The sequence below is a fragment of the Elephas maximus genome, chromosome 4 (assembly GCF_024166365.1).
Source record: "Elephas maximus indicus isolate mEleMax1 chromosome 4, mEleMax1 primary haplotype, whole genome shotgun sequence".
NCBI classification, from domain to species: Eukaryota; Metazoa; Chordata; class Mammalia; order Proboscidea; family Elephantidae; genus Elephas; species Elephas maximus.
The window spans coordinates 100747406-100891584 of NC_064822.1; the positions used below are offsets into that span (position 1 = coordinate 100747406).

At 38.4% G+C, this 144179-nt stretch overlaps 1 protein-coding gene across 2 annotated transcripts; it reads right to left on the reverse strand.

Annotated features, from left to right (window-relative positions):
- Positions 1-15629: 15629 nt before the first annotated feature.
- On the reverse strand, positions 15630-116616 carry SCAF11 (SR-related CTD associated factor 11). 2 transcript variants are annotated; one of them, XM_049882901.1, is made up of 15 exons: positions 116528-116616; positions 78327-78408; positions 72584-72741; positions 54564-54641; positions 51232-51332; positions 48956-49020; positions 29678-29736; positions 29415-29521; positions 28392-28493; positions 25171-25277; positions 21767-24505; positions 20786-21132; positions 19616-19786; positions 19089-19208; positions 15630-18806 (listed from the first exon to the last, which is right to left on the reverse strand). In XM_049882901.1, the coding sequence occupies exons 2-15, from the start codon at positions 78385-78387 to the stop codon at positions 18660-18662; spliced, it is 4362 nt and encodes a 1453-aa protein (XP_049738858.1). In that variant the 5' UTR covers positions 78388-78408; positions 116528-116616; the 3' UTR covers positions 15630-18659. The 2 variants fall into 2 exon arrangements, with proteins under 2 accessions (XP_049738858.1, XP_049738857.1); XM_049882900.1 differs by having other exon boundaries at positions 15631-18806; positions 19568-19786.
- Positions 116617-144179: the final 27563 nt, after the last annotated feature.

The following is a 144179-nucleotide window of genomic DNA, read 5'->3' on the forward strand; positions in this document are numbered from 1 at the left end:
TAAGTTGTCTCCAGGCTTGTAGTATGCCACTTTAACTGAATGACTAACATTTGCTAAACACTTACTGTCAATGCTAAGCATTTTACATGTATTGTCTCCATCATCACAAAAACTCAATGTAATGGCTAATGTTATTTTACAAGTGGGGAAAAGAGGCTTAGGATAGTTAAGTACCTCGACCAAGGTCATATGATAATTAAGTGGACCTATTTAACCAACGGTGCCCTGTTGGTGCAGTGGTTGAGAGGTAGGGCTGCTAAACAAAAGGTGGGCAGTTTGAATCCACCAGCTGCTCCCTGAAAACCGTATGACCTATAGGTCAGAGTAGAACTGCTATGAGTCAGAATCAACTTAGGGGTAACAGGTTTGGTTTGTTTGTTTTTTAGCCAACACACATTTAAAAAAGAAAAAAAAGCCTGTTGCCATCGAGTCAATTCTGACTCACAGTAACCCTAAGGAATGAGTAGAACTGTGCTACAGGGTTTCCAAGGAGCGCCTGGTGGATTCGAATTGCTGACCTTTACGGTTAGCAGTGGTAGCTCTTATCTGCTATGCCAGCAGGGTTTCCATAACCAACACACATAGAGGAGAATTCTTTCCATAGAGAGTCAGAGTCAAGGCCAGCAACCTGCTACTATATACATACAAACATCTGTTTTTTATACAAAGTTTGAAAAACATTTGCTACATTGTTCCTATACATTTTGTTGTCCTTTTAAAGCTTTTTCATAATTCCTCAGATTTGTTTTCCAAGTATTTCATTAATTTAGCATCGCTCTGATTAACTTTTTAGAACCAGAAGAACTTTACGGGAATTCCCTAAACAAAGGGAATTCTCTAAGACCAATGTTCATAGTCAACTGAAACCACAGTTTAAAATCAACAACTACCCATTCCGCTATATAGTTCTGACAGTTGTTAGCTGACTCTCTGTGAAGGAGTCATCCCTCCTCAACAGTTTTAGGATATTAATAGGATCTTTTTTCTCCTCTTTATACTTCCCTTAAAACTTGTTAACTGACAGTGTCGATGGAGTACCCAAAAGTTAGGGAGACAATCCTGCTTTGAGGTTAGGGCAGATACACAAATATTACCTACCCACTTAGGGTAAAACATAAAAGAAGTACCATAAGAGAATTATAAGCTGTATTTTGGGAGTCAGTAATGTGAGGGGCTTTACTTGATTGATGGGTGGGGAAGTGGAAGTAGGAAAGACTTTGCAGAGAAGGAAAGCTGCCTTTTAATAAGGGACTAAGTGCTGACAAAAATTTGACAGACTCAGTAGCCATTAGAGAGTGTTTGAATTTGGAGACACTTCATTCAGGGAGTAGGGTAGGTTATAGATTAACTAGCGCACAGGATTAGTAATAGATTAAAGCTAAAAACAAGCAGAAAAATGCACAAGCAGAAAACATTTGACATGGAATTTCAGGGAAGCACAGATGTTGTTAAAGAGGAACAGCCCAGGACACCGAAGAAAAGGGAACCCAAAGGGCTCTACAAAGTGTTGTCTGGAAATCAACCACCAATTGGTTTAGGTAACACATTTGGTGAGAGGGGTTCCCGAATTCCTGGGTTGCACATAACGCCCTAAACTGATGGGGAAAACTTTGAGCCTTTTAAGAGAAACCTTGATTTGAATTACCCAGTACGATGCAGCTAACTTGTGAAACATGACACTAGTTTTCAGGTTGATCTTTTCCACAAATTCATTCTTCCAAGGCAGTTGCCTGGAAATAGGCAATTTTCTGAGTTGTGCAACCTTTGAAAATGAAATTGCTTTAGATAAAAATTGCCATAGGTAAAAAAAAAAAACAAAAAAAAACTTGCTTTTGAAAGAATGGACCTGAAAACTGGCACAATCTAATACAGAAAGAACAATTTTAAATTTCTGCACAATTTTCCTATCTTGCACATACTAGGTACTTGCTTATTTGTTGACTTATACTGTGTTTTTGGTTCCAGACAAGCACAGTTTATAAATGCATGATTGTTTTTTCAGTAAATTTTTTTTTTTCTAGCCAAATGCAAGGATTTCTTTTTTTCCACTGGGATGGATTGAGAGAAAGGGATGAAGAAATGGTAGTGATTTGACTACTTCTAGTCAAAATCTATTCCATTGATCTGTATGTCTAGCCTTATAATAGTACCACAGTGTTTTGATTACTGTAGCTTTATAGTACATTTTGGAATTGGGAAGTACAAGTCCTGTTACTTTGTTCTGCTTTTTCCAAGATTGTTTTGGGTATTTGGGGCCCTTTGCAATTGTATATGAATTTGAGGATCAGCTTTTCCATTTCTGCAAAAAAAAAAAAAAAAAAAAAAACGCTGTTGGAATTTTGATAGGGATTGCATTGAATCTATAGATCACTTTGGGTATTATTGACATCTTAACAATATTAAGTCTTCCAATCTGTCAACAAGGAATGTCTTTCCATTTATTTACCAGTTGCCATTGAGTGGACTCCAGCTCATGGACACCGCTTATGTATCAGAGTAGAACTGTACTCCGTAGGGTTTTCAATGGCCGATTTTTTTTTTTTTTCAGAAGTAATCTCTGTTTATTTAGGTCTTCCTTTAATTTCTTTCAGCAATGTTTTATAGTTTACAGTGTACAAGTTTTTCGTCATCTTGGATAAATTTATTCATGGGCGTTTTATTCTTTTAGATGCTATTATAAATGAAATTGTCTTAATTTCCCTTTCAGGTTATTTATTGCTGGTGTATAGAAACGTAACTGATTTTTACATTGATCTTGTACCCTTCACGTTTGCTGATTTGTATCTTAACTCTATTAGCTTTCTTGTGGATTCTTTGGAATTTTCTATATGTAGGATCATGTCATCTGCAAATAGACACAGGTTTTACTTCTTCCTTTCTGATTTGTATGACTTATTTCTTTTTCTTAACTTACTGCTTTGGCTAGAACTTCCAAGTACAATGAAAGTGATCCAGCAGTGACAAAAGTAGGTATCCTTGTCTTGTTCCTGATTTTAAGGGGATAGGTTTCAGTCTTTCACCATTGAGTATGATGTTAGCAGTGGGTTTTTCATAACGACCTTTATCGTGTTGATGAATTTCCCTTCTATTCTTAGTTGGCTGAGTGTTTTTATCATGAATGGGTGTTGTTGTTGTTGTTAGGTGCTGTCAAGTCGATTTCAACTCCTAGTGACCCTGTGTACAACAGAACGAAGCACTGTGCAGTCCTGCACCATCCTCAAAATCGCTATGCTTGAGCCCATCGTTGCAGCCACTGTGTCAATCCATCTCGTATGGGTGTTAGATTTTGTCAAATGTCTTTTCTGCATCAGTTGAGATGATCATGTGTTTTATTTTTTCTTTTGTTCTAGTAATGTGTTGTATCATATTGATTGCTTTTCTTACATTGAACCATTCTTGCATTCCTGGGATAAATCCAATTGGTCATGGTGTATAATCTTTTAATACGTTGTTGGATTCGATTTGCTAGCATCTTGTTGAAGATTTTGCATCTATATTCGTAAGGGACCCTCAGGTAGTTTTAATGTGTATCTAGCATTGAGTACATAGATTTGGTAAGCTGAGGAGTTTTTAACTCCTCTTTTGTTTTTATGAAGTGCTGACTGAGATCATCGCTAAGAGCAGGGACAGGTGAGGGGTTGGAATGTGAGGAGAATGAAGAAGGATTAGAAAGTCACTGTGGAGATCAAGAAGGTCAGACAACTAGGCAAATATAGAATTTCTGGACAGAATTGAGGGCCAGGTTGAGGTTAGAGAGCATGAATTTTTTTTTTTTTTTTTTTTTTCCTGCTGTGTTTGGCATCCAGATGCAGAGAAGGCTGAAATTTAAAGTTATATGGGGCTGGGTTTTTTCCAGACAGATGTCAGAGAAAGTCATGGGGCAAGGCGACTTAGGAAATTGGTGAAGGCATAGTTGAAGTAACAGTGTTGGTTGGATAGGACCTATGTGTCTTCTGTCAGAAACAGTTACATTGGTGTGTTTTGTGGAAGATTAAGAGACTGTGAGCCTTCTACACTGTGCTGAGCCAGGCTTTTCAAGGCCTTGTTTTAGTCCATTTTTATTTAGAACCTTAGTGTCTAATGCTTTTAACAAATCAACAAAGTAGCTGAGGTGGCCCTTAGATGGGGAGGGGGGAGGAGAAGAAATGCCTACCAGCTGACTTGCTTTCGCTAGACTCCTGACAAGATATTTTCATCTTTAACTCTTACGTCTCCCAGGATCAATCTAACCTCCCCAGATGCAGAGGTGTGCCCATAAACCAGGATGTTAAGACTGATGGTGGCACTAATTTCTGGCAAGGACTGTGGGAAATGGATGGTATGGGCTCTGTTGAATGTAGGCAATCAAAGGTGTTGGCAAGGGGCAGTTTAGGAGAGAGATTACTGGCATGTGGTAAAGCTTCAATAAATCTCAGCTATAATTAGTGTTTCTTCTTCAGTATTAGCTTGGGTTCTTTTAATCAGAATACACAGTTTATAGGGAAAGTTCTAACTCTTCACAAATGGTTTTCAGAGAAGATAACATACCCGGGTTAAAACTGTGGTCTTTATTGGTCTTTTTGGTTTATAAAACTACACATGGCAATAGTCATTGTAAAATGTTTGTGAGAAAATGTGTAGGGATAAAAATTTAAATCACCACTCAGAGATAATAACGATAATTAAGATTTGTGTATATTTCTGTTGTTCTTTTTTTTCCCCTTCATACTTGAGGGAAACCCTGGTGGCCTAGTGGTTAACCGCTACTACAGCTGCTAACCAAAAGGTTGACAGTTCAAATCCACCAGGTGCTCCTTGGAAACTCTATGGGGCAGTTCTACTCTGTTCTATAGGGTCACTATGAGTCGAAATCAACTTGACGACAACAGGTTTTTTTTTTTTTTTTTTTACACATTTAAGATCACAGTGAAGGCATGGTTTTATAGTTTCCATTTAACATTTAATGAGAACTTGCCCATTTAATAAAATGGTAAGTTTCATTAAATGAGCAAGTTCTCATAATACGTTGTTAATAATTTTAATGGATGCACCATATTGTTTCAATAGCTTTCAATTTTTTTTTATAAATGATACCATGACAAACATTTTGGCACAAATGTTTTTACATTTCCAATTATTTCCTTTGTATGGATTCATAGGGCAAAACATTGCTAAAGAAATGGGCAAACTGCGATAGCAGCATATAGCAGTATACAGCTCAAGTATAAATAAAAATCAAACCCATTGCGATCAAGTCAATTCCAACTAATAGTGACCCTATACAATACATAAGGAATTATTGTCTATATGAAAATAAAAAATTGCAAAAATTAGAAGCTTCTTGGTATTTAATAAGGAACTGCCATAAAATTCAAATACTCTTGCTACCTGGAAGTCCTTGAGGTAGACTTTTCTAATAATATTTATAAGACAGAATTTTAATCCAGGCACAAGAATGACAAAGTATTTAGGTTGGGGGAAAAAAAAAAATCATGAAGAACCTACTTGCAGGTCTCCTATCTGCCCTCATCTCCCTGACTTAGTATTGCAGCAGGACACAGCGCGGTGGCTTTAAGGAGCCTGCTGGTGTTGCCTAGACAGCAAAGTAGGCGGGGAGTCCCCACAGTGATTCAGATGCTCTTAATTTAAACTGACTTTAATGCCTCTGTTTTGCCAGCCAACCAGGGTTTTTTGTTTTGTTTTGTGTTTTGTAATTTTTATTGTGCTTTAAGTGAAAGTTTACAAATCAAGTCAGTCTCACACAAAAACTCATATACACCTTGCTACACACTCCCAATTACTCTCCTCCTAATGAGGCAGCCCGCTTTCTCCCTCCACTCTCTCTTTTCGTGTCCATTTTGCCAGCTTCTAACCCCCTCCACCCTCTCATCTCCCCTCCAGGCAGGAGACGCCAACATAGTCTCAAGGGTCCACCAGATCTAAGAAGCTCGCACCTCACCAGCATCCCTCTCCAACCCATTGTCCAGTCCAATCCATGTCTGAAGAGTTGGCTTCAGGAATGGTTCCTGTCCTGGGCCAACAGAAAGTCTGGGGGCCGTGACCACCGGGGTCCTTCTAGTCTCAGTCAGACCATTAAGTCTGATCTTTTTATGAGAATTCGGGGTCTGCATCCCACTGCTCTCCTGCTCCCTCAGGGGTTCTCTGTTGTGTTCCCTGTCAGGGCAGTCATCGGTTGTAGCCGGGCACCATCTAGGTCTTCTGGTCTCAGGATCATGTAGTCTCTGGTTCACGTGGCCCTTTCTGTCTCTTGGGCTTGGAATCGCCTTGCGTCCTTGGTGTTCTTCATTCTCCTTTGATCCAGGTAGGTTGAGACCAATTGATGCATTTCAGATGGCTGCTTGCTAGCATTTAAGACCGCAGACGCTACTCTTCAAAGTGGGAAGCAGAATGTTTCCTTAATAGATTTTATTATGCCAAATGACTTAGATGTCCCTTGAAACCATGGTCCCCAGACCCCTGCCCCTGCTACGCTGGCCTTCGAAGCATTCAGTTTATTCAGGAAACTGCTTTTGGTTTAGTCCAATTGTGCTGACCTCGCCTGTATTGTGAGCTGTCTTTCCCTTCACCTAAAGTGGTTCTTATCTACTGTCTAATTAGTGAATCCCCCTCTCCCACCCTCCTTCCCTCCCCCGTCTCATAACCACAAAAGAATGTTTTCTTCTCAGTTTAAACTATTTCTCAAGTTCTTATAATAGTGGTCTTATACAATATTTGCCCTTTTGCAACTGACTAATTTCACTCAGCATAATGCCTTCCAGGTTCAACCAGGGGTTTCTAAACTGATCTTCAGAGCGTTTTAGGTTCCCACTTCCTCGTATCATTGTAATTATAGGCTTTTGGGAATTTGAAGATTGAATCCAAAGGCTTGAAAAGTATTCATTTACTGTAGCGTATGGGTCGCTATGAGTCTGAATTGACTCTACAGCAATGGGTTTGGGTTTTTTTTTTTTTTTTTGGCTTTATGGATGCAAAAAAAAAAAAAAAAACAGTTGCCATCGAGTAGATTCCAACTCATAGGAACCCTATAAGACAGAGTAGAACTACCTCACAGTGTTTCCAAGACGCAGCTGGTGGATTTGAACTGTGGACCTTTTGGTTAGCAGCCATAACCCTTAACCACAGTGCCACTGATTTTAAGTCATGACAACATAGTGAAGTTGGACTTAAACATTCCTTGGGCCCTCAAAGTAATGAATGAGAAATGCATCATAATAGAACACAAGCTGTGTTACTATGTTTGTTCAGTCTAGTAAATGCTGACTGAGGAACTACTAGGAGACAGGTATTAGGAATATGAAAATGATTAAGATGTTTCTTCTTCTTGGGTAGCTCACATTCTAATAGCGAAGGCCCAATTTCCAAACGTTGCTGTAAATGTGACAATAGAGGTAGAAAGTGAGAATTTCGGAAGCCTTTAGTATACAGAAACGAAGGAAGGCTTTCTAGGAGAGTTGACGGCTGCAGTGTCTTGGAGAACTAGGAGTTCTGGGAGTGGCTGGAGGAAGCTGGCAGGGGAAAACTTCATCGAGGGCATGGAAAAGAGAACCAGCCCGGTTTGTTTTGGGAACTACTACTGCTTCAGTGAAGGACTTCTGGTGGTGCAGTGGTTAAGCACTCAGCTACTAACTGAAAGGTCAGTGGTTTGAACCCACCAGTGGCTCTGTGGGAGAAAGATGTGACATTCTGCTTCCATGAAGATTACAGCCTTGGAAACCTTATGGGGGCAGATCTACTCTATCCTATAGAGTCACTGTGTGTTGGAATTGACTTGTCAGTCATGGGTGTGGGTTTTGGAGTGCTTCAGTATGTCTTATGGGATATGCAAAGAGATGGCAAGAGATGGGATTGGAAAAGTAGGCTCGTCAGTTAATGCCTGGCTCTGTGAGGTCTGCAAAGTGCTTACATTTTATTTAGCAGATAATTGGGGGGAGACAGTGAACGATGATTTTTAAGCAGAGTTGGTGATATGGTCAGATCTACCTTTCAGTGTAATCTCACACACAGGACAAGACTGGAAGACACTAGAGAACTGGATATTGCCTACATTGAGAGAAGGAGTCCGTCCCTGGGTGGCAAAACGGTTAAGTGCTGAACAACTCGCTGAAAGGTTGGTAGTTCAAACCACCCAGAGGCACCTCAGAAAACAGGTCTGGTAAATCTGCTTCCAAAAGGTCACAGCCTTGAAAACCCTATGAAGTTTTACTCCGCACACAGGGTTGCTATGAGTCAGAATCAACTTCACGGCAACTAAGAACAGCAACAGATTGAGAGAGGTGAGGGCCTCCCAAGGGCAAAGAGGGTATTCAGAGGTGAAAGCAACACGATATAGTGGCTGCCTGGAAATGAAGGGTAAATAGAGAAGGCTTCCCAGAGAGGTAATTTGAAGCTTAAAGTCAAAAATAATGTGTTGAAGGGCATTGAAAAGCAGAAGAGTTGAGGGGCTTGGGGAAGAGGATGGCTTAGGAGGTGTTCTCTGTCCAGGGGAGGATTATCCAATAAGCAAGGTAAGCATGGGCTTACCTGTGTTTACTTATTAACTTCTCAGTAAGTAAGCACAAATTGTTCACTACAGATTACCTTGCTTACTGGGTCATCCGCCCCTGTCATGGATTATAAATTTGAAAAGAGGCTTTGATTCTATAGGAAGGTGCTGTGGGATTGGAAGAGAGACAATTATTAGCCATACCAAGCACAATCTTTGATGTGGTGAAAAAATGTGAAATTATTCACTACAGCTGATCTGAAAGCCTACTGGATAATCCACCCCTGCTGAGTAGAGCCATTCTTATTTAAGATTTTGTTTGAAGGACTTCTGCTGCCAAGATTGTTGGCAATATGGCATATGGGAATTACACTGCTCAGAGCAAGTATTTAATATCAGTTAAATTAAATAATTTAGTAGGCATCTGAAGAATGAACTGGAAGAAGAGACTAGGTAGGGCAACCAGTTAAACAGTATTTGACTAGGTGAGAGCTTCATGTACTCTAGAGAGAGGAATGGAAACAGAAATACGGCTGAGTCCTTTCCAGTGTCCAAACTGCCTGGGCAGGTGTATGAAGAGAAACAAGTGTCAGGACCTGGGTACCCCACAAGCACAATGAGCTGAGAGGCAGTACTGTGTGGTGGTTAAGAGCATGGGCTTTGGAGTTGGACAGATGTGTGAGGTCTAGCTCTGCCACTAACAAGCTGAGTGACCTTGGGTAAATTACTTAACCTCGCTCTAATTTCTTCATCTGTAAGACGAGGTTAATAATATGATCTACCTTTCAGGGTTACAAAAATTAAAAGCAATCATGCAAATAAAACACTTGGCACAGAGCCAATAATAAGCACCCACTGAGTGCCAAAAAGTGTTAGCCACTGCTATCTATCATCCGTGGTCAAGACTGACTGTGCTTGCTGGTGCCAAGGAGGACAACATGCTATCCACCATTACAGTGTGAAAGGAAGATTTTTTTTTTGGAATGCTGATTTAGAAAATGCAGTGTTACAATGCTAATTTAGAAGTGTTTTTTTTTTTTTTTTTTTTTGGCACTAGTAACTCCTTTAGGCCAGTGTGTAAAAACTTCTTGGGTTAAACATACACATCCCGATCTTACCAGCAGCTGGGTTCCTACAAGACAGTCGCACTGCACCATGAAGATCTGTGTGGACACCCCGGAAACGTTTAAGAGGTTGTCTCTCTACAAAGGTGCTGTCTTTGCCATGTAGCCAGTGCTTTGTGGGATCTAAACCTCAGATTAAGTGGTAGACTAGAATTTGAAAACAAGGTTTAAAAAAAAAACAAAAAACGGCAAATGCGCTGCTGCTTCTGAGAACAGGAATAGAATCCAAATGGTTTTAAGACAAAGTGTGATAATTAATTACATCCTAACAGAGCAGCTGTGGTCTGCAGGGGACCTAAAAAAGAAGTTACACAGTGGTTCGCTCCTTGGCTGTTCATTAGAATTCACCTGGGGAGATTTTATGATATCCCACCCCCAGGAGTTGATCTAATTGGTTTTGGAGCGGGCCTGTGCATTGCCCTTTTAAAGCTCTGTGTGTGACCCTAGCGGAGCAGTGGTGGTTCAGTGGTAGAATTCTTACTCACCATGCAGGAGACCTGGTTAGATTTCTGGCCACTATGTGATCCTAAATATGCAGCTGGGTTGCACACTATATGAAGAAGAATGCTGCATCAAGATCGGAGGAAGACTTATTTACCACCTGCGTTAAGATGACAGAATCTTGCTTGCTGAAAGTGAAGAAGACTTGATCTTTCTGATGAAGATCAAAGACTACAGCCTTCAGTACGGATTACAACATAAAGAAAACAAAAATCCTCACAACTGGACCAATAAGCAACATCATGATAAACGGAGAAAATATTGAAGTTGTCAAGAATTTCATTTTCCTTGGGTCCACAATCAACACCAATGGAAAGAGCAGTCAAAAAATCAAATGACGTATTTATTGCATTGGGCATATCTGCTGAAAAAGACCTCTTTAAAGTGTTCAAAAGCAAAGATGTCACTTTAAGGACTAAGGTGAGCCTCACCCAAGCCATGGTGTTTTCAGTCGCCTCATATGCACGTGAAAGCTGGACAATGAATAAGGAAGACTGAATTAGAATTGCTGCCTTTGAATTGCAGTGCTGATGAAGAATATTGAATATGTCATGGACTGCCAGAAGAAGGAACAAATCTATCTTGGAAGTAGTACAGCCAGAACGGTCCTTAGAAGCCAGGATGGCAGGACTTTGTCTCACATGCTTTGGACATGTTACCACGAAGGACCAGTCCCTGGAGAAGGATATCATGCTTGGTAAATTAGACGGTCAGTGAAATAGAGGAAGACCCTCAACAAGATGAATTGACACAGGGGCTGCAACAATGGGCTCAGGCATAACAACAATTGTGAGGATGGCGTAGGACCGCCAGTGTTTCATTCTACTGTATATAGAGTCGTTATGAATCGGAACTGACTCAAGGGCACCTAACAACAATAACAGGTTGCGAACTACTGGACAAGTAAATTGTATTTCCATCACTGTTCAAGTGGAGACAATGAAAAAACAAGTTTTGATTATCTGGGCAGAAATGCTCCAAGTAAATAGGAAATTTCAGTACATTCACAACTATTATTTCAATCCTCACAGCAACCCTGCAAGACAGGTTAGGCAGCAGTTCCTTCCACAGGCAGCTCAGGTTCAGAGAAGAGAAGTTACTTCCTCAAGGTCCCTGCGTTCTAGTTCTCTGCAAGCCTGAAAGCCAAGACCCCTGCTTACCACCAGGATGTGAATTAACTTCATTAGTGTTCAGAGTCCTGGGCGGTGCAACTGGTTAAGTGCTTGACTACTAGCCGAAAGGTCGGCTCTTCGACCCGCACCAGCAGCGCCTCAGGAGACAGGCCTGGTGCTTTGCTTCCTAAAAGCCTTGAAAACCTTATGGAGCAGTTCTACTCTGCACAAAAGGGGTCACATGAGGTCACCATGAATTGGAATCAATTCCTCAGCAACTATCAACAACAGTGCTCGGAGTTGGGCAGGGACATACTCAAGTTACTGGACGCCCTTGGTGGCAAGGAAGGTTAAGTGCTTGACTACTAACCAAAAGGTTGGCAGTTTGAATGCACCCAGAGGTGCTTTGGAAGAAAGGGCTGGTGATCTGCTTCTGAAAGGTCCGTCACGAAAACCCTACAGAGCACGGTTTTACTCTGCACACATGGGTTCACCATGAGTTGGTATCAATTCAACAGCAAACGGTGGTTGTTGGGACTCAAGCTACTTGTGGTTTGGGAAGTCAGCTTCCTTAGGACCAAGAGGTTTCTTAGCCCACAGAGACAGCAGGTGCCGATCACATGTAGACTGGCACGCACCCGCTACTGGAGGAGACCAAGCTCCTCCCTAGGCAGCTGTATGCTGAGACCCTTCAGGTGCCAGACCCGCAATGGGAGGTGCCAGCTCTCCAGGCCTCTAGCAAAGCCTCCAGCCCCCGCCCCCCATCCCCACACAACCCTCTCCACTCAAGCAATGACTACAGTTTTTAAAATACATTTTTTTCAGATCACACAACCACGTTCACTATAGAAAACTTGAAAGTCAAAGAAAAACAAAAAAACCTTCTGCTACTCAGCAGTAATGCCTACTAATAGTTTGTATTTTTCATCATTTTTTGAAAAGAAAATTAGGATAGTGCATGTAGTTTGTGTTCTGTTTTTTTTTCTCCACTTCATGTAATAGGAGAGCTTTCTCCCATTTTTTCTCCCTGCGAACATTTAAAATAGCTGCAAAATACATCCACAGGAATGACCCGTTTTTTATTTGAACGATTCCCCTCCAGGTTTCCCTTCTGGAGAGTATGGCCCTTTTAAGGCTCTATGCAGTTTTCAAACTACCTTTCAGAAAAATTGTACTAATTGGTATTCCCTCTGCTAGTAAGTTTGCTCATGGCACTCTTGTCAGAATTGGAAAATTTAGTTTATTTATGAAAGATAATGTACAGCATTGTGTTTTACTGTGAGGCTGAACACGTTTTTCACGTTTATTAACCACTTCTACTGAGCCATTTGAAGACTTTGAGCAGAGTGATCTCTTCAAAATGTGAATCTGATCATGTCAAGCACCTCCTGCTGAAAAGCTTTTTTTTGTCCAGTATAATGCCTTAGAAAGTCCCCACCAATCTCCAGCCACTCTACGCCCAGGGTTGCAGTGCTACCTCTGCCCGCGCGCCTTTTGCACCTGCTATTCCCTCTGCCAGCACATCCTTTCCGTTTGCCTCTCATTCAGCTTTTAGCTCTTACTTAAAGGATCACCTCCCTCAGGGACCCTCCCTGACCGGTCCTTAGGTCCTATTATCCTACCATAGATTTTTTAAGAGCCTCCCCTAGTCCTCTCATTTGTAGCCTGTTTTCTCCACCATCTTGTATAGCTCCAGGATAGGAATCGTTTTGCTCACTCTTCTCTTGTGTGCAACACACACACAGAGCTGGCACTACCTGTTGAATAAATAATGCAGAATATGACCAAAGCTGTGCTATTGGAAGACGGGAACGTCTAAGATGAACTGGGGTGTATAGAATCAGTTTAGAAATGAAAGGAGCTATTGCAAAGACTTAATACAGAGGAAACGGAAATGGCAACTTTTTGAGAAAATGGTGATGGGGTAATGGGGAAGAATTCATTAAAGATGGCTTCAAGATTAAAGGTTTAAAAGCTCCAGGATAGGAAAAACAAAAATGTTATTAAACAAAAAGAGACAGAGGACGAGTTAAATCTTTTCCTCATTCCTTCTTCCCTCAAGCAAAGTGAGTTGCTTCCCCTTCTGTGTTCTCAGCAGGTTATTCACTTCTCTAGCTCAGCAATTACTTGTATGTGTCGTTATATGTTAGTTGTATCTGGGAGCTTAATGTAACACCCCAAGCATGGACTTTGGCGTCTACCAATCTCAAGTCTGAATCCTGGATCCATCACTAAGTAGCTGTGTAATTTGAACAACTCAGTTAATCCTTCATGAGTCTCAATTTTTCGCCAGAAAAAGGATAACAGAATTGGTTTTATAGATTAAATGAGGTGATACCTGTTTTGCAGAGTGCTAGTTGTTACTGTATTATTCCTTTAGAAGATTATGGTAAGATTAAACCTGACAATATATGCAAAGAATCTATGAATGTCTGCCACACAGTAAGTGTACATTGTTTGATGAAGAACCGAATGTTCATTAAAACCCTATGAACAGTACCAGCTACCTTGAGGTTGATTCCAACTCATGGCAACCCCGTGTGTGTCCGAGTACAACCGTGTTCCACAGGGTTTTCAATGGCTGATTTTTTTCAGAAGTAGGTCACCACACCTTTCTTCTGAGGCGCCTGAGCGAACTTGAACCTCCAACATTTTGGGTAGAAGCAAAGCACACTAACCATTTACAACACCCAGGGACTTCTTATCAGTAACAGAATTAATCTTATGTGCTTAGTCACAATACTAAAGAATGAATTAAAGGTAGACGATAAGCTCAGGGGAAACCCTGGTGGCGTAGCGGTTAAGGCTGCTAACCAAAGGGTAGGCAGTTCAAATCCGCCAGGTGCTCCTTGGAAACTCTATGGTGCAGTTCTACTCTGTCCTATAGGGTCGCTATGAGTCGGAATTGACTCACCGGCACTGGGTTTGGTTTTTTGGTTTGGTATAAGCTCAGGTGGAAACCCTGGTGGCATAGTGGTTAAGTGCCATGGCTGCTAACCAAGAGGTCGGCAGTTCAAATCCACTACGCGCTCCTTGGAAACTCTATGGGGAAGTTCTACTCTGCCCTATAGGGTCGCTATGAGTCAGAATCGACTCAACAGCAGTGGGTTTGGTTTTGGTTATAAGCTCAGGTATTGTTAAGAATATAAATTTGGTAGGCTCCTTTTAGAGAGCAATTTGGCAATACCTATGAAAATTTAAAATGTGCCTATCATGGAATTCAATTTAACCTAGGACAGTACCTGGGTTATGAATGAGATCCGCTCCTGTCTTAAAGCCGAATTTGCAGGTAAGTCTAAACAGGTCCATACACATCTTAGTGTCAAATGTCTTAGTATATATTTTACCTTTCTGTGCATATAAAAGAAACCCTGGTGGTGTAGTGGTTCAGTACTATGGCTGCTAACCAAAAGGTTGGCAGTTCAAATCGGCCAGGCGCTCCTTGGAAACTCTACAGGGCAGTTCTATTCTGTCCTATAAAGTAGCTATGAATTGGAATCTACTCGACGGCTGTGGGTTTGGTTTTGGTGGGTGCATATAAAGGAAACCCTGGTGGCGCAATGGTTAAGCGCTACAGGGGCTAACAAAACTGTTGGCGATTCTAATCCACCAAGCACTCCTCGGAAACTCTGTGGGGCAGTTCTACTCTCTCCTATGCAGTCACTATGAGTCGGAATCGACTTGACGGCAACAGGCTTGGTTTTTGTACATGTAAAGCACTTAAACACTTCCAATCCGTGCAATGTTTTTCACGAGTGTCATAGTGTATGTTTGTTATTACAGACCACTGTATAAAACTCAAATTTTACATATAACAGGCTTTATAAGCAGTCTGTTCTTAAGTACGAGTTGTCCATAAGTCGAACGTTCATAACCTGGGAACTGCCTGTATACAAAAATACAGAGGTTCAGATAGTCTTAGTCACAAAGGATGTTCATTAAAGCATTGTTTCTAATAGTATCTGCACATAACTTGTGTCCACAAACAGAATGTAACCATTATGAAGGACAGGGCACATTCATATGTATTAACATTGGAATATATCATCAATTATTAAAGGGGGTAGGGCTCCAGAGGTTTACATCTGCAGGGAATGTGCTAGGGAAAAATACATCAGTGTGGAAAAATAAACAATATCCAGCCTTCCTAGTGGCTTTTTTTCTGGAGAGAAAATCAGCTTAGGAAAATGTTTTATATTAAATATGATTAATTAAAAAAATTACACATCAAGCATGCACATATATTAAAACAATTTTGTAATGAAATAAAAACTGACCAGGAAATTCTACGAATTAATCCCAAGAACAAAACTTGAAATGGGTACAAAGATACAGGTATAAAGATGTTTACATTGGTCTTATTTATATTAGTAAAATGTAGAACTAACAATATCCAACAGTAGAGATTTAAGTAATGGTACATCTGTGTAATAGAATATATACACGTAGCCATTAAAAGTCACAGAATTTTTCTTAAGATGGACGATGGAAAATATGCAATAGATCACTAAGTGAAAAAGCTAGGTTACAAAATAGTTTAATAGCTGATCAGTGTTAAAAGTCATTACCTTTGAATGGTAGAATGCTTTTTCTCCCTTTTTCAGTTTCTTCCCTCTTTACAAATTTACTGAAGTTTCTCTAACTTTTCAATTATTGTGTAATTAGAACTGGAGCTTGGACACGATGCTCTGCTACAAAAGCAAGAAACACTTCTATGTATTTGTAAAAGCCACCATTTCTCAGGAATCTGAATAAGATGTTAGAGACACTACTTTTTTTATCAAAAGAATTTATTAGAAAATATTACACACTACATGTCTGAGTATTGGTTCAGTAGACAGCACTCCATCCTCAATCTACAGCGTCTCATGGACCCTGGGGTAACCACTGTGCTTCTGAAGCTACATCTTTGGGATGGAACATTCCAGCAGTATACATTGTGGTCAATTAAAGGAGTATAATGGAGAAAAAGTGATAATTATCAAGGAAAAAAAAATCATAGAACTTTTGGGGTGTTAAAATAATGGGTAACCACTTTTAGTCTCACAATTCTAGGCACCTCTAAGCCGAAAACATAACTCAATGTGACTGGTGAGTTAAAGGGACCAAGGTTTCAAAGGTTAATACTGACCCTTCATAAATAACAAGAGGAATCTGTAACCCCACAACGTTTTTAAGTTTGTACACATGCAAAATTAATGTGATTAAAAAAAAAAAAAAGGAACGGGGAATACTAAAGCAACGTATTTTGTTAACATAAAACATGCATTCTAAGATACATTCTTAAATACCTCAAAGTTTAAGAAAACCTACTGTTTGGATTCCAATTCAGTAACATTCTTCATTAGTTATTTAAATGCAGTCTAACTAGTGTCCCCACAGGATATGAGACACATGCTTGTTATTTTCAAGAAAGGTGGAAATAATTCAAGGGACTGCTACCAGATATGAGACTTTAATTCTTGACCACACCACCTAGTTTTTTTTTTCTTTTTCCAACAACTTGTTTGCAAAAGCTAAACAGTATAAAGCAAATTTTCAAATGTCATCCAACTCCCAAATGTCACTGAAAGTAAACACAGGAAAAGTATGCACTGTGGGATTAATCAGCTTAGGCACCGCAATTTGCTACAAATTTTTCGAAGTGTGAATCAGCCTTAACTCAGAAGAAAGGGAAAGTTCACACAACTGTTTCTGGAGTTCAAAACTGAAACGATTGAGGTGGTGTGGTTTGATATCTGAAACACTGTTTCTCTATTAGAAGAAATATACTTCCAAACTTCTTTACCCATCATAATCTAAACAAAAACTTTAATAAAATATTACACAAGTCAGTAGAATACCACATTACAATTGCCCAGAAATGCAGAATAATGATCAAAAACTGCTTGGAAGTATTTCTAATACTTTTAAGGGTTATACACACAACTTAACAAAGATTATGAACAAGAACAATCATTATTGGGGCAACATTTCGAAATATTTCGCCTATCAAACCTAGCACCAGGAAAGTATGCACATGAAACTGAGAAACAGATTAACCTTTGCTTCAGAGAAGTACAGTCCTACAGAGTATTGCTCTCACTAGTTTATCAAGTAAAAGGGTCAGTCTGTCTCACTGAGGCTTATCTTTCTTGGAGCCATTAACACCTGGATCTGAACACCTCTCCAGTTATTTGGTTTCTATTTAATATTGTTCTACTGGAATGAAAGACAATTTGTCATAGAGAGAACCCATTTTTTTTTTTCAAGATGTCAATCAAAATAATCTCTATAAAACTTTTTAACTTACCTTCTATAAAAATTAGCATATTCAAGCACTTAAAAAAATAACCAAATACCTAGTCCCTGAAAGCATAACCAAGACTCATGATTTAATTCCTCTCCTTCTCCAAAACACAGGTTTTTAAGGTTGAGAATTCTGCAGCATGGTTAAAGGCTGCCATCTGGTCACCAAACCAACACTTTATTCATTGTAAAGCGTTTGGAGATTTCTCAAGAGTAAATAATTTTAATTCATGATTAGACAGATGAGGAATACCATGAATGCCAGTGCAGTTAGTCTCATATTTCTACCTTAGCCCCAAGGAAGGCGGAGGTGGGGGGGTCCTCCACGTAACGGCAATTCACCAGCTGGCACAATTTATTATCTCCGATGGGGAGAAGACATTATAAAGAACCTAATTTTTCCAAAGTCAACACTTTTTCCAAACAAGTCTTTCAAATTCAACAAAAATTTTAGACTGCTAAAATTGTAATCTAGAAAATCAAACTGCTTCATCTCAATTGGGGGAAAAAAAAAAGGCACAAAAGAAAAACAAGCAGCATAACCTTTATTTGGTGATACAATAAGTGAAGAGTGTCCCAAAGTTTTGAACACTAAATTTTACTCATGTGATTAACATTTTCTATCTAAGCAATCTACTCAGATGTGTGCTTCTTTAAAAATACACATTAAGAACCCTGCAACTGGTATGTTCTGTTAATATTAGAAATATTTTTCTTAATACATTATTTAAATTTCTATGATTAGAGGGAAAAATCATAAAGATTATACTTTATTTTTTAGCCTGACAGAATAAATGTAATATATATATATCTCTTCCAAAACCAGTGCACTTAGAAAGTTTCTAATTTATGCACTTCATTGTTCAAATCAAAAAGCTATACATCTTCCATCATCCACACTGTAACACGGTCATAGTAAAAATGCACATTCCTTCAAACCTTTACTTCCCCTTGCATTTATTTGGGGAAAAAAAGGATATAGAAGTTACGGTGCACAACTATATTTATTTAGAACAAAACATTATATCCTACATTAAAAAAAAATAATTTTATCAAAACCAAATTTCAATCACAGCTGTGTATGATTTTCAGTCCATGCTGAAATTGCACTTTGCAGACAGCCTGACAGCGTCCTTTACAGCATTCCTCCTTTCAGCCTACGTTTTTTTCAGTGGACACAGGTTCCTCCAGGCTTTTCTTTTGGCTCCCCTTCCGTGAATATTTGTATTTGTCCACATAGGCTTTAACCAGGTTCGCCACTTTCGTAGAATTTACTTCTCCACTCTTACTGTGACAAACCTGAGAAAGAAGGAGGGAGAGGGTGAAATTTTCTTCGTACTTAGAGAAATACAAGCAAAGTGGAGAGCTCTGTGAAAAATAAACCCAAAGGGATAACCACACTTATTTTCATGTGTTTAGATTCCACACCTCCTATGAACTTTTTCAAAAGGTAAAAAAAGCAGACAAGAATTAGTTGAAACTAGCTTTTATTATTATTTTAATGAGACTGAAGTATTCTTTTATTAAAGTAGGAGTGGTTCAAAACAGCATGCACTTAATGCCACTAAAGCTACAGCTTACTTTATCTACTGCTTTCCGTACAATCTCTTTATATTCTTCCTTGGTGATATCTTTATTTTGGTAAAATGGTTTAATGGCCAATTTTACCTCCTGGGCTGCTTTTTCTTGAATTTGCAATTTCTGATAAGAGAAAAATATATCATTACTATTTGCCAGTCACGTACTTAAAAAAAATATATGAAATTGAAAACATTGCACATTACATTACACAAAGCTCTTCAAACATTAGTGTGACAAACACAGAATAGTTATTTACCAACACACAGAAAACAAACATTTCTAAAAATAATTATGAAATATTACAAGTGTTCACTAGGCATCAACATATTTAAATGAAACCCTTCAAATATAATACTGGAATTTAAGACTATCAACAATAAATTTCCTTCACCACTCATAGAATAGAAAGCTGGTATGTTTTTAATCTTTGTTTTTATCATATACAGAATTATGTAGGTTGCTCTCAACCTGGAACTTGCCTTGTCTGTCTTCGAGCTATCTGCGCTGGCTTCCACCGTAACACTTACTTTGCTTTCTGCCAATTTTACAGCAGCATTAGAGGCTTTGCTGTGACTTGATGACGAAGTATTACCAGAACTTGGTCCCTGAACTGTTCCCATATTTCCTGGGACTGCTGTCGGAGCAGGCAAGACTGGTGTACTCATGTTATTACTTACATGAGAAGCACTAGGAATACCCTGTTTTAAAGAGTTATCATCAGTTAATGCATCACTTGTACTTAATAGGAGTCTTGTAGTCATGTCTTAGAAATAACATTAAAAAATATAAAGTGATTCAACCTTAGTACATAACAGAAATAAATATTTCAGGTCATTTATACCTAAGGGGACTTTTGAAGAAAAACGAGTAACGTTCTTAAACAGAGCCCTATTTAAATACATCAAAATTACTTTGAAATTATATATGAGTACTGTAAAGTTTTGACAGCAACACTAAAAACAAGAAGAAGAATAGAAATCAAAGAATGGTATCTGTCCTGCAAGGCTCTTTACAAACAGAAACTGCAAGAAGTGTCCCTAGTTTAAAGATGGGAGAAAATGAGGCAGAAAAGTAGCTTCTAGTAAGTCAGGAGCAGAAAAAGATGTAAGAGCCCAAATTCTGGAATCACATTCCCTTGTTCTTTCCACTGTATCTTGCTGTCAGGATTCTAAAATTTCAAAACGTAAATATAAACAACACGATGTTTGCAAATATCCAAACTTTTTATACGCCTTTAACATACTTTCTCATTCTTTTTGGTAAATTCATGAAAATGAAAGAGAGACAATAATGGATAATGAACAGCTTTACCTAGCGTTTGCCGAACAAGGCAATACAAGCTTCATCACAGTACTTTACCACAAGTTCCCACTTCCCACAAGTCCAATAAAATAGGAAAAACTTTAAAGTGCCCACCACTTGATTCTAGCTTGGTTCATAATTTGGTGTTCTTAATCTGATCAAAAACCTCTCTGGATACAGATATTAAGTAACAGAATACATGTAGCATAATAGTAAATTGTTCAATTCATTTTCTTTTTCGCGGGTTAGGGGTATGGGATTGGGGAAGGACAACGAAAGAGGGGTTATAAAGGTTTACCGTAAACCTAATCAAATAAACAACTGTTTTAGGTGCCAGGACGCCTAGTAGCTACATTTTTACAATGCTGATTAAACTTCAGTTGCCAAGAACATACCTGCAATTGCTTTCCATCTGGTTGTGAAGCAATGTAGTTGACTTGTTGGGATGGGGGGGGAGGGGGGGGTGGTGGTGGTAGTCCCTGAGATACACTGGTAGGAGCAGCTACCTGCATGATAGGCACTCCTGTATGGAGATGCAAGGGTAGCTGAGGGTGAATGCTAAATGGATTGTGTTGGATGTTCATCAAAGGAGCGTGAACACCCACTGGGTACGGGAAGATATTCATAGGCTGGTGTTGTGCGTTCATTTGTTGCTGCATTACATTCACTGGTGGCTGCATCATATTAATAGGTAGCTGAGAACCATCACCTTGTTGGTTTGTTTGGTCTTTTAGGTTAGAATCTATCAAAAGAAAAAAAAGCTTGTGAAAAAATCATGTTAAAAATCTCTTTAGACAGAGAAGCAAAGAACCACTGGTTACAGCAGATTCAAGTACAGATTAATAGACTTGGTACATTCAAAATCGATCTCTATTTAGCTTAGTCCCATCAATTCTAAATAATGTGGGCTGATTTTCTAACTTAAAGGAAATGTTCAACTAAAATTATTTTTAACAATAGCTTCACATGGTAACATCCATCAACATCAGCTCTAGAATCAGTGGCTCGAGAAACTTATTGACTAGTTAAAAAAATAATCATATAAAATTTACTTAGGTTACTAAATTAGAACTTTATAGATATTTTTACTTTCAGGTTTTTTTGCAATGTTATTAACAAAAAAAAGTCAATAAAGGATAAACCTTTGTTATAAGAGTGACTTATTTAAGAACAATGAGCTAAAAATTCTTAAGTGCGTGTATATGAAATATAGGTTAAATCCTGCATAGAACACCCCAAACTCTGCTGGTGTAGCAAATATTATGTAAAATATATAAACTATAAATAGGGATCATTTCGACTCATACAAATAGGATATTTAGTTTATGATTTCTTTCTTCACATAAAACAGCATCAGTAAACAGAGGACGCGTTACCTTGTTCAGCTGTTTCCTCCTCCTGTCTCATCCATCCAGACTGTGGACCTGAAGAGTTCCTCCCTCTTCGTGAGTAATAGTTTTGTACATCTGCTGGGAGAGTCTTTCTCACAGCCCAACTAGATGCAGATGTCCACCCTGATCTATCTGCTGGGGTATCAAATGGGAATTCTTGCTCACTTTTCCGTTTATAGGGCTGCTGTTCCACAAACTTGAAGGACTCATTCCCTGAACTATTTGAATTCCCTGAAAGGGGTTTTCGGTTTTGCCACCGATTTTCATTCTGATCTGTGTAGGCAAAACCACCTCTGTAAGTGCCTCTGCCCCGGTTACCTCTGCCACGATTAGACATCCAACCTGAACCAAAGTTTTTATTCCAAGAATTCCCTGAATTTTCATTTCTGTTTTCTTCCCAGTGAGTATCTTTTAACTTTTCTGGATTTCTGGTCCTTGGATCAGGCCCTGAATTTATTTTTTCTGTTACCCAATTAGGACAGTCATTTCTGCGTTTGTCAGAATTTGGATCATCAGCTTCTGGATTGATGTCATTTTTCTCTTTTCTTGTATTTTCATTCTGTTTCTCTGGATCGCTCTTTCTGTACCGATCGTTTCCTCGTGGACACCTCCAACCGTCATTTGTCCATCTTTCCTTCCACCGTGGAGAGTAATTGTCTCTATCATTTCTACCAAATGATGAACTCTTGCTTTTTGTTCTAGATCTTGATGGTGACCTAGAACGAGACCTGGACCTAGACCACCTTCTGGTTCTCCTTTCTCTATCTCGATCTCTCCTCTGTCCATCTCTATCACTTTCTCTTTCTCTGCTCTGGGACCTGGATTTTTCTCTTGGAGAGGAATCTTTTACTCTTGACTGAGATCTTCTATTCTCTCTAGACATGTCTTTTCTTGGGGACAGTGATTCCGATTTTTTGCCATCCCTAGTACTACTCTCTCTTTTTGGAGACCGAGACTCAGATCGCCTCCTTTCTTTTGCATTATCCTTTTTAGGGGACTGAGAACGAGATTTCTTTCTTCCTCTTGCAGATTCTTTCTTAGGAGATGGTGATTGAGACTTCCTGCCATCTTTTCCTGTTTCTTTTTTAGGAGATGGAGACTGAGACCGCTTCTTTTCTCGTGCAGTGTCTCTGTTGGGAGACCAAGTTGTAGATGGGGAATGAAATCTAGATCTTCGAGTGCGAGGCTTTTTGGCTTTATCTATTGTATCTACTGGGCTTTCAGACGGTTGAGACACAGCCTCAGCCTTTCCATCTGCTGGATCGGAAGGCAGCACAGTATTTTCAGAACTATGCTCCCCAGAATTTTCATGCAATTGCTTTGAATCAGCATTTACAGATGGTTCCATTTCAGATTCATTCTGGTCACTACAAAATGAATCACACTCCATAGGTATCATCTCATTATTGTCCTCACTGAAATGCTTCTGAATCCCTTCAGTGTGTGTGTTAGGCAAATCTGTAGATGTAAGATGCTCACCCACAGATTCAGTCTTTTCTTCTAAACATTTGTCTGATTTCGTATTGTCAAGATCATTTTTTAATAAATTATTTTCAGAGTCTTGAGTACTACTGAAATTTTCATTCCCTGAACTATCACATTCTGCAATTGTTTCTGCATTTCCAGTTTCAACATGCTGAAGCAACTGAACCTCTGAGCTCTCAACAGATTTTCTGTCCACTGTTTGTATATTTTCACCCTCAGAGGAGTCCACCTTGGGACTCTCAAAAGGCTGTTCTATTTTTACTGCAGAATCTTTATGATCAATAACTTCTGCTACGGGACTCTCTACAATTTCTTCTTTGTTAACCGCTGACTCTGCATTCTCGGGTAACTCACCTACAGGACTAGACACATTTTGGTGTACTTCAATTTCAGATCCTGAACATTTAAGGAAATCATTTGGAGGATGATCTGTGCATATATCTGTTTTTACCTCTGATTCTAATGGTCCAGGTATCTGGTCTTGATTTTCCAATAGATCACCTCTTTTTTCAGAAACACCACCTTCTACGCACAAAACGTCATCCTCTATATCTGTATTCTCAACCTTTTCAATTTCTTCCTCCTCTTGGCTTGATGGTAATGGGTTTGGTTTTTGGTTTTCTCCAACTAGCACAGGAGGATCTTGGGTACAGCACTCAGAATATGAAGCCTTCACTGTTTCCTCTGTATCATGGTTCTCAATATGTTCCTCACTTGCTTCTACATGCTCACTGCCACTTCTCAAGTCATTAACAGACTGGTTTTCTGCGTTTGTCTGGACAGCACAAGTGTTACTACTTTCCATGTTTGATTGGTGCTCTTTCTCTAACACAGGTGGCAAGTCAGATTCCGCAGTTTCTTCATCTACTGAATCACTGGAAGATGATTTTTCAGGGGGAGGTGCAGAGCTCCGAAATTTCTTTTTTAGTAAAGGTGGTTTTCTCCCTCTTCTTACAGATTTCCGTTTTGGAGCCTGTCTCGTTTGCTTTTCTGACTCGGCTGAAGATGAAACATTTACAGATGGATTACTGCTATCTGGGGCGTCACATCCAGAATTACTCGATGCTGGGGACCTCTGAGACTGACTGACTGTTTCAGCTCTTGTGTTACGTGTAGATCTCCTTGTAGGAGTTGGTGCTGCGGGTTTTCGTCTTGATCCTCTGGTATTTGATGCGCCAGAAGTCTGCTTCTTCTCTTCTCCTTGAGTGTGTGCTAATGCACATCCCATGCAAGAAGTTCCTAGTGGTATTTAAATAAATAAAAAGTGTGCATTTCAATAAACGAAAATAGTTTGATTTCAGCTAATTTTAGTGTAAAACAGATGTCTGTAATAGACTGAAACAAAATATACAAGTGAACCAAACAAGGTATGAATAAATCAATAGCTACTAACATCTGAGTAATATGAGGTGTTTGCCAGCTTCTTTTAATGGTACTGAAATGAGTAATCATCAGACGTGGATCCACGTGGACAATTTCATAGGGAAAAAAAAATATGCTTGGTCTACTAACTACCATTTCCTTTATAAATTGGTGTTATCTAGACAAAAGGCAAGAGAAAACTGACAGGGCTACCCATGAACGGAAATAGACCCAAGCTATTTATTCATAAATAGTTAACAAAAGTTGTTACCTTCTAAAATTCTACAGTTTGGATGCTGAAGCCCTAAACAGAACAGAGACTTCTAATCAGCAGTTCCTTAAAATCTTAAAAGTTGTAATTTCTTAAAGTAAAAGGGATTTCCTAGTTGGAAAGACTCAGTCAAGTCACTGTCCAAATATTTACAGAAATATCTAGGACTTACTATACCCTATTTTACAGCTTTTTCTAAGTCATCAACACTCATTTTTATGAGACTGAAAGACATAAAAATAATACACAACTTGAAAAACACAAACTTTACCAAAATTTTCTAAGGATATGGTACTTGTTGGAAATATAGTTCTTGGCAACACGGAAGAGATGAGAGGAAAGACTTCAGTTTCAATGTTCCAGGGCATAAAGTCATTTCTGAAAATTCAAAGATATTTTTGTTTAAATGGTTTAAAAAATTAAATCAGCAATGTAAAAATTATTAATTCTCCAAATTAGACTAGCAATTTTAAAATGTAGTGCTTGAACTATTTTTTGATGACCAAATAACTAAAACTGCAATTTCAAGGTTACTTATTGTTCAAAGACGGCTACCAACCAACTGCAATGAAAAAACTTTTAAAAGCATGTTTTGCTTTTAAATTAATGACAAAGATTGAGCCAACATAAAACAGATGTTTCTTTCTAAAATAATTAAAATTTTTTAAGTTGTGCTTTAGATAAAGGTTTACAGAGCAAATTAGTTTCTCATTAAGCAATTAGTACACATATTGTTTTGTGACATGGGTTGCCAACCCCATAACATGTCAACACTCTCTTCCCCTTCTTGACCTTGGGTTTCCCCTTACCAGCCTTCCTGTTCCCTCCTGCCTTCTTGTCCTTGCCCCTGGACTGGTGTGCCCATTTAGTCCTGTTCTATGGGCCTGTCTAATCTTTGGCTGAAGAGTGAGACCTCAGGAGTGACTTCATTATTGAGCTAAAAGTGTGTCCACGGGCCATACTCTTGGGGGTTTCTCTAGCCTGTCATGCCAAAAAGCCTGGTCTTTTTTTGTGAGTTTTCAACTTTGTTCTACATTTTTCTCCAGCTCTGTCTGGGACCCTCTATTGAGACCCCTGTAAGAGCAGTCAGTGGCGGTAGCTAGGCACTGTCCAGTTGTGCTGGACTCAATCTGGTAGAGGCTGTGGCAGTTGTGGTCCATTAGTCCCTTGAACTAATATCTTTTTCTTGTGTCTTTGGTTTTCTTCATTCTCCCCTGCTCCAGACAGGGTGAGACCAGTGGAGTACGCCTCCAAGACCCCAGGCACTATTCTCCAAAGTAGGATATAGAATATTTTCTTTATGAACCATGTCATGCCAATTGAGGTAGATGTTCCCCAACCCTCAGCCCAGTAATTCGGTCCCTCGGGGAGTTTGGATGTGTCTATGAAGCCTCCATGATCTTGCCTTGGCCCAGTTGTGCTGACTTCCTCAGTATTGTGCACTGTCTTACCCTTCACCAAAGTTACCACTTATCTATTGTCTAGTTAGTGTTTTTCTCTCCCCATCCCTCCCCTCCCTCGTAACCATCAAAGATTGTTTCTTTGTGTAAACATTTTCTCGAGTTTTTATAATAGTAGTCTCATACAGTATAAAATAATTTAAGTAATTTAATGTAATATTTTATGCCAAGAGTTTATTTATTTATTTTTTTTAGCTTTTATTGTTTCTTTGCACTTAAAAAATAATCAACTTTGAGGCACAGTTCACATACAATAAAATGCAGAGTACAGTTTCATGGCTTTTGACCAATATATATATCTGTGTAACCACCACCCCAATCAAGAAATAGAACATTCCCACCCTCTCTCCCCCTAATCTGAAGCCCTGATTGTGTAATGGTTAAGAGCTCAACTGCTAACCAAAAGTTGGCAGTTGGAATGCACCAGCTGCTCCTAGGAAGCCCTATGGGGCAGTTCTACTCTGCCCTATGAGGTCGCTATGAGTTGGCACTGACTTGACAGCAAGGGATTTGGTTTTTGATTTCCCTCCAATCTAAGCAACCAACGAACTGATTTCTATCACTATATTTAAAAATCCCTGGATTCAAAAATAATTGTTCTTCAAATTCCCAGTGTCTCTACCGGACCTGTTAAGTTCCCTAAAGGTTTTTGTATCCAAACCTAATCCACTCTCAGCTTCTCCTTTTTTCTGATACGTCTTTGTTCAATTCATAAGGAGTCCCTGGGAGGCACAAATAATAAAGCGTCTGACAACTAGCCAAAAGGTCAGCAGTTTGAACCCACCCAGAGGTGCCTCGGAAGTCAGGTCTGATGATCTACTTCAGAAAGGCCACAGCCTTGGAAACCCTATGGAACACAGTTCTACTCTGACACAAATGGGGTCAATCAGGAGTCAAAACCAACTCGAAGACAACCAATAATAACAGTAACAAAAGACTATGATCATCCAGTATAAGGTAAGATCCTGGAGCAGGAGAGAAGCTTGAAAAACAATGTGTAATTTATACATATACAAAAATATGTAACCGTAAGGAAAGATTTCATGTTATACATATCTGGACTTCCTAATTTTATTTTTATTGACATTCCATTATCCTTCCTAGAGGGTGAAGGTCCTATGCAGAAATATATTAACTATGACATATAAAATAAAGTCACAACATGTTATAAAAATAAGACTGAGGCAGGAACCTCAATCTTCACCTAGCAGCTTGATTTAAATATACAGTATGTAACTAACATTGTGCTAGTAGCTGCAGGACTTTAAAATAAAAATTGTACTGTTAATAGACTTCAAAAAGTCTACAATCTACTTGAGAAAGTAAGATGTATTTGCATGAAATGAAGAAATTAGTGATGACAGAACTAGTTAAGGAAAGAAATGAGTAGACTGCAGCCTGACCATAGGGAAAAGATGATGGGAAACAAAACTGAACATAGTTCATATTAGATACAATAATGATGAAGGAAGGGTTTGAGCTGAAGTGCAAACAGTAAGAAAGAAAGGACTAGATTATAGGAAGTCATGAATGCCAGGGCAGAGCAGGGACTTAATCGAAGAGTTATTTAAAAGAACATTTTTGAGAAGGGAAGTTTCACGCTAAAAGCAGTGTTTCAGCTGACAGCACACAGGTAAGATTACAATGGGGGAAAGAAGAGATGCAGGACAACAGGTTTTACTAATGCTATTACTGTTACTATGAACGCAATTACTAGTAATGAATCCTACCATCCAGGGGTTCTTCCTTTTAAATAAGTCTAGCATATTACACAGAAAAATTAAGGATTCTTTACTTTTCAAGGGGTCCTTTAAATAGCAATCAATTTTCATGAAGCATCTGAAATACTGACTTTTTTATTAGGCATTTGAAACATAAGTGTTAATTTGCACAGAACTTTCTTAGGAACATACCGATTGAATAAGACACTCCTATGCTCAAGTATTTATTTATTTATTTTTTTAGTATTAATGATTTCCTGTGTTCACGTTAGCACGTAAACACATTCGTAAACAAGAAAAAAATTTTTTACCTTCCAACTCCAGGTAATGTATCATGAAACCATGACAATTCCAGTTGCTGTCTTTTCTGCCTAATTACTGCACTGATTTCATTGACTTCTGTAAATTCTGTACTAAAAGATAAATTTTAGACCTTTGTCAGAATTCCAAAAACTTAGATACAGAGAACAACTGAATTGTACAAAAAAAAAAAAAAACAAAAAAAGCAGGGGTTTTTATACCTAGCATTATGAATTCCATTTAAAAGAATAAAAACTTTTTTTCTATTTAAACACTTGTAAAATGAACTCATAAAATAAAATTACAAATCAAAATTATATTTATCTGATTCATAAAAATAATGCCTGAATTTCAATCTTAAACGACAGATAGAGAAATAAAGTGACACTATTTCTGCTCTATGTACCAAAGCTACAGCAAGCAGTTCAGGCAGAAATTTTAGTTGCAATGGTTTCCTACCTGAAACTAAGCATATAAGGAAAAAAAAAAAAGGTAAAGGTGGGCATGGTTACTCTAACAAAAAATAGGTATAGTTCAGCTTTTCAAAAGGCTTCTCAAGAAGTAATTGTTATCTTTGTTATCTTGCTAAAGTCTAAAATTAAATCACACAATCTTATTCTGTTTTAGTGGTTTAACCAACTCTGTATGACTGTAAAACCCCAATTTAATTTTAAATTCCACAAATATCTACTTAGTGTTGACATGTCAGTCGCTATGAATTCAAAAAGAGTTCTGCTTTGTTAGGTACTGTCCCTACAACTTAACAAGGAGACTACTTCTCTATCACATGAAAAGCTTGTGTAGAACAACTTATTAACAAAAACAATCCCACTGGCATAGGCAAGCACTGAGTAACAGGGAGGCCACAGGATAACAGTGTTCTCTCTGCTAGAGTGAGTTTATTTTCCAAAAAACAAGGTGGGCTTTCCATAATTTTTGTTTGCAGCTGAGAGTTTAAATTCCTATCAAAAATTAATTATAATGATTAAAACAGCATATATAAACATTATAAATTAAAAGTAGAAAATACTAACCAGTACACTCTATGGGTATAGGAAGATTCTCCAGTGTGACTACTAGAAAAAAATATATTGGAGAAAAAATTTCTGAAGCATTGATTTGTACAGTTGGATCTTCGAGGCTAGAAAAGTAAAAAGCGTTTAATGAAACAACAAAACCTCCATGATAGTTAAGTGATATTCATATTAAAATATTTGATATACCTGAGGCACTGGATGTACACCAAATAATCATAAAGTGTTATCTAAGAAAGATAGTTTTCTTTATTTCAACAAACCTTATTTATCTTTATTGTTCCATTTTTCTTTTCCCGTGTTTCACTGTACGAAGAGTTTCCTGTCCAAAGACATAAAAGGACTTAGTTACCTTGTCTTAATACCAATAATCATGAAGTTGGTACAGGACCAGGCAAAGTTTCATTCTGTTAAACATAAGGTCGCCATGAGTCGGAGCCGGCTTGATGGCAACTAACAACCACCATCTTTCTTAACTTTTACTTAAAAAGGTTTTAACTAGTATGATTTCAAGCATATTGTCAAGAGAAAGTTAAAATGTAGAAAAGCTTCACCCTGAATTTATATAATTTTTCCAAACGCTAATTTTACGGTATCTTGTTAAACTGCAGCCAGAGGAAAATATAAGAGACAACAATAGAGAAATCTGGCCAATACGCCCTGCCACCATATGTAAACTTAGACCATCTTATTAACAGAAAGTATATACAAGAAGTCAAACTATCTAGTATCAATAATGTACTTAGTATTTCATTTCCAGCTAGTATGGAAAAAACACATACCGTTAACTCACCTCAAGTAGGAGCTGACTAGGGGAACTGGGGCTACCAGCCTTTGGGAACCATGAATTACTATTTAGCCACTGCCAGCTGGTACTCATTTCAACTAAGTACCTTCCTTTCCCCTCAAACTTTATAATTAGAGGGAAAAGTAGAAGTATCATTTGAAACAGCTTTCTGTTTCAGTGTTTTTGGCTGTACTGCTTATGTTTTTTTTTTTGTTGTTATTTTACCTTTCCCATCTGGACATTTATTTTAGGAGTTATTCCAGGCTAAGGAAGATAAACGATAGTTTTTGCTAACCATAAAAAATTGTGTTAACAGCTTTATAGACTACTGTTCCTAGTTTTTCTTTACTATCAGGACTGGGTTGTTAGTCATCTCCACCAATAGATTTGCGGTCTGCAATAAACTGTGCTGTGGTACTCTCATTGCTCTTTCCTCAGCACTCTGGAAGAAGTCTACATTGCAAATGACAACTGTCTTTAACCTTCGTCTCTGCTTGTCTCACAAAGGGCCTATTGACTTTGTTAAAAATAAATCTCTCTGACTAGGAGGTCTATTTCCTGCTATTGCAAGACTATATGTATTTGGAGTTTCTTCTGTCAGTCCAGCTGGTAATAGCCAACTTTCTACTTAATAGCATACTAATTTCCTGTTAAGTTACTATACAACAGCTGTTTGGTTTAGTGCTATTACCATTTCCCACATATCCCACTCGAACTATGTAACAAATTTAATTTCAAATGTGTATGGGCGGGGGGGGGGAGAGGAGGCCTGGTTGAGCCCAGTGACTTAGCCTCTCACTCTTAGGAACACATCTACGGAACACAGCTATTGAAAATGTGTGGTAGGTATCTAGCCATATTCTTAAAAATAAACGCCGCTTTATTGCAGCCAGCCAAAGAACCGTCATGTATTATGCCCTAAGGGTGCTCAGATGTTTTGATTCAGGGTTCGTTCACTCAGTGCTCAATGAGTACGTACTGCTTACACAGCAATCTTTCACTTAGAAAGACATCATTACACAGAATGGTCTCTATTGGCAGAACAACTAATTTTCTGGCCAATACTAGGTCCTAAAATTTGGTCCAAAACCTTTTCACATATTTCTGGAAAAATCTCAGGTAATAATACAATACCTCCTATGACCATCTCAAATGTTTTCAACATTGGTGGATTTGTTTAAATTGTGGTCCCTGGAGATTTTTTTCACAAATTTGCCCTAACCTGCTTTTAGACAGCAATGAAAATACCTTTTATTTAATTATTATCAAAGTAATACATACACATACTATAAAAAGCTGAATAGGACTGCTAGGTTGATAAAATCTGCAGTGATCAGAACAACCAGAACACAATTGAAGAGAATGTTGACACACTGTGAAAAATGTCACTAATGTCACTGAACAATTTGTATAGAAACTATCAAATGGTAACCAAATTTACTGTGTAAACTTTCACCAAAAACACAATAAAATACTATTTAAAAAAAGAAAATCTATAGCGGCCATACCTAGAAATCCCCACTCATGATTTCTACTCCCCAAAGGCATGCGTTAAATCCTTTAGTTGTTTCTTTTAATAGTTGCCTCTTTATTGCTAAATAACATCCTTATACTACTCTATCTTGATTTTTCTGTTATTTCAGACTATTTTCTATTATTATTATTTTTTTTTACCATGAAGATTTAACTCTCATATTCCACTGCTGTATGTACCCCCTCTACTGCCTCCATCCTAACGTCTATATAGGTTTTTTTTTTTTGATACAGCAATTTTATATTATTTTAAATAATTATTCACAGCTAAACCATGTGCTGAACTATGATCACTTTTCTTATAATCAGTTATTAATTGCCTTGTGTTTTCTTTTCCTTCTTTCCCATATTTCTATATTAATTTAGCTAACTCTACAACAAAAGTATAAATCTCCTCTTAATACATTTCTACACATTAACTCATCCATTAAGTTTGCCCTCCATTTGCTTGGAAATACTCCTTCGTCCTGCTCCCATTTAGTAACTTTCTAAAAGGGGCTGTAGAGGTGTCATTCTAGGACTGCCCTTTGCCATCATCTTGATAACCTCCTTTATCTTTTTCCTAGGTTGAACTCATTTTCTGAATCTTACATTATTTACTTTCTCTCATTGTAGTGAAGCATAAACATTCTCCAGCAGAATTTTGAGAAAGGGTGAGTAGGAATTAATTTGTAAGCTCTTAGGTGTATGAGAATGTCTTTTTCTGCCCAAACATTTGATTGATAGTTTGGCAGCGTATATAATTTTCTAGGTTACAAATTATTTCCCCCAGAATTTTCGAGACATTGCTCTATTATTGACTTCTACTGGGTAGATTACATTGTTGTTGTTCAGACATCTGATGACATTCTGATTCCTGATCTTTTATATGTGACCTGATTTGTTCTTTCTATAAACTCATCTTGTTATCCTTGGAGTTTCAGAATTTTATTTAAGTATTTGGTGTAGTTCTTTCCTCATTCATTAGGCATAAGGTTGGCTCTTTATTGCCCTTCTTTTCTGGGAAAATTTCCTTTGTATAACTATTCTGGTAACTTTCTGCCTTTTAACTTTTCTTCTTTCTGGAGCTCCATTCTGAATTCTTTTTAGAATCGTTCCTAGAATTCTTTTACTCAGTGTTGAACCTCCTGGACTGATAATCTATCATTTATCTCTTTGTCCTATTTTCTGAGACATTTCTCAGCATATCTTCTACTCCTGTTGATTTTAAAAAATTTCTGCTGTACTACTTTTAATTACCAAGAGCTTTCTTTTTTTAATAGTCTTTTCTTCTTTCATTAATGAAATATTCCTTTTCTTACTGCAGAGAACATTAATCTTTTTAAAAAAGTTGTTCACTGTTTCCCAGCATTGGATCTGTTCCATTAGGTTCCATTTGTCTCTGTTTTGATCTCTATCATGTTGGTGGCTTTCCTCAAATGCCTGGTGATCCTTGGCTGTTTGTGGAACACTAAAATATTGATTGGGAGTGGTGTGGATGGATGGTCAGAGTCTTTCAGTTAATGGGTTTCACTACAGGGCGATCAAGCAGAGACACTGCTATTTCATCGTGAGACTCCCAAATGTCAGTATCTCTAAGTCTTTTCTCTTGAGCAAGATTGTATCCCATAGAAGATGCCTCCTATATTCTACCTGTGGGAATATAAGCAAGACTGCCAAGGATCTGAGAAATAATCATGGATAGAGGGCTAGGGGTCTCACCACCTGACTTAATTTCCCTCTCTTTACTCTCTTGTTTCCCCCACCCTCATTTGTGCTAGAGTTCGATCTGGTTCAACCACTCACTCTAGAAAGTAATGATCTCCAATCTTTGCCTGGGTAGTCCCCTTTCCTATGCTGTTCTGCCAGGAATCTGCAGGATAAACGCCTTCTCTGAAGAATTTAAACCAGTTGTTTTTTGACTGCATCTCATACCCCTGCCTTCAGAAACTATGTAATCTTCCAATTTCAGGACTTTCTAAGGTTTTATGGTATGAAATTGACTTGATTCTTGTTAACTCCATTCTCCTCATGAAAGGTTTAGGTTTCAACTTTCTGTAAAGGCAGTTTACCATTCCCCTCATACAATTATTTTCAAGTTTCTAATATTTTGTGGACATCTCTTATCAGCTGTCTTCTCTCTCTAGTTTTCTTTGTCTTTGTGGCTTTAAATCTTTTCCTTCTTTTATTGCCATTTTAGTAGGGTTCTGGGAGGGATCAGAAAATTTAAAAATTGCTCGATTTGCTATGCTTAACTGGAAGCTTGTTTTAATTCATCATATCACAAAACATGTTTCATGGAACAATCCTAAAAGATGTCCACGAAAATGTCATTTTGTACAATACAAAGCAGAATAACAAACATTCTGTGTTTAGAGCCTAATAATTGGCAAGTACCCAATTAAAGTTTGATTATTTGATTTCAAAGTTAATAAAGCCATAGTTCTACCATGAGTCAGAATCAAATTGACGGCAATGGGTTTGGCTTTTTTTTTTTTTATTATGCACGTAAAGAGTATTCCAGCAAGAAATGCCTGAAAAAGGGATATTTTTGTAAACTACATCAATTATAAACCAGTAGCCCAAACCCAAGATTAATGTTCATTCCAAAAAACAAAGTATATAAAGGAAGTTAAAAATAATCAAGTATGATAAGTCACTTATCTCGTATGAGTGGAGAATGAAAATGACATTTCCTTAAACTTGCTAAAAGGTTAGTTTGTTGTCTAATCTTTCAGAGTACCTCTAGTGAGGAAACAGGAGGTTAGCAACAGCACCCACTTATATAAGGAAACTAAATAAAATAGGTGACTTAATGGAAACCTGGCACAAAACCCAGGAAGTCCACTTCCAATAAAATTGTCTATTCAGTCTGCTTAAGTTTAAATTTTACACTAACAATTTCTAATCCAGATGTAAGAATTTCACAAGCTCTATTTATTAGATTGAGTAGTGTATAACACAAAAGATAACTTCAGGTAGAAAGTCACACCCGTTAAAACCTGTTGCCGTCGAATCAATTCCAACAGATAGCAACCCTACAGGACTGAGTAGAACTGCCCCATAGAGTTTCAAAGGAGCACCTGGTAGATTCTAACTGCTGACCTCTTGGTTAGCAGCCGCAGCACTTAACCACTACACCACCAAGCAGAACAGCCTCATTCCATTTCAAAAAACTTCAGAGAAGCCAAACAGAGACAGAGTTACTTCTAAAATCTAGCTAAGCTAACCTAGGTAACAAGACAGTCAAATTTTTCTCAAGAAATTCTTTTATAAAAATAACTGTAGGATACCATGGTTTCTGTTCAGTGTAACTGGGTAAACAAATAAAGATGTACTCATCCTACTAACTCCACCTTCCTTAGTTCCTTGGTCAGTCATCAAATTTCAACATTTAGAAGTCCAAGGTCACTTCTCTGTTGCATATTCATTAAAACAAAACAAAACAAAAAAACCAAACCTGTTCCCAGCGAGTCGATACCGACTCGTAGTGGCCCTACAGGACAGAGCAGAACTGCCCCATAGGTTTCCAAGGAGCACCTGGTGGATTCGAACTGCTGACCTTTTGGTTAGCAGCTGAGCTCTTAACCACTACGCCACCAGGGTTTCCACAGATTCATGACTGCCCCTAAACTTTGAGACAATTACAACTAACATTTACAGGTTCTCTTAGAGTCTTCTAGTAAAGCAGTTTATTAAAAAATATCTAAGAAAGTTCAAAAAGGTAAAAATTAAAAGTTAAAGCTCTTAAAGGTTCTATTACTATAGCTATGATTTATACACTTTAACCTGAAACAAAAAAAGACTGGTAAGATATTTAACACATTTCTGAAAGATAAGGCAAAGTAGTCAATGGTTAATCTTTTAAAGTAGGGAGCAGACATTATGTTATGAAAATGACCAAGGTGATTTTACATTAAGAATTATTTTTGAGCTCAAAAGCATATTTAAAGAATCATCATCAAAATAAGATAATTTGAGTTATAAAGGCTGCAGACAACCAGAAACTCAGAGGCTTAAGGTGGGCAATATTTACAATACTGATGCTTTAGTAGTATTCCGTAGAGAAAAGAAGTACTGGATTTCGAGTCAGAAGACTGGATCAAATTTTGGTTGCCCCAATTAACAGCTATATGATCTTGGCCAAGATATTTAACCTTTTAAAACTATTTTAAAGTTTGTACTTATGAAGGATTTCGAGCAGTTCAGAAACTGCCAAAAATAATGATACCCGTGGAACAGACTCAACTAATCTTAACATTTAAGCCATTTTTGCTTTACCCCTCTTACACTGCAGTTACATCCAAAGCCTATCACCCTGCCCCTCTAATCTCTTTCAGCTTCTTTCTTTCACCAGAGGAAACTGTCCTGGGATTGCCATACATGTTTTTATTACTTAAGCTTTCTGAGTCTCAGCTTCCTGTTTGTTACATCTATAAAATTATCAGGTAGCTGTGGCCAAGGTCAATCAAATAGTAAGTACTTAACGCCCATTACCACATGTGTATAAGACCCTGGGAAATGCTGTATAGAAAACAAAATCACTACTATCAAGGAAGAAGTTTACTAGGAAAAAAGCAAAAAGAATATATTTTACTAATGTTAATTGTACGACCTAGAATAATTTTATATACCATTATGGGTGAAAACTGGCCAGTTCAATTCTCATAGTATTTTTAATGATAGAAAAATCAAAACAAGTACAAAAGTGGAGAGAACAGCATAATGAAATCCCATGTTGTCGTATTCTAGCCTCCATAATCATTAATTCATGTCTATTTTTAATTTGTTTTATTCTGACACAAATCATGAACATCATAGCTTCATATATAAATGTTTTATATAAAAGTAACTCTAAAAGTGCTCTTTGGGGGAAAAATAACCTTAATACCATTATCACAAATTTAAAAACACGATAACTGATTAATATCAAATATCCAGTTTTTTTCCTTTCTTTTTTTTATGTTAAAATAGGGACCCCCAAGTAAGACCCATACTTTGAAAGCAGCTAAAATGTTTGTCTCTCTTAATCTACAAATTCCCATTTATCCTTTGTTTTAATCCCTGCAATTTTTTGATTGAAGAAATCAGGTTATCTGTATTATAGTCTGGATTTTGCTGATTATATCTCCTCGATATCATTTCACATGCTTCTGTGTCCCTGTATACTCTGTAAATTAGTATCCTGATCAGATTTTTATTTTTGTCCACACAGGTATTTAATATCTGGTTGTCTTTCCTTTTTTTTTTTTTTTAAATTGTGATTTAGGTGAAAGTTTACAGAGCAAATTAGTCTCTCATTAAAGTTAATACGCAAGTCGTTTTGTGACACTGGTTGCCAACCCTGTGATGTGTCAACACTTTCCTCTTCTCCACCCCAGGTTTCCTGTTTCCACTCATCCAGTTTTTCTGTCCCTTCCTGCCTTCTCTTTGCTTTTGGACTGGTATGTCTGTTAGTCTCGTATACATGCTTCAAACTATAAAGCATGTCTCTCACATGTATTATTGTTGGCCCTATAGACCTGTCTAATCTTTGGCTGAAGGGTGAAACCTCAGGAGAGTTTTAAGTACTGAGTTAAAAAGGTGTCTTATTCTTGGGGTTTCTCCAGTCTCTGTCAGACCAGCAAGCCTGGTCCTTTTTGTATATATATGAATTTGAATTTTGTTCTACATTTTTCTTCCACTCTATCTGGGAACCTCTATTGTGATCCCTGCCAGAGCAGGTAATGGCAGTAACCGGGCAACATCTAGTTGTTCTGGGCTCAGTCTGGTGGAGGTTGTGGTCCATTAGTCCTCTGGACTAATCTTTCCGTTGTGTCTTTGGTCTTCTTCATTCTCCTTTGCTCCAGCTAGGATGGGACCAGTGGGTATCTCAGATGGCCACTCACACTCTTTTAAGACCCCAGTCGCTCCTCACCAGTCAGATGTAGAACAGTTTCTTTATAGACTACATCATGCCAATTGAGCTAGATGTCCCCTAAACCATGGTCCCCAGCCCTCAGCCCAGTAGCGTGGTCTCTCAGAGAATTTGGATGTGTCTGTGAAGCTTCTATGACTTTGCCCTGGTCCAGTTGTGACTTCCCCAGTATTGCGTACTGTCTTACCCTTCACCAAAGTTACCACTTATCTACCATCTAGTTTTTTTTCCCCTCCCCCCCGCATTGTAACCATCAAAGATTGATTCTTTCTGTGTAGAAACATTTTCATGTGTTTTTACAATAGTGGCCTCATACAGTATTTGTCCTTTTGTTATTGATTTGTTTCACTCAGCCTAATGCCTTCCCAATTCATTCATGTTGTGAGATGTTTCACAGATTCACTGTATGCTAACGACTACTAATGTTCACTGTCTAAATCCATTAATTCATTTGGGTTTGCAAAGTAGTAATATTCAAATTCCAAAATTCTTCAATTATTTGCTCAAATGCTTGTAAAAAATAACTTCCCTTCCCTTTATTATCCTAAAGTATACTTTATTCAGGAGAGGCAAGATAGACACTTGGTTCTTTCCTCGTACTTGCCAGTCTTCAAAATTATTTTCCTGGTGGCCTCCAAAGGTGACTAGTTAGTTAATTTATTTATAAAGTATCATTGTGAATTCAAGGATTTAAACATATTTTACGGGTTTTAATAACTGCAGTTATCATCCTTCTTTCAAATTGTCCCGTTTTTGACTATAGAAGCCCAATCGATTCTTGAGTCCTTTTGTTACAATCCCAGTAGTCTTTGATTGCTTCCCTTGCTGTCTGTTATGAAAAAATATTCTATCTGCATCTTATTTATTACCTCAAAACTGCAATCAGTCATTTCTCTCAAGAAGACCTGGTTCTTTTACCAGGAAATGGCAGTTAGAGAACACAATCTGAGTACCAGGAGGGGGTCACAGTACTTTCTTATCACTTAGACATTTTATACTTATTGAAAGAGTTCTTTTAGAATGCGTAGTTTTAAAATGTGTACCCCCCAAATTCAGGCACAGCTGGAATCTCAGAATGTGCCCTTATTTAGACATAGGGTCTTCAGAGGTGCAATTAAGAACTGAAATGAGGGAGGGGGGCAAGATGGCAGAGTAGTCACATGCTTCCAGTGAGCCCTCTTACAACAGAGGCCCGAAAAAAACAGTAAAAAGATTACATTTATGACAAGCTAGAAGCCCTGAACATCAGAGGCAAAGTTGGAAAACGGACTGAGTGGCAGGGGGAGGGAGAGACGGTTCAGAATTGGAGAGGAGTTGCTGGACCTGAATCGCCAGGAAACCTCAGGCATCATTCCTGGGAGCAGCTGTAGCAGGCTGGTAGTAGTGTTCGGCTGCAGTATCCTCAGGGAGAAACATCTAGCCGCACAACCTACTCACACCTCTGGAAGCAGAGAACGGCACTCTCGGCAAAAGCTAAGTATTTGTGTACACTTTACTGCGACCTCTGTCCCAAAGCTGTCTTTAGTGGCTGTTGATTTCCCTGCGCCTGAGATAGGTCCTGTTGTGTGACCTGAGCCATCCTCCTGGCCTTGGAGAAGGAATAAATTCACAACTGGGGAAAAGATAATCTGCCAGCTCCACTAACCTGGGGAGCTCAAGGCAGAAGTGGCTCCTGTCCAGACAAAAACTATCTGTGGGCTTTGAATACCTTTACCCCGTGCATGGACCTGTGCGGGCCTATTTCAGGAGAATAGACCCTTGATGGCAGATTGCAACTGTTTCAGCTGGGTGGTGGAGAAATGCGTGTGTGATGTTTAACACAGCTTTGCCTATTAAACAGGGTCTTCATCTACCCACATCAGGGGCCTAAGGACTGGTGGCTCCACTCAGGTCACCCAGCCACCTGTGACTGGGGCCCAAGGATAACTGGTACCTCCCAGTCCTTACAACCAAAAGCACTGGGTGCCCAAGGTCCATTTGCAGAACCCACCCACCTGTGTGCTCTAGGGAACAGGGATGCACTTTCCTCACAGACACTTGGGGGGTGGTTGTCAGCCCCCTGCCTTGTTCAGAGCATGACCCCCTGTGCAACCAGATACCGGTATCTACATCAATCACCTCTGCCCACCTAAGACAGTAGGACAAAGCCTGTACCACACACTTAGATGACCAACTACCTGGACAACTGAGCTGAATCCATACAAGAAAAGTGAATGGACTCCTAGGTTCATATACCTGGTAACAGTTCTAGCCATCTGGTGACAGGACGTTAAAGGTTCAAAGGTGAAAATAATCAAGCTAGCTCACTCAAGCAACCTATCTGGGCATATCAAAACAAAACAAAGCAAGAAGCCAGGATACAGTTAACCAAACCAAACCAAACCCAGTGCCAATCAGTCGATTCCGAATCATAGCGATCCTACAGGACAGAGTAGAACTGCCCCATAGAGTTTCCAAGAAGCACCTGGCAGATTCGAACTGCCAACCTTTGGTTAGCAGCCACAGCACTTAACCACTACGCCACCAGGGTTTCCAGGATACAGTAAGCAAACATAAAATAAACTAATACGATAACTTATACGTGGCTTGGAGACGACAGTCAATATCAAATCACATAAAGAAGCAGACCATGATCATTTCAACAAGCTCTCAAAACAGGGAATTGAGGGATCTTCTGGATGAAGGTGCCTTCCTGGAATTATTAGATGCAGAATACAAAAGATTAATATACAGAACTCTTCGAGACATCAGGAAAAAGATCAGGCAATACGCAGAACAAGACAAGGAACACACAGATAAAGGAGTTGAACAAATTGAAAACGTTATTCAGGAACACAATGAAATATTTAGTAAGCTGCAAGAATCCACAGAGAGACAACAATCAGAAATTCAGAAGATTAACAATGAAATTACGGAATTAGACAACTCAACAGAAAAATACACGAGCAGAACTGATGAAGTGGAAGGTAGAATTTGTGAGATTGAAAACAAAGCACTTGCCACCAATATACTTGAAGAAAAATCAGATAAAATAATTTTAAAAAATGAAGAAACCCTAACAATCAAGTGGGACTCTATCAAGAGAAATAAACTATGAGTGACTGGAGTACCAGAATAGGAAGGGATAATAAAAATACAGACAGAATTGTTGATGATTTGTTGGCAGAAAACTTCCCTGATATTGTGAAAGATGAGAAGATAACTATCCAAGATGCTCATCGAACTCCACATAAGGTAGATCTTAAAAGAAAGTCACCAAGACATATTATAATCAAACTTGCCAAAAACAAAAGATAAAGAGAGAATTTTAAGAGCAGCTAGGGATAAATGAAAAATCACCTACAAAGCAGAGTCAATAAGAGTAAGCTTGGACTACTCGGCAGAAACCATGCAGGCAAGAAGGCAGTGGGATGACGTATATAAAGCACTGAAGGGAAAAAACTGCCAGCCAAGAATCATATATCCAGCACAACTGTCTCTCAGATATGAAGGTGAAATTAGGAAATTTCCAGATAAACAGAAGCTTAGGGAATTTATAAAACCAGACCAAAACTATAAGAAATACTAAAGGGAGTTCTTTGGTTAGAAAATCAATAACATATCAACCCAACACTAGATCACTTGACAGAGCAATCAGATGTCAACCCAGATAGGGAAATCACAAAAATAAATCAAGACTAAAAAAACACTCAAAACACAGAAAAATTGATGTCATCAAGTAAAAGAAGACAACAGTAAAACAATAAAGAGGGACTAAGATATGCAGTCATAGATCTTTCATATGGAGTAGAAGACAAGGCGATATAAAGAAATAAAAGTTAGCTTTAAACTCAGAAAAAATAGGGGTAAATATTAAGGTAACCAAAAAGGAGAAAAACAATCCTACTCATCAAAATAAAATACATATAAAAAATAGATTCAGCAGAAAAAAAAAAGAACTACAATGAATAAGAGGAAAAGACAATATGTAAATTACTCAGCACAAAACATTAAGTGGGAAAAAGAAACTTTCAAAAATACACAAAAAAAAAGTCATCAAAATGACAGCACTAAATGCATACCTATCCATAATTACGCTGAATGAAAATGGACTAAATGCACTAATAGAAAGCGGCAGAATGGATAAAAAAACACGATTGTCTATACGATGCCTACAAGAGACACACCTTAGACTTAGAGACACAAACAAACTAAAACTCAAAGGATGGAAAAAAATACATCAGGCAAACGACAATCAAAAAAGAGTAGGAGTGGCAATATTAATTTCTGACAAAATAGATAAGGATAAGGAAGAACACAGTATAATGATTAAAGGAACAATATACCAGGAGGATATAACCATATTAAATATTTATGCACCCAATGACAGGGCTCCAAGATACATTAAAAACTCTAACAGCATTGAATAGTGAGATAGACAGCACCACAATTACAAGAAGAGCCTTCAACACACCACTTTCGGTAAAGGACAGAACATCCAGAAGGAAGCTCAATAAAGACACGGAAGATCTAAATGCCAGCATCAACCAACTTGACCTCACAGGCATATACACAACACTGCACCCAAGAGCAGCCAAATATACTTTCTTTTCTAGTGCACATGGAACATTCTCTAGAATAGGCCACATATCAGGTCATAAAGCAAGTGTTCACAGAATCCAAAACTCTGAAATATTACACAAAGCATCTTCTCTGACCATAAGGCCATAAAAGCAGAAATCAATAACAGAAAAAGCAGGGAAAAGAAATCAAACACTTAGAAACTGAAAAATACCCTGCTCAAAAAAGAATGGATTAGAGAAGACATTAAGGATGGAATAAAGAAATTCATAGAATCCAATGAGAATGAAAACACTTCCTAGTAGAACCTTTGGGACACAGCGAAAGCAGCACTCAGAGGTCAATTTATATCAATAAATGCACACATACAAAAAGAAGAAAGGGCCAAAAATCAATTATCCCTACAACTTGAACAAATAGAGAACAACAAAAGAAACCCTCAGACACTGGAAGAAAGCAAATAATAAAAATTAGAGCAGAATTAAATGAAATAGAGAACAGAAAAAAAAAAAAAATGAAAGAGTTAACAAGACCAAAAGCTGGTTCTTTGAAAAAATTAACAAAATCGATAACCACTTGCTAAACTGACAAAAGAAAAACAGAAGAGGGAGCCAATAACCCAAATAAGAAATGAGATAGGCAATATTACAACAGACCCAACTGAAATTAAAAGAATCATATCAGATTACTATGAAAAACTGTACTCCAACAAATTAAAAAACTTAGAAGAAACAGATAAATTTCTACAAACACACTACCTACCTAAACTAACATAGAGGTAGAAAAACTAAATAAACCCATGACAAAAGAAGAGATTGAAAAGGTAATCAAAAAACTCCCCCCAAAAAAGCCCTGGCTCAGACAGCTTCAGTGCAGAGTTCTACCAAACTTTCAGAGACGAGTTAACACCACTACTAACTAAAGGTATTTCAGAGCATAGAAAAGGACGGAATACTCCCAAACTCATTCTATGAAGACACCATATCCTTGATACCAAAACCAGGTAAAGACACCACAAAAAAAAAGAAAATTACAGACTTATATCCCTCATGAGCTTACATGCAAAAATCGTCAACAAAATTCTAGCCAATAGAATTCAACAACATATCAAAAAAATAATTCACCATGACCAAGTGGGATTCATACCAGGTATGCAGGGATGGTTCAACATAAAAAAAAAAAACACTAATATAATCCATCATATAAATAAAACAAAAGACAAGAACCACATGATCTTATCAATTGATGCAAAAAAGGCATTTAACAACGTTTAACATCCATTCATGATAAAAACTGAGCAAAATAGGAATAGAAGGAAAATTCCTCAACATAGTAAAGGGCATTTATACAAAGCCAACAGCCAAACATCATGCTAAAGGGAGAGAGTCTGAAAGCGTTCCCTCTGAGATGGGGAACCAGACAAGAATGCCCTTTCACCACTCTTACTCAACATTGTGCTGGAGGTCCTACCCAGGCTAGATAAAGAAATAAAGGGCATCCAGATCGGTAAGTAAGAAGTAAAAGTATCTCTACTTGCAGATGACATGATCTTATACACAGAATACCCTAAAGAACCCTCAAGAAAACTACTGAAACTAATAGAAGAGTTCAGCAGAGTATCAGGATACAAGATAAACACATAAAAATCAGTTGGATTCCTCCACACCAACAAAAAGAACATTGAAGAGGAAATCACCAAATCAATACCATTTACAGTAGCCCCCAAGAAGATAAAATACTTAGGAATAATTCATACCAGAGATGTAAAAGGCCTATACAAAGAAAACTACAAGACATTACTGCAAGAAGCCAAAAGAGACCTACGTAAGTGGAAAAACGTACCTTGCTCATGGATCAGAAGACTTAGCATTGTAAAAATGTCTATTCTACCAAAAGCCATCTATAGATACAAGGTAATTCCGATCCAAATTCCAATGACTTTTTTTAATGAGATGGAAAAACAAATCACCAACTTCATATGGAAGGGAGAGTCCCCGGATAAGTAAAGAATTGCTGAAAAAGAAGAACAAAGTGGAAGACCTCACTCTACCTTATTTTAGAACCTATTAAACCACCACAGTAGTCAAAACAGCCTAGTACTGGTAGAACAACAGACACATAGACCAATGGAACAGAATTGAGAATCCAGACATAAATCCATCCACATATGAGCAGCTGATATTTCACAAAGGCCCCAAGTCAGTTAAATGGGGAAAAGACAGTCTCTTTAACAAATGGTGCTGGCATAACTTGATATCCATCTGCAAAAAAAATGAAACAAGACCCATACCTCACACCACGCACAATAATGAACTCAAAAAGGATCAAAGGCCTAAATATGAAATCTAAAACGATAAAGATCATGGAAGAAAAAATAGGGACAACGCTAGGAGCCCTAATACATGGCATAAACAGTATACAAAACATTACTAACAATGCAGGAGAGAAACTAGATATCTGGGAGCTCCTAAAAATCGAACACCTATGCTCATCCAAAAACTTCACCGAAAGAGTAAAAAAATTACCTAGAGACTGGGAAAAAGTTTTTAGCTATGACATTTCTGATCAGCATGTGATCTCTAAAATCTATGTTATACTGCAATGGGCAAAAGGTATGAAGAGACACCTCACTAAAGAAGACATTCAGGTATATATGAGGAAATGCTCCCGATCATTAGCCATTAGAAAAATGGAAATCAAAACTACAGTAACATTCCATCTCTCTCCAACAAGGCTGGCATTAATCCAAAAAGCAAAAAATAATAAATGTTGGAGAAGCTGTGGAGAGACTGCAACACTTATACTCTGCTGGTGGGAATGTAAAATGGTACGACCACTTTGGAAATCGATTTGGCGCTTCCTTAAAAAGCTAGAAATAGAACTACCATATGATGTAGAATCCCACTCCTTGGAATATATCCTAGAGAAATAAGAGCCTTTACACAAACAGATATGTGCACACCCATGTCCACTGCAGCACTGTTTACAATAGCAAAAAGATGGAAGCAACCAAGGTGCCCATCCACAGATGAATGGGTAAATAAATTAAGGTATATTCACACAATGGAATACTACGCATTGATAAAGAACAGTGATGAATCTGTAAACACTTCATAAGATGGAGGAATCTGGAAGGCATTATGCCGAGTGAAATTAGTCAGTTACAAAATCGTATGAGACCACTATTCTAAGAACTTGAGAAATAGTTTAAACAGAGAAAAAAATATTCTTTGACGGTTATGAGAGCGGAGAGGGAGGGAAGAAGAAGGGTTTTCATTAATTAGATAGTAGATAGGAACTATTTTAGGTGAAGGGAAAGTCAACACACAATACAGGGGAGGTCAGCACAACTGGACTAAACCAAAAGCAAAGATGTTTCCTGGATAAACTGAATGCTTCGAAGGCCAGTGTAGCAGGGGCAGGAGTTGGGAGACCATGGTTTCAGGAGACATCTAAGTCAATTGGCATAATAAAATCTATTAATATTCTGCATCCCACTTTGGAGAGTGGCGTCTGTGGTCTTAAACTCTAGTAAGCGACCATCTAACATGCATCAATTGGTCTCAACCTACCTGGAGCAAGGGAGAATGAAGAATACCAAAGACACAAGGTACTTATGAGCCCAAGAGAGAGAAAGAGCCACATAAACCAGAGACTACATCAGACCAGAACTAGATGGTGCCTGGCTACAACCGATGACTGCCCTGACAGGGAATCCCTGAGAGAGCAGGAGAGCAGTGGGATGCAGACCCCAAATTCTTGTAAAAAGAACAGACTTAATGGTCTGACTGAGTCTAGAAGGATCTCAGAAGTCATGGTCCCCAGACCTTCTGTTAGCCCAAGAAGGAATCATTACCAAAGCCAACTCTTCAGACAGGGATTGGACTGGACTATGGGATAGAAAATGATACTGGTGAAGAGTGAGCTCCTTGGATCAAGTAGACACATGGGACTATGTGGGCAGCTCCTGTCTGGAGAAGAGATGAGAAGGCAGAGGGGGTCAGAAGCTGGCCGAATGGACATGAAAATAGAGTAGAGGGAAGGAGCGTGCTGTCTCATTAGAGGGAGAGCAACTAGGAGTATATAGCAAGGTGTATGTAAGTTTTTGTAGGAGGGACTGATTGGGTTTGTAAACTTTCACTTAAAGCACAATAAAAAAAAAAAATTGAAATGAGATCAAAGTGGATTAGGATGGGCCCTAAATGCATTGAGAGCGCCCTTTTGAGATGCAGAAAACGATACCCACAGGCACAGAGAAGGAAGTCTTGTAAAGATGGAGGTAGAGATTGGAGAGATGTAGCTACAAGCCAAGGAATATCAAGGATTGCTGGAAGCCACCAGAAGCTAGGAAGAGACTAGGAAAAACTATTCCCTAGAGCTTTCAGAAGGATTGTGGCTCTGCCAACACTCTTATTTTGAACTTCTAGCCTCCAGGACAGTGAGAGAATACATTTCTGTTGTTTTAAGTCATCAAGTTTGTGGTAATTTGTTATAGCAGCCCTAGGAAACTAATACAGACCTAGACATAGTTTCTGTTTTAAAATCAAATAATAAATAAAACAAATATATATGCAAAATAAATTGTGAAAGTATACCTAAAACTTCTTTACACGTAGAATCCAACTTTTCAAATCACTTAACTCTGAGTTTGTCAATGTTCACTTTTCCCACAAAATTATCACCCTTTGTAATATTAAGAACAGTGGCGATGCATTTTCTTCAGGAAATCTGTGAAAGAACTAAATCCTTGGTGGACTTTTCAGCTGGCATTGCAATTAATTATGTAGATTAAACCAACTTCTGACTCCCACTCAGCAATGCTGGTACAGGTCTGACTGACTTCCCCCACTTCCTACTCTCCATGTGGGCCTTAGGGTTTAAGAGCTATTATCTTCATGGCTTAATCCATCACCACTTTAAGGTGGCTGCTCAAATATAAACACTATCTGAGACGCCTTCCCTGGCTCTTTATATAAGAGATCACCTCCACAATGTCATGATCCTAATCCCTTTAAAGCACTTCTTTTATCACCTGTTCTATATTCATCTTTTTACTGCATACAAGAAAATAATCTCCATTGGTAAAGACTCTATCTCTTTTGTTCACTACTATAGTCCTAAGTGTCTAGAAATGTGCTTGGGACTGAACTGCTCAGAAGTATGTGCTGAATGAATGAGTTGATCTCAGTTTCCTTTTGCCTCGCCTAATATGAACATCACAATGTGCTGCATATGGATCTAGAATTTGAATCTGAGTAATCTTCACTCAACATAATATCTAAATACAAGCTAACTATTTTGTATGGTATGTAATTTACTTTAATGCAGGAATAAAAACTGGCTATGTTTAACTTGAGACGTAGTTTTCGAACAAGAAATCTTCCTAAGTGACTTTCTATAATTTTGAATATATGCTATTTTAGCCTTACACATTGACTTTATAATCGATCCTCCCAAGTAAAAAGTAACATCATAGAAAAATGAGCTAAATGGGTAATCAATGAGTACCCAGCTACTCTAAAATAAGCCTGGACTGGTTAAGACATTTGCTGCTAATTCCCAAGGTGTCTGTATTCTTTAATTGCTGTTGGTTAAGTGACATTGAGTTGATTTTTCATTTATCATGTATTTTCAAAAACAATGAATTCATTAATCCTATTTTAAAACAAAAATCCGTTGTAACCTGGCCTGGAAAATAAATGCTTACCTCCTTCCCTAAAATGGCTCATAGTAAGTTGATCTTTGAAGCAGAGTTAACAGCCTGAACCCCCAAGGGAGGAGTCGCAAAGCATTGTGGGTACCTTTTTTCAGGCCCTGTTGCAAAGCCTTCCTGTATCAGAGAGCCATGTGCCAGACATGAACAAAAGAAATACTTAACTGCTAATGTAAGTAATTCAACTCATAGCTACCCTTGTAAGAGTAGAAATGCCCCAGAGGGTTTTCAAGGAGTGGCTGCTAGACTCCAGCTGCTGACCTTTTGGTTAGCAGCTGAGCTTTTAACCACTTCACCCCAGGATTCTGCTATGAGTAGGAACCAACTCGAAGGCAATGGAATTGGTTTTGTTTTCGGAACATAAGTGAATCTCTAAGAGGTGCTTTATCTCCAAGAAAAATTTCCAACAGAAATGTATCTAGAAGCCAAATCATACCTGCATCTGGGAATTATGAATAAAGAACCCTGGTGGCACAGTGGTTAAAAGCACTCGGCTGCTAACAGAAAGGTCAGCAGTTCGAACCCACAGCCACTTTTCGGGAGAAAGATATGGCAGTCTGCTTCTGTAAAGATTTACAGCCTTGGAAACCCAATGGGCAGTTCTACTCTGTCCTCAGAGTCACTATGAGTAGGGATCAACTCGATGGCAACGGATTTGGTTTTGAGTTCCTGCTATCAAAGACATGCCTTGCTACTACCTTCAATTACTGGCCTACAAAGTATTTTACTTCATCTTCCCTAAGGACTTCTGCACTAATGTAAGACCACAATGTAGGCTGCTAAACACCAAGCAACTGGGAAAAATGTTTTTCTTCATGCACACACATAACTCCTCCCTCCCGCCAAGTTGAGTATAAAGGAAAAGAAGGGTAGGGAACAACATAAATAACTTCATGAAAGCAAAATCTATACAGGCATTAATACAATAAACAGAGCTCAGCAGAGTTCTGTGCACAACAACTATTGTCCAAACCAAAATATTATTGAGTACTCTGGCACAAGCATTAAATTAAAAACAAAAAAAGGTAGAAAACAAGCAAAAAGTCACTTACCATGTATCATCGTCAAGTCATAAAATTGTGCACTTAATAGATCTTTTCTTATGATAGCTTTTTTTCTGTAAACAGCAATAAAAAAGGTAAAAGAATTAAGACAAAATTGTCATTTTGCTTATTTTTTTCTATTCACTGCCTCTCAAAAAGAAATATATTATGCACTAAATTAACTATCTTGAAAGTCTGATAAATGACTTAACATTCTCAGAGACTCCTACAAGAGATTAGAATGTCAAGCTACAATTTTAATGTATAGTGAGTTGTAGCATCTTAGTCTTTGAACAATTACCTTACTGGTTTAATATGACTGACTAGCTACCAAACCATGTAGGGAGGCGAGCAAGTATTACTTGCTCTTAAAGGGCTACTAGGAAACTGTAGCAAAGAAAGCATGACTAGGTGCTATTCCGTACTCCAACAACTTAAAATGGAAGCTTACTACCAAGAAACAAAATCCCTTCCCTGGAACTTGTAAAAAGTATCAAAAAGGGATTATGTAAGGGTTTTAGTACTTTAAAAGGGATAGGTAAGATGGAATGATTCAAAAAGAAGGTACAGTAAATATCCAACAGCTGACAGAGAATTTTTCACCTTGGGATAAATCATTAGGGGTCTGAATTGGCGTGCAAAAGCAAGTTTTTATTCTGCATCAGCTATTTCCCCACACCATCCCTCTACCACGATCTGAGAAAATGCAGGTAAACATGTGGACCAAATCAGCTGTGCTAAACTCAAATACAGATATGAGCCTTACAGCCTCTCAGCAAGAACGAAGAGAACTGGTAACTCTGAAAAAACACAAAAATGCATGGCCATGACAGCCAGTGATAGAAGCTATAATAAGACGGAAGCTAGCAAAAGGATTTCTTCATGATACCTGGGAAAAGACTCCCACTATCTACCACACAAACATAAACAGAAACCCAAAGATGACTCAAAACAGTTTTAAGAAAATTTTATTAAAATTTATTCTAACCAGTTCTTATTAACTCTGGAGCTCATGGATGGGCTCTTGGGAATAGATATTCCATGAATCCCTTGAATCATGTAAAATTTTACATTTATAAATATGCTTTTTTTTTTTTTGGCAGAAGGGGTCTGTAGCTTTCTTTAGATTCTCAAAGAAGTCTCTAACTCCCCAAAAGTTAAAATCTAAGGAGCTACAGTGTTATAGATTAGTGGCAGGATTCAGTTCTCAGGAACTTTTGTCAGCTGTTTTAGTAACTGAATAAACTTACTTTCTTAGATTAGATTCTGATGAAATGTACTAATGAATTATAGCTTTATTATAAATTTGACAATATACTGACTTAAAAATACAACTCTGGATAGCTCTATATAGATTCGAAATCAAAATATGCTTAAATTTTAAATGTTGAGAACAACTTATTTTAAGCATTAATAAATTAATTTCCACTACAAACAAAAAACAAAAAACCCATTGCCATCGAGTCGATTCCGACTCATACCGACCCTACAGGACACAGCACAACAGCCCCATAGAGTTTCCAAGGAATGCCTGGTGGATTCAAGCTGCCGACCTTTTGGTTAGCTGCCATAGCTCTTAACCACTATACCTCCAGGGTTTCCTTCAGGATACAACTAATATTCAATTCAGTTCAACAAATGTTTTAAATCCTACTGAATCTGAGTATCAAGCAGTGTATTTCAAGGCAATTATGTTAAAACAGGACAATGGTTTTTAACTACAGCAGTTAAAGATCAAATCTAAACATGCTGAACATTTTTTTAAACATTTGATATAGTGATAGTGGATAGGGAGTGCCTGCTACAACACAAGGAAGGAATATGTGAGAGGTAATAAGTGGTTACAATTATAATTGTCTCATGAAGAATGCTGGGCTCATTAGTTACTGTCTGCTTTTTGTCCACAAATAACTAGTGCAGTGCTATTCAAAATGTGGTGTGAAGACTCATGCCTCTCCATTAACTGTTAGTGGTTTTTAGTAAGTACAAAAATGAGTAAGCATTCAGAAATTGTTATAAAAAATTTCACACTACTGTAACATTTTTATTGTACGTTATAAAAGTATCAGTCTAAACAAGTTAACATACAAAAATCAAATCTTCACTAAAGATAGAGTTCAAATTATATTCTTCTTTCTTAAATGATCAAGGGTGTGCTTTCAAAGAAATAATTAAATACATTTAAATCCACTTCATAAGGAAAAAAAAAAAAACAGTACTTTTATTCTACCAGCTAACTTCTTGTTCTATTCATTAGGATTCCACTTTCAAATTTCATCACTAACCTTACACAGTTTTTAGAATTTTCATGACAGGAGAGCTGTTTCTTAAAACAGCTTTCATTTTTCTTGTCTTTTGTTTTTCTTGACTGTCTTTTTACTTGAACCTGTAAGAAAAGAAAAAGCAACTATTTACAGCTCGAATCCAGTATTACAAATGTTAAGTTTTCAACTTTCTCTTGAAATGATAAAAATTTAAAGCTGCCTGCTAAAAGGCTAGTCCAAATACATATGCTTGATTCATTCAAGCATGCTAAACCTTAAGTTTTAAGTGTGCTAAGCTCATCAAAATGGTGAGAAACAAGCACGTCAACAGATGAAGTACATATGACAGGTATGAGCACAGATTTCTGTATACGCGTAGGGCTGAGAAACTAACTCTATCTCAGGAAGTCAGAGAAGAATCCGATGAGTAGATGATTTATGAGTTGGACTTAAAAAATGAGTAGGAATTTGTCTAAAAAAAAAATATCCTAGATGGAGGAAAGAACACAGAGTTAGGAAATAAGCTCCTGTGTCTGTGGAATAGTGAGAAGCTCATGTAGACAGAGAAGAAAAGAGTAGCAGAATATAAGATTGATAAAATGTATTATGACCAGATTGTAAAGGGTCCTGAATAAGAAAATAGTCCTACAGGCATCAGAGACAACATGGAATTTTCCAGTAAGTGAATGAGATGATCAAATTTGGTTTTTAAGAAGATAACTTTGGCAGTGATATAGAGATGGAACCAGTAAAGAGATTACAAAAGCTAAGAAGCCAGAAAGAAATGTGGCTACTGAGCAGCTAAAACTTAGCTCATCTGAATTGAGATGTGCCATAAGTGTAAAATATACATCAGATTTCAAAGACTTAGTACAAAAAATAGAAGGTAAACTCTCAATAGTTATAAAAAAATTCATTACATGTTGAAATATAGTAGATAGATTCGATTAAATAACCTATGTTATTAAAGTTAGTTTTACCTGTTTCTTTTCATTCTTTTAATATGGATACTAAACTTTCAAAATTACACACTGGCTTGGAAAATACTTCTACTGGGCAGCACTGGCCTAGATGACAGCAGGAAGGCTTACAAAGAGGCAACAGCAGAGAGATGGAGAAAGACAATGAGCAGAAGGAATAGGCAAAGACAAGGGAGACAGAAAAGAACTCCCAGAAATTTCTGATCTGGGTACCTGGGACTGTGGTACTACTAACCACTGGGGTTTGGAGAGGGGACAGAGAGTGAGGCGAGTTTTGAATGAGCTTTGACTTTGTTCATTTTTAGATCCTTTGGGTATTCTAGATGGAGATATGCAGCAAACAGAGGGAAATACAGGTCTGGTTCTCGGGAAAGAGATCTGGACTAGTGAGAGTTTTTAAAAGCCATCCAAATATATAGGTGTACTTAAAGCTATGGAAATAGTTGAGAAGATTTAGGGAGAGAGTATACCAAGAGAACCGAATGAAAGAAAGGAAGATCCTTTGAGAAGCCCTGATGATTAAGAAAAGATGGTAGGGAGATGACAAAGCAGACTGTCAAAGATCAAGTAAGTAAAACAAACATATGTACAACCAAAAGAGAAGGATGTCCTGAAAGCCGAAGGAAGCAGTGGGTAGTCAACAACATCAAGTGCTGAAAATAAACCATGGGATCTGGCAGTCAGAAGACTACTCTGGCTCTTAACGAGGATAGTTTTAGTAAAGTAAAATGACAGACAGGTGAAAGCTATATGGGAATTGAAAAGTGAATGAATTGAGAAAAGGGAGTAAGCAAATACAGATGTCTCATTGAAGTTTAGTTGTAAGGGAGAAAAGGATAAAAAATTGATAGATTCAAAAGAAGATTAAAGGAAGATATTAAGAGAATGTGGAAAATTTCCCACATGACAAAAAATATCTTTTAACTCTGACGAAATTAGATTAGCACTGCACCAAACTTTTAAGTAAAATAGTTAATTAAAACATACATTTTTATTCCAAGCAACCAAACAAAATTTCACAGGAAACTATCTTAGGGAGCTAGTTCATGCAACAATAATGTAGTCTGGAGAAACAGAGACTGTATCTTTCAGATAAGCCACGGTTTAATTTTGATTATAATATCACACACTTACATAATGTCGTATCTTTTAATGTGGAAGATTTCCCACATGCCAAGAAATATCTTTTAAGCCTCCAAGTTACACAAGCAAATCATTTTTTTATATATGTCATTTTACCTGAATTGCAGTCTGGTCTATACTGTAAATCAAGAACTCATTTAGTAAAAATATACCAAAACAAAGTATAAATACCTTCACCGAGAACAGTATAGTTGTACATTGCTTCCATCTGCTTTCCTACTCACATACACAGCAACCAAGCTGTCATGGATTAGTAGTGCTACCTGGGAAGTTTGTTTCACTTATTGATGACATTACGGATGTATATATTGAGTATCCTCATTTCTAGCTATTTATCATTCATGACTTGTTAATGATACTTCAAGAAATTACCTTCTCACAAATTTTATTTAACCAGCTTTCCCCTTTTCTTCTAACTTTTACTCATTAAGTCAGGAATGTGCTCCTACTTTTCTTTTTCTTGTTTTTTTTTTGAGCCAAAACGGGTCAACACAGATCATAATCATGACTCATAATCATAACATCAATGAGATATGTATATATACATTTCCAAGAAGTTATGAAGATTAAACACTCCAATAACTGGACTTAAAAAACTAAGGTCATCTGCTCAGGCCACCCTTGAAATTGTGAGAAGACCCTCTCAAGGTCTCCAACATACCCCTTTATCGTTCTCCAATTAAGCTCACTTCCCTTCGAATACTAGCATTTAAGAACAAAAATGCTATTTTTATTTAATTTTATGGGCTTAATCTTCTCAATATTATAATATTTTTCATAAAAACATAATTTTCAGGTCTTTCACATATAAGTTTTTGTGGGGTTTGGTCATTGAATCCATTGTTTCAATGAAGAAATGTATTCAAAGTGCTATCCAATTGATTAGTAAATATTTTTGAAATACAAGAAGTCCTAAAATTCTAAAGTTTAAGTATTCTATAACTAAGAGTAACTGTAAGACTTATTTTAGAGCATCAGAGCCCTAATACTTTTTTGTGGGAAATTTTAAGGTAACCACTATGGATATTCTCTCTCTAGGGGGCAAAGACAGAAAGATTCATAATTTCTGTATCCTTGTTAAAAGATCTGGACTTGCTGTGCTGAGGAATAACGACAATCACGTAACAAGCTTAAAGCTGAATAATTTTCAAATATATTCAAAATGGAAATCAAAGCAAAATTGTCTCAACTGTTTACACAGTTCATGTTACGAAATATAACCTGCCTTACCTTAATGCGACTTCCCAATGCACTGAATTTAAACACTGCCTGAAAAGGTTTTCGATCAATAGGACAGGAAGCCAGTGTCTGAAAAAAGATTAACAAATTATAACTTTAAACTGAACATACTTAAGTAAATTTTCCACAGTAACAAGAAAAATCAGAAAAATACTTTCCCCCTCAAAGACAATGGGAATGAAATAATGTCAGCCTGTTACCATGCCTCAGAGCAAGAAATACTTTAAATTTGTTTCATTTCACTCAAACATTTACTGGGCACCTACTGCAGGCTAGGTAACTAAAAAAAAAAAAAACTAGAATACAATAATGGACAAGAGAGCTAAGAACTCTGTTATCATCTGTTAAGACCTGCTGCCCATTTGAGAACTACTGGTATAATGAAAGGAGCGCTAGGCTGAAATCAGGAGCAGGAGCTCGGGGATTGAGAGCTGGCTGTTGTGCTACATCTGGGAAGCTTTAAATTATCTGTAAAAGGAATGGCCTGGTTCCTTGCAGATCTTAATATTCTATGACTTAATACTTACCTCCCCAAATTATTCTGAATAGGCAGTATGTGCCCATGATAAAAACATTTAAAAAAAATGAAGAAAATTAAGGATTTCTCTCATCCCTTCCCTCAGCCACCCAGATTTCCCCCAGCCCCACCCCAGTCAGTTTCTTATATATCCTTTTGGACACATCCAATACAGACACTTATTTAAATGCTGTACTGAATTTTTTTTCTCTTAATTATGTATCTTAGATTGATCGTCTCTAGTGATCTAGAGCTGCCTCATTCTTAACAGCATGTCATAATAGTTTGAATTTACACTTCCTTTTTTATGAGTAAGTTGAGCGTTATTTTCACTTCTTTTAAGTGCTGTTTAATGTTCCTTTTCTTTAAGTTGTCTATTCACGTTCTTTTTAATTAGGCTGCTGATGTTTTTAAAATGTAAAGGTAGATTTTCATTATATTTAAGGAAACTGGCTCTTTGACGAGTCTAAACCAACTTACTTATTTTGACATATATTTCCTATGCCCTCAAAATTATTCTGCATCAACTCAAAGATTTTTTCCTCATAATGTTAGCAAATAGTTATGTAAGAATGGGTTTTATTATTTAAATAACTTAAGATGGTAGGAGGGAAGACTCTCCAGTCTATGAATAAAATACCAAAAGGTGGTATTTTTAACACCTACGGTTACAAAAGTAAAACAGGATTTTAACAACAGCAATAGTCTAAAAGATCACAATACAGTAACTGCTACTAAACAGGATTAGACGATTGTTTTCTCTGTGAAATGAGAATAGTTTTTTTCTACAAGTTAGGATTTGACAATGAATAAAATTAAGGATTAGAAAAAAATCTATGCCTCTCTCCTCACAAAAATTTCCTTTTAATGGAATCTAGATGTTATATTATTCCTCTGTGAGAAAATGTGAATTTTGCCCTTCTAAAAAACAAAAAGGCTTTGGATATATGAAGATAATGATTATACAAGTACAGGTAAACAGACAACATATGACCCTTGAACAGATAACACATTTTCACAAAACTCAAGAGTCACTTTGGGAGTAGCCAAAATATAAACTGAGTTACTTTTTACCACTTTGTTAAAATGTGATTTTTCTTTTCCTAAGTAGGCCTTGAGAGAAAATGCTTTAGCACATGTGAATTAGCAAATGTGACCTTACCATATTAAACGGATTCAGACTGGTAGAAGCCAGCTCAGCTTACTTCCAAGTAATATGGATTTAACATGCTGTTACTTTCCCTACAGAAAGCTTGCCCTTAAGAAGCTTTTGTATAAGTAGCTAACAAAGCTGTCCACATCTTTTTAATAATGCATTGCAAATAACAATTCTAGTTCAAAGAATTCAATATCATAACTATCTCCATGATTATTAGTGTTTATCACATTTTTTTTTTTTATCACATTAGCATTTACTTACGGAATTTCTTAGGCTACTAGGTTATGGTAATAACCAAAAAATCCACTGCCGTCAAGTTTGACTCATAGTTACCCTATAGGACAGAGCAGAACTGCCGTACGGTTTCCAAGGAGCGCCTGGTGGATTCAAACTGCCAACCTTTTGGTTAGCAGCCATAGCTCTTAATCACTATGCCACCATGGTTTCTGGTTATAGTAATATGTATTTATAATTTAAGAGTATTTAAAAGAGCTGTCAAATGCCCATTATCTTCAAAGTTTCAAAATTTTATTTCTATTTTAAAGGCAAATTTAAATAAACATTCACAAACAGATAAAACACTAATAAAAATGTTTTCCTAAAAACTATTAAGACAGATATGTAGAGGCTCTGGATTTACAGCCTAGTTTCAAATGTCCTTGTGTAACTGTGAGCAAGTTATACAGATATCCTCTCTGTGCCTCGAGTTACCTGTTTGCAAAAATGAATGTAGCAATGGAACTTACCTCTACAGTTTTTATTAGAACTAATTTAATTACTAAGTATGAAGCACTTAAAAGGTGTGTGGCATATACTAAGTATTGTGTAAGGTCTTTTAAACTTCAACTAGCTTAACTAATAAGAAAAAGGCTTGGTTTACTAACAAAAAAGGTAACGAGTTCTTAAAGATTTTTTATTGGAATTTGCAAACTTCGTAACATACAGGGTCATTAAGGTATTTCATTTTATTATTATATCTACTTCGATTTTTAACACTAAGATCCAAAGAAAGGCACCATGTTTAAGAAATTTATTCTATATCGGATACATCGAATCGCTCAAAGACTCTGGAATCACACCATCTCATTTTCTTCTTTTAATTAAATTTCCTCTATTGACATTAACTACATGGCAGACTTCCCTTTACAGTTTTCAAACTGACATAGTTTTAACCTGAGCCATTCCATTTTGATCTATTTCAAATAATGGCGTTCTGAGTTAAGATTCATTTGTTTTCCTTAAGCACAACTGCCATGATTTGTCTAAGATTTCATTTGAAGAAAGGATTCCACTGTTACGATAAAAACAAAGAAAACAGAAAAATAGTAGTAGTCTGAAAACCACTGTTATATATCATCTCTACTTATATATACTTACATTTCCTAAAGATAATCTTCTAGTTAACACTAGAAAAATAAATTATGAGATTTTTGTTTGGCTCAGGCTCAACCATCATAAAAATTTCTTAAAATTGAGTTATCTTCTCTAGTTAAGGAAGGCACAGGTAAGAAAACAAGCTTCCTGTGGGAGACAAAATATCTCTGCTACGGCTACTGAGAAGTGATGCTACACATTTCTGACCTTAGAAAAAACAATTTAGCAAAGCATTTCAAAAAGGAAACGGAAAAGAAATTCAGTTATTCTAAGTGAAGCTACATAGTATACTTCAATAAATTAAGAGGAATAGAAGAATTTAATGCAAAAGAAAAACAGATTTTTTTAAAAAAAAGATCTTTAATTTCTAATATATTGTGTAAGAAAATTTATAAGGCTACTTTAATTTAATACAGATCAATTTCAAAGACATCATCATTAACAGATACTAAAGTACCAAACATGTGATGACCAAATAGCTTTCACAGAAAAATTTTACAAATAGGCTTGGATTGGCCTGATTTTGAGGCATTCCTAAGGGTATCTCATTCTTATAACCAGCAGATACCCATCCAGAAAATCTCAAAGAGATTTTTAGTTTTCAAAGTAGTTAGTGTTGCTCAAATAACTAATTTAATTTGCAAATTGTGAGGTTTAAAAAATTCATTTAAAACTAATATAGAAACATTTTAAATAATGCATTAAAAACGCGATTTTAGTTTTGAAGAACATTATACCAAATTTTATTTTCCTTATATACAATATGCTCCAATTATTCACCATTCTTATTTCCTTATATACAACAAAAATACTCAATTATTCACATGTTTAAATTAATACGGTTTTCATTTCAATAATTTTAAAAATATCTAATTTAATTAGTTTCATAATCAAAGTAGTTCAATATCACTATTCAACTTTGTGATACAACTATAAAATTAATAGAACTTGATTACTGTTTTATAGTGTAATGTATATTAAAGCAGAGCATACATTTTACTATGAGTAGTCTGTACTAAGGTTGTATAAGTTAAGGAGGCAATTTCGAGGGAGAAAAAAATCTTCCTAATGATTTCAGTAAAACATACCCTAGTATTCTGAAGCGTTGTAAATTCCCAGCTCAGACAAACCCATATTTAAATGTAAGAACAGGAAACCTTCCTTATTTGGGGATTCAGGATTCTTGATTTCTAATATTTCTTGCTTCCTGCTGCTGCTCTATCCTCAATCACATAGGCTGCCTACAGATAACCCTCCTAGAGAGAGAGAAGCAAGTGTTAAAGTTAAGTGCTTTAAGACTAAATTTTAGTACCTATTTTTTTTTTTTTATGGTTATACGTAGGTTTGTCTGTTCAAGGGAATCTCTAAAAGATCTCTCTCTCCTACTAATACAAATAGAGTATATTATATAAAATTGCAGCTCAAAATCAAACATGGATGATTTAGGAATGGATTCCTTCATTTCTAGTCTCATGAAAGAAAACATGCCTTTGCCAACTTTCCCATTTTAATTTCACTTTTACTATTTTTCTCAAACTGAACCTGTCAGCATTTGAAATGAAATGGAGAACTCAGATAAGTAAGTTGAGGGAGAATAATTTGCTTATACTAGGAAAGCTAATCATATTTTTAAAATTAATTAAAAGAAACCTAGTGGGTATCAAGACACCTGGTAGGTATCTAGTCACATAAAGGGCATGCCCCTTTAAAAAGAATAAGAACTCTCATATGATTCAAACATGAAATGTTCTAAGTCTGCAAACTTTAATCCTGTAAGGCCAAAATTTAACCACTTGCTGGCAACTGTGCCAAATTATAAGTCCTCCTATTTTCTTAACCAGTGTGTGTATGTGTTTGTGTGTTTGGGGGAGGGATCCTTGTTGTCCGTAGGGCATCATAATTAATAGGAGCTGTTACTACTACCAACCATGTGTCAGACTTCTCTAGCCTTTCTTTCTAATTACTTGCTTTAAATCTACACACTGACAAGATTAAAATTATGTGCAAATTAAAAACTCTCAATATGTTTAGATTGTGTTTTTGTTCACAGTCTGAGTAAAATAAATAACTTTTTAATTGGATGGCTGACAAACTTTGATGTATTGGCTCTTTACATACTTCATCAGCCCAAGGGTAAGATATTAGGCCTTTTCTGTTTCGGAGTCTAAGCTCCAATATGATGGTTTAGACTAAGAGAACTTTCAACCTGCCTTTAAGTGTCAATTACTGTATCTTCGTTTAGTTCAATATTCTATTTCTATGTTGTTGTTAGGTGCTGTCAAGTCAATTCCAACTCATGGCAACCCCGTGTGTGCAGAGTAGTGCTGCCCCAAAGGGTTTTCACAGGTGTGACTTTTCAGAAGTAGATCACCAGACCTGACTTCTCAGATGCCCCTGGGTGGGTTCAAACTGCCAACCCTCGTGCTGACTAGTAGTCAAGTGCTTAATGATTCATGTCATTTTATAAACCAACAAGTTCATCATCTAGAATATCTGAAACTAAACATACTCATAGTGGACATGCTTATCATCAAATTTATTTTAGCGTTCCCAAGGGTAAGATATTAGGCCATAGGCCAAGAAGGCCACCATGGGTTTCATTATCCTGAATCCTTTGCTCTATCTAGGTAGACTGTATGAAATGCCGAGTGGTTTCAAAAGTTCAGTTACTCATTTTAAAGTCCTTATACAGCTCTTGTTTTAAATAACCACAGGACCAAAATTTTAGAGCTCAAAGAGACTGAAACTAATTTTGATTTTGGATATAGATACAGGAGCATAAAAATTTTCAGAAGCCTGTCCAAAATAAATATACTGTACTGTATAACTTCTCTAAATATTGTTTTCCTTAAAAAGCACAATTTTTTCCATGTCTAAAATGTTATGATAAAAGTTAACAAATGAGTCCTTCTTTTGGGTGCTTCCAAATCATACTTCAGTGACCCTCAAGGACAAATCTCAGAATGCTCGGCTGAATCGTCTGAGTGACAGAAAAGTCTAGGAAGATGACTCTGAGTACTTTTTTTGTACCGCTATTTTTTTTTCCCCCAGGGATGTTTTTATGTAGATTGCCAGCCACATTTCTATCCTCCTCTTTCTAAAATGGCAATGTTAGTAAAATTTTAAATGACGTTATCACTTAAAAATATTTTTAATTTCAGGCTATCCTGAGGTATTAGGCAGGAAATTACTGAAGTTGAAAGCCCCTCTTTTATATGTCAAATAAAACATTAACACTGTGAATTAAATGAAAAAATGTGTAAGAAAACCTTAGCACAGGGCCTGGTCCATTAGAAGACAGTGAATATGAGCGCTTATTTCTAATTCTCAACTCCAAAGTAAACTACATGACTCTCTTTAAAAAAACAGAACGGGCTTAAGAAGAATGTGAGGAGATTTTGTAGCAGCTAATGACTAGAGAATTTGAAATCCGATTCTTTTTGTCATAGTGCTTTTATACAATAAAAGATTCAAACTGAAAATTTAGTTCAAAGGATAAGTGATTTTGTTAACCAGCATTCATTTATAATTTATAATGAGCAATTTATTAGTAGATTGTGCTCTTCTTACTGCTCAGCTTAATGGTTTATTTCACTGATGGTTGCCACCCCTATTAGAGACAATGAAATACTTCAGAATATTCTGCTTACTTTCCGTTTTCAAGGTTAATTACTTCTGTTTAAACACCACCACAATTTATGGTGGTAGTACAGCAGATAAGTACCTTCTTTTGAAAAGCAGTTTGGCTTCAACAAAATGTTTATACCCAAAGGAATAACACACAGAAGGGAAAACATTACATGCAAGAAACGGGTTGACTGCAATTCTCTATACGTTATGAAGTATTTTCACACTTAAAAATATTCAATAATGGTTAAAATATAGACGTGTTTGGCACTGTCTAGCAGAAACCTGAACATAGGGGCCAAAAACTAGAAACAACCCAAACGTCCAGTAGAATGGATAAACTGGGGCCTAGTCATATAAGAACCTGTATGAAACACATAAAAATCAATAAGCTACTTTTACATACATTAATATGGGTAGAATTTTAAAAATATGTTGAACGAAAGAAGCAGGTTCACAAGAGAGTATGTATAATATTACTCTCTGTATAAAATTTATAATCAGATAAAATTGAATATATAATTCAAGAATACATTCATAGGGGGGCAAATGAAACAAAATGTAAGTGGGGAGATGAACACACACACAAAAAGTTCATGGCTATCCCTGGTGGGAAGAGCACGTAGTGAGGGGCTTCCAAATACTGACAATGTTCCATTTCTTAACCTACACAGTGGGTAGATAAATGTTTATGTTATTGTTTAAACTGCAAACGTAAGGTTTTATACACTCCTCGTATGTGACATATTTCATAATAAAACAAACCATATAAATGGTAAAAAAATAATGTTTGGTTCCACAAACAAAATAGTGTAAGACAGTAAAAAGCAAACAGAACAAAATAAAAATTTAAACCTGCCAATCCACATATATAATTGAGACCAATGAAAATTAAAGCAAATTTATTCTTAAAATTAAATTTAAAAGATGTCTTTCATAGTGTTTCAAACACAGAGAACACATTTAATAATATCCTACACAAGTACTGGACTATATGAAGAACGGGGCATCAGGATTGGAGGAACACTCATTAACAACTTGCATTGTGCAGATGATACAACCTTGCTTGCTGAAAGTGAAAAGGACTTGAAGCACTTACTAATAAAGATCAAAGACGACAGCCTTCAGTACGGATTGCACCTCAACATAAAGAAAACAAAAGTCTTCACGACTGAAGAATGAGCAACATCATGATAAATGGAAAAAAGATTGAAGTTGTCAAGGATTTCATTTTACTTGGATCCACAATCAACAGCCGTGGAAGCGGCAGTCAAGAAATCAAATACCACATTGCATTGGGTAAATCTGCTGCAAAGGACCTTTTTTTTTAAATTGTGCTTTAAGTCAAAGTTTACAAATCAAGTCAGTCTCTCACACAAAAACTTATATACACCTTGCTACGTACTCCCAATTGCTCACCCCCTAATGAGACAGCCCCCTCCGTCCCTCCACTCTCTCTTTTCGTGTCCATTTCACCAGCTTCTAACCCCCTCTACCCTGTCATCTTCCCTCTAGGCAGGAGATGCCAACATAGTCTCAAGTGTCCACCTGATCCAAGAAGCCCACTCCTCACCAGCATCCCTCTCCAACCCGTTGTCCAGTCCAATCCATGTCTGAAGAGTTGGCTTTGGGAATGGTTCTTGTCCTGGGCCAGCAGTAGATCTGGATGCCATGACCACTGGGGTCCTTCTAGTCTCAGTCAGACCACTAAGTCTGATCTTTTTACAAAAATCTGGGGTCTGCATCCCACTGCTCCCCTGCTCCCTCAGGGGTTCTCTGTTGTTTTCTCTGTCAGGGCAGTCATTGGTTGTAGCTGGGCACCATCTAGCATCTAGTACTTCTGGTCTCAGGCTGATATAGTCTCTGATTTATGCGGCCCTTTGGAAACCCTGGTGGCACAGCAGTTAAGCACCATGGCCGCCAACCGAGAGGTCGGCAGCTCAAATCCACCAGGTGCTCCCCGTAAACCCCATCGGGCAGCTCCACTCTGTCCTACAGGGCTGCCACGAGCCGGAATCAACTTGACGGCAGTGGGTTTGGTTTCTGGCTGTTTCTTGGGCTCCTAATTTCCTTGTGTCCTTGGAGTTCTTCGTTCTCCTCTGATCCAGGTGGGTTGAGACCAATTGATACATCTTAGATGGCCATATGTTAGCGTTTAAGACTCCAGACGCTACTCTCCGAAGTGGGATGCAGAACGTTTTCTTAACAGATTTTATTATGCCAATTGACTTAGATGTCCCCTGAAACCATGGCAAAGGACCTCTTTAAAGTGTTGAAAAGCAAAGATGTCACCTTGAAGACTAAGGCACGCGTGACCCAAGCCATGGTATTTTCAATTGCATCATATACATGTGAAAGTTGGATAATGCATAAGGAAGACCAAAGAAGAACTGACGCCTTCGAATTGTGGTGTTGGTGAAGAATATTGAATATACAATGGACTGCCAAAAGAATGAACAAATCTGTCTTGGAAGAAGTACAACCAGAACGTTCTTTAGAAGGATGGCGAGAACTGATCTTATATACTTTGGACATGTTGTCAGGAGGGATCAGTCCCTGGAGAAGGACATCATGCTTGGCAAAGTACAGGGTGCGCAGAAAAGAGGAAGACCCTCAACGAGGTGGACTGACACAGTGGCTGCAACAATAAGCTGAAGCATAACGAGTCTAAGGATGGCGCAGGACCTACCCGTGTTTCGTTCTGTTGTGCATAGGGTTGCTATGAGTCAGAACTGACTCGATGGCACCTAACAACAACAAACAACACGCAAACACTGTTTTGCTAGTGTTATTTCTTGTAACATTTCTCAATAAAAGCCCAGGGCAAAGTCACTGCAGAGAGTCAGTAAAAGTTATTTTTGGGGGGAGGAACAAGGTAAAGTGGTTTAGGAAAGAACTCTATATCTACGAATGTACAGACTATCTTAAAACAATTTCCTATAATAATCCCCTTCACAACTGGACTTTGGATAAAATATGTAAATCATAATGTATCAACACGGTGGAATATTATGCAGGCATTAAAAATGTTAACTAAGAATATTTTCTGGCAACTTGGAAAAAAGGCTTACAATACAGTATTAAAAAAAAGAAACCACAAATTTTAATTATTCTATGTAAAGACAACACAGCATGTAAATCAGGCCTGGGAAGAAACAAGAAAAGTAAAACTGAGGACAGCTGAACAGTGGTTGATTTTTAGTGTCTTGTTAATTACACATGAAACAAACTTTTACAAACTATTTTTTGGTATGCTGAGTTTTACTGAGGCTAAGTTCATTGTTTAAAAAAGCCACTAAGCTAAAGAATCAACAATACTTACATTTCTAATTTGTTATGCTGTATACTATTTATGGGTAACTATGTTATTTCCATCCAATTACATAATTAAAAAATTCTTATTAGACACACAGTTTATGCAATACAGTCCAGGCACTATAAATAGGGAGATGAAAGACTCAGTACCCTCCAAGATGTTACACGCTAATGGAAAAAAGAATGAACACATTAAAAATAATATATAGGGGCGGAGCCAAGATGGCAGACTAGGCAGACGCTACCTCGGATCCCTCTTACAACAAAGACACGGAAAAATAAGTGAATCGATCACATACATAACAATCTACGAACCCTGAACAACAAACTCAGATTTAGCGACGGAGAACGAACTAATACGGGGAAGCAGGGATTGTTTCCAGAGCCTGGAGCCAGTGTACCAGTCAGGTACGGCACAAGCACAGAGAGCGGCTCCACCCCCCTGAACTAACCCCGGGAGGGGGACCAGCCGGTTCCACGGGCGGCGTGGGACGCAGCCGGTAGGAGAAGTCCCTGGGAGGCAGTGACTGGTCTTGGAGCAGAAAGAGCAGCGTCCGAGCCGGGGAACCGTCCCGCAGGGATTTGGACTGGACGCAGGTACGGCATAAACACAGAGAGTTGCTCCACCCCCCTGAACTAACCCCGGGAAGGGGACCAGCCGGGTCGCGCGGGCGGCGTGGGACGCAGCCAGTAGGCGAAGTCCCTGGGAGGTGGCGACTGGTATTGGAGCGGGGAGAACAGCGTCCCAGCCGGGACACTCGGTCACGGTACAAGCACGGGGACCCGCTCCACCCATCTGAACTAACCCCGGGAGGAGGCCCAACTGGTTCTCGGGGGCGGCACGGCCACGCGGCTGGAGGGACGAGAAGTCCCCGGGAGGCAGCGACTGATTTTGCAGTCGAGAGTGCACCGTCCCAGTAGGGGAGCCTTGACACTGGGCGTGGGGCTGGAAGCGGAAGATCTGACCGTGACTCCAGCGGGCCAGACCCCCCGGGGGCAATCCCCACACAGCCAGCACACATAGGCGACGTGCCCCGCGGGAGTCTCAGATATTATAGTCATTCCAAGCAAGACAAGCAACTCTGGCTATATTCTGAGGTGCTACTCTCCTATCTCTCTGTTCCCTCCCCCACCCTCCCCAGGCGGCTTCATTAACATCTGAATAGCCTGAGCCAGAAGGAGAACTCTGATAGGGATCTGACTGCATTTTTTTTTTAGCGGATTTTCTGGAAAAACTAGTTTCCCAGTGATGGCTCGGAGACAACAATCCATATCAAACCACTTAAAGAAGCAGACCGTGACAGCTTCTCCAACCCCCCAAACAAAAGAATCAAAATCTTTCCCAAATGAAGATACAATCTTGGAATTATCAGATACAGAATATAAAAAACTAATTTACAGAATGCTTAATGATATCACAAATGAAAATAGGATAACTGCAGAAAAAGCCAAGGAACACACTGATAAAACTGTTGAAGAACTCAAAAAGATTATTCAAGAACATACTGGAAAAATTAATAAGTTGCGAGAATCCATAGAGAGACAACATGTAGAAATCCAAAAGATTAACAATAAAATTACAGAATTAGACAATGCACTAGGAAGTCAGAGGAGCAGACTCGAGCAATTAGAATGCAGACTGGGACATCTGGAGGACCAGGGAATCAACACCAACATAGCTGAAAAAAAATCAGATCAAAGAATTTAAAAAAATGAAGAAACCCTAAGAATTACGTGGGACTCTATCAAGAAGGATAACCTGCGGGTGATTGGAGTCCCAGAACAGGGAGGGGGGACAGAAAACACAGAGAAAATAGTTGAAGAACTCCTGACACAAAGCTTCCCTGACATCATGAAAGACGAAAGGATAGCTATCCAAGATGCTCATCGAACCCCATTTAAGATTGATCCAAAAAGAAAAACACCAAGACATATTATCATCAAACTCACCAAAACCAAAGATAAACAGAAAATTTTAAAAGCAGCCAGGGAGAAAAGAAAGGTTTCCTTCAAGGGAGAATCAGTAAGAATATGTTCTGACTACTCAGCAGAAACCATGCAGGCAAGAAGGGAATGGGACGACATATACAGAACACTGAAGGAGAAAAACTGCCAGCCAAGGATCATATATCCAGCAAAACTCTCTCTGAAATATGAAGGCGAAATTAAGATATTTACAGACAAACACAAGTTTAGAGAATTTGCAAAAACCAAACCAAAGCTACAAGAAATACTAAAGGATATTGTTTGGTCAGAGAACCAATAATATCAGATATCAGCACAACACAAGGTCACAAAACAGAACATCCTGATATCAACTCAAATAGGGAAATCACAAAAACAAATTAAGATTAATTAAAAAAAAAAATACACATAACAGGGAATCATGGAAGTCAATAGGTAAAAGATCACAATAATCAAAAAGAGGGACTAAATACAGGAGACATTGAACTGCCATATGGAGAGTGATACAAGGCGATATAGAACAATACAAGTTAGGTTTTTACTTAGAAAAATAGGGGTAAATAATAAGGTAACCACAAAAAGGTGTAACAACTCTATAACTCAAGATAAAAACCAAGAAAAACGTAACGACTCAACTAACATAAAGTCAAACACTATGAAAATGAGGATCTCACAATTTACTAAGAAAAACGCCTCAGCACAAAAAAGTATGTGGAAAAATGAAATTGTCAACAACACACATAAAAAGGCATCAAAATGACAGCACTAAAAACTTATTTATCTATAATTACCCTGAATGTAAATGGACTAAATGCACCAATAAAGAGACAGAGAGTCACAGACTGGATAAAGAAAACGATCCATCTATATGCTGCCTACAAGAGACACACCTTAGACTTAGAGACACAAACAAACTAAAACTCAAAGGATGGAAAAAAGTATATCAAGCAAACAATAAGCAAAAAAGAAGAGGAGTAGCAATATTAATTTCTGACAAAATAGACTTTAGACTTAAATCCACCACAAAGGATAAAGAAGGACACTATATAATGATAAAAGGGACAATTGATCAGGAAGACATAACCATATTAAATATTTACGCACCCAATGACAGGGCTGCAAGATACATAAATCAAATTTTAACAGAATTGAAAAGCGAGATAGATACCTCCACAATTATAGTAGGAGACTTCAACACACCACTTTCGGAGAAGGACAGGACATCCAGTAAGAAGCTCAACAGAGACACGGAAGATCTAATTACAACAATCAACCAACTTGACCTCATTGACTTATACAGAACTCTCCACCCAACTGCTGCAAAATATACTTTTTTTTCTAGCGCACATGGAACATTCTCTAGGATAGACCACATATTAGGTCATAAAACAAACCTTTGCAGAGTCCAAAACATCGAAATATTACAAAGCATCTTCTCAGACCACAAGGCAATAAAACTAGAGATCAATAACAGAAAAACTAGGGAAAAGAAATCAAATACTTGGAAAATGAACAACACCCTTCTGAAAAAAGACTGGGTTATAGAAGACATTAAGGAGGGAATAAGGAAATTCATAGAAAGCAACGAGAATGAAAATACTTCCTATCAAAACCTCTGGGACACAGCAAAAGCAGTGCTCAGAGGTCAATTTATATCAATAAATGCACACATACAAAAAGAAGAAAGAGCCAAAATCAGAGAACTGTCCCTACAACTTGAACAAATAGAAAGTGAGCAACAAAAGAATCCATCAGGCACCAGAAGAAAACAAATAATAAAAATTAGGGCTGAACTAAATGAATTAGAGAACAGAAAAACAATTGAAAGAATTAACAAAGCCAAAAGCTGGTTCTTTGAAAAAATTAACAAAATTGATAAACCATTGGCTAGACTGACTAAAGAAATACAGGAAAGGAAACAAATAACCCGAATAAGAAATGAGAAGGACCACATCACAACAGAACCAAATGAAATTAAAAGAATCATTTCAGATTATTATGAAAAATTGTACTCTAACAAATTTGAAAACCTAGAAGAAATGGATGAATTCCTGGAAAAACACTACCTACCTAAACTAACACATTCAGAAGTAGAACAACTAAATAGACCCATAACAAAAAAAGAGATTGAAACGGTAATCAAAAAACTCCCAACAAAAAAAAGCCCTGGCCCGGATGGCTTCACTGCAGAGTTCTACCAAACTTTCAGAGAAGAGTTAACACCACTACTACTAAAGGTATTCCAAAGCATAGAAAATGACGGAATACTACCCAACTCATTCTATGAAGCCACCATCTCCCTGATACCAAAACCAGGTAAAGACATTACAAAAAAATAAAACTATAGACCTATATCCCTCATGAACATTGATGCAAAAATCCTCAACAAAATTCTAGCCAATAGAATACAACAACACATCAAAAAAATAATTCACCCTGATCAAGTGGGATTTATACCAGGTATGCAAGGCTGGTTTAATATCAGAAAAACCATTAATGTAATCCATCACATAAATAAAACAAAAGACAAAAACCACATGATCTTATCAATTGATGCAGAAAAGGCATTTGACAAAGTCCAACACCCATTTATGATAAAAACTCTTACCAAAATAGGAATTGAAGGAAAATTCCTCAACATAATAAAGGGCATCTATGCAAAGCCAACAGCCAATATCACTCTAAATGGAGAGAACCTGAAAGCATTTCCCTTGAGAACGGGAAACCAGACAAGGATGCCCTTTATCACCACTCTTATTCAACATCGTGCTGGAAGTCCTAGCCAGGGCAATTAGGCTAGACAAAGAAATAAAAGGTATCCGGATTGGCAAGGAGGAAGTAAAGTTATCACTATTTGCAGATGACATGATTATATACACAGAAAACCCTAAGGAATCCTCCAGAAAACTACTGAAACTAATAGAAGAGTTTGGCAGAGTTTCAGGTTATAAAATAAACATACAAAAATCACTTGGATTCCTCTACATCAACAAAAAGAACACCGAAGAGGAAATAACCAAATCAATACCATTCACAGTAGCCCCCAAGAAGATAAGATACTTAGGAATAAATCTTACCAAGGATGTAAAAGACCTATACAAAGAAAACTACAAAGCTCTACTACAAGAAATTCAAAAGGACATACTTAAGTGGAAAAACATACCCTGCTCATGGATAGGAAGACTTAACATAGTAAAAATGTCTATTCTACCAAAAGCCATCTATACATTTAACGCACTTCCGATCCAAATTCCAATGTCATATTTTAAGGGGATAGAGAAACAAATCACCAATTTCATATGCAAGGGAAAGAAGCCCCGGATAAGCAAAGCACTACTGAAAAAGAAGAAGAAAGTGGGCGGCCTCACCTTACCTGACTTCAGAACCTATTATACAGCCACAGTAGTCAAAACAGCCTGGTATTGGTACAACAACAGACACATAGACCAATGGAACAGAATTGAGAACCCAGACATAGATCCATCCACGTATGAGCAGCTGATATTTGACAAAGGACCAGTGTCAATTAACTGGGGAAAAGATAGCCTTTTTAACAAATGGTGCTGGCATAACTGGATATCCATTTGCAAAAAAATGAAACAGGACCCATACCTCACACCATGCACAAAAACTAACTCCAAGTGGATCAAAGACCTAAACATAAAGACTGAAACGATAAAGATCATGGAAGAAAAAATTGGGACAACCCTAGGAGCCCTAATACAAGGTATAAACAGAATACAAAACATTACCAAAAATGATGAAGAGAAACCAGATAACTGGGAGCTCCTAAAAATCAAACACCTATGCTCATCTAAAGACTTCTCCAAAAGAGTAAAAAGACCACCTACAGACTGGGAAAGAATTTTCAGCTATGACATCTCCGACCAGCGCCTCATCTCTAAAATCTACATGATTCTGTCAAAACTCAACCACAAAAAGACAAACAACCCAATCAAGAAGTGGGCAAAGGATATGAACACACATGTCACTAAAGAAGATATTCAGGCAGCCAACAGATACATGAGAAAATGCTCTCGATCATTAGCCATTAGAGAAATGCAAATTAAAACTACGATGAGATTCCATCTCACACCAGCAAGGCTGGCATTAATCCAAAAAACACAAAATAATAAATGTTGGAGAGGCTGCGGAGAGATTGGAACTCTCATACACTGCTGGTGGGAATGTAAAATGGTACAACCACTTTGGAAATCTATCTGGCGTTATCTTAAACAGTTAGAAATAGAACTACCATACAACCCAGAAATCCCACTCCTAGGAATATACCCTAGAGATACAAGAGCCTTCATACAAACAGATACATGCACACCCATGTTTATTGCAGCTCTGTTTACAACAGCAAAAAGTTGGAAGCAACCAAGGTGTCCATCAACGGATGAATGGGTAAGTAATTGTGGTATATTCACACAATGGAATACTACGCATCGATAAAGAACAGTGACGAATCTCTGAAACATTTCATAACATGGAGGAACCTGGAAGGCATTATGCTGAGCGAAATGAGTCAGAGGCAAAAGGACAAATATTGTATAAGACCACTATTATAAGATCTTGAGAATTAGTAAACCTGAGAAGAACACATACTTTTGTGGTTACGAGGGGGGGAGGGAGGGAGGGTGGGAGAGGGTTTTTTATTGATTAATCAGTAGATAAGAACTGCTTTAGGTGAAGGGAAAGACAACACTCAATACACGGAAGGTCAGCTCAATTGGACTGGACCAAAAGCAAAGAAGTTTCCGGGATAAAATGAATGCTTCAAAGGTCAGGGGAGCAAGTGCGGGGGTCTGGGGAACATGGTTTGCGGGGACTTCTAAGTCAATTGGCAAAATAATTCTATTATGAAATCATTCTGCATCCCACTTTGAAATGTGGCGTCTGGGGTCTTAAATGCTAACAAGCGGCCATCTAAGATGCAGCAATTGGTCTCAACCCACCTGGAGCAAAGGAAAATGAAGAACACCAAGGCCACACGACAACTAAGAGCCCAAGAGACAGAAAGGGCCACATGAACCAGAGACCTACATCATCCTGAGACCAGAAGAACTAGTTGGTGCCCGGCCACAATCGATGACTGCCCTGACAGGGAGCACAGCAGAGGACCCCTGAGGGAGCAGGAGATCAGTGGGATGCAGACCCCAAATTCTCATAAGAAGACCAAACTTAATGGTCTGACTGAGACTGGAGGAATCCCGGCGGCCATGCTCCCCAGACCTTCAGTTGACACAGGACAGGAACCATCCCCAAAGACAACTCATCAGAAATGAAAGGGACTGGTCAGCGGGTGGGAGAGAGACGCTGATGAAGAGTGAGCTAATTATATCAGGTGGACACTTGAGATTGTGTTGGCAACTCTTGTCTGGAGGGGGGATGGGAGGATAGAGAGAGAGGGAAGCCGGCAAAATTGTCAAGAAAGGAGAGACTGAAAGGGCTGACTCAAGAGGGGGAGAGCAAGTGGGAGTAGGGAGTGAGATGTATGTAAACTTATATGTGACAGACTGATTGGATTTGTAAACATTCACTTGAAGCTTAATAAAAGTTATTAAAAAAACAAAAACAAAAAAATAATATATAATAATATGTGCTTTAATACAGTTTTGATAAATAAAACATGACAGACTGCTTGTACTTTACATAGTAGATGTGTTTAAAGTATAACGAAATAAACATGTGTAATTCAAATAATAACGTAAATACACTATAACTCTTATAACTGGACTACGAGAGCTTGTGGGGCACCATGTTCTACCTCTGTCTAGGGAGGTCGCCCTTTTGGATAAAGCTTACAGTTGTATGAAAGATGCACAGGCAAGTTTGGGCAAAGTAGGGGGGAATTTATTACTGTGAAATGATTTATGAAAGGCAATATTAATAGTTCAGACTAAGTATAATAAAATCATGCTAGGGAACTAAAATACAGTAATATGTTACTTAAGTCAAAAGAATAAAGAAAAACATGACTACAAAATATCAAACTTGTATAAAATAATTTACAAACTAACAACTGTAATTAATACTTATTCTCAGACTTACCTCTGCCCATTTAAGAATACAGGTCATGCAGAAGATATGATTACAATTTTCTGGAAAACCAACTTCCTTCTCTAATAGACAATTAAGACATATTGGACATCTGTCAGCTTCACTGTATAACAGAACAGGGGCAGCAGCGTCGTCTCTGTTTCCTTCGCCTGTTAAGGTAAAACAGCCACATGCTTTCAAGTTCTCCAAATCAAAATTTTATTAACCAAAACTTTATGACTTATGTTTCTGGCAGTAAGGTGAACTAGATGTTCAAAAAGGTCCTCTACTACAAAGCAATTAAACCTTGGATAAATTACAACAAACTTACTCCTCCCTTGAGCCCAATCATTTCAACATTGATTATATATTTTTTAGCGATGGCGGGGGAGTAAGAATAATCTTTCATTAATTTAACTTTAAAATAATACACTTGCATGACTCAAAAAGTAAAGTAAGGTGAAAAGTCTCCCACTCACATCTATTCAGTTCCACCCAACCCAGCAAGTAACAACTGTTAGTTTCTTTACGCTTTTCCTGGGATATTTTTAAATGCACAGACAAGCAAACCCTAATACATATTCTTCCACACCTCCTTCTTCACAGCGATGCTAAAACACTACACACTAGTTCTGCACTTTTTTTAACTTATAGGTGAACATTCACTTGTTTTCAGCCTTTGGCTATTACAAACCATGCTTCAATGAATAACTTCATAGCTACACATTTTTAAAGTATATCTACAGGATAAATTCCTAAAAATAGAATTGCTAGGTCAACACATACGTACATTTATAATTGCAGTATTTACCTTCCTAAAGGTCTGTACCAATTTAAACTGCTACCAGCAATGTAACAAGTAAATAAAATTATACACTGCTGGCTCATAAGTGAGCAAAAGGAACTCCTGGATTCAACAACAATATAAAGAATGGTCAGCTGAAACGTGAACAGTATGCAGCGAGCAAACGGAAAAACTGGGGTTGTCCTAGGTGCAGATGTGAATACTAGTGTACAGACGCAGGGACTAAGCCTTAGGACCACCACAGGTACTGGAACCAATCACAAGAGACTCCGGTATTAAGTCAAGATCCTCAAATGGCTAAAGTGGTCCCAGCATGGGTCCAGGAAGAAGCAAATCTTCTAGAGGAGAAAGCACCTCCAATTTACGCCCTCAGGAAATCATGAATTAAATTTAATCAAAAGTGAGCTCATAATCAAACAAATATTACCAAGACTAAGAAAATAAGCCACGCTGAGTTAAGAATCAACAGAAACAAGAGATTTAGATACCCCCTGATTTCAAATATCAGAATTTTCAGATACTACATAGAATGATTAAACAGCAGATTAGATCCAAAAGAAAAGAATATTTGTGAACTGAAAGAGAGATTTTAGAAAATTACCTACACTGTAGAAGAGAAAGACAACAAGATGTAAACTGCGAAAGAGAGGTTGAGAAATGAGGTCAGAACAAGATCTAACATACTAATTGGAGTCCAGAAAAAGAAACTGAAGGAAAAACGAAACCAAAACCAGACTCATTGCCATCAAGTAGATTCCGACTCACAGCGACCCTATAGTCAGAGTAGAACTGCCCCATAGGGTTTCCAAGGAGTGTCTGGTGGGTTCGAACTGCCGACCTTTTGGTTAGCAACTATAGTTCTTAACCACTGTTATTAGTGTTAAGTGCCGTCCAGTCGGTTCTGACTCATAGTGACCCTATGCACAGCAGAATGAAACGGTGCCCAGACCTGCACCATCCTTACAATCATTGCTATGTTTGAGCCCATTGTTGCAGCTACTGTGTCAACTCATCTCGTTGAGGGTCCGCCTCTTTTCCGTCGACCCTGTATTTTACCAAGCATGATGTCCTTCTCCAAGGACTCAGCCTTCCTGACAACTTGTTCAAGTATGTAGGACAGTTCTGCCATCCTTGCTTCTAAGGAGCATTCTGGTTGTACTTCTTTCCATACAGATTTGTTCCTTCTTTTGGCAGTCCATGGTATATTCAATATTCTTCGCCAACACAATTCAAAGGTGTCAATTCTTCAGTCTTCCTTATTCCTTGTTCAGCTTTCACATGCATATGACGCAATTGAAAATACCATGGCTTGGGTCAGGTGCACCCTAGTCTTCAAGGTGACATCTTTGCTTTTCAACACTTTAAAGAGGTCCTTTGCAGCAGATTTGCCCAGTGGAATGCATCTTTTGATTTCTTGACTGCTAGTTCCATGGGTGTTGATTATGGATCCAAGTAAAATGAAATCCTTGACAACTTCAATCTTTTCTCTGTTTGTCATGATCTTGCTTATTGGTCCAGTTGTGAGGATTTTTGTTTTCTTTATGTTGAGGTGCAATCCATACTGAAGGCTGTGGTCTTTGATCTTCATCACTAACTACTTCAAGTCCTCTTCACTTTCAGCAAGCAAGGTTGTATCCTCTGCTTAACACAGGTTGTTAATGAGTCTTCCTCCAATCTTGATGCCCGGTTCTTCCTCATATAGTCCAGCTTCTCGGATTATTTGCTCAGCATATAGGTATGGTGAAAGGATACAACTCTGGTGCACACCTTTCCTGACTTTAAAACACTCAGTATCCCTTTGTTCTGTCCGAAGAACTGTCTCTTGACCTATGTACAGGTTCCTTATGAGCACAATTACGTGTTCTGGAATTCCCATTCTTCACAACGTTATCCATAATTTGTTACGATCCACACAGTCGAATACCTTTGGATAGTCAATAAAACAGAGGTAAACATCCTTCTGGTATTTTCTGCTTTCAGCAAGGATCCATCTGACATCAGCAATGATATCCTTGGTTCCACGTCCTCTAGTGAATCTGGCCTGAATTTCTGGCAGTTCCCTGTCGATATACTGCTGCAGCCATTTTTGAATGATCTTAAGCATAATTTTGCTTGTGTGTGATGTTAACGGTATTGTCTGACAATTTCCACATTTGTTTGGATCACCTTTCTTGGGAATAGGCATAAATATGGATCTCTTCCAGTCAGTTGGCCAGGAAGCTGTTTTCCATACCTCTTGGCATACACAAGTGAGCACTTCAAGCACTACATCCATTTGTTCAAACACCTCAATTGGTATTCCATCAATTCCAGAAGCCTTGTTTTTCGCCAGTGCCTTCAGTGAAGCTTGGACTTCTTCCTTCAGTACTATCAATTCCTGATCATATGCTACCTCTTGAAATGTTTGAACGTCTACTAATTCTTTTTGGTATAATGACTCTGTGTATTCCTTCCATCTTCTTTTGATGCTTCCTGTGTCGTTTAATATTTTCCCCATAGAATCTTTCACTATTGCAAGTCAAGGCTTGAATTTTTTCTTCAGTTCTTTCAGCTTAAGAAACGCTGAGGTTGTTCTTCTCTTTTGGTTTTCTGTTTCCAGTTCCTGCACATGTCATTGCAATACTTTACTTTGTCTTCTCGAGCCACCCTTTGAAATCTTCCGTTCAGTTCTTTTACTTCATCATTTCTTCCTTTTGCTTTAGCTGCTCAACGTTTGAGAGGCAAGTTTCAGAGTCTCCTCTGACGTCCATCTTGACCTTTTCTTTCTTTCCTGTCTTTTCAATGACCTCTTGCTTTCTTCACATATGATGTCCTTTACGTTATTCCACAACTCATCTGGTCTTCGGTCATTAGTGTTCAATGTGTCAAATCTATTCTTGAGATGGTCTCTAAATTCAAGTAGGATATACTCAAGGTCATATTTTGCCTATTGAATGCAACACCATTCCTCTTCAAGTTGTCATTCCCAGCATAGTAGACTACATGATTGTCTGATTCAAAATGGCCAATGCCAGTCCATTTCTACTCACTAATGCCTAGAATATCGATGTTTACATGTTACATTTCATTTTTGACGATTTCCAATTTTCCTAGATTCATACTTTGTACATTCCAGGTTCTGATTACTAATGGATGTTTACAGCTGTTCCTTATTATCTTGAGTCATGCCACATCAACAAATGAAGGTTCTGAAAGCTTTACTCCATCCACGTCATTAAGGTCGACTCTCCTTTGAGGTGGCAGCTTCCTCCCCAGTCATCTTTTGAGTGCCTTTCAACCTGGGGGGCTCATCTTCTGGCATTAAATCAGACAATGTTCTGCAGCTATTCATAAGGCCTTCACTGGCTAACTCTTTTCAGAAGTAGACTGCCGGGTCCTTGTTCCTAGTCTGTCTTAGTCTGGAAGCTCAGCTGAAACCTGTCCTCCATGCTGGTTTCTGAATACAGGTGGCATAGCTTCCAGCATCACAGCAACATGAAAGCCTTCACAGTATGACGAACTGACAGACATGTGGGAGTCTTAACCATTATGCCTACTTAAATGGGTAATGGCTAGGAAATGATAAAAAATCATGAACCAAGAGATAAAGGAAACAATTATGCTAAACAGAAAAAGTGAAAATAATCCATGCCCTGTTAACAATGTAGCAAAACTGCACAACATTAAAGATGAAAACAAGATCTTCAAAGCAGAAAGAGGAAAACAGACTGATAAGAGATTTCTTGACGGTAACAACAGAAACCAGAAAATGGTTAAATATCTTGAAAGTGCTAAGAAAAACAACATTTATCAAGAATTATATAACCATTAAAACAATCTTTGAATAGTCTAAAGAGGATAAAAAAGGACAAAACTTAAAGAGTTTATTACCATCAGATCTTCCCTAAAGGAACTTCTTAACCTCTCACCCCCAGGAAGAAAAAGAAATGTAATTCCAGAAAGAAGGTGTGAAATACAAGAAGGGAATAGTGAACAAAGAAACATTATCTGTAAAAAAAAAAAAAAAATTATCTAATTTGTGGTGTTAAGGAAAGCAAAGCAAAATAAAAAAAGAACCAAAGTAATGGATAATCATAATCTATGTTTAGGTCAAGAGTAGGACGATCAGAATTAAGGTATTTTAAGGCTCTTCAAAGGAGCTTTGTTTAAGCAATAGTTAAGCACTCGGCTGCTAACCAAAAGAAAGGGTTCAAATCCACCAGTGGTTCCGAGGGAGAAAAGACCTGGCGATCTTCTCCCATAAAGATTACATCCTAGGAAACACTATGGGACAGTTTTACTCTGACCTATAGGGTCATTATGAGTTGGAATCGACTTGACAACACACAACAAGGTTCTCCTACTGCTGACTGTGAAGATTAGAATATTAACTTTAGATTTTAAGTAGGCAGAAGGAAATGTCAAGTATTTTTTAAAAAGACCCTGCCCCCCACAAAAGAAACAGCATGTAATTCCTAAACCAGCAGAGAGCAGGAATTAAAGGAAAAAAAAAGTTCAACAAACCAAAAACTTCAATAGAAAAAAACAAAAAAGGGAGCAAGGGGAAAAAAAAAAACAAAAACAAACTGTGTACTGCTCATTTAGGAAGAAGCCCTAGTGGTGCAGTGGTTAAGCTCTTGGAAGCTAACCAAAAGGTCGGCTGTTCGAACCAACCAGAAGTTCCATGGGAGAAACACATGGCAGTCTACTTTTATAAAGATTTACAGCCTCATAAACTCTATGGGGCAATTCTACTCTGCCCAATAGGGTCACTATGAGTCAGAATCAACTTGATGGCAGTAAGTTTAGACTTTTTGGTTTACTTATTTAGGTGTCTTATTTCAGAATTTAAGAATAATAAAACAAAGTAAAAACAAACTCCCTGTATATTCTGAAATATATACAAATGAAAAGTTTGGAAACGCCAAGTTTTGCTTTCAACATACAACCTTTATAAAAATGAAAAGTTACCTTCCATATCTTCATACTCCTGATTGCCCACATTTAGGGTATGTACAGTTTTCTTCTTCATTTCTCCTTGGAAAAGGGTTTCCTACAGGATAAATTATAGTAGAGAATTGTTATGTTTGCTTTCTCTTAAAAATACCAGTTTTTAAAACACCCTGAACTGTAACATTTTAAACATAAAAGAATATAGTACAAGCCAAGATAATCATTCTAGTGATTAATCGAGTCCTCTTTTATACTCCTTGCCATCAAGAAGCATGCAGTGTTACTGAAAGGAAAAGCCTTATAGAGACAACAAAGACTAAATGATAAATTTTGTGGTACACACACAAATACAATCCAAGCTTAGGGGAAGGAGATCAGTTTTGACTAGAGTTGTTGGGGAAGGTGATTCAAACAGGTAAGTTGTGTGCGGTGAGGAAGCATTCAAAGAACAATATAGTATGAACGAATAAAATAGCATTTAGTGGGGCCAATACGGCAAGAAGAAGAGCTGAACGAGTGAGTATTCTGAGAAGGGATGGGAATGTAGGCCAAAGAATTTCATCTGAAAAATCACGGTGAGGGGTATAGAGCACAGCAATGTAAATCAAGTAGGGCTAAGTTATAGAAAGGACTCTAATGAGTGAATGAGAAGCTCAAGACTCAATCTCAGAGATTCCTCTGAAGAAGAATGACATGATAAAAGTGATATTAATGAAACTTTTAAAAGATTGATCTGCCAGCGAAACATACAACAGATCACAGTGGGGAAAGATTAGAAGCAGAGAGAGTTGCAACTGACTCAGAGAAGCAAGAAATTAAAGAGCTAAATAAGAATTTCTGAGATTTGATGACTAACAAATACAGGGAAGGAGTCAAAGATAATACTGACCTAGAGGACTAGAAAAATGGTGATTAGAAGAGGCAAAAATGAGAAAAGTGTTAAAGGAAGTTAATCTGGTAGCCAGAGGAAATGAATTTATGAAGTAAAGTTTTTTTTTAAATCAGCTCTTAAAATTCCTTCTTCAACTGATACAAGGCAAGACACATGGTTACAATGAATGACTCAAATATACTGTGGAACATCTAGGTACAACAAATCCATCTCATCAGCGTGATTCTCTCATATGTACCAGAAATAATTCTTCCGTTAGTTTCTGATATAATTTACACTTGCTAGTTTCTACTTTAAAAGTTTAAATCACTCAGGAAAATTCCCTATTAGGTTAAAGGGAGAAATGCCAAGTCTTGCACTTTGGTTGAAAAATCAACTGCAAAAGTAAAAGATAAACTTGATGAAGAACGATTCACAGATTTTGCAGTAGATGAAAACTTGAAATGAGTTAGCACTGATTATTAAAAAAATTCAATCACATTTTGCTTTAATAAAATCAGAATATCGAAATCAAGAGGAAAACCTTCCACTCTTAGCTATGTTTCCAATTATTTTAGTTCTGGTGCCACTCTTTAGGGGACACGTAACAGAGTGATAGAGAGATAGGAAACATAACTAAAATGGTGACAGACTTGGAAACCACACCATATGCAGAAACGTAAAGAGGTAAAAATGTTTAGCCTGGAAGAAGAGAAAGCTTAAGGAGAATGTCAGCAGTTATCTCCAAATGGAATGGGCCATTCGGAAAGGATTAGAATAACCTATCAATGAAGGTATTCAAGCAGAGGCCCCATGAAATCCTCTTGATTATATCAGAAACAGAAAAAATTATTTCTGGTAAAAAAAAAAAATCCCGTTTTTTTACTCAAAGATTTATTGAGTGCTGTTGGTACCCAGATGATACAACCTTGCTTGCTGAAAGTGAAGAAGACTTGAAGCACTTACTAATAAAGGTCAAAAACTACAGCCTAATATGGATTACGCCTGAGTATCAAGAAAACAAAAATCTCCACAGGTCAGAACAACTGGACTGATAAACATCATGATAAATGGCGAAGAAACTGAAGTTGCCAAGAAACTCATTCTACTTGAATCAACAAGCAAGGCCCGTGGAAGCAGCAGTAAAGAAATCAAAAGACATTATATTGGGAAATTATGCTGCAAAAGACCAATTACTTTTGGTCTTTTAGAAAAGGCGCACGTTTGGCAAAGCACAGTATCAGCGAAAATGAGAGAAACCCTCCATGAAATGGAATGACACAATAACTGTATAACAATGGGCTCAAACATACCAACGATTGTGAAGGTGGTGCAGGACCTGCCAACGTTTCATTCTGTTATACATAAGATCTCCATGAGCTGGAGCCGACTGGACAGCAATTAACAACATAGATATACTACTAGACAATGTTCTAAGCACAACAGTGAACAAGACATACAGAAATCCTTGCCTTTATATTCTAGTGGGGGAGACACAGTAAACAAATTAAGTAAAATATTATGTTAGATGCTGAGAAGTGTTACAGAGAAAAATAAAACTATATGGTTAATAAGGAGTGAGAAAGTGGGAAACTATTATTTCATACAGAGTGGTTAGAGAAGGTTTCTCTGGTAAAGTGACCTCTTAACTGCAATCTGAAAGAAGCAAGGAAAGAGTTATATTCTGGAGGAACAGCATCCTAGGCTAAAAGCCCAAAAAGGCAGAAACAGCATGTCTGGTGTGTTCAAAGAACAAGGAGGTTGGTTGAAATAAAAGGAAAAAGTAGTGGACGAGGACAGAGAGGTAAGAGAAAATAGTGTCATTCAGCACCATCTAGGTTTCTTCTCTAAGATGGGCCACTAGGGAGTTATGAGCAGAGAAGAAGATCTAATTTGCATTTTTGATAGGATAACTCTGGCTGCTATGCTAAGACACTGGAGGCAAGGGAAAAAGCAGATGTCAGTAAGGAGACTACAGTAGTCTCCCCTTATCTGCAGGGGGTATGTTCTAAGACCCACCAGTGGATGCTTGAAACTGCAGATAGTACCGAACCCTATATATGTTTTTCCTATACATACATAACTATGATAAAGTTTAATTTATAAGTTAGACACAGTAAGAGATTAACAATAACTAATAATAAAATAGAGGCACTTTACATCTACAAATTGCCAGCATCACTACTCTTGAGCTTTGGGGCCATTACTGAGTAAAATAAAGGCTACTTGAACACAAGCACTGTGGAACACAGCTGACCACGGCTTATTGAAACCACAGAAGGCAAAACCACGGATAAGGGGAGACTACTGTACTGCAATAATTTCAGGTAGAGATGATAATGGCTTGGATTTGAGGTTGGTACCGAGGGTGATGAAAAGTGCTCAGATTCCAGATGTATTCTGAAAATACAGCCATCAGGGTTTGCTGACAGATTAGAAATGAGGTATATGTTTTAGAGAGCAAGAGTCTAGGATAACTCTGAAGTGTTTTGTGTCCTAAGCAACTAAAAGGATGGAGTCGTTGAGGCAAAGATTATTTTAAAAAAAAATTTCAGATAGCCACAGGTTACTCTCCTTGCCATTTATGTAAAAGGACAACATTGATATCACCTGGGAACTTGTTACAAATGCAGGATATCTCAGGTACCACCCCAGACCTAGGGAGTCAGAATCTGCATCTTATCAAGATCTGTACCTGATAAGATATGTACATTAAAGCTTGAGAAGTACAGTGAAATCTGTGAGAGCTGGAACTGGACAGGACTGCTCGTTCTTCCTGGTCTTGCACATTTTCCGCCTCTGACAGGGCGCAATCTTACCACTTTTCTATCGCTCTTTATTAGTAGAAAGTATTTGTGCTTTCTGTCTCTGACAGGTTTCTGCCTTACACAGGTTCTGGCTTGAACAGGTTTTACCATACTTCTTTTGACTTCCCAACTCAGTTGATTCTGGAGTTATTATGCTCCTGTGTGATTCATAATTGAGTATAATTTAAAAAATCTGCCACCTATTTTCTACCTAGACTACTTACTAATTCACCAAAAACTTCCGTTAAGTTAATTATTTATAAATCAAACTGAATTTTCTTTTAACAGTCCTAAATTTACCTCAAACAAATGCCAGAGACTAGATCTTTGTCCAAGATTTTTGGCAAACTTTGTTATTTTTTAGATGATTTTAATTTACAGATTTCAATCTTTAATGCCTCTTCCTAGGCTTTATATCTCCAAGATAAAATATTTGATCTTTTTAGTCTGTTGTCCCTAATATAATACTCTAAAGTACTTTTGTCTTCCAAGCTGTCCCTTTCTATTTCATTACATATTGCTTCTGCCATATACTGGAAATAATTCCAAATACATTCATGTAACAATTCAAAGAATGACCTAAGATTTTTAAATTTTATCAAATATGAAACCATCAAGTTTTGGGATTCAGAATGGAAAAAAGCATTGGTACAAGTCAGTTTTCAGGAACTCAGAACTCATTTTCCCACGGAAACCCTGTAACACATGGAAGTTAAAGAGTCCCAGCTCAGCCCAAACCCGTTGCCATCGAGTAGATTCCGACTCATAGTGACCCTACAGGACAGAAGAGAACTGCCCCATGAGGTTTCCCAGGGGCGGTTGGTGGATTCAAACTGCCGATCTTTTGGTTAGCGACCAAGTTCTTAACCACTGCACCACCAGGGCTCCCAGCCCGTAACGGTGCATTCAAGGAGCAATAGTGTATAAGCCATTTCAGTTTTCTACAACAGCACTAGTCCAACAGGGAAATGCTCTACTGAGCACTTGCAGTGTAGCTACTGCAAGTGAAGAACTAAATTTTTTTAAAGTTTTAATTAAGTTTAAATAACCCAATGCAGCTGCTAGCTACCATACTGGATAGCACAGCTCCAGGATATAAATAACTACCATCCTCTGTAAGAAAAAAACGTTTCAAGCGCTATCTGGGATGCATTTTCTACTGTAGCACCTTGAGCTGGGACGCATTTTCTATTGAGGCGCCTTGAGCTCCAAGGAATCAAAAAGGGGCCACAGTTTCCTAGTATTAAAAGCTAAGCTTTTTATCCTACTGGCTTCATTTCAAATTCCTGCCATTCTTCCCCTCCCCTCACCTTTTTTTCTTCCAAAGTCTGTTTCTTTCCATGTACTTCAAAACAGAACTCCTTTTGTTTCTGGTTCACTTCAAAATTCTCTCTCCCTGCTTCCTCCCCTCCTACTGTCCTTTAAGTAAGCTCAGGGTATGTAAAGGTATCAACATCCTGGCTTAGAGTACAAACTTTTAGAGTCCAACAGATCTAGATTCAAATTCTAGCTCCACCACTATGTACTAAATGGCTATTAATATTATTACTGCTAGGAAGAACAGAAAACTAGAGAAGGATAATAAAATTGTTGCTTGCCCATTTTCTTTGTTCCCCCTAAAGTGAAAGACAAGTCAAACAAAGGACTGAAAAAAGACATCAACATTTCCGCATAAAAACTAAATTGGCTCTGTCTGCTACCAATATTCTGTCTAAAGGGTAAAATTAGATCCTCTGGGTAGAAAGAAAGAAGGACATACGAGTGGCCCAAGGAAGTTTAAGTGTATTCCCCGCTCCACTCCCAAACCCAATCTTGTCATCCCAGGCCCTACCACAGAACAGCAATGATATGATAAACAGAAGGCCAGGGCTGAAGTGAAAGGGATCCTGGGAAAAAGTAAGAGCTGTGCCTATGTTGAGCACACAGAAGTCTAAGCCAAAGCACACTTCATGATGATGCTAAATACTATGTTGATGGCTAAGATCCTCAAAGAATCCACAGTAACTTCCCCCCAGAACGTCTCAGAGTCTATTCCTCTTTATGCTTTATCTTCAATCCTCCATCCACAACAAGCCAGTCTCAAACTTCAACCCCTACTACCTACCAAAATTAATTTAAAAGGGAGAGGGGCATTCAGTGAAGCACTCTGTAATAGAGTTATTATCTCAGTGATTAAGGGATTGGGCTCTGGACTCAAATAAACCTGCGCCCATATTATGATACTGTCTATCAAGAATTAGCATCTGAAATGTTAACCATCACTATTAATGCAGGGTCTTCCACCCCAACCTGTTTTAAATATAGCCCTCCCTCAAAGAATACGACCTTCCCCTGGAAAAATCATAAGTGAGGCTTTTTTGTTTATTTTTAGGTAGGGATACTATCCATTATTATATTCTATGGGTTGGAAAACCAGCTGCCTGTTTTTGTAAATAAGGTTTTATTGGAGTTATTGCCTATGGCTACTTTGCATTACAATCGCAAAGTTGAATAATGGTGACAGAGACGATATGGCCTGCAAAGCCTAACATACTATCTGGCTTTTTTCCAAAAAAAGTTTGCAAACCCCTATTAAAGACTACAGAATATTGCCTAGTTTGGAGATGTAGCTCAGTCTCTCACTGCAGAGGACACCTCCTTAGCTTTCATTAGTATAGGCCTCTATCTACATTTGCAGTCAACCTGTCCTCTGTCCCAACAGCTACCTATTGCACATTTTGAGTGAATGATTCTGCAACGTCATCCTTGAGTTACTTGAAATCTCCCCTGAAGTCCACGTGATTCTGCTGGATTATCTACGTTTATCACTCTGGCTTAAACCATCATAGATATTTGCTCCAGTGCCTTCAATGTGTTTACTGCAGAGTATGGTTAAGGCAATTAATTCCTTCAGCCTGGTAGTTAGTTCCTTTCTGCTTTCTTTGCCAAAATCAACTAACTCCTACTTGTGTCGCTGTGTTGATTTTTAGATCCCTTACAGAGTGCTTCTGAAGTTTTTTTTTTCCCTCTTCCTTCCACTACATAACAATCTTCCAGATTTTGTAAGTATACTTCTCTTTTTCAAATGGTACTTTTTTGTTTAGAACATCCTTCATATGCATGTTTGGTGCTGAAACTTTAGTACCAGTATTCTTCAGTTAATGTTGTTGCTGTGAGGTTCCGTCGAGTTGATTTTGACTCGTAGCGACCCATGTTACAGAGTAGAACTGCCCCATAGGTTTTCTAGGGAGGAATCTTCATGGAATAGATTGCCGGGTCTTTCTTCTATGGAGTCACTAGGGTTCAAACTACTAACCTGTGGGTTAGCAGCTGAGTGCTTAACTGTTGCAACAACAGGATTCCTTTTCTTCGGTGTAGGAAAAAGAATTTTCCTTTAAGCACAGGTTTTAAAAACAAACACTGCCTGGGTTTAAACCTCAACCCTGCCACTTAGCAGCTGTGTGACTTTAACCTCTTTAAGTCTGTTTCTTCATTCACAAAATGGAGACAGTAGTAACTGCAGCAGATGGCCATTAAACCGAAAAAAAAAAAAAAAAAAACCCCAAACCTGTTGCCATCCAGTCAATTCCGACTCAGAGCAACCCTATAGGACAACAGAACTGCCCCAGAGAGTTTCCAAGGAGCACATGGTGGATTCTAATTGCCAACCTTTTGGTTAACAGCTGTAGCTCTTAACCACTACACCACCAGTGTTTCCAGAGAGTCATTATGAGGGCTAAGTAACATAATCACATAATCCATTTAAAGTACTTAGCACAAAGTCTAGCACACAAGAAGTACTCAACAACTAGTATATAGGCACACATGAACACCTCTCTACCCACATGGTTTTGAGGCATATCACAGAATCCAAAACTCTGTATGACTCCCATTAAGAATAGATTTCATTATAAAAAGACTCCTGGCAATTCAAAGAATACCTACATGTAGAAAGAATGACACAAGTAAAAAGCTCACAAACTTTAAATTATCTTCAAGTAGACCTTATACACAACCTAAATATGTTATTCCACACTGGTAATCAAGATTCCTGCTTATCTGGAAAATGTTGAAGCAAGACACAAGATCTAGGACTCAAAAGCACATACTCCTCAGATTTTTGTATCCTATTTTCTACTAAACAGGTGACAAAACACTAAATTGTTGTAGTATGTGGCAACTCCAGCAAAAGGAAAAGGTCATGGTTAAGTAAAAACTATAACTAGGTCACAGTTAAGTGAAAACTATACAACTTCCTAGGTGGTACTCAAGAGTGTCATCTGAAGGTTTTAGTAAGCATCCACAAGCAACCAGACAGTTTTTCATCTATCTATTCTGCCAAGGTAATTATGAAATTATGTAATTATGAAATTTAGCCCTATTTCACTTTCCTTTCATCCAGCTGCTCCCATATTTAACTTGGCTTTAGAAGGAAAAAAAAAAAAGTTGCCACTGAGTCAATTCTAGCTCATAGCTACCCTATAGGACAGAGAACTGTCCCACGGGGTTTCCAAGGCTGTAATATTTATGGAAGCATACTGCCACATCTTTTTCCCTCAGAGTGGCTGGTAGGTTAAAAAAACTGCCAACCTTTTGGTTAGCAGTAGAGCGCTTAACCACTGTACCACCAGAGCACCTAGAAAAAATAGAAAGAATAAAGAATGACCTATTCCAGAGGGCCCCTGGAAGCCCCAAGGGTACAATTTATTTAGAATATAAGACTTTTTATCGGAATACGGTATGTCTTCCAATATGAAGACACACACAGGTACTGGAATCAATAATTGAATGAGGTAGAAGTACAAGAAGTCACATTTCAGCATATATGAAAGAACAATTAAAAACAAAGTTTAATGGAGAATTAGAAAACAAAATCTACCCCAACAGACTAGTTATATTACCTAAGGAAGCTCCAAAAAAGATACATAAAAATCCCAGAAATTTAACAAGCTGCCATGATATTTCTATTATTTCTTGAACATCAGTTCTTAAGTATCCTTAACCAGTCATCATTTTTCTCGTTTGATTTTTTTTTCTCTCTTCAAATAGGCCCTATGTCATACTCTCCCACACTTCTGCAGCCTGTCTCTAATTTACTTATTTAATTATTCATTCAATAACTACTTATTCAATGCTTTCTATGCTTCAGGCACCACTAGGATCTAGGCAGTGAAACATCTGACCAAAAAAATCCACAATCACTATACAGTATGTTGTTGTTGTTGGTTAGGTGTCTTTCAGTCTATTTCAATTCACAGAAATCCCCCATGTGGTTTTCTAGGCTATAATCTTGACAGGAAGGAGCCATGGCGGAGCAATGGTTAAGCACTCGGCTGTTAACCTAAAGGCCAGTGGGTTTGAACCCACTAGCTGCTCTGTGGGAGAAAGATGTGGCAGTCTGCTTCCATAAAGATTATAGCTTTCAAAACCCCATGCAGCAGTTCTACTCTGTCCTATAGAGTCACTATGAGTTGGAAACAACCTGACAGCAATGGTTTTAAAAAAAATCTTTACTGGAGCAGACTGCCACGTCTTTTCTCCTGTGGAGCTGCTGGACGTGTTTGCAACCACCAAGCTTCTGGTACAGTTGACCATTGTGCCACCAGCGCCCCTAACAATACAGCAGGTACTATAACGGTGGCAAGCACAGGATATCAGAACCACAGAATGAGCACCCAATTCTTGATGCGTGTGTATGTATGTGTATAAAAGGCTTCATGAGGGAGAGCAAATGGATTTAAAAAACATTTTTTTTAACCCCTGACCATTCTGAACCATTACAACATTTCCATCTTTTAAAGGACTCAGAACTGGAACTATCAATTTTAACATGACAGCAAGGATTTGAATTTTCAAAACAAAGGAAGGATGTATGCAAATCAGAACATACAGTTGGTGTACTGGCCATTTTAGATTTCTATGGAAATGACCGTTACGCATATATAAATGATACGTTGTGCCTGACACCCCATTCTAAAAAAGGCTATCCCCAGAAAGAGCTTTTCAGAATAATGGTTGAACATGTTCAATGATTTAATTATCCTTCTCTTTATTACAGTACATCTTTACCTGAGTATATTAAGTATCTAACTGAATACCATAAATCTTTAAAAACTAATTTCTATGTCTTTAATAAACAAAGGAAACCCTGGTGGTGTAGTGTTTAAGTACTACAGCCGCTAGCCAAGATGTCAGCAGTTCAAATCCACCAGGCACTCCTTGGAAACTCTATGGGGCAGTTCTGCTCTGTCCTATAGGGTCGCTGAGTCAGAATCGACTCGATGGCAGTGGTCTTTTTTTTTTTTTTAAATAAACAAAATGTTTCTTCAATGCATTGATTTCCTTATATCCATGGCCACAATAATTACATATTTTCAACACCATATTTTCTCACTAAAAATAAATTCTTAGAGTACAATGGAGAACCAGTAAATTAGGCTATCTAGTATTTACGGTAACAACAAAACTTTTAATTCTACCAATAGTTTCAATTTCATCCCAACTTTTTAACTACCAACAAGTACTAAAACTGGAAAAGAGACAAACTGCTTAGATCAAGAGTCAGTAAATTTTTCCTATAAAGGACCAGATCATAAATACTTTTAGGTTTTGCAAGCAGTCTTCTGTCGCAACCACTCAACTCTGCAATTGTAGCAAAACAGCAGTAGTGAACAATATGTACAAGGAGCCCTGGTGGCACAATGGTTAAGCATTCAGCTGCTAACTGAAAGGTCAGCGGTTCAAACCCACCAGCCACTATGTGGGAGAAAAGACTTGGTGATCTGCTCCCCTAAAGATTTCAGTCTAGAAACTTTATGGAACAGTTCTGTTCTGTCCTATAGAGTAGCTGTGAGCTGGTATTGACTCTATGGCACCTGACAACAGTAACACAACAATGCTCAGAAAGAGCAGGACGTAAACTTTGAGGGAGAGGAACTGTCCTAGCTAACCGAAAAAATTCTAGGGTGAGGGGAACCTTGTTGCTTTTTTTCCCACTTTGTCTTCCTGTCAATTGGCCCCAGATGCAATGGCAGAAGTATACACCACAGTGGAGTAAAGGCCAAGCATTATGGCAGAAAACAGAAAAGGGGGTCCAAGGGATCCAGAAAGGAGCCCTGGTGGCACAGTAGTTAAGCTCTCTGGGGGCTAACAGAAAGGTCAGCAGTTCGAAATCACCAGCTGCTCCACACAAAAAGATGTCGCAGTCTGCTCCCGTGAAGATTACAGCCTTCGAAACCCTATGAGGCAATTTTACTCTGTCCTATAGGGTCGCGATGAGTCGGAACTGACTCGATGGCCATGGGTTTGGTTTTCTGGTTTGGTTAGGGATTCAGAAAATAATCGATATAGCAGAGATGGAAAAGCTTGAGAAAGCAATCCGTAAGTTGTTTATGAACTCCCAGGCTCACCCCTGAGCTGTACAAGCTAAACAGCATATGATACTCTGAAAACTACATTATGGGATAAATTCCCACGCAAGTCACAGACTGCACTATTCCTGTATTAAAAAGCTCTATACATGTATTAAAATTCAAAGAACTATATACAAAAAAATTTTATTGTTATGTTAATAACAAAATTTTAAACCTTTTTAAAAACTAAAGACTAACCTGACACAACAAATACAGGCTAGAATATGTTAAAAGTTTTCAACAAAGGTACCTTTTTATTGACAAATTCATAGTGTCCATCTTTCTAATGGTTCTATATTTTCACCAATACAAAGAGGCCACCCATATTACAGCCACATACATGAGCTTCAAAGGAGGTGTTTGAATTTTCCATCTCTTGTTCTTGCATTGCTATAGCACTAAAAGACCTAGGAGGCCAACAAATATCTATAGTCTATGGATGTCTAGATATTAAAAGTAACATGCACAGTTTAACAACCCCACTAAATTCTAACGCAGCATTATGGAAATAGGTCAGTTCCAAGGCTCTAGCAATGGTATGGGCCAGGCCAGGTTTTCAATGCTTGAGAGAAGACATGCTCCTACTTAGATTACACCATTACATGACCATTGTCCACTCTATGGGAAGCATAAACCTGCAATGCAATACTTCACTTTTTTTAAAAAAAAAGAAAAAGAATGCTTTCTGTATGCCTGGAGGGTTTACATGAAGACTTTGATAAACGAAATCCTAACATGTGAGGCTTCCACTATTACTGCAAATGAGAAATGACATAAGAAATGTAGCATGCTATGTGTCCTCTTATAATTTCAATATACACTCCCATTTATGCAATTCATCTCTAATAATTTCACCTGTGCTTAAGGTATGCAGGTGGGAAGAGAAGGGAGGAATTGATTATGTAATCTTCATTTATCCTTGAGAATCTCATCCCCATTTACTAGAGTATCATGACATAATTAATGTCAGTGGTAATGTCACACCTAAAGCTCCTATGTTTTTGTTTCTTTCCATCAGCAATTGCCTTGAAGGGAACAGTTACAAGTGTAGAAAACTGGAGTTACACGTTAACTTTAGAAGATTAAACCTTATGCCCATTTAACACCTCACTGTTCTTCTGCCCGAAAAACAAGATGAAACAAAAAAACGGCGAGGTGTTACGGACTCTTAAACACTCATTTCACAACCAAACCTTTGAAGATGACAACAGGAGCATTTGGGATCGATAGCACAGAGTCACCACATCTGGCAAGCAGAAAACAAAACAATAAGAAAAGCACCCCGCGTGGAAGTGTGGAGGAGGAAAAAAACTGGTGTCTTTTTATCCTTTTCTTCTAACCAAAACGGGAAAATTGTCTACTCTACTTTAACCCTTGGTCTACCTTGGAAAAATTTCTAAGTTGAAGTGGCAATCCCTATATATCTGTCCCAAAAAAGGGAGATGAGAACATTATATAGGGTGCAGGAAACACTTGCAAATAAACAAACAAAAAGAATTAAAAAGGAGAATGACAATAAAAGACCATACACAAATGCTTATTACAGAGGAAGAGGAATGAATTTTTACCTTAAGAATAGAAAAAGGGAACAATATTAAAAACATTGCTTCTGAAATACTGTTCTGTTCTCTTTAAACAAGACTTAACAGACTTTAAAAATATATATTTCAACTCCAGCAATTAAATCTTTTTTTCGTACAAATAGGTGCCAAAAATGACACTCTTTGACTGTTTCTTAAGAAATGATCACTTTGTCCTTACCAGCCGCTTACAAGTTGTTACAGTAAAACTAACAAAAAAAAAAAAAAAAAGGAACTGTTTTATGTAATAAATAGGACATCCACTCTCTCTTGACTTTAGCTCATGCCTACTATCTGAATTTCTTAAAAACAAACTTAAATACAAATCTCCTAGATAGCTACCTCAGATGATGTTGTTGTTGTTAGGTGCTCTCAAGTCAAATCCAACTCATACTGACCCTATGTATAACAGAATGAAACGCTGTCTGGTCCTGCTCCCTCCTCACAATCCTTGTTATGCTTGAACCCATTCTTACAGCCACTGTGTCAATTCATCTCATTGAGGGGTCTTCTTCTTTTTTGCTGACCCTCTACTTTACCAAGCATGACGTCCTTCTCCAGACACTGATTCCTCCTGATAGCATGTCCAAAGTACGTGAGACGCAGTCTTGCCATCCTTTCTTCTAAGGAGTACTCTGGTTGTACTTCTTCAAAGACAGGTTTTTTTGTTCTTTTGGCAGTCTACGGTGTATTTAATATTCTTCGCCAACACAATTCAAAGGCATCAATTCTTCTTTGGTCTTTCTTATTCATTGTCCAGCTTTCACATGCATACAAGGTGACTGAAAACACCATGGCTTGGGTCAGGCACACCTTAGTCTTCAGGGTGACATCTTTGCTTTTCAACACTTAAAAGAGGTCTTTTGTAGCAGACTGGCCCAATGCAATGTGTCATCAGATTTCCTGACTGCTGCTTCCATGGGTGTTGATTGTGGATCCAAGTAAGATGAAATCCTTGACAACTTCAATCTTTTTCTCTGTTTATCATGACATTGTTTACTGGTCCAGTTGTGAGGATTTTTGTTTTCTTTATGTTGAGGTGTAATCCATAGCGAAGGCTGTGGTCTTTGATCTTCATCAGTAAGTGCTTCAAGTCCTCTTCACTTTCAGAAAGCAAGGTTGTGTCATCTGCATAACGCAGGTAATTAATGGGTCTTCTTCCAAACCTGATGACACATTCTTCCTCATATAGTCCAGCTTCTTGGATTATTTGCTCAGCATACAGATTGAACAGGTATGGTAAAAGGATTCAACCCTGATGCACACTTTTCCTGAGTTTAAACCACACAGTATCCCCTTGTTGTGTTCGAACGGCTGCCTCCTGATCTATGTACAGGTTCGTCATGAACACAATTAAGTTACCTCAGATAGCTATCTCAAATAAGAACAATTTTATTCTGTTATGTAAGTATATAATCAATGTGTTCTCAGCTGAACATTTTACACATATTTTAAAGAGACATTTCACAATCCTACTCCTATGAAACCCTACTATTCCAACTCAGATATACATTATATACGAAAACTTAAAGAATCAAAAGGCAGCACTCTCCTCTATTAGCAAGAGGCATAGATTAGCAACAGGCATAGATTGGTACTGGGATTTTCTCCTAAATGTAAATTTATTACAAATTTAACAAACATCCACGACTTGGATTTTGGGGCATGCTTAAGTTATTCCATTTAACTCTTATAATACTGTATGAAAGAGTTATCTCTACTTTACACACAAAGCAATTGAGGCTCAAAGAAGTTAAGTAACTTGCCCAAAGTCATAAAACCAGTGGTAAGGTTGATTAGAACCCACTATGACCTTTGCCAGGGAATAACACAAATGATAATCCAAGTCACCAGAAATTAAGTTAAAATTATTCAAACAAAGAAGTAATGACATTCTAATGATTCAAATATCTGCAAACTGTTATCTGCCTTATACACCAGGATTCAGCACCTCCAGTGAGTACTTGGTAAACAGATCCAAATGAACTAATAACGTACAATGTATTATCATGTTTCAGTTTGTCATATTACGGTGGCTTGCATGTTGCTGTGATGCTGGAAGCTATGCCACCAGTATTTCGAATACCAGTGGGGTTACCCATGTGGACAGGTTTCAACTGAACTTCCAGACTAAGACTAGGAAGGACCTGACGGTCTGCTTCTGAAAAGCATTAGCCAGTGAGAACCTAATGAATACCAGCAGAACACTGTCTGAAATACTGCTGGAAGATGAGCTCCTCAGATTGGAAGACAGTCAAAAGGCAATGGGGGAAAGAGCTGCCTCCTCAAAGGAGAGTCGACCTTTATGACGTGGATGAGGTCAAGCTTTTGGAACCTTCGTTTACCGATGTGGTACAACTCAAAATGAGAAGAAACAGCTGCAAACATCCATTAATAATAGGAACGTGGAGTGTACAAAGCATGAATTTAGGAAAATTGGAAGTCATCAAAAATTAAATGGAATGCATAAACATCGATATACTAGGCATTAGAGAGATGAAATGGACTGGTATTGGCCATTTTGAACAGGACAATCATATGGTCTACTATGCCAGGAATGACAAATTGGAGAGGAATGGCATTACATTCATCATCCGAAAGAACACTTCAAGATCTATCCTGAAGTACGACGTTGTCAGTGATAGGATAATACCCATAGGCCTACAAGGAAGACTAATTAATACACCTGTTATTCAAATATATGCACCAACCACTAATGCCAAAGATGAAGAAACTGAAGATTTTTACCATCTTCTGCAGTCTGAAATCGATCAAACATACAGTCACAATGCATTGATAATTACTGATGATTGGAATGTGAAAGTTGGAAACGAAGAATTGGTAGTTGGAAAATACAGCCTTGGTGACAGAAACGATGCCAAAGATAGCGTGATAGAATTTTGCAAGATCAACAACTTCTCCACGGCAAATACCTTTTTTCAACAACATAAACAGCAACTATACACATGGACTTCACCAGATGGAATACACAGGAATCAAATCAAGGACATCTGTGGAAAGAAGAGATGCAGAAGCTTGATATCATCAGTCGGAACAAGGCCAGGAGTCAACTGTGGAACAGACCATCAATTGCTCATATGTAAATTCAAACTGAAGTTGAAGAAACTTAGAACAAGTCCATGAGATACCAAAGTACAACCTTGAGTATATCTCACCTGAATTTAGAGAACATCTAAAGAATAGATTTGAGGCACACTAATGACCACAAACCAGTTGAGCTGTGGAATGACATCAAGGACATCATACATGAAGAAAGCAAAGGCCATTAAAAAGACAGGAAAGAAAGAAAAAAAACAAAATGAATGTCAGAAGAGATTCTAAAACTTGTCCTTAAATGTAGAGTACCCAAACCCAGTGCCACCGAGGTAAAGCGAACAGAACAAAAGAGCTAAACAAAAGATTTCAAAGGGCAGCTCGAGAAGACAAAGTATTATAAAAAACATGCAAAGACTCAAACTGAAAGAAGTTAAGAAAATACTCAAATCAAAACTAAAATGAGATTCCATCTCACTCCAACAAGGCTGCCATTAATCCAAAACAGCACAAAATAATAAATGCTGGAGAAGTTGTGGAAAGACTGGAACACTTATACACTGCTGGTGAACGTAAAATGGTACAACCACTTTGGAAATCGATTCGTTGCTTCCTTAAAAAGCTAAAAAATAAAACTACCATAAAAAAATGATCCAGCAATCCCACTCCTTGGAATATATCCTAGAGAAATAAGAGCCTTTACACAAACAGATATATGCACACCCATGTTCACTGCACACTGTTTACAATAGCAAAAAGATGGAAGCAACCAAGGTGCCCATCCATGGATGAATGGATAAATAAATTACGGTATATTCGCACAATGGAATACTACGCATCAATAAAGAACAGCGATGAAACTGTGAAACATTTTGTAACATGGAGGAATCTGAAAGGCATTATGCTGAGTGAAATCAGTCAGTTGCAAAAGGACAAATATTGTATAAGACCAGTATTATAAGAACTTGAGAAATAGTTTAAACAGAGAAGAAAATATTCTTTGATGGTTACAAGAGGGGGGAGGGAGGGAAGAAAGGGGTATTCACTAATTAGACAGTAGATAAGAACTATTTTAGGTAAAGGGAAAGACAACACACAATACAGGAGAGGTCAGCACAACTGGACTAAACCAAAAGCAAAGAAGTTTCCTGAATAAACTAAATGCTTCGAAGGCCAGTGTAGCAGGGGCGGGGGTTTGGGGACCATGGTTTCAGGGTACATCTGCATCCCACTTTGGAGAGTGGCATCAAGGGTCTTAAACGCCAGCATACGGCCATCTAACATGCATCAATTGGTCTCAAGCCACCTGGAGCAAAGGAGAGTGAAGAACACCAAAGGCACAAGGTAATCATGAGCCCAAGAGACAGAAAGGGCCACATAAACCAGAAACTACATCATCCTGAGACCAGAAGAACTAGATGGTGCCCGGCTACAACCGATCACTGCCCTGACAGAGAACACAACAGAGAACCCCTGATGGAGCAGGACAGCAACAAGATGCAGACCCCAAATTCTCGTAAAAAGACCAGACTTAATGGCCTCTGAGACTAGAAGGACCTCGGTGGTCATAGTCCCCAGACCTTCTGTTAGCCCAAGACAGCAACCATTCCCAAAGCCAGCTCTTCAGACAGGGATTGGACTGGACAATGAGAAAAAACAGGATAGAAAATGATACTGGTAAAGAACGAGCTTCTTGGATCAGGTAGACTCATGAGACTATACTGGCATCTCCTATCTGGAGGGGGGCTGAGAGGGCAGACGGGGTCAGAGGCTGGCAGAATGGACAGGAAAAGACAGAGTGGAGGGAAGGAGTATGCTGTCTCATTATGGGGAGAGCAATTAGGAGTATAGAGCAACCTGCATATAAATTTTTGTGTAAGAGACTGACTTGATTTGTAAACTTTCACTTAAAGCACGATAAAAGTTTAAAAAAGAAAAAACTGAAGACTCAAGTTGCAATACTGAAAGATTCTATGGGCAAGATACTGAACAACACAGGAGGCATCAAGGGAAGATAGAAGGAATAGACACCGTCACCGTGCAAAAAAGAAGTGGTCAACATTCAATCATTTTAGGAGACAAGATCAAGAATCGATGGTACTGAAGGAAGGAGTCCAAGCTGCACTAAAGGCGCTGTCGAAAAACAAGGCTCCAGGAATTGAAAGAATACCAACTGAGATGTTTGAACAAACAGGTACAATGCTGGAAGCACTCACTCATCTATGCCAAGAAACTGGAAAACAGCTAACTTGCCAATCAACTGGGAGAGATCCACATTTGTGCCCATTCCAAAGAAAGGAGATCAAACAGAATATGGAAATTATCAAACAGTATCATTAATGTCACATCCAAATAAAGTTTTGCTGAAGATAATCCAAAAACGGTTGCAGCCATACATCAACAAAAAACTGCCAGAAATTCAAGCTGGATTCAGGAGAGGACGTGGAATCAGATGAATCTTGGTTGAAAGCAGAGAATACCAGAAAGATGTTTACCTGTGTTTTATTAACTATTCAAAGGCATTTAACTGTGTGGATCATAACAAATTATGGATAACATAGCAGAGAACAGGAATTCCAGGACACTTAACTGTGTTCATGCAGAACCTGTACACAGATAAGAGGCAGTCACTGGAACAGAAAAAGGGGATACTGTGTAGTTTAAAATCAGGAAAGATGTGTGTCAGGGTTGTATCATTTCAGTATACTTAGTCAAGCTATATGCTAAGCAAATAATCTGAGAAGCTGAACTATATGAAGAACAATGCAGCATCAGAACTGGAGGAAGACTCATTAACAGCCTGTGATACACAGATAACACTGCTTGCTCCAAGTGAAGAGAATTTGAAGCACTTACTGACGAAGATCAAAGACTACAGCCTTCAGTATGGATTATACCTCAATATAAAGAAAACAAAAATCCTTAAAACTGGATCAATAAGCAACATCATGATAATCGGAGAAAAGACTGAAGTTGTCCAGGATTTCACTTTCTTGGATCCAGAATCAATGCCCATGGAAGCAGCAGTCAAGAAATCAAAGAATGTATTGTATTGTGCAAATCGGCTGCAAAAGACTTCCTTCAAAAGCAAAGGTGTCATCTTGAGGACTAAGGTTCACCTGACCCTAGCCATGGTATTTTCCATTGGTTCCATACGCATGTGAAAGGTAGACAATAAATAAGGAAGACTGAAAAACTGATGCCTTTGAATTATGGTGCTGGTGAAGAATATTGAATATACCATGGACCGCCAGAAGAACAAACAAATCTGTCTTGGAAGAAGTACAGCCAGAACCCTCACTAGAAGCTAAGATGGTGAGACTTCATCTCATGTACTTTGGATATGTTATCTGGAGGGACCAGTTCCTGGAGAAGGACATCATACTTGGTTAGGTAGAGGGTCAAGACCCTCAAAGAGATCCACACAGTGGATGCAACAATGGGCTCAAACACAGCAACAACTGCGGATGGCACAGGACCAGGCAGTGTTTTGTTCTGTTGTACTCAGGGTCGCTATGAGACGAAACTGACTCAATCACACATAACAACAAAATGTTTAACAACCACAGGTAATCATAGCACATACTATTTCCCAGACATGATTTTAACACTTTATGTATATTATTTAATCCTCATTATGACCCTAAGAGATTACCCTAATTTTACAGTGATACTGTATTTCCCTCATTTTAAAGTGGGAACACAGTAAGTGGTAGAGCTGGGACTGAAATCCAGGCAATCTGGATCTTACTGTACTCTTAACTACACTTAACACTACTGCCTCTCTAACACAGACACAAAAGTCTACATGTAACAACATCTCTTTATGGTAGGCTATTTAAGTAACATTTACTTAAGTCCAGGAGTAACAGCAGTAATAATTATACCTCTATGTTTCTAAACCCTTAAATTAACTCTGTTTAAGGAGTGATTTTCAAGCCTTTTCAGTGCAAAGACCCTAAAAGTAGAATAACTGACTCAAGACAGTACTACTACATCAGCTTCTAACACACCACCAGCATGCTCTGTCTTAAAATACTAAATAGGAAAAACTAAACTGATATTGAGTTGTCAATGCCTTAAACCTAAAACCAAACCCATTACTGTTGAGTCAATTTTCATTCACAGTGACCCTACAGGACACAGTAGTACTGCACCATAGGGTTACTAAGGAACGGCTGGTGGATTTGAACTGCTGACCTTTCGGTTAGCAGCCGAGCTCTTAACCACTGCGTTACCAGGGTTCCATCAATGCCTTAAGCTTTAAAACATTTTTTTTCCAGGTGATTTATAAATAAACAAAATAAATCAAAGAGATATTGTCATAGAATAAACACTAACAGTCGATTTTTCAGAGACCAATTCAGACTATAATAAAGTTTTTAGAGATCAAGTGGCTCTAACAACTGCTTTTTTCAAGTGAAACCCACAAGTTGTCGGTGTTTTCTGCTGTTGTTTACCATGACTTGGCTAATCTTCATTAAGAAGCAATATCACTTAGCTGACATCATAAAGTATATCAACAAAATATGTTAAGTGGATAAAAGAAAAAAGTCGACGATGATGAATAAGCTCATCCCCCAAACTATTCTAAACGATGTGATAATTTAGAAACGTCATATAAATATATGCCAAAGAAATAACCCTGATGTTAATCCAAATCCCTCCCAAGAGAGTACCTAACCAAATAAAGCCCCTTAAACTCTGAAATTCCTGCCCCTCCAAAAAAACCTCTTTTCATTTCTTTAAAGGGTAAATAACACTATTTTATCCCACTGAATAAATATGTTCTGTTTTTAAGGCTCATTCCCACCAGTTATTCTAGTTCCAGAGTAACTCTGGGTTGTGCTTGTGTCTAGTTTAATCTGACAATGTGGGGTATGTTCTCTCTGGCCCACTGGTTTTTAAATTTCTGAAGCTTTATAAACATTTGATTCAAATTTTAATTTTCAGACATAGCTTTTTTAAGTTCTGTTTCTGGCCAAGATGGAGTAGACCCACTACAGTCAATTTCTATCTCTAATTACAACACTAAACATTCTGGACAAAATACTAAAAGCAACTACCTGCGTAAAAAAGTAAATTAAAAGTAGGTGGAATGTGGAGAGGAATAAAAATGTGGAGAAGTAACCTGTACTGAGTGAGTTCTTCTGATTTCTTTTTCATCTTTTCTCTCAGGGCTTTGTCCTAAGAGTAGCTGCCTAGTGGGGAGGAGCACAGTTGGCTAAATATCTGAGAGAAGCCCCACTTTTCCGAAACTTTCTGACTGAGGAAACAGGAAAGGTTCCTGAAGGCAGGAGGCTCTGGGAAAAATTCAAAGGCTTTCCCTAATTCTACACAGGCACCTATACAAGTCATAGGCTCACCTCTGAGCTACACATGCACAGGACAGACACAGAGCAGAATAGCAAGGCTTTGAAAACTGAGCTAAGAGTGGCACATGGACAAAAGGCAAGACAAAATTTGCAATGTAACCCTAACTGGGTTGACTCTCTGCTAAAACAAAACAAAATAAATCAACCTTCCCCAGATCCAGTATTATAATATTAAAAATATCCAGGATACAGTCCAAAGTTACATGACATACAACTAACCAGGAAAATGTGCCCAATGCTCAAGGGAAAAGACAATAACCGCCAACCCCAAGATAACCCAGATATTGGAATCTCAAAATTTTAAAAGAACTATTATAACTATGGAGCCCTGGTGATTCAGTGGTTAAGAACTTGGCTGCTAACCAAAAGACAGGCCGTTCAAATCCACCAGCCACTCCTTGGAAACCCTATGGGGCAGTTCTACTCTGTCTTATGTCACTATGAGTCAGAATCAACTCGACGGCAACGATTTATTATTATTATTATATAACTATGCTCCCTGGAGTAAAAATTAACACTCCTGAAATGAATGGAAAGATGGGAGTTCTCAGCAGAAAAAAAGTAACTATAAAAAGGAAACAAATGGAATTTTAGAACTGAAAAATACAAAGTCCAAAATAAGGGCTCAACAGCAGAATGGAAATACAAAGGAAAGGGTAAATAAACATGAAGATACGTGAATAAGAATTATCTAAATTGAAGGAAAGACAAAAGACTGAAAGAAAATTAAAAGAATTTTAGGGTCCTGTGGACAAAATTTCAAATTCTATTCATGTCACTGGAGTTCCTACGTGGTGCAAGTGGTTAACAGCACTCAGGTGCTGACCGCAAGGATGGAGATTCAAGTCCACCCGAATATGCCATGGAAGAAAGCCCTGGCAATCTACTTCCAAAAAATCAGCCACTGAAAACCCTATGGAGAGCAGTTCTACTCTGATACACATGGGGTTGCCATGATTTTGTGACTGACTCTATGTCAACTGGTTTTGGCAACTGATATTCATGTCATTGGAGTCCCAGAAAGAGAGGAGAAAGAGGCTGGTGCAGAAAAAAAATATCTGAAGAAATAATGTCCAAAAACCTCTCAAACTTGGCGAAAGGCACAAATACAAAAATTCAAAAAGCTCAGTAACCGCAACTAGTATAAACTCAAAAGGAAACCATGATGAGGCACATCACAATTGAACTATGAAAAAGCAAAGATAAAAAAATTAAAAAAAAAAAAAAACTCTTAAACCAGCACACACACAGCACACAGAATTTCTCCAGAAACTATGGAGTCGAGATAACAGCAGAACATCTATAAAGTGCTAAGTCAGGATTTTACAGCCAAAGAAAACTTCCACCAGAAATGGAAGTAGAAAATACATTTTCAGTTGAAAGAAAACTAAAAGAATTTACAACCAGCAGATCTACTTCAAAAGATACGTTAGAGGAATTTCTCCAGGGTGAAGAGAAATGATACCAGAGGGAAACTTTGAATTTCACTAATAAAAAACAAGAAAAATAGTACATAGCTGAATATACATATAAGAGACTATATTTCTCCTAAGTTCTTTAAAATATATATGATTACCAAAAGTAAAAATTACATAATTGTCTGGTGGGATTTTCACTGCATGTATACATAACACAAGTGACAATTATAAAGCTCATTGGGGTAGCTGTTAAGGTTTCTACATTTTACTTGAAGTGGTAAAATATTAACTTTAACTAGACTGTTGATTGAGATAAATATTATAATCCCTAAAGTAGCACTGTCCAATACAAATTTAACAAAATACAATTTATATAACTTTAAATTTTCTAGTCGCCAAATAAAAAAGTTAAAAGAAACATAAAATAGTCTATTTTATATAACCCATGTTTTACTGACTACGCAAAGGCATTCGACTGTGTGGATCATAACAATCACGGATAACACTGAGATGAATGGGAATTCCAAAATACTTAACTGTGTTCATGAGGAACCTGTACATACACCTCGAGGCAGAACAGAACAAGGGGGTACTGTGTGGTTTTAAAATCAGAAAAGGTGTGCGTCAGGTTGTATCCTTTCACCATACTTATTCAATCTGTTTGCTGAGCAAATAATCTAAAAATCTGGACTATAGGAAGAACACTGAATCAGGACTGGAAGATGACTCATTAACAACCTGTGAGGTCTTGAAGCACATACTAATGAAGATCAAAGTCTACGGCCTTCAGTATGAATTACACCTTAACATAAAGAAAAAAAAAATCCTCACAAATGGACCAACAGACAACATCCCAACAAAAGGAGAAAAGATTGAAGTTTTCAAGGATTTCATTTTACTTGGATCCACAATCAACAATCATGGAAGCAGCAGTCAAGAAATAAAATGACGTACTGTGCAGGGCAAATCTGCTGCAAAAGACCTCTTCAAGCGTTGAAAATCAAAGATGTTACTTTTAGAACTAAGGTGAGCCTGACCCAAGGCATAGTTTTTATAATCGCCTTGTACGCATGCGCCACCTGAACAATGAATGAAGAAGACTGAAAAAGAACTGACGCATTTCAATTACGGTGTTGGCGAAGAATACTGAATATACCATGGACTCCCAGAACAATGAACAAATCTGTCTTGGAAGAAGTACAGCCAGAATGCTCCTTAGAAGCAAGGATGGTGAGTCAGTTCTATCCAAAGCAATCTACGATACAATGCAATTCCGATTCAAATACCAAATAAATTCTTTAAAGAGATGGAAAATCTAATCATTAACTTTATATGGAAAGGGAAAAGACCCAGGATACGTAAAGCACTATTGAAAAAAAGAACAAAGTAGGAGGACTTGCACTACCTGATTTCATAACCTACTACACAGCTAAAAAAAAAAAAACAGTAGTTTAAACAGCCTGGTACTGGTACAACGACAGATACATCGACCAATGGAACAGAATTGAGAACCCAGATGTAAATCCGTCTACCTACAGTCACCTGGGCCCTAAGTCCGTCAAATGGGGAAAAGACAGTCTTTTTAGCAAATGGTGCTGGCAAAATTACACGTTCACCTGCAAAAAAAAAAATGAAACTAGACCCGTACATCACACCATACACAAAAACTAATTCAAAATGTATCAAAGACCTAAATATAAAACCAAAAGCTATAAAGATCACAGAATAAAAAACAGGATCAACGCTAGAGGCCCTAATGCATGGGATAAACAGGACACAACCATAACTAACACATAAACTTCAGAAGATAAGCTAGATAACTGGGATCTTCTAAAAATCAAACACACTCATCAGAAGACTTCACCGAAAGAATAAAAAGAGAACCTACAGGCTGGGAAAAAATTTGTGGCTACGACAAATCTGACTAAGGTCTCATCTCTAAAATCTACAGGAAAATCCAACACTTCCACAACAAAAAAGACATAATCCAATTAAAAAATGGGCAAAGGAAATGAACAGACACTTCACCAAAGACATTCAAGTAGCTAACATACACATGAGGAAATGCTCACGATCAACAGCCATTAGAGAAATACAAAGCAAAACCACAGTGAGATGCCATCTCACCCTAGCATTACTGGCACGAATCAAAAAAACAGAAAATAACAAATGTTGGAGAGGCTGACGGATGACTGGAACTCCTACACACTGCTGTTTGGAATGTAAAATGGTACAACCATTTTAGAAAACAATATGGCACTTCCTTAGAAAGCTAGAAATAGAAATACCGAGTGATTTAGCAGTCCCACCCCTATGAATATATCCTAGAGAAATAAGCCATCCCATGAACAGACATATGCACATCCATGTTCGTTGCAGCATTGCTCACAATAGCAAAAAAATGGAAACAACGTAGATGCCCATCAACAGATGAATGGATAAACTATGGTACATACACGCAATGGAGTACTACACAATGATAAAGAACATGATGAATCTGTGAAGCATCTCACAACATGAATGAATCCTGAGGGCATTATGCTGAGTGAAATACGTCAATCACAAAAGGACAAATACTGTAAAAAAAAATTGTAAAAACTCATGTAAGTGGTTACACACAAAAAGAGTCAATCTTTGATGTTTATGAGGGAAGGGAGGGCAAAGGAGGAAAAACCACTGAACAGACAACAGATAAGTGATAACTCTGGTGAAGGATTAAGACGGTACACAATTCTGAGGAAGCCTGCACTTGTCCAAGGCAATGTTAAGGAAGCTCCATAGACACATCCAAACTCCCCGAGGGACCGAATTACTGGGCTGAGGGCTGTGGGGACCATGGTCTCTGGGAACATCCAGCTCAGTGGGCATAACACAGTTCATAAAGAAAATGTTCCACATTCCACTCTGTTAAGTAGCTTCTGGGGTCTTAAAAGCCTGCGAGAGGCCATCTAAGATACTCCACTGGTCTTACCCCACCTGGAGAAGGGAGAACGAAGAAAACCCAAGACACAAGGGAAAGATTAGTCCAAAAGACTAATGGACTACTACTACCACAGCCTCCACCAGACTGAGTCCAGCGTAACTAGATGGTGCCTGGCTACCACCACCAACTGCCCTGAAAGGGATCACAATAGAAGGTCCCGGACACAGCTGGAGAAAAATGTAAAACAAGGTTCTAACTCACACACACACACACACACACACACACACACACAAAAAGCAGACTTAACTGGCCTGACAGAGACTGGCGAAACCCTGAGGGTATGGCCCCTGTATACCCTTTTAGTTCAGTAATGAAGTCACTTCTAAGGTTCTCCCTTCAGCCAAAAATTAGATAGGCCTATGAAAACAAAACAAGATTAAAGGGGCACACCAGCCCAAGCGCAAGGACTAGAAGGCACAAGGGGACAAGAAAGCTGGTAATAGGGAAACTGAGGTTGAGATGGGAGAGTGTTGACATGTCGTGGGGTTAGTAACCAATGTCACAAAACAGTATGTATACTAAAAAAAATTTAAAAAGCGAGGATGGTGAGACTTTGTCTCACGTACTTTGGACATGTTATCAGGAGGTACCAGTCCCTGAAAAAAGACATCATGCTTGGTAAGGTGAAGGGAAGACCCTCAACAAGGTCGACTGACACAGTGGCTTCAACAATGGGCTCAAATGTTGTTGAGGACAGCACAGGACTGGCAATGTCTTGTTCTGTTGCACACAGGGTGGCTATGAGTTAGAACCGAAGGCACCTAACAAGCAGCCAAAATTTTATCACTTCAATGTATAAATTAATAAAAAAATTACTGAATGAGGTGCTATACATTCTTTTTGTGGTAGTTAAATCTCTGAAATCTGTATTTTAAACTTCTCTTAAGGACTTAATTGGATTTGTCTTCTTTTTATATTGTTTTAATTTTATAGTTCTGTGGCAGTTTTGAAACAATCATTTTCTGTTCTGTGCCTCTCCCTTACATAACTCGTTTTGAGGTTTAAGTCACTGGACGTGTACAATAGTCTCTAAAGAAATATGACCTATAACTTTAAAGCTGTCCTATATGATGGCTTTTTCTATAATAGTGTTTTCAGGTAAAATACAGCTTACAACTTTTTTGAGCCTATTGATATTTTATTGTCCATGAGAACAGGATGAGGCTGTGTTTCATTTTGTTGCACACAGGTTCGCTATGAGTTGGAACTGGGGCAAACCTTCCCCGAAGAATTCCACACTCCTTGATTTTTATACCATATCAAAATAGAAGTTTTGGTATCCTTGAGGGACAAAAATTGTGTTCCTTTTAAATGTTCTTTGACTTCTGGGAACCAAAAGAAGTCTGAAGGGGCAAGAACAGGGCTGAAGAGTAGATGGGGTAAGGTTTCCCAGTGAAATTCTTGTAGGACAGCCTTTGCCACCCTTGAAGAATGAGAAGGTGCATTGTTGTGATGGAAATAAATTCCTACCGCAACTCTCATGGCCTGTTTCTCACCAATTCAGCTTTCAATTTCCTTAAAACTTTTTCATAATAAGTCCCCATGATTGTCCTGCATCCTTCTAGAAAGTCTACCAAATTTACCCCTTTGGAATTCCAAAAAACAGTCACCATAACGTTCTGAGAAGGCTTCTCTCTCGGCTCATCTTTGAGGTCTTCCCGAACTTCCTTAAAATGCTAATTCCATCTAAAAACTCTTGTTTTATGTGGTGTGGCATTCCCATTAACTTGTTGCAAAGCTTTAGTGATTTGGGAAGATGTCCATGTGGGTTTTAGTAAAAATTTGGTATTACCCTAACCTAAAAATCCTTTTTTCCACAGTACAAAAGGAATTCTTCTTTTGAAGGCACCATAACCAGACTAAGACAAGTGTATTACGAGGGGTACTTGTCTACAGCCATTCACTGACTGCAGAGACATGTTTAAACACACCTTGTTTGGCATAAACCCCTGCATGTTTGAACTGTACCCTAGTAGCAATACTTTTTGACTTACCCTCATACAAAGAAAATTCACTTAGGAAAGAAACAGGAAGTTAAGTGCAGAGATTTAAATATGGGTCAGAATGTAAAAAGACTTAGATGCCAAGTTAGGACTCAAATTGTACTTTGTAAAAACTAGAGACTAAGGAGATGCCCACCTCTCTTCCATTTATCTGTTTTAAGAGTGGTTTCTGAGATGTTTAAACTGGGGTCTTTAAATTAATGCTGCAGCAGAAAGGGAAGAACAGAAAGTATAGAAAACGATTTAGGAGAAAACGAAAAGAACATTACTGGGGAGCAATAAAGATGCCCTGATTAGGAATAAGACACCCCATAGCAGGGGCCATGTTTCACTCAGACCTAACAGACAAATGTTGTTAGCTGCCATCAATTCCAACTCACAGTGACCCCGTGTGTGCAGGGTAGAACTGCTCGGTAGGGTTTTTAAGGGTGTGACGTTTTAGAAGATTACCAGGCCTTAGTTTCGAAGCACCTCTTGGGTGGGTTTGAACTGCCAACCTTTGGGTTAGCTGTGCAATGTTTAACCATTTGTGCCACCCAACACATATATTATCAACAAACCTGGAGCACAGGATTGTGGGTAGGGAGTATCTACTTCATATTAAGCAATGCACTGAATACTCTGGCATGCCCTTCCACATTTTTAATCCTTACAATATCATACCATGATGCATGTTAAAAGTTAATCCTTTCAAGACTTAATTGAATCCTTCGTTGATACCATGTGTTTTCACTAATGGAAGGAATGCTGATTAAAGGATCAGTTCAGAATTTTTGTTACAATTTATGGATTTTGATACACATTATCTGGGATCACATATGTCCAGCAGGCTCTAGATGTCATAAATTCTACTGATATGACTCAAGGGTAAAATCTTTTTTTTTTTTCCATTTTATTTTTGGAAATTTGCAAAACATGAGGAAAAACATGAAGGCATCTGGCAATGACTACACATACATTTTATTTTGTCTCCTTCTTCTTAGCCTTTTTATTTTTCATGAAATTTTTCAAAACCATGGTACGATGCATTCTTCCCTACTGCAAAAGCAGTACTTAACAACCCAAATAAATAAAAGCCAAGGGATTTTTTATCTCGGAAAAATTACCACTACAATGCATTCTTCATTACCGCAAAAGCTGTACTGGCAGGCCAAAAAAATAAAAGAATTTGAATCTCAGGAAAATTACCACTACTGTGCATTATTCAATATAATAAAAAGCCGTACCAACAGCTAAGAAGCAGGAATAGCTGCCCTGGAATACTGCAGAACTGCTCACGGCAGTGTATTCCACCTGCTACACATGGAAGCACTGATTGGGCCTTAAGATTGAACACAGGGTAAGAACAACTTAAGGAGTTCAATTCTCTTGAAGGTACCACTGCAATGCATTATTCCTTATACCATAGGCATTTACTATTCAGAAGCTAGAAAAGCAGGGCACCAGTAACACTTGGAAACAAGGAACATCAGGGAGAAAGTGACCACTATGACTGAATGAAGGCTGGGAACAGCTTATTCCTGTGATAAGTACATTATTATGAGAACACAATAACTGGGAAATATATTGAAAAGGTTTATCTCACATAAATAAAGGCAAATGTGTCAAAAGTTTAGAAAATTCACACATCTAGGTGGTATCACCTAAGACAATGCTCAGTCTACACAATGAGGCTCCAAATCCTGTTTCAGGAGTTTGACACATTTCAAAAGGCTCCCACCTCGAGGCTAAATGTGTTAAAATCAGGCTTTCTCCTTCCCAAAGAACTCCAAAGGCATAAAATGCAGCTGGGATACTGTACATCCCATGAGTCACAAAAGAGTAACAGGTGAGAAAACAGAAAGACTAATTAAGTGACCTAAAAAAGGTGACAACTGGAATTCAAAGTCAAGTCTGATTGGCTCCAAAGTCTATATGCAAAAAAACTGAACTATCTTTTATCTTCCCAACAAAATTACAATAAAAGAATGTCCCTAAAAATGTCTGAGAACTCTAGGGTAAAAGGAAAATAAGAAGAAAGATTAGTCTCATCCCTAATACAGATGTAAGAATCTCAAAAGGGTTTAAATTCAAAAAAAAAAAAAAAAGTTGGTAACACATTTGAGCCCTCATTTTCACTAAAATTTTTGGTGCAACAACTTTTTACAAAAATAAGTATAATATTTAAAAGAGCACATATGTACTCACCTAAAATGAAATCTAAAAAATAACTGGAGGAAAATGGTAAGATTACCTACAAGCAGTCCAAAAGAAATTAGGTGGTTTGATCAAGGTTGGTATCCATGTGGTGGCTCAAATGTGGTAAGCAGGGCATCTCTGTGGACTGACAGCCCAGCACAGGGTGTTAGGAGACCAAGTGAGGTACTGGAGCCCAAGTAGGAGGTGAGAGGGTCCCAGCATGGGTTATCTGAGAAGCTTGGGGTGAGGAGTGCATCCAGGCACAGGGTATTAGAGCCCAAGCCTGGTGAAAATGGAAACCCTGGTGGCATAGTGGTTAAGTGCTATGGCTGCTAGCCAAAGGGTCTGCAGTTTGAATCCACCAGGTGCTCCTTGGAAACTCTATGGGGCAGTTCTACTCTCTCCTGTAGGGTCGCTATGAGTTGGAATCGACTCAACGGCACTGGGGTTGGTTTTGTTTTTTTTTTAAGGTGAAAATGGAATACATACAGGAGAGGAAGTAGCACTGACAGTGGGTAACTGGTTACATACAAAGGGAGTGAGCAACTAGGTAACTATATTAAGGATAATGGGAGCCATGTTTCTTCCAGTAAGAGAAAGGAGTTATAAATTTGAAAAGGGAGAAAACTAGAACAAACCCTGTGGAGTAAAACTGTAAAAACTGTATAAACTCATGGTTTTCTCTATATATAGATAAAGAAATATATATAGCGCTCAAATATTGGTTTCTAAATACCCTTTTCTGGTAAAAGAAACCAGTTTTTGGAGGAATGGTTGATTTCGGGGCTGTGGTAGGTAAAGTACAAAGTAACCATGGAACATTTTCTTGTGCCAGAAAGTAAGGAAGTGCTGAATGTTTAAAAAGAAAAAAAAAAAAAAAAAAAACCGCCACAGAAACTAGTGAAAGTGCTTTCAATGGCCAAATTTGGGACAATTTGAGACAAATAGCAAGTTTGATAAGAAATGGGCTATTTACACAGTCTCAAAATACCTCCCCACAAAATACTAATTTTAAGGAGAAAAGAGTAATTTTACACTGAAGATGTCTGGGAGACATCACCTTAATCAAGTGATCAAACTGTGCATCATCAGTAATGAGGCAGAAATTGTATACTACCTGATAGGTCGCAACGAGAATGAAGCCTCATTACCGTGATATCTCTACCCAAAAATGCATAATCTCAATTTAACCATGAGGAAAAAAAAGGCAAAGTCACACTGAGAGGCATTTTACAAAACCAACCCGTAATCTTCAAAAATGTCAAGTTCACGATAAAGACTGAGGAAATGTTCTAGATTGAATGAGTCTAAAAAAATCATTACAACTAAACGAAAAGCCCATTCTGAACTGGATCCTTTTGTTACAAAGGAAATTACTGGGGAAACTGGCAAACGAATAAGGTCTGAGGATGAGATGGTAGTAATATGCTGTTGTTGTTAGGTGCCGTCGAGCCCCTTCCAACTCATAGCAACCCTATGTAAAACAGAATGAAACACAGCCCGGTCCCGCGCCACCCTCGTGATCGTCATGCTTTGAGCCCATTGTTGCAGCTGCTGTGTCAACCCATCTCACTGCGGGTCTTCCTCTTTTTTGCACGACCCTCTACTTTACCAAGCGTGATGTCCTTCTCCAGGGATTGACTCTTCCTGATACCATGTTCAAAGTATGGGAGACGTAGTCTCGCCATCCTTGCTTCTAAGAAGCATTCTGGTTCTACTTCTTCCAAAACAGATTCATTCGTTCTTTTGCCAGTCCATGGAATAGTCAGTATTTTTCGCCAACATCACAACTCAAAGGTGTCAATTCTTCTTCTGTCTTATTCATCATCCAGCTGTCCCATCCATATGAGGCGACCGAAAATACTATCGCTTGGGTCAAACACACCTTAGTCTTCAAGGTGATATCTTTGCTTTGTTAGCACTTTAAAGAAGTCTTTCGCAACAGATTTGCCCAATGCAATGAGTCATTTAATTTCTCAACTGCTGCTTCCATGGCTGTTGATTGTGGATCCAAGTAAAATGAAATCCTTGACAACTTCAATTTTTTCTTTATTTATCATGATGTTGCTTGTCTTATGCTTAGGTGTAATCCACACTGAAGGTTGTAGTCTTTGATCTTCATCAGTAAGTGCTTCAAGTCCTCTTCACTTTCAGCAAGCAAGGTTGTGTCACCTGCACAACACAGGTTGTCAATGAGCTTCCTCCAATCCTGATGCTCCATTCTTCTTTATATAGTCCAGCTTCTCATATTATTTGCTCAGCATAGACTGAACAGGTATGGTGAAAGTATACAACCCAGATGCACCCCTTTTCTGACTTTAAACCACAGTCTCCCCTTGTTCTGTTTGAATGACTGCCTCTTGATCTATGTATAGGTTCCTCATGAGCATAATTAACTACTCTGGGATTCCCATTTCTCACAATATTATCCATAATTTGTTATGATCTACACAGTCAAATGCCTTTGCACAGTTAATAAAACACAGGTAAACATCCTTCTGGTATTCTCTGCTTCCAGCCAAGATCCATCTGACATCAGCAATGATATCCCTGACTGCACGTCCTTGTCTGAATCCAGCTTGAATTTCTGGTAGTTCCCTGCTGATATACGGCTGTAGTCGCTTTTGAGTGATCTTCAGCAATATTTTGCTTGTGTGTGATATTAACAATATTGTTCGGTAATTTCTGTGTTCGGTTGGATCACCTTTCTTGGGAACAGGCATAAATACGGCTCTCTTCCAGTTGGTTGGCCAGGAAACCATCTTCCAAATTTTTTGGTATAGATGAGGACTTCCAACACTGCATCATTTTGTGCAAACATCTCAACTGGTATTCCATCAATTCCTGGAGCCTTGTTTTTCACCAATGCCTTCAGCGTAGCTTGGACTTCTTCCTTCAGCACTATCTGTTCCTGGTAGTAACATAGCAATGTTATTTTCCTGATTTTGATGGTTATAATTACGTGCGGAAGAAAGATGTGGCATATGCTTCCATAAAGATTATAGCCTTGGAAACCCTATGGGGCAGTTCTACTCTGTCCTTTAGGGTTGCTATGAGTTGGAATTGACTCGACAGCAATGGGTTTGACTGGACTGTAATTATGTAGAGAAAGTCTTCCTTTGGAGTGATGAAACATTGTGTCTGCGACTTCTCTCAAATGATTCAGAGGAAAAAAAGTTCTCTGTACTACGAACTTTTCTGAAAGATTGAAGTTTTTTTTTTTAAGTTACCTTCAAAAAACTTGTTTACAGCATTTAAAACTAAAAGATAAACAAAACAGTACTGTTTCCAAATGTATGAATGTTTCTACATCTTACTCTTCATGAAATTCTTAACGACCTTTGATTTATATCTGCGCTGTCCAATACAGTAATCACAATTCAGTTCCTAGATCACACTGGCCACATTTCAAGTGCTCAATAACCACATGTTGTCGCTATCAGCTACTGACTTGGGCAGGACAGATACAGAACATCTTCATCATTGCAGAAAGGTGCACTGATATAGAGGCTGAGAAATGAGCTGATGTAATGAATAACTAAAAATGGTAAAGAGTCAGAGGGACCCAAGTGCTCTAACAGTAAGTCATCTAACTTCTCCTGAGCTTCAGATTCATTTTCTGAAAAATAGACTAATATATCCAACACTGCAAGGCTACTGAAAAGATAAAAAGATATGTAAAATATCTAAAATGGCACATAGTAAATATCTGATAAACATTAGATCTCTTCTCTAAATATGGGTAGATAATTTCTTCATCTTTCATCTCAGTACTTTTGGACAGGAGCACAAGTTTGAAATAAGCTTGCTGTCCTGCTTCCTCAAAAGGCCAATGAGTTCCAAGTTATTAAACTCAAAGAAAAACTGTTTACTTCTTACCTTATTTGACTCTCATCAACACTTGACCCTCCTTGCCACTCTTCCCCTTGAAACACTCTCTTGTTTTCTGTTAACACACCACCTCACCTCTTCACAGTCTTTGGAAACTCACATTCTTCCAGCAAACTTTTTTTTACGTTCGAGGCCCTTGTAGTTCCATTCTCTCATCAGCTGAGACCTAGTGATCTTAAATCGAATCCACTTTTGACCACGTCCACAGTTCTCATCCTAATTCAAGCTATCCTCGTCCTTCCTGGACCACTACAGAAGCCTCCTAACCTATCTTCCCACATCGACTCCTGCTACTCCACCTCCTGTTCAATACATGTCACCATAATCCTAGTTCTTCCTTCTGGAAGATGGAAAATAACTGTAATGGCTTTTAAATGGTAACATTTTTTAAAGTAACATAATTATACCACTCTATGTTAAACATCTTTAGTTAAGCATTCTTAGTTCCACCTATATTCAGAAAATGACAGTTTCCAGGTCACACACAGTCATACTGTCCTTTAAAAATGTAGGTCCTTAAATGGAACATAACGTGCAGGTACGAGTCACTTGGTAGTTTATGCAACAAAGACTTGCATGACCTGAAATTTCAAACCACAATTGCTATTTTTAATGTTTCTATAGCTGAAAACATGTTAATTCATTAAATATTTATTAAGTGCCTACTACAGCCATACATCGGAATCAACTCAATGGCAACGGGTATGCACATACATAAGGAGCCCTGATGGCACAGTGGGTAAAGCATTTCGTTGCTAACCAAAAGGTTGGTGGTTTGGACACACATAGGGTCATCATGAGTCAGAATCCACTCGATGGCAACTAGCTTTTGTTTTGTTTTGTTTTTTTTAATAGAGTTCCTGGGTGATGAAAACAGTTAAGAGCTCAGCTACTAACCAAAAGGCTGGCAATCTGAATGCACCCAAAGATGCTTCAGAAGAAAGCCCTGGCAATCTACTTTCAAAAGATCGCAACCAGTGAAAACTCTACGGGAGTGCAGTTTGACTCTGAAACACATGAGGTCACCAGGAATTGGAAATAACTGAAAGTTTTTTTTTTTTTTAATGAGTCAGGCATTGTTCAGGGATAAAACATTGACCCAAACTGAAAAACCCTGTTCCCATGGAATTTGCATTAGAGTGGGGAAGAAACACAATAAATGGAAGTTAGCAAATTATCTAGCATATTGGAAAGTGTTAAGTGTTATGGAGAAAAAATTGACTGAGTAAAAAGGGATAGGATAAATATGGGGGTGGGAGGGCACTATTTTACACAGAGCAATCAAGGAAGACCTCAGTAGCATAGCACAAGTGTGGCTACAGAAAAAGTTAAAGATACGAAGTCAGAGAGGCGGAAGAGACTCAAATCACTCAGGGCCCTCTACACCACAGTAAAAGCACTATGGATTTTACTATGACTGAGAAGGGGGCCATTTGACAAATGAGGTGACATGATCTGATTTATGCTGAGATCACTCTGGCTGTTAAAAGCTGTATGTGGGCACAGGTCAAAGCAGTGAGACCTGTTAGGAAGCTATTCTACAAGCAAGAGATGGTAGTGGCATTTTTACATTTCATATTGAATCTGTTTATTCTAACCCTATGGAAGGAGCCCTGGTGGCACCATGGTTAAGATCTATGGCTGCTAACCAACAGGTCAGCAGTTCGAATCCACCAGCTGCTTCTTGGAAATCCTATGGGGCACTTCTGCTCTGTCCTACAGGGTTCCTATGAGTCGGAACTGACTTGACAATGTTGTTGTTGTTTTTTTAAACCCTATGGAAAGGAGCCCTGGCAGCTCAATGGTTAAGCACCGGCTGCTACCCGAAAGGATGGCAGTTCCAAACTTCCCAGCCGCTCCTGCTCGGGAGAAAGATGTGGCACAGCCTGCTTCCATAAAGATTACAGCCTTGGAAACCCTATAGGGCAACTCTATTCTTGGTATCTACTCCAAGCAGCAGATTAACCTATGAAGCACAGGTCAACTGTGAAACACAAGCGGTCCCATGAATCAGAACTGATTCCACAGCAACTGTTTTGGTTTTTTCTTGGTTCAAGTAGTAGGAATTCATAAAGCCACAAAAAAACCCAAAAAACCTGTTACACTCAAATCAATTCCAACTCATAGCGACCCTACAGGTCAGAGGAGAACTGCCCCACAGGGTTTCCAAGAAGTGACTGCTGGATTCAAACTGCCCAACTTTTGGTTAACAGCCAAGTTCTTAACCACTGCGCCACCAGGGCTCCTTCATAAAGCCACAATTAAAAAAAAAAAAAAAAGACAATGCAAAGATGAGTATTGGGAACAGCAATAGAGTGATACTATGTATTTTATTTCTGGGCTCTACTCAGTGTTACTAACAGTTATCACCTCCCAGATGGCAAGCCAAGGTGCATGACTATTAGCATATTCTTTGGGACACAGGATTTAATTATGAATTTGGGTTTTAACTTTATTTCACCAGGCAAAGGTATGTCAACACCCAATTTACATCATTAAAAAACAAGATAATGGTAGGCTCACTGAAGGAAAGCTACAATGAAAATTATTCTAGAGCAGACTTTATTACTTTTATGCCTGCCACCCCCTTTAACTAAGGTTTTACAACTATTTCTCACTGATGTACCTAAAAAGTTCAGTATTAAGTTGATGGGTAGCATAATAGTGCATTTACTTATTATTCAAAGATGCTACTGATGATGAATCAACTGCATATCATGTACTTGCATTGATTCATTCTATCTCTGCTGATTAACAGCACTGCTTTTCAAGAAAAATGCCTAAGGATTAGTTAGTGCCCACAGGATGATGGGGAAGCTGAGTGACTGTTGAGTTTCACTCTTAATCCATAGGCCCCATTACCACCACACAAAGATACCTGAGGAAAAAAAAAAAAATCATTTTCTCCATGACACACGTTTTCAGGCAGCATATTTAAGAACAATTTTCCATTTTCTTCTCCCTGGGCATACTAAAGAATGTCTTTAAAGCATATGAGTACACTTAGAGTAAGCAAACATTCAAATCTTACACCAAAAAAATCTCAAAACATACTCAAATTCTCCAGTAAAAAGTCTGAATGATTTACATACTAACAAACACCAAAAAAGTTACAGGTGAAATGCAGTACAAGTAGAATCGCTAATTTAAAAAAACTTGTACTGTATAAACACCATACAAGTTCAGGTTATCTTTGACAGGACAGTACAAAAGAAATCCAAAGATAGTTTCAAAATTTCATTTCTTCTACCCAATCATTTAAAACAACAATTAACAAAAAAGCCCCACAAACTTTTCATTTTTTTAATTGCAGCTTTTAACCAATAGCAAAATAGTGATATGATTAAGCCAACTGCCAAAAAAAGCAGCAGGAAAAAAAAGCATTGGTCTGGAAAGAGACTTGACTACCTATCAATTTTTTTCCTACCATTACCAGTAAAATACAAAACCACCAATTATTTAAGAATGTTTTGCCTTCATATTCTGCTGCCGAGGTAAGAAGTCATATGCATGTATTAAGTAACATTTCATTTTTAAAGTGACAAAATAATGCATCTATTAATATGCTCTTTCCTCAAAATTCACAACACATTTTGGTAAGATCTTGTTAGCATTGGGAAAATTTTTTTTAAGATCAGGATCTACTAGCCAAAACATTATGTTAGAAAACTTTTTGATCAGTTTTGCTTAAATATCTCAGTTCACTGGCAGCGTCTAAGGATGTTAGTTAAAATAATTCAAATGTATGAAAAACGCTCAGCTCGCAGACACTATGTAATACGGTACAAATATATATTGAGGGAATTTTTAAATTTAACATTTGAATACGCGAATGTTTTAATCAACTACTCTAAATCAGGCGTTTACATTTAGAACAATTTAAAAAAAACGTGTGGGTGGCAAGACCGCCAGCCATCTGTAGGAAATCTCTTTAATGGCTTAAGATTCCTAGGTCTGAGGAGAGGCGACTGATTAAGCTAAGTTTAGATCTCCTGGCCCTTTTGTTGTCATCCCAGCACCGCGTTTAAAATATTCTCCCTGAAGGTGGGAGAATAGTCTGAAATTCAGGGCATGGGGTGAACACTGAAGCTTAGACGCGCCAGCTCTTCCCTATTCGCGCACTCAGGTCACAGCGTAGTAAAGTTTGGTTTCACAAACGGGCTTGGACGCTGTTGACAAAAGCAAAGTCTCCCAAGTAAAGCCGACGCGGGGGTCGCGGAGCGCCCGGAAGCCCAGCAGGACACGTTTCCACGGCAGGGAGGGGGCTGTCTGTGGAGATTCTGGGGTGGAGCCCCTTTCTGCACCCTCCCCCCCCGCCGGGGACCCCACACCCGGGCGGGGACAGGCTTCGCCAGCTGAGGCGGGTAGGCCACAAGAAGGAAATGGGACGGGGTGCTGACAGTGCGGCGGCGGCCGGAACAGGGCTTTCCTCGTGGGCTAGCGAGAAGGAAGAAGGGGCCCTCCACACCGCAGCTCTCCCCGTACTCGAGAGGCAGCTCCAACTTTCCTCCAAGCGCAGCACGCCGCCTGGGCCGCGCGAGATCCCCAAACTTTGTCCGCCCTCCTTCGCCCTGGGCCCGCTCCTCCACTCTGCACCAGCCCGTAACCCCCACCTCGGCCGGACAGCTGCCCAAGCGCATCCGCTCCCCGGGGTCGGCCCGTGTTTACCTAAGGCCGAGGTCGAGGCGCTTACTCCGGCGGCGGCCCCAGAGCAGGTCCCAAGGTACTCGTCACTCCGCCGCCAAGTTCCCCAACATGGATTCCCTCGTCCGCCTTCAGGTGTTCCGGGGGCCACTGGGGCGCCGGCTCTGCGGGCCAGGTCGGGAGACGGTCGCGGCGGGCAAGCAGGGACCGGACCGGGGCTGCTTTGCTTCGCGCGGCTTGCGCCACCGGGGCTCCCCCTCCCCCCGCCGTGTCTGGCTTCCTCCCTCCCCCTCCCCGCGCGTCTCCTCCCCTACCCTCCCTCCGCTCGGCTCCGCTCCGCTCGGCTCGGCTCAGCCCCGCGGCCACATGTCGGCGCGCTACGGTGACGACGGCGGCGGCTGGAGCCACCGCACTCTGTCTACTTGCAGCTCTGCCCTGCGTGCACCTCCGCAGCGCTCAATGGACCGCAGGGGGCGCTGGCAAACCACCGTTTGCGACAGAGGAACGTGGCGGGCGGGGTCACGTCACGCGGCTCGTGAGCGGGAGGGAGATGGCCGCGAGTAGTGGAGGCTCCTGGGAAACATTCCTCCCTCCCGCCCTCCTCCCACGCTGTGGGGCGTACGCATGCGCTGCGCGTGGAGCTCTGGTGCCGGCGCTACTTTGGCGGCCGTACGGCCATAGGCCACTGGGGACAATAAAGACGCTCTGGGAAGACTGGACGTGAGAGGCGTTGTGCGGCGTTTATTCTCCGTCTTTATGGTAATCTGCAATTGAGAAGAGTATTAGTATGCTGTTTGGCGGTGGACTGAGTTTTTAAACAGCTGCGTTGCTCAATCACAGCTCAAGTGCACCCTGCGCGAAAGTTTAAGTGTCAGCAACTTGTTTAAACCCAGGTCTCTCTTCGCTCCTGGTCAGCATTTAAAAAATGCCAATGGGACAGGTTTCCCACGTGACTTATCGATCCTAGGGCATAACCCCACGTCTTAATTACCACAACACAAAATTCAACTTAATCATTCACTTTAAGAAGCTTCCCTTAGTGACGTGATTATTCATTCAATAATTTTTAGGAGCCTGCAGTATGCAACGTGTGTGCCATTCTTGACTCCTTCCCCCATGGTGTCGTCATATTTTTTATTTTGATTCATTTACAGACTTTTTTCAAAGTAACTACCTCTTTAACATCATGGTTTCTCTTCTGGACAATTTCAGCAGCTCCTGGCTGCTTCCTGTCATCGGTGTCTTCCACCTAATCCGTCCACCACTCTTCTACCAGGTGGTCCTTTCAGTCCCCCGGCCCATGCTACTGTCCTGCTTACAGCTCCCGCGGGATGACGCTTTGCTCCCGGGCCGCCCCGCGGACGTGGCTTACCAGGGTCTGGGTCTCCGCTCGCGCCTTTTCCCCGCGTTGGTCATTTTCCTCCAGTTTCCGCGCGCGCGCTGCGCTCTCCTAGCCACGCTGACCCCTGCCCAGGATGACTTCCCTCCCTACTTTCCCGAGACCCCACGGACTGGCTACTTCTCTGCCGCCTCTTGCATTGTCCCAGACTAGGCTGGTTGCTCTGTCGCCTGCTGCCCGCACTGTTTACATCGCTTCCCTTGCACCTTCATCCTATGCATTGTGTTTGATCTACTAAGAGTCTGTCTCACACTTTCAGGCCTGGGACAGTGTCAACATTTTCGTAACAACAGCGCCAGGCACAGCACCTAGCACAAAACCAAGAACCAATCCCATTGCTGTCGAGTGGATTCCGACTCATAAGGACCCGATAGGACAGAGTAGAACTGCTGCATGCCACATCTTTCTCGCCTAGAGGGGCTGACGGGTTTGAACTGCCTGGCCATCTGGTTAGCAGGGGAGGGTTCCTTGACACTCTATAAAAACTTGGTAAATAATTGCTGAAGAAATAAATGCATGGCAACATTGTCTCTTTATGGTTCAGTCTTCGGAGTTTTACAGTGTATTGTTCTGATATGAGATTTGGGAATCTAGATGAGATTTTCCATATTTGGGAAATTCGAAGAAACAATGGAATTAGTGGAGGAACTAAAATACTTTTTCTGATGGAGGAACAAAATACTTGTGAAGGGCCTTCCCTCTTCACTATCAGAGCACATTTAAAGAATGGTTAAAAAGAAAGACTGTTAAGGGAATCAGGGAAAAATTTGTTTAAGCATTTCTACAATATAACCAGATCAACAAGTACTGTTATTATGAGCCATCCAACAAAATAAGGTGTGGCTTTGTTATGTGTCATGCACAACTTCACCCTACAGAATCTTACTTCTCCAGTGTAACTCCAGATCAGAACTTCTGGTGTAACATTCTTCAGTGTGGATTTTATATGAAAACCTCTTTCTCTCAGAAAATCTTCTTTCTCAAAATTAAAAGGCAAATGGTAACATTTGCCAAATAGAAAACTATATTTAATTTTTAAATTGACAATAATTGTATACCGTTTCAACAAAACTAAACAATGCTGGATCTTTTGATGTAATTATTCACTGGCAGATAATTAATTTTTCACTCTTTTAGAGTTAACCTGGGTATTATGTGAACACTTTTTTTTTTTTTTCAGAGAAAAATGCTCTCAATGCTAATGTGCTAGTGCTTTCTCCTTTCATGTGCAAATAGAAGAGAGGGTGACGGTTTGTAACAGGCCACCTCTTGCCACCCCAGGGAAAAGACCATGTATATTACTGTACATGCAGCAGCCTCTTCATTATGTTTCCGTGATGTAGATTTGTTATTTTGTCTGTGGTTTTAGTATTTTTTATTTCCAGTGTATTAAAGAAGTACAAAGTTTTAAATAAAAGATGAAGTATAAAATATAGGAGTAAAGGTTGATGTACCAACCATCATCGTCAACATTCTAGACTTGATTATAACCATAAAAAATGCAAATGATACGCATCATAAACAGCCTTCACCAAATGCCCAATTGGCACGTTGCACTTTACCAGGCACTGAAAATATCAAACCTGTCACACAGCAACAGAAACTCACAGTGGCATTAAAATTGAATGCTAACCTATCTATTGATATTGACAGAGCTTTAGCAGAGATAATTGCTATTATTAATTTAACTATTGTGAATAGAATACAAAATAAACTTTAAGAGAGGGAATCATGGTATAAAGACTGGATTAAGTAGGGAACATAGTTATAATACCGACTCTCACTTAAGACCATAATTTTGAATAAATGATCTAATTTTTCTGGTCTTCTGTTTCCGTATTTATTAAAGAGGAAGTTTTTATTTTAATGATCTCTGTGGCATTTTTTACAAATAAAAGTGTATGAATTCAAGGGTGTCCAGCTTAAGACTCATAAGCAAAACATATCCAAATATACCATACCTTGTGTGGAATGGAAAATAGATGCTATGAGGCAGAGTTAATTTATAAGAATTAAAAAAAAAGACTGATTTATTTCTGTTTTCACAACTATGAAAAGTTTTAATCAGCGTGATACTATCCAATTGTTTTCTTTGCGGAATTAAATTTAGTTCAAGAACAATCAATAGGGTATCTGCAATCTGGAAGGTGGTGTGAGATGTATGTAGATGAATGAACAGTGTCTCAGTAATCAAAGTAATGACAATTTAGTAGGTAGGGATAACACAAGTACAAAAACAAACTGAGGAAGGATATAAATGCCATAAAAGTAAAACAAAATGTTACGTTGGGGAAGGTTAAAAGACGGAGAGAACACAAAGGGGACTGTTAATAATTGAATGGTGCCCCTCCTCCCCCCGTAAACTATTTTGGAATTCTAACCCATGTACCTGTGAATATAATCCTATTTGGAAAGAGGATTTCTTTGTTATGTTAATTAGGTCATACCCGAGTAGGGTGGTTCTAAATCTAATCACTTCTGAGTTACAAAAAGAGCAGATTAGATACAGAGGCACACGAGGGAAGACAGACACCATGCAATGGCATTACAAAGGTGGTTCATGGCGGAGTTAAGGACCACACTCCCTGACACTGACAGAGGGGATGACACCAAAATGACCCCAGGTTCTGCAGTGGTGGTGGGTGGGTGGTGCTGCAGGGGAGGGGCTGCCAAGGCAGTGGCTTCACTAGGGCTGGTGTCACCTGTTACCCAGTGCTGTTGGGTGAAGAGGAGCATCTCCACCTTGGCCAGTGGGAGAGGGGAGGAGCTGCCATGAGCTGTGGGAGGGGTGGGGCTGTAAGGGGACATTCCTCTGACTGCCCCTGCCAATGGGGCGGTGACACCATGAGTTACTGCACTGGGTGACACCAACTTTGGTGACACCATGCAAGATGGCCAAGGAACCAGGGAATGCTGGGTCTATCCACAAAAATCTCCAGCTCTTTGCACATGTCATTGTAATACTTTACTTTGTCTTCTTGAGAGGCCCTTTGAAATCTTCACTTCTTTTACTTCATAAATTCTTCCTTTTGCTTTAGCTGCTCGATACTCAGGAGCTGGAGATGGAAAACCAAAAGGGAAAAACACACTCAGCGTTTCTTAAGCTGAAAGAACTGAAGGAAAAATTCAAGCCTCAAGTTGCAATAGTGAAGGATTCCATGGGGAAAATATTAAACGATGCAGGAAGCATCAAAAGAAGATGGAAGGAATACACAGAGTCATTATACCAAAAAGAATTAGTCAACGTTCAAACATTTCAAGAGGTGGCATATGACCAGGAACCGATGGTACTGAAGGAAGAAGTCCAACCTGCTCTGAAGGCATTGGCGAAAAACAAGGCTCCAGGAATTGATGGAATATCAGTTGAGATGTTTCAACAAACAGATGCAGCGCTGAAGGCACTCACTCATCTATGCCAAGAAATATGGAAGACAGCTTCCTGGCCAACTGACTGGAAGAGATCCATATTTATGCCTATTCCCAAGAAAGGTGGTCCAACTGAATGTGGAAATTATAGAACAATATCATTAATATCACACGCAAGCAAAATTTTGCTGAAGATCATTCAAAAAAGGCTGCAGCAGTATATCGACAGGGAACTGCCAGAAATTCAGGCCAGTTTCAGAAGAGGACGTGGAACCAGGGATATCATTGCTGATGTCAGATGGATCCTGGCTGAAAGCAGAGAATACCAGAAGGATGTTTACCTGTGTTTTATTGACTATGCAAAGGCATCCAACTGTGTGGATTATAACAAACTGTGGATAACACTGTGAAGAATGGGAATTCCAGAACACTTAATTGTGCTCATGAGGAACCTTTACATAGATCAAGAGGCAGTTGTTCAGACAGAACAAGGGGATGCTGATTGGTTTAAAGTCAGGAAAGGTGTGCGTCAGGGTTGTATTCTTTCACCATACCTATTTAATCTGTATGCTGAACAAATAATACAAGAAGCTGGACTATATGAAGAAGAAGAGGGCATCAGGATTGGAGGAAGACTCATTAACAATCTGCGTTATCCAGATGTCACAACCTCGCTAGCTGAAAGCGAAGAGGACTTGAAGTACTTACTAATGAAGATCAAAGACCACAGCCTTCAGTATGGATTACACCTCAACATAAAGAAAACAAAAATCCTCAGAAGTGGACCAATGAGCAACATCATGATAAACGGAGGAAAGATTGAAGTTGTCAAGGATTTCATTTTACTTGGGTCCACAATCAACAGCCATGGAAGCAGCAGTCAAGAAATCAAAAGACACATTGCATTGGGCAAGTCTGCTGCAAAGGACCCCTTCAAAGTGTTGAGGAGCGAAGATGTCACCCTGAAGACTAAGGTGCGCCTGACCCAGGCCGTGATATTTTCAATCACATCATATGCATGTGAAAGCTGGACAATGAATAAGGAAAACCAAAGAAGAGTTGACGCCTTTAAATTGTGGTGTTGGCGAAGAATATTGAATATGCCACGGTCTGCCAAAAGAACGAACAAATCTGTCTTGGAAGAAATGCAGCCAGAATGCTCCTTAGAGGCAAGTACGGCGAGACTGTGCCTTAAATACTTCGGACATGTTTTCAGGAGGGATCAGTCCCTGGAGAAGGACATCATGCTTGGCAGAGTACAGGGTCAGCGGAAAAGAGGAAGACCCTCAACAAGGTGGATTGACACAGTGGCTGCAACAATGAGCTCAAGCATAACAACAATTGTAAAGATGGCGCAGGACTGGGCAGTGTTTTGTTCTGTTGTGCATAGGGTCGCTATGAGTCGGAACTGACTCGACGGCACCTAACAACAACAACAACAACAACATCCACAAAAAGAGGGAATTCACACAGCCAAGACTCTGATTTGGATTTATAGCTTTCAGAACTGTGAGAAAATAATTTACATTCTTTAAAGCCACCCACTTCTGGTATTTCTCTTACAGCAACACTAGGAAACTATGACAAGGACCAAGGACAATTTCATAAAAGAGCTGGCAATCTGAACAAAATTGAGACCAATGTTATTCCAAATTGGGAGACTCCAGTACACTCTCAAGTTGGTCTCCCATTTCCCATGGTACCTGTTCCACATTTTTACTAGTCACCTCAAGTCTTAACCTCACAATCACTCTTGCAGAGCCCAGCAAAAGACCTTACAACAGTCTTCATAGGAAATTAACTTCTCACTTCTTTCTCTGTGTACAAATCTGTTATATTTGTCTCTACCACTCACCTGTCTTTGCTCCATCACAGAGGAGCTATCTCTTCTTTAAGGTGTAGCTTTCTCCTTGTGTTGTAGTTTTGTCCTTTCTAGACTTTGTGATTTACAGACCATTAAAATTTCTAACAATTTGGGAACAGACATGGGGCTGCTAACTTTTTAATCTTGACAAATAGTAATATATATATATATATATATGTATGTATTTTAAATCCTCTCATCCATTATCACCACAATTTCCTAAAGGAAATGTATTTTCAAAGCCAAAAGTAATTTTATAAAAAACTTAACTACTTTGTTAATTTTCATTTCTCTGTGAAACAGTGAAGTCTTCACAGCTCTAGTGCAATTTGGGACTCTCATCCCCTCCATTCACTCAGGGCCCTACCCTATGGGCTAGTCTGTCTTCAATGTTTTTAATCTGTTCTTTACTGGAGACTAATTTGTTTTTCTTTTCTCCAAGTGTAAAAATAGTCTACATTCTAATACCATACTTCCTCATTTCACTTTCTATTTACTGTTTATTTTACGGCAGTAAGTATTCATTTTAACAATTCAAACAGCACAGAAGTATATTCCAAAGCATATAAAGAAAAAGATTGTTTTTCTCTCCTCATCCCAATTCTAGATAAAACAAACGTTAAAAGATTGATGTGTTTCTCCATACTTTTTTCCTGTTTATAGAAATGTTGAAGTAGAGGTTTTGATTTTGATTTTTACAAATAATTACATTATATATATTTTTTCTACAGCTTTCTTTTTCTTACTCAACACTTTATCGTGGATACCCATTTATCAAGCTCATTCTTTTAATTAGCTGCTCAATATAGTATTGATGTACCATGATTTTTTAATCCACTCCCCTATTGCCAGATAATGCAGAGTCTCTGGATTATCTCTACATGTACTGAAATTCCCACTCCAATCAAAATGTAGAATGTCAGTTTCCCCACACCCTTGCCAGGACTGAAGCATGAATCTTAATTTTTTGTCATTCTCCTGAGCATTAACTATTATCTCTACGTTATCCATACGGAGCAGTTCTACTCTGCACGCATGGCTCGCTCTGAGTCAGAACTAACTCCATGGCAAGAAACAACAATATTCCATTTTATGTATGTACTACATTTTATTTATTCATTCATTTATTGGTGGACATTTAGGCTGTTCCACGTTTTGGCTATTGTGAATAGAGTGGCAATGAACAATGGTATACAAGTATCTGTTTACACTCCTGTTTTCAGTTCTTTTGAGTGTATACCTGGGAGTGAAATTGCTGAATCATATGGTAATTCTAGGCTTAACTTTTTGAGGAACTGTCAAACTGTTTTCCACAGTGGGTGTACCATTTTACATTCCCATCAGTAATGGGTGAGGGTTCCAGTTTCTCCGCACCCTCGCCAATACCTGTTTTCTGTTCTTTAGTTATAGCCATTATAGTGGCTGTGAAGTGATACCTCATTGTGGTTTAGATTTGCATCTCCCTAATGGCCAATGCTACCACTCGTCTGTCAGCTTATCATACTGTGGCGGCTTGCGCTTTGCTGTGATGCTGGAAACGATGCCCCTGGTATTTCAAATACCAGCAGGGTTACCCATGGTGCACAGGTTTCAGTGGAGCTTCCAGACTAAAACAAACTAGAAAGAAGTACCTGATGGTCTACTTCCGAAAAACAATGGCCTTGAAAACGTTAGGAATAGCAGCAGAACATTGTCTGATACTGTGTGGACCAGGTAGTGTTTCACTCTGCTCCACTTAGGGTCCCTATGAGTCTGAACTGACTTGAAGGCACCTAACAATAGCAATGGCTAATGATGTTCTTTTCATGTGCTTGTTGGCCATTTGTATTTGTTCTTTGGTGAAATGTATATTCAAGACCTTTGCGCATTTTTTGAATGAGTTGGTTGTCTTTTTGTTATTAATCACTATTGTTTTAATTAGCATTTCTCCAATGGTAAGGTTGCACTTCTTTTCATACGTTATTGGCCTGTCTATAGCCTTTGCATGTTTTTATATCGAGTTGCTTGTCTTCATCTTTTTTCTGATTTTTCTACAGGATCCCTTTTATATTTAGATTTAACTCTTGATTTTTTTATATGAGTAGCTATTTTTTTTTTCCATAATCGTCTTTAGACTTTGCTTATGATGGCTTTTGTCATAAAAAGATTTTAATTTTTGTATTGTCAAATCTGTCCATTTACTCTTAAACCTTGCTACATTAGGCCTATGTCCCCACCATTCCGTTGAAATTGCACCTGTAAAAAATTGCCAGTGACCTCATACTTGCCAAATACAATGAAACCTTTATAGTCCTCAATAAGAGTTATCTTTCATTGAGTGCCTACTTCTCTTTCCACACAAAATGAATGACCAGGTACACCACACAAAGCTCTGCCCACTTGGAAATATTCCCTTCACTGCTCTCTTTCAGGGTCACTCCTAAAGATACCCAGATTCTAAGCCAATTCATCTGAGAACTGCACTTAACCACTGCGCCGTCAAGGATCTCACCTGAGAACCAAGCTTGGCTTTTTCCCTCCTTATGCTGATCTTGAAGGATTCCTCATGAGGCCATAGAGACAAGATGGGGGAGAGTCACAGGGGTAACAGGGGTGGATGACATGGGGGTCTGGGCTACCTGCTCATGGAGCTTACTTGTGAACTCTGGCCCTAATTACACACAAACCGTTTCCATCTTATGATGCTACTGGGACTTCCTGATCTTATGGCTTGGTTGTACTGATGGAACCCAGTTCACGATAAGCAGTTCTGTCTACATGGTCACTTAATGTCCCAAGGTCAGGCATTCCATCTCTACCAGGGCCTGGTAACATAGTAGGAGCTATTTTATAAAAGGTACCGAAGTCTTCACTGCAGATGGCATGACCATGCTCCAGGACCCTAGGAGTCTGTATTGTGATTCTTCCACTGGGGCTTGCCATCAAGGTTTTTATTTTTACAAAGACGAGAATATTCAAACAATGTAGAAATGCATAAAGGAAAAAGCAAAACTCTTTCCGAATCTCATTGTTAATTCCTGTCAAGTCATCCACATCCTAGTGAGCATCTGTTTAGGTCTTTTTGTATATATTTACATGACTAGAAAGTAAATGCTGTTTTACAAACTGTTTTTTGATTCAACAATATGTCAATGAAACATCCTCTTGTTTGTATATATTATAAATTATCTAACTAGCCAGCTATAGAAGAGTTCTTAACTGGGTGGTACTGCCCTCTAGAGTATGTTTTGTGTCTAGAGTATACCTATCTATTTACCATCTATCTTTATACAGATAGACATACATATTATTTTATTATACATTACTTTCCTATTATTTCTCCTTTATCATGCTGTTGTTTTTAGGTGCCGTTGGGTCGGTTCCAACTCACAGCAACCCTGTGTGCAACAGAACAAAACACTGTCTGGTCCTGTGCCATCCTCACAATCATTGCTATCTTTGAGCCCATTGTTGCAGCCACAGTGTCAATCCATCCCATTGAGGGTCTTCCTCTTTTTTGCTGACCCTCTACTTTGCCAAACATGATGTCCTTCTGCAGGAACCGGTCCCTCCTGCTAGCATGTCCAAAGTACATGAGACAAAGTCTCGCCATCCTCTCTTCTAAGGAGTGTCCTAGCTGTACTTCTTCCAAGACAGACTTGTTCGTTCTTCTGGCAGTCCATGGTGTATTCAGTATTCTTTGCCAACACCATAACTCAAAGACATCAACTCTTCTTCAGTCTTCCTTATTCATTGCCTGGATATCGCATGCATATGAGGAGATTGATAATACCATGCTTGGGCCAGGAACACCTTAGTCCTCAAGGTGACAGCTTTCTTTTCTAACACTTGAAAGAGGTCTTTTGCAGCAGATTTGCCCAATGCAATATGTCCTTATTGATCCAAGTAAAATGAGATCCTAGGGCACTTCAATCTTTTCTCCATTTATCATGGTGTTGGTTACTTGTCGAGTTATGGGATTTTTGTTTTCTTTACATTGAGGTGTAATCCATGCTGAAGGCTGTGGTCTTTGATCTTCATCAGTAAGTGCTTCAAGTCCTCTTCACTTTCAGCAAGCAAAGTTGTGTTATCTGCGTAACGCAGGTTGTTAGTGAGTCTTCCTTCAATCCTGATGTCCCGTTCTTCTTCATATAGTTCAGCTTCTTGTATTATTTGCCCAGCGTACAGACTCAATAAGTATGGTGAAAGAATACAGCCCTGACACACACTTTTTCTGATTTTAAACCAGTAATTCCCCCTCGTTCTGTTAGAATGACTGCCTCTTGGTCTATGTACGGATTCCACATGAGCACAATCAAGTGTTCTGGAATTCTCATTTTTTGTATTGTTATCTATAATATGTTATGATCCACACAGTTAAATGCCTTTGTGTAGTCAATAAAACATAGGCAAACATTCTTCTGGTATTCCTTGCTTTTAGCCAAGATCTATCTGACATCAGCAATGATATCCCTTGTTCCATGTCTTCTTCTAAATTAGGCTTGAATTTCTTTTAGTTCCCTGTCGCTGTACTGCTGCAACCGTTTTTGAGTTATCTTCAGCAAAACTTTACTTGCAGATAATATTAATGATATTGTTTGGTAATTTCTGCATTCTGTTGGATCACCTTTCTTGGGAATGGGCACAAATATAAACCTCTTCTAGTTGGTTGGCCAGGTAGCTGTCTTCCAAATTTCCAGCATTGCATGTGTTAAAACATCTCAATTGGTATTTTGTCAATTCCTGGAGATTTGTTTTTCCCCCATGCCTTCAAGGCAGTTTGAATTTCTTCCTTCAGTACCATTGGTTCTTGATCATATGATACCTCCTGAAATGCTTGCACATTGATCAAATCTTTTTAGTGCAGTGACTCTGTGTATCCTTCCATCGTCTTTTGATGCTCCCTGTATTGTTCAATATTTTGCCCATAGAATCCTTCAAAATTGCAACTCGAGGCTTGAATTTTTCCTTCAGTTTTTCAGCTTGAGTAATGCCGAGCATGTTCTTCCCTTTTGCTTTTCTAACTCCAGGTCTTTGCACATTTCATTATAGTACTTTTCTTTGTCTTCTCTTTGAAATCTTCTTTTCAGCTTTTTTACTTCATCTTTTCTTACATTCCTTTAGCTACTTTATATTCAAGAGCGAGTTGCAGGGTCTCTTCTGACATCCATTTTGGTCTTTTCTTTCTCTCCTGCTTTTTTTAAAGGACCTTTTGCTTTCTTCATGCATGATGTCCTCGATGTCATTCCACAACTCATCTGGCCCTTGGTCACTAGTGCTCAGTGCATCAAATCTATTCTTGAGGTGGTCTCTAAATTCACGTGGGATATACTCAAAGTCGTACTTTGGCTCTCATGGACTTCTTTTAATTTTCTGCAGCTTCAACTTGAACTTGCGTATGAGGGAATGATGGTCTTTTCCACAGTCAGCCTCTGGTCTTGTCCTGACTGATGATATTAAGTTTCTCTGTAGTCTCTTCCAAATACGTAGTTGATGTGATTCCCCTGTGTCCCATCCAGTGAGATTCACATGTATAGTTGTTATGTTGTCAAAAAAGGTATTTACAAAGAAGAAGTCGTTGGTCTTGCAAAATCTGTCATGAGATCTCCAGTGTTGTTTCCATCACCAAAGCAATTATTTTCCAACCACCAATCCTACTTCTTTCCAACTTTCACCTTCCAATCACCAGTAGTTATCTATATACTTGATTGCACGTTTGGTCAATTTCAGACTGCAGAAGTTGGTAAAAATCTTCAATTTCTTCATCTTAAGCATAAGTGGTTGGTTCCTAATTTGAATAATAGTTGTATTAACTGACCTTCCTTATAGGCATATGGATAGTATCCTATCACTGACAGTGTTGTATTTCAGAACAGACCTTGAAATGTTCTTTTTGATGATGAATGTGACCCAATTCTTCAATTTGTCATTCCAAGCATAGTAGGCCACATGACTGTCTGATTCAAAATGGCCAATACCAGTCGATTTCAGTTCATTAAATGCCTAGGATATTGATCTTCAAGCATTCCATTTCGTTTTTGACAACTTTCAATTTTCCCAGATTCATACTTTGTGTATTCCATGTTCCAATTATTAATGGATGTTTGCAGCTGTTTCTCCTCATTTTGAGTCATACCACACCAGCAAGTGAATGTCTCAAAAGCTTTACTCCTTCCATGTCTTTGAGGTTGACTCGACTTTGGAGAGGCAGCTCCTTCCTAGTCATATTTTGAGTGACTTTCAACCTGAGGGGCTCATCTTCCTGCACTTTATCAGACAATGTTCCCCTGCTACTCAAAAGTAATCACCAGGTCCTTCTCCCTAGTCTATCTTAGCCTGAAAGCTCTGCTGAAACCTGTCCACCATGAATAATCCTTTTGGTATTTTGAAATACCGGTCACATAGCTTCCAGCATCACAGCAACATGCAAGCCACCATGGTATGACAAACTGACAGCTAAGTGGTAGACCTTTAGCTATATTCTGTTGTAGGTATCTACAGTTTTCACTTCACTTCAGGGGTGTAAAGGGAGTGGTACAAGATATTATTAAAAAAATACGAAATATTTATTGTTATAAAAGAAGTGATTCAACTACAGTTGAGAAGCACTGCTTGTATATGGACACAAGAGTACCTCCTAATTTCAATATTCCAAAAATGCTCTGATGAAGATTTTTGTAAGTTCATGTTTTTGGAGTGGGTTTCCTAGGTCAAAGGTTATGCCTGTATAAAACTTGACTCATTGCACTAATTTACTCACACAAGAAGAAGACGTGAGAGTGTTAGTTCTCTCATATACTCACAAAAAATAGTGTAATTTTAATGCCTGCAGAAGTCACTCCTCTTTTAAGTTGTGTTGTTGTTGTGTGGTGCCATCACGTCGGTTCCGACTCATAGCGACCCTGTATACAACAGAACGAAACACTGCCTGCTTCTGCACCAAGCCCACAATCGTTACGCTTGAGCCCATTGTTTCAGCCACTGTGTTAGTCCATATTGTTGAGAGTCTTCCTCTTTTTTGTTGACTCTGTACTTTACCAAGCATGAAGTTCTTCTCCAGGGACTGATCTTTCCTGACAACATGTCCAAAGTATGTACAATACAGTCTTGCCATCCTTGCTTCTAATGAGCACTCTGGTTGTATTTCTTCCAAGACAGATTTGTTCGTTCTTTTGGCAGTCCATGGTATATTCAATATTCCTCACCAACACAATTCAATTCTGTCTTCCTTATTCATTGTCCAGCTTTCACATGCGTATGATGCTATTGAAAATACCATGGCTTGGGTCAGGTGCACCTTAGTCTTAAAGGTGACATCTTTGGTTTTCAACACTTCAAAAAGGTCTTTTGGAGCAGATTTGTCCAATGCAATGTGTGTTTTGATTTCTTGACTGCTGCTTCCATGGCTGTTGATTGTGAATCCAAGTAAAATGAAATCCTTGACAACTTCAACCTTTTCTCCATTTATCACGATGCTGCTTATTGGTCCAGTTGTGTGGATTTTTTTTTTTTCTTTATGTTGAGGTGCAATCCATACTGAAGGCTGTGGTCTTTAATTTTCATCATTAAGTGCTTCAAGTCTTCTTCACTTTCAGCAAACAAGGTTGTGTCATCTGCATAACACAGGTTGCTAATGAGTTGTCCTTCAATTCTGATGCCCCATTCTTCTTCATGTAGTTCAGCTTCTCGGATTAATTGCTCAGCATACAGATTGAATACCAAACCAAAACCAAACCCACTGCCGTCGAGTCAATTCCAACTCATAGCGACCCTATAGGACAGGGTAGAACTGCCCTGTAGAGTTTCCAAGGAGTGCCTGGTGGATTCGAACTGCCAACCTTTTGGTTAGCAGCTGTAGCACTTAACCACTACGCCGCCAGGGTTTTCACAGATTGAATAGGTAGGGTGAAAGGATACAACCCTGACGCACACCTTTCCTGCCTTTAAACCAATCAGTATCCCCTTGTTCTGTCCTAACAACTGCCTCTTAATCTATGTACAGGATCCTCATGAGCACAATTAAGTGTTCTGGAATCCTCATTCTTCGCAGCATTATCGGTAATTTGTTATGATCCACACAGTCAAATGTTTTTGCATAGTCAATAAAACACAGGTAAACATCTTTCTGGTATTCTCTGCTTTCAACCAAGATCCATCTGACATCAGCAACGATATCTCTGGTTCCACATCCTCTTCTGAAACCGGCCTGAATTTCTGGCAGTTCCCTGTCGATATACTGTTGCAATCACTTTTGAATGATCTTCAGCAAAATTTTACTTGCATATGATATTAATGATATTGTTTGATAATTTCCACATTTGGTTGGATCACCTTTCTTGAGAATAGGCATAAATATGGACCTCTTCAGTCAGTCGGTTGGCCAGGAAGCTGTCTTCCATATTTCTTGATGTAGATGATAAGTGAGCACATCTAGCACTGCATCCATTTGTTAAAACATCTCAATTGATATTCTGTCAATTCCTAGAGCCTTGTTTTTTGCCAATGCCTTCAATGCAGCTTATATTTCTTCCTTCATTACCATCAGTTCCTGATCATATGCTACCTCTTGAACTGGCTGAATGTCGACAACTTCTTTTTGGTATAATGACTCTGTGTATTTCTTCCATCTTCTTTTGATGCTTCCTGCATCATTTAATATTTTCCCCATGGAGTCTTTCACTATTGCAATTCGAGGCTTGAATTTTTTCTTCAGTTCTTTCAGCTTGAGAAATGCAGAGCGTGATCTTCCATTTTGGTTTTCCATCTTCAGCTCTTTGCACGTGTCATTATAATACTTTGTCTTCTCGAGCCGCCCTTTGAAATCTTCTGTTCAGTTCTTTTACTTCATTATTTCTTCCTCTTGCTTTAGTACTTGACATTCAAGAGCAAGTTTCAGAGTCTATTCTGACACCCATTTTGGTCTTTTCTTTCTTTTTAATGACTTCTTACTTTCTGAATGTATGATATCCTTGACGTCACTCCACAGCTCTTAAGAGCTAGATAAAATTTTCTTAAAACTCAGCCTATGTCTGGTATAAATCTAGAGTTCTACCCTAGATTCTGAAAGTTACAGGAACTTACTTTATTTCAGAAATTAAACTTCCGGGCTTAATTTCTGACTTCAACTAATTTCTCTTTCTCATTTTTAAAAATTAGCTATATTGAGATATACTTCACATAACATACAATTCACCGATTTAAAGTGTAAAAGTCAATCTTTTTTTTCAATAGTCACATAGTTATGTAACCATCAACACAATCAATTTCAGAACATTACATTGCCCTCTTCCAAAAAACAAAAAACCAGCACCCATCACCATTTTTCCTACACCTCCAAACCTTAGGTAACCACTAATCTACTTTCTGTCTCTATGGACTTACCTGTTCGGGACATTTCATATAAATGGATTAATACAATATGCAAGCTTTTGGGACTGGGTTCTTTCACTTAGCATAATGTTTTCAAGCTTTATCCATATTATAGCACGTATCAATACTTCATTTCTTTCTACAGCTGAATAATATTTCATTGTATAGACGTATCGCATTTTATTTATCCGTTCCTCAGTTGGTAGGCGTTTGAGTTGTTTCCCCTTTTTGGCTATTATAAATAATGCTGTATGAACATTCATGTACAAGTTTTCATGTGGATATATGTTTTCATTTTTCTTGGGTATATACCTGAGAGTAGAATGCTGGATCATACAGTCACTCTGTTAAACCCTTTGAGGAACTACCATATTGATTTCCAAAACAGCTGCGCTATTTTACATTCCCACCAGCAGTGTATGAAGGTTTCAATTTCTCCACATCTCCCTCGACACTTGTTATTATCTATATTTTTTATTGTAGTCATCCTAGTTGGTGTGAAGTGCTTTCTTATTGTGGCTTTAATTTGTATTTCCCTGATGGCAAATGATATAGAGCATTTTTTCATGTGCTTATTGACCATTTGAGTATCTTCAGAAATATGTCTATGGAGATCCTTTGCCCAGTTTTTAATTGGATTATTTGTCTTTTTATTACTGAGTTGTAAGTATCTTAAAGTATTCTATAGATAAGATATATGATTTGCAAATACTTCCTTCCGTTCTGTGGGCTGTTTTTCCACTATTTTTTGTTATGTTAATGAGGTGGGATTAGTGTAGGGTATTTTTTTTTTCTAAATTGTTTTTATTTTGTTATTGTTGTTGAGAATATACAAAGCAAAACATACACCAACTCAACAGTTTATACGTGTACCATTTAGTGACATTGATAACATTCTTCGAGTTGTGCAACCATTCTCACCCTCCTTTTCTGAGTTGTTCCTCCCTCATTAACATAAACTCACTGCCCCCTAAGCTTCCTGTCTAATCTTTTGAGTTGCTGTTTTCAATTTGATCCCATATAGATAGTCCTTAAAAGAGCATAATGCTCAAGGAAGACATTTTTTACTAGTTAAACAAAACTATTATTGTTAGTTTTAGGGTGACTTCAGAGGATATTTTTGGTTTAAGGTTTAGAGATTATCTCAGGACAATAGTTTCAGGGGTTCATCCAGCCTTCATGGCTTCAGAAAGTCTAGAGTCCATCAGAATTTGATATTCTGTTCTGCATTTTTCCCCTTCTGATCAGGATTCTTCTATGGAATCTTTGATCAAAATGTTCGGTAATGGTAGCTGGACACCATCCAGTTCTTCTGGTCTCATGGCAAAGAAGGCAGTTGTTCATGGAGGCAATGAGTCACACATTCCATATCTTCCTCCTGTTCCTGACTCTCCTTCTTCCTCTGTTGCTCCAGGTGAATAGAGACCAATTGTTGTGCCTCAGATGGCTGCTTGTAAGCTTTTAAGACCTCAGGCACTACACAAGGAACTAGGAGGTAGAACAGAAGCACTAAACACGTTATTAGGCCAATTAACTGGCATTGTTTTTTCACTACCTTGAAGGTATCTTTTGAAGCACAAAAGATTTTAATTGTGATGATGGCCACTTTATCTTTTTTTTTTATTTTGTTGCTTGTGTTTTTGGTGTCAGATCTAAGAAACCATTGCCGAATCCAAAGTCACAAAGATTTACACCTATGTTGTCTTCTAAAAGTTTAATAGTTTTAGCTTTTACATTTAGGTATTTGATACATTAATTTTTGTATATGGTGTTAGGTAGGTGTCTGACTTCAATCTTTTGCATGTGGATAACCAACTGGCTCAGCACCATTGTTAAAAAGACTATTCTTTCTCCATTGAATCATTTTGTGGCTCTTGTTAAAAATCAGTTGATCATAATGTGAGAGTTTATTTCTGAACTCTCAATTGTATTCCATTAATTTATAAGTCTGTTTGACACCAGTACCCCCATTGTCTTGATTACTGTAGTGTTATAGTAAGTTTTGGAATCAGAAACATGAACCTTCCAACTTTGTTCTTCTTTCAAGATTGTTTTGGCTATTCTGGGTCTTTAAATTTCTGTGTGAATTTTAGAATCAGATTGTCAATTTCTGCAAAGAAGTCAGCTGGGTTTTTGATAGTGATCAGATTAAATCTGTAGATTAGTTTGGGGAGTATTGGCATCTTAGCAGTATTAAATCTTCCAAGCCATGAGTGTGGGATGTCTTTCCAATTATTTAGGTCTTCTTTATTTTCTTTCGACAATATTTTATAGTTTCAGAGTAGAGATTTCACAATTTTTGTTAAATTTATTTCTATTTTGTTCTTTTTGGTGCTATTGCAAATGTAATTGACTTCTTATTTTCATTTTCAGATTGTTAATTTTAAGCATACGCCACACTGTCATGGGTTGAATTGCGTCCTCCAAAAATATGTGTCAACTTGGTTAGGCCATGAGTCCCAGTATTGTGTGGTTGTCCTCCATTTTGTGATTTCAATTTTATGTTAAAGAAGATTAGGGTGGGATTGTAACACCCTTACTAAGGTCACATCCTATCCAATATAAAAGGAGTTTCCCTGGGGTGTGGCCTGCACCACCTTATATCTTACAAGAGATAAAAAGAAAGGAAAGGAAGCAAGGGGCGGGAGGTACCTCATACCACCAAGAAAGAAGTGCCGGGAGCAGAGCATGTCCTTTGGACCTAGACTTCCTGCACAGAAAAGCTCCTAGTCCAGGGGTAAATTGATAAGAAGGACCTTCCTCCAGAGCCAACAGAGAGAGAAAGCCCCCTGGAGCTGATGCCCTGAATTTGGACTTCTAGCCTACCAAACTGTGGGAAAATAAATTTCTCTTTGTTAAAGCCATCCACTTGTGGTATTTCTGTTATAGCAGCACTAGACGACTAAGACACATACCCATTGCCATCAAGTTGATTCTGAATCGTAGAGACCCTATAGGACAGAGTAGAACTATCCCATAGGGTTTCCCAGGCTGTAATCTTTACGGAAGCAGACTACCACATCTTTCTTATGGAGTGGGTAGTGGGTTTGGGCAACCAACATTTCTGTTAGCAGCTGAGCACTTAACCACTGCACCACCAGGAATCCTTTTTTAAGTGTATAAAAATACAATTTATTTTTGTAAATTGATCTTGTAATAATCTTGATGAGCTCATTTATTAGTTCTAATAGCTATTTAATGAATTTCTCAGGATTTTCTGTGTACAAGATTGTCATCTGCAAATAGAGATGGCTTTACTTTTTCCTTTCTAACACTGATGTATTTTATTTCATTTTCTTGCCTAATTTCTCTGGCTTGAACTTCCAGTATGATGTTGGATAGAAGTGGGGAGAGCAGACAGCCAAATCCTGTTCCTGATCTTAGGGGGAAGGCATTCAGTCTTTCATCATTAACTATGATGTTATCTGTTGTAATTTCCGTCACATTCCCATTTAACCTAACTTCTTTTCCTTGTGCAGAATACATGATCTTGGAGAATGATCATTGGTTATTACAGGTTTAATCAGGTGGTAGCTACAACTGACACCCTTATTCCAGATGTGGTCTTTTTATGTATCAAATTAATAGGAACCCTGGCAATGGTATGCAGCTATTGCTCTAGAGCTATAATGTTCAATACAATAGCCACTAGCCACATGTAGCTATTAAAAATAAAAATTAATTAAAGTTTAAAATTCAGTTTTTCAGTTGCTCTAGCCACATTACAAATGCTGAAAAGCCACATGTAGCTAGTGACTACTCTATTAGACAGCAAAGTATAGAACGCTTTCATCATTGCAGAAAATTCTATTGTAAGCACTGTAAAAAATACTTTTTCTGCAAGTCCACTCATTAGGGAGCACCAGAAGCACTTTGCCTTCATCTTGCAGGGTCAGCAGTATAACTTAATTTTTATACCTCAAAACTACAGCAACTTATGGACTACATTTCCCAGTTGTCCTTGGATCCAGGTGTGCCCACGTGACTAGTTTTCATCAGTGGAATGTGTGTGAAAGCAATGTGTTTGCAAGTGGTATCTGTCACTTCTGAGTCTTTTTTTTTTTTTAAGTATGTGTGCCTTCTTCAGCCAGAACAGAGGGCTATGAGACCCTGGGGGTTGATGGAGTCACAAAATAGGAGCCTGTGTCCCTGAATCACCTTGTGTAAAAGGATCACTTGATGATCTGTGCTTGCTTTTACGTACTTGCTTTCCATGCTTTATTGAATTGATGGAGAGGGAAACAGAGGCAGGGGAACAACTCAGGAATCAGATCAATCAAGAGAGAGGTGACTATGAGAAAGGAGAGGGAGGATTGAATGCAAGACAAATGATAAAAATTGAGAGAACTCCATTGATAGATTGCATATAAATTTACAGAAAGAGAGGAGCCAAAAACGATTTCAAGATTTCTAGCCTGAAAAACTAGAATTGCAATGCCATCAATGGGAAGGGAGGAATCGAGGAAAAGAATTTATTTGGAAAGAAAGATGAGACGTTCAGATCAAATGTCCAAGTGGAGATTTCCCATATATAACAAAAAATATTTACATGTGTAGGTGAGCTTTACTTATCTAAGAGGTCCCTGGGTGGCACAAATGCTTTGTTCTGGGCTACTAACCTAAGTGTTGGCAGTTTGAACCCACCCAGCAGCACCACAGAAGAAAGGCCTGGCTATCTGCTCTTTAAAGATTACAGCCAAAAATAAATAAATAAGATATGGGATTATCATGAATTGGAATCAACCCTATGGCAATGAGTTTTGTATTTTTACTTACCTAAATTTTTTAAAAATAAACTTACGATTTCTAGCTGTTGGCTGTCCAAATTGAGCATGCGAAGGTAATGTCTTGAAGATAACAGTGATACCTTCCAACAGTTCTCACCACCTCAGACCCCAGCCCCATCCTGGATTATCAGAAAGACACAGCAGCCTCAATTCTGGTTCTAGGATCCTACTTTAATGAAGACTAGAGGTCTCTTTCTACAGAGGATTAAAGCCACTACTGTTGACAATTGTGTAGTGTCTTCCTCATGCAAAGAGAAGTTCTTGAGTGTATTATAAGTAATCAGAGCAAAAAAAAAATCTGAGCACAGAAGATTCTCAGCTTGAGATTTGGCCATATTTTCTGTTGGGGAAATAAGGATTCTGAGACAGTACAGTGATTGTTCCTTGATTTCTCCTGGATCCAGCTTCCTGGACACATTTCTGGGTCCCAGAGAGGGAAAGAATAAAAGGCTGTAAGTAAAAATTGAAAGAGTTTTTTCACCAAAATCTTTAACCCACTGGGACTCAGACATTACATCTTTCCCGCTGCACTCACAGATCGAGCTATAAAGCTAAGGGAGCCACCCCCACCTCCTGATATAGACAAATGATGCAGCTTGGGCACCTTTAGGGCTAATTGTGATTGTCAATGGAGAACTGCTGTGACTGGCAAAGCAGCAGGAGGGCAAGGAATGGCAATGAGATGGCGTTAAGCTCCCACCAGTGCCTGATGGAGCAGCGGTAGTAATCAGCAAAGAATTGCTTTGTTAGATATAACAGTAGGAGAGTTTTTAATTTTGTAGGTAAATAGAACAAATATGGTAGGAATTTAGGACAAGCGAGATATCCCAGGAATACTTAGGGAGTACTTTGCAAGGGACCAGACATCCTACATCAGCAGTGGAGAGTAAATAGGAAGTAAAATTTGGACCTTAATAAAAATGTGACATAATTTATAATATCAGGTGAAACGTAGGCTACATTATTTTGATATCTGTACGTACATGTCTGTCTATCTGCACTGCACGTGTAGGTAGGTTGTGCCTCAAACTTTCAAGCAGCCACAAGACTGCTAGGAAGGAAGACACATATACCCATTGGCACCAACCATTCTATGGAGCTATGTTCATCTGTGATCAAACCAGACACAAGAGACACTTACACAGTGTTGGTAAAGTGAATGCATTATTATTTATAGAAAGCAAATAGTAAACAATAACAACAGATACCCAAAGGGGAAACACTTACCAGATTACCCATGTCCATTCTTATGTAACTGGGCAGATTTGGATCAGATACTATATCTCTACTATCTTCAGCTATCACCATGCTCCTCAGGGCTTCGGCTCTGCCACTGGGCCTCACTGGGCCTTCCCATGCCAGCAGGCAGACCCCTGCCCAGGATCTCCAGAGTATCTGCCACTGGTTTCTTCTAAGCCTCTGCTGTCAGATACTGCCCTGCTACCCGGGCCTGCGAGGCTCTCTTGCTGCCATAGTACCTGGACCCATGTTGCCCACAGAGAGGAGAAGGCGATCAACCTCTGCACAGGGCAGACTCCGGCCTCTCTTGCACTGCGCAAGCAAATGTTACAGCTCTTTTAGCTCCCATGTCAAGCTTCCTGCCTGAAGGCACTTGTTTCTCATGCCAGCAAGCCCACCACTGTTGTCTTTCACCTTCTGGCACTGTCTTCAGTGTTATAGTTCTCTCTTCCTGGTCTAGGAAGTTCTCGGTGCAGGGACCCCAGGTCCTTGGTCCAAAGGACACACCCTGCTCCAGACTCTTTTTTTAATGATAGTGAGGTCCCCCCAAACATCTGTGCAATTGGCCTTTACGTAAGCCTGTTGTCACTGTTAGGTGCCATGGAGTCAGTTCCACCTTATAGCAACCCTACGTACAAAAGAACGAAACACTGCTTGGTCCTGTACCATCCTCACAATTGTTGCTATGTTTGAACTCATTGTTGCAGCCACTGTGTCAACCCACCTCGTTGAGGGTCTTCCTCTTTTTCATTGGCCATCTACCTTACCAAGCATGATGTCCTTCTCCAGGGACTGGTTCCTCCTGATAACATGTCCAAAGTATGTGAGATGAAGTCTCGCCATCCTTGCTTCCGAGGAGCACTCTGGATGTATTTCTTCCAAGAGAGATTTTTTAAGTTCTTCTGCCAGTCCATGATATGTTCAATATTTTTCACCAACACCATAATTCAAAGGCATCAATTCTACTTCATTCTTCCTTATGAATTGTCCAGCTTTTGCATGCATATGAAGCTATTGAAAATACCATGGCCTGGGTCAGGCACACCTTAGTCCTCAAAGTGACATCTTCACTTTTGAATACTTTAAAGAAGTCTTTCGCAAAAGATTTGCCCAGTATACTTTATTTGATTTCTTGACTGCTGGTTTCATGGGTGTTGATTGTGGATCCAAATAAAATGAAATTGTTGACAACTTAAACTTTTTCTCCATTTATCATGATGTTGCTTCTTGGTCCAGTTGTGAGGATTTTTGTTTTCTTTATGTTGCGGCGTAATCCATACTGAAGGCTATGTTCTTTGATCTTCATCAGTAAGTGCTCCAGATCCTCTTCATTTTCAGCAAGCAAGGTTATTTTATCTGCATAAGGCAAGTTATGCTGTGTTCTTCTTCATGTAGTCCAATTTATCAGATTATTTGCACAGCACACAGATTGAGTAAGTATGGTGAAATGATACAACCCTGACCCATGCCTTTTCTGATTTTAAACCTCTCAGTATTCGCTTGTTCTGTCTGAATAGATGCCTCTTGGTCTATGTACAGTTTTCATATGAGTACAATTAAGAGTTCTGGAATTCCCATTCTTTGCAATGCTATCCATAATTTGTTATGATCCACACAGTCGAATGCCTTTGCATAGTCAATAAAACACAGATAAACATCTTTCTGGTATTCTCTGCTTTCAGCCAAGATCCATCTGAAATCAACAATGATATCCCTCATTCCATGTCCTCTGCTGAATCTGGCTTGAATTTCTGGCAGTTCCCTGTTGATGTACTGCTGCAACTGCTTTTGAATTACCTTCAGCAAAATTTTACTTGCATACGATATTAGTGAAACTATTCGATAACTTCTGCTTTCTGTTGTATCATCTTTCTTTGGAATGGACACAAATATGGATCTCTTCCAGATGCTTGGCCTGGTAGCTGTCTCCAAATTTCTTGGCATAGACGAGTGAGCACTTCCAGCACTGCATTCATTTATTGAAATGTCTCAATTGGTATTCTGTCAATTCCTGGAGCCTTGTTTTTCATCAGTGCCTGTAGTGCAGCTTGAACTTCTTCCTTCATTACCATCGGTTCTTGATCATATGCTACCTCCTGACATGGTTGAACGTAGACCAAGTTTTTTTGGTACAGTGACTCTATGCATTCCTTCCATCTTCTTTTGACACTTCCTGTGTCATTTAATATTTTGCCAATAGAATCCTTCAATATTGCAACTCAAGGCGTGAATTTTTTCTTCAGTTCTTTCAGCTTGAGAAATGTTGAGTGTGTCCTTCCCTTTTCGTTTTCTAACTCCAGATCTTTGCACATTTCATTACAATACTTTACTTTGTCTTTTCTAGCCACCCTTTGAAATCTGTTCAGCTGTTTCGCTTCATCATTTCTTCCATTCACTTTAGCTACTCTATGTTGAAGAGCAAATTTCAGAGTCTCTTCTTACATACATTTTGATCTTTTGTTTCTTTCCTGTCTTTTTAATGGGTTCTTGCTTTCTTCTTGTGTGATGCCCTGATGTCATTCCACAACTCCTCTGGTCTTTGGTTATCAGTGTTGAACGCTTCAAATCTTTTCTTGAGATGGTCTCCAATTTCAGCTGGGATATACTTAACGCTGTATTTTGGTTCTCACGGACTTGTTTTAATTTTCTTCAGCTTCAACTTAAACTTGCGTGTGAGATATTGATGGCCTATTCTACAGTTGGTCCCTGGCCTTGTTCTAACTGATAATACTGAGCTTTTTGATTGTTTTTTTCCATAGATGTAGTTGATTTGAATACTGTAATTTCCATCCAACGGGGTCCATATGTATAGTCACCATTTATGTTGTCGAAAAAAGGTATTTGCCATAAATATGTCATTGGTCTTGCAAAATTCTATCCTGCAATCTCTGGCATTGTTTCTGTCACCAAGGCCATATTTTCCAGCTACTGATCCTTCTTCTTTGTTTCCAACTTTTGCATTTCAATGGACAGTAATTATCAATGCATCTTCATCACATGTTCAATCAAATTCAGATTGCAGATGTTGATAAAAATATTCCATTTCCTCATCTTTGGCATTAGTGGTTTGTGCGTAAATTTGAATAATAGTGTTATTAACTGGTGTTCCTTGTAGGTGTGTGGATATTATGCTACTACTGATAGTGTTGTATTTCAGGATAGACCTTGCAATTTTTTTTTTTTTTTTTTTTTGATGATGAATGCAATGCAGTTTGTCTTCAATTTGTCATTCCTGGCAGAGTAGACCATATGATTGTCCTATTCAAAATGGCCAAAGTCCATTTCAGCTTACTAATGCTTAGGATATCTATCTTCATGTGTTCCATTTTCTTTTTGATGATTTCCAATTTTCTTAGCTCCATACTTCATGCATTGCTTGTTCTACTTATTAATGGATGTTTCCAACTGTTTTGTCTCATTTTAAGTCATGCCATATCAGCAAACGAAGGTCCCAAAAGCTTGACTCCGTCCATGTCATTAAGGTTGACTCTACTTTGAGGAGGCAGTGCTTTCCTACTTGTATTTTGAGTGACTTCCAACTTGAGGGCCTCGTCTCCTGGCACTGTATCAGACAGTGTTCTGCTGCTTTTCATAAGGTTTTTACTGGCCAGTTTTTTCAGAAGTAGACCACCAAACCCTTTTCCTAGTCTGTCTTAGCGTGGAGGCTCCGTTAAAACCTGTCCGCCATGGGTGACTGTGCTGGTATTTGAAATACTGGTTGCATAGCTTCCAGCATTACAGCAACACACAAGCTACCACAGTATGGCATACTGACAAATGTGTGGTGTCACATAAGCCTACTTCTTGTAAAGTTCAAGTCAGGGCTTTCCCACTGGGACCATGAACTGACCAATCCCCTCTGTAGGCCACAAATGACTCAATTTGCATAGTAAACTGACCAACCCCCCTCCATGAACCTCAAATCACTCAATTTGCATTGTCCCAGCCAGTTGTTTTGTGGGAGTTATAACACCATGGCTAGATAGGCCACATAAAAGCAATTCATTGTACCACAATATTCATTCAATACCTTGACACATAAGCCCCTCTTACCCTTGTTGCTGTTTGTAACAAGCAGCAGATTTTTTTCTTACCCTAAAGTGGTTTTCAAGCAGTGAACAAGGTAAATGAGGTAAAAGAATCTCTGGTAAAATGGCATCTAATCGGCTACTGAGAGCATAAGGAAAAACTCACATTAGCTTACACATAGTGTTGTAAGGAGTAAAGCAAACCCGAAAAACGCAAACCCATTGCTGCTGAGCCAGTTCCTAATCATGGCAACCCTGCGTGTTACAGAGTAGAACCGAGCTCCGTAGGGGTTTCTTGGCTGTAATCTTTATGAAGGTAGATCACCAGGTCTTTCTTTCATGGTGCTGCTGGTTAGTAGGCAAGTGCAAACCATTTGTACCATTCAGGAACTGTTTAAGGGGTAAAGCAAACTAGTATTTGTTATCCTCAAGTTATGGTATACCACTTTCAAAGTGAGTTTTGTATTAACCTCTACTGAAGAGACAGAAGGACTCATCCTAATTTCTTTCAAGAAAATTGAAGAATGACTCACTCCACCCTCAAACACATTTTAAAATAAAGTGCAATCCTAATTTAGAGACAACAAATATCGACATTGTTCTTTCCAAATTAAAAACGTGCAAAGGAAATTTTTAATAACATCCAACAGAAAAAGTTCTCCATTATAGAACCCTTAAGAGAGAGTTCTTGTGTTTTGGAGGAATAAGGAAATGAGATGTTAGATAATCGACCCAATAATGCTATTTTACCATATCGTCTCCCAAGGAAGATATTGGATAATGGTTTCCTTTAAGTAGAGGCCAAGTTATTTCAGGTGGAATCCCCGCCGATTATTTTAATATATTGTTTTAGTTCTAACATTTAACATTTCCTGAAAATTCTGAAACACCGAGCGCTAAAGAGAAGACACTTAAATTTATATTATGCAAGGAGAGAAAGGAGGATTAAGTTTATTTTAAAATGATAAGAAAAATAAAATTCCCTGAATTTTCTTGCTTAATTGAAAATCCATCACTCGGAGTACCCTGACTAATTTGGAACCAGGCACATTTACTCTGTGGCAGCCTTGAATTGCCCCTGAAGTTGAAGAGGCTTTTATAGTCGTGATGACTCTTTCTCAGATTTACTTAAGCATTTCAAAGACAACAGGAGTAAGTAAAGGACACTTGTTCATTTTAGCAACAAATTCATTTTCTAATTTTTTCATTGGCCAAACTAGTGTGGAATGTGATAGACTATCTCTTGTGTAATTTTTGTCACAGACTTTACTTGTAGATCAAAATCCCATGGCTTTCAGTTATTTTTGAAACATAGGCTTAGTTGGAAGACTAAGAGCTTTTTCACAATCAAGGTATTATAAGTGGCTTTGATGACAGTGAGTGGATCCACAAATTCAGACAGTGACCTAACTGTGAAGGTCATCAAAAACAAGGAGGTCTGACAAACAGTCATAGTTTAGAGAAAGGCATGATAAGTAAATGTAATGTATCCTAAATCGGATCCTGGAACAAAAAAAGGGACATTGGATAAAAACTAAAGAAATAGGAATAAAGTATGGGCTTTTGTTAATAATTATAATGTATCAATATTTGTTCATTGGTTGTGACAAATGTACCATACTAAAGTAAGTTGTTAACAATAATA

Bases quoted from the DNA above. Each gene is read 5' to 3' on its own strand.
- SCAF11 (XM_049882900.1), bottom strand. From the start codon at position 78,387: ATGAAGAAGAAAACTGTACATACCCTAAATGTGGGCAATCAGGAGTAT. The intron at 28,494-29,414 runs GTTAGTATTTTC...TTTATCTTTTAG, and splicing joins TATACCCATAGAGTGTACTG to TACAGAATTTACAGAAGTCA. The intron at 19,209-19,567 runs GCAAGTTCCAGG...TTCTCTTATCAG, and splicing joins ATAGCTCGAAGACAGACAAG to AAATTGCAAATTCAAGAAAA.